Source organism: Palaemon carinicauda, chromosome 16, assembly GCF_036898095.1.
Source record: "Palaemon carinicauda isolate YSFRI2023 chromosome 16, ASM3689809v2, whole genome shotgun sequence".
Classification (NCBI taxonomy): domain Eukaryota; kingdom Metazoa; phylum Arthropoda; class Malacostraca; order Decapoda; family Palaemonidae; genus Palaemon; species Palaemon carinicauda.
In genome coordinates, this window is record NC_090740.1 from 132022478 (window position 1) to 132166656 (window position 144179).

Here is a 144179-nt window from a genome sequence, read left to right on the forward strand (position 1 = left end):
TTGAGAGTTAATGTGGGTAAGAGTAAGGTTATGAGATGTACGAGAAGGGAAGGGGGTGCAAGGTTGAATGTCATGTTGAATGGAGAGTTACTTGAGGAGGTGGATCAGTTTAAGTACTTGGGGTCTGTTGTTGCAGCAAATGGTGGAGTGGAAGCAGATGTACGTCAGAGATTGAATGAAGGTTGCAAAGTGTTGGGGGCAGTTAAGGGAGTAGTAAAAATAGAGGGTTGGGCATGAATGTAAAGAGAGTTCTATATGAGAAAGTGATTGTACCAACTGTGATGTATGGATCGGAGTTGTGGGGAATGAAAGTGATGGAGAGACAGAAATTGAATGTGTTTGAGATGAAGTGTCTAAGAAGTATGGCTGGTGTATCTCTAGTAGATAGGGTTAGGAACGAAGTGGTGAGGGTGAGAACGGGTGTAAGAAATGAGTTAGCAGCTAGAGTGGATATGAATGTGTTGAGGTGGTTTGGCCATGTTGAGAGAATGGAAAATGGCTGTCTGCTAAAGAAGGTGACGAATGCAAGAGCTGATGGGAGAAGTACTAGAGGAAGGCCAAGGTTTGGGTGGATGGATGGAGTGAAGGAAGCTCTGGGTGATAGGAGGATAGATGTGAGAGAGGCAAGAGAGCATGCGAGAAATAGGAATGAATGGCGAGCGATTGTGACGCAGTTCCGGTAGGCCCTGCTGCTACCTCCGATGCCTTAGATGACCGTGGAGGTAGCAGCAGTAGGAGATTCAGCATTATGAAGCTTCATCTGTGGTGGATAATGTGGGAGGGTGGGCTGTGACACCCTAGCAGTACCAGCTAAACTCGGTTGAGTCCCTTGTTAGGCTGGGAGGAACGTAGAGAGTAGAGGTCCCCTTTTTTTTGTTTTGTTTCATTATTGATGTCGGCAACCCCCCAAATTTGGGGGAAGTGCCTTGGTATATGTATGTATGTACTACCTAAGCATCATATTTCTCAGCCAAAGTTTTGCTACTTGTCACTCAACTGGCTCTTCTGATGAAAGATGGAAGTTAAAGGTGGGAGCTTAATTTGAAATATCAATATGAAAAATGGAATCTTTTCAAACTTCTTTTGGAATTATATTAGGATAAATGTTTGATGATTCAAATAAAATTCATCAAAAGGGAAATAAAATTTTATTTATAAAACCAAAGATCACTTTAATATTATACACAGACCAATATACCGTAGTAAGCATTCTTATTAGCATATGTACTAACCCTTGATTATTCATTACCTTTACTAATTAAGAAACAGTAAACATTACCAAATTATTCTAATCATAGTTACCCCCAGAAGAATATCACACTTACCATAAATTTAATTTCTACTTAATACAACCATATGGAATATACCATCTTAAAGTAATATGGATTTGCTTTACAACAATGCCAATGACAATACTGTATAATATAGTGTATATCAAGAAGGAAAGACCATAATTTAGATTACATTTTTCATCTTAAAAAATACAAGAGTACATCATAATTTCAATACTTCAATAGGATTCTAATAATTATCACAATCTAAGGCAAAGGGGTACAGTAATTAAAGCTCAAAATACATTTCATCATACTATCAACACCAACACAACTATGCATTTGCAAAACTTTCATCCTAAAATTGTAGTTTTAGTCAATAAATACAAATATATGACTGGGTGTCATAAAAAAACTACCATACTAAATACCTTTGAAGTGACTGACTGAGTCTGTTGAAATTTTCTTGTTTTCATTCTTATCCATAAATTCCAAATATGCCACTGCCTAAATGGTATGTATGTATATATGTACGTATGTATGACATATATGTATATATATTTATATATATATATATATATATATATATATATATATATATATATATATATATTTATTTGGGCTCAAGCCATGTCGTCCTGATGGAAGTTCCTTCTAGCAACTTCTACAGTATAATATTTCTGCTATTGATATATATATATATATATATATATATATATATATATATATATATATATATATATATATATACTGTGTGTATATGTATATATATATATATATATATATATATATATATATATATATATATATATATACTGTGTGTATATGTATATATATATATATATATATATATATATATATATATATATATATATATATATATATATATATATATATATATACACTGTATGTATAACTTCAAAGATCAAATTAAACCTTCAAGGAGGCTGTTGGAATACAATTTATTTTCTTCATTAGTAATGTAAATTGGATTGATCAGTTAGTCAGCAAAAACTACTCGCTGTAAAGAACCTTTACACGAAGCTTACCATACTTAAATATAACCATGAAAATCCCAAGAAATGTTTGAAATAAAAAAAAATCAGCTTCACTTTACCAACAGCAAGGAGAGCCAATATCCCAAGAGGAAGGATGCCTGGTTAGATTACACAACAAACCACACCCATGACTTTAAAATGCTTTATATTTTAAAACTTTATTGTATTCTGTATATATTTTCTTTATGGTCTATCACTACCAGTAACCATCTTTGGGTCTATGATTATTTCTACAAAAAAAAAAAAAAAAAAAAAAAAAAAAAAAAAAAAAAAAAAAAAAAAAAAAAAAACACTTTGTTCAAGATGACAAAAATTTATCTCTAATTTGACTATATTCATTTATATACTACAAAAAAAAAAAAAAAACCACTTTGTTCAAGATGACAAAAATTTTATCTCTAATTTGACTGTATTCATTTATATACCTACAAACTTTATAAAAATCAAATGTCCTAAAGCTACACATCATTATATAATTTGTATATATTTACTGAATTTCCTTACATCTTTTATAGTTTATTTGGATTGTGGTCTGTTGTGTATTTCTGCAGGCATCATAATATAAATGTTAAGAATACAAAAATGTGTATTTTGATCTTTAACACAGTTCATGGTAGTCGACCATTTTCCTAGCTATTCTTCTTCCTTTATATTCAACCTTTTTTTTTTTATTTTTACTAAACATACCTTCAATACAACAGAAAAGTAGATAGTAAAAAGCTATGATAGCTATTGATTCTGACAGAAAAAAAGCTCCTGAAAAAATTTTATTGGAAAAAGGGATACTGCATGTAGCAGAGGATTGATAAAACAAAAGCATACATTTCACACATACTACACATTAAATTGGTATGAAGGGAACACCTTTGAACTGATAACAGAGGTACCATTGATATAAATTTTCAACTTGAGCAAGACATACCATCTTCTATTATCTATCATAAAAATAAGTTATAACAAATACTGACCAGCCCATTCAGTGCCTGATTGAGAATCCAGAGAATGTGTAATCTTCAATATCCTTTTCATTCTTGAATTCTGCTTTATCAATGCGGGAGGATGGGCTTCCAGTATTCCGTAACCAATCTTTCCTGCGGATTTTTAAAATGTTTTTACTAAAAATAATTTTAGTAACCACAAACAATGTAAAAAAGGTGCCATGCTAATTTCGTAATAGACTAAAGTAAATAAAAAAAATCCATTCAATTTATACATGCAGTATGGTACTGTACTTTCTACACAGGTGCCAAAAATAAAATTATAGGCTATATTTAAAAAGAAAAATTTGAATCTTTCATCACAACACCATTACAGTATCACATATACTTAGATTTATATTCATGTCCTGAATGCTCCTGTTCAACAATTCTTTTTTATGCGAGGTAGAAGAATGTTCCCTTTGCATGCATCCTCTCGATCCTCCGGTGCATCTCACCCACAAACCTTGTTTTACATGAGTCTGTAGTACTGTACTATATAACAGGTCTAGGGATATTCCACACATGACTGCTTTCATTCAAATGACTAAATAGTACAATACCAGCATTTATGAAATAATCTTTTCACTTTGTATAATCATCTTGAGTTGAAGAGTGAATTCTTTATCCTGCAAGTACTTTACAGGTTTTGGGTTTGCTTTTTATAACCTGCCTTTTCTGGGTCGATTCACCGGGCGCCACAGGTCTCTCCCCAGAAATAGATTTTTCCTTCGTCAAAATCCCTTTATTAGGTGCTATCAGTAAATAGTACTTATGCATCACTCAAGTGTTTAGAAAATGTCAATGTTTACTTTATTGCATTTCACATGGTATTTATTGTTTTATACAAAACAAATAAATTTCATCATTAGGTTATCATTATGGTAAAGTTTCTTTTGGGCGACTTCTTGCTTTTTACTGGTTAACAAGTTGTTACTGTACCTAGTTAGTACTAGATATATTTTTGTTTGTGATCACCTATTCTCTTTCCCTTAAATGTACTCTAAAAAAAAAAGGATAATTTCACTCTGACTTACTGATTTGTTAATTAAGTTTTTTTTTGTGACTAGCTTTGCAATAATTCATTTTACACAGCTATTTTTAAAACTTTCCCATTCTCGTGCTTTTTCTTGCACCCACGACTCTTCTTGCTTTTATGTCCCTTCTTGCTTTCGTGCTTCTTCTTCCTCACTGCTTCCCAGATTCAATCTCTCTCATTCTTGCTACATCCATCGTCTAGTGAACAACCCCAAGATTTTCATCATCTCGTCTGACATGTACTCACCACTACAACCCCGAAGTGTTTCACCTTCTCTCTAGCTATCTCTAAATAGCAGAAGGCAATGACCTTAGAACAGAAAATGGAGGAGCTCAACGAGCGCAAAGAAGGGTTTCCCTTTGCAGCAGTTGGATGACTTTATGGGAACTATGGGAGTCACGTAAGGTACTTGGAGAAAAATGTGACTTAGATTCGTGCTTCTGTGACCATAAGTGGCTCATGCAGTATGAAACATTTCATAACAGTGAGGAACTAGGGTATAATCCAAATAGAAAATTACTTGTTCCTGTAGATAGAGAATCAGCACTGCATGATTAGCCATTGACTCCAGCACCAACAAATCTAGCAGCAGTGAAGGCCCAGAGTCAAGAAAAACTTCAAGACCTATTACAGCAGTTGTATGATGGCACAATTATCTGCCATCGATAACGATCCTGGAAGGTTTTTTCACAATTGCAGACTTCCTCTTTGTTGTCAAAGAATCATTTAATGACACGAAGCTACAGATGGCGAATGGCTGTTAGAAATGTCTGTAGCCCGACTGCGTGAAGGACTTTGCCCAGTTTAGTCCTGATGAGATTTTCAAATTATGGCCTTGGCACAGAGTAACATCTTTGTTAAATTGGAACAGTGAAATTGTACTTTGAGAGGTCTCAACTGATGAGAGGACTGATTAGAAGTGTGTTAGTGTATGGTGTACATGAAACTAAAAGACCACATTTTGAAAATGCTGTTATTCTTTTCTAAGAGTCTTATTGTGGATACTCATTAACAGTTGCATGTAGCTCATCTACCCAGATTTTAAGATAATGTTAGGACAGTAGCTACTACTTTATATTTTACCTGAAATTTATCTTTGGAGAATCTTTAAAATGAAGCAAAGTGATGCTGCACTTTTGTGTTTACTATATATTATTTGAGAGGTTTTATTTTGATGAATGTTGGGCCATTGATTTAATAGTGGCAGTAGGGGAGTTTTAAGGTAATTAATTCTTAAAGGAACTCTTAGTTTAGAGACAGAAATTAAGAATGAACAATTCAACAAAATTTTCAATTTATAGCCACCAGTTAAATTAAAAATATAGTAGTATAAGTTGTCTTTTAGGTTACCACTATAGTTTATCAAATTAAAACAGTATATAGATGTTAATCAAATTAAAACGGTAAATAGATAACGGTTGGATGGACCTTGATATGTTTATACCAAGTTTAAGATGTCTAAGTTTACCCTAGATTTTGGCAATGTTCCTACCTGGCAATCTGTTAGACAGGAGTTCAAGACCTGGTCAAGTCAAGTTTCTAGGATGTCTGCAACCAACTCATCTATGTGAGCTGGGGGGCAGATTTGGGAGAGCCTATAGGTCTACCTGCTGAGTTATCAGCAACCATTACCTGCCCCCTCCCTGGTCCTTGGTTGATGGAAAGGGGGATAGGGCACTGATCATGTGTATAATATGATCAGTCTCTCAGGGCATTGTCCTGTCCCTTACCTTTGCCATTCATGAGCGACCAATTAAACAATGTCCCTCCAACCACGGCAATGGCTCATTCAGAACATGAATTTTAGGTTCATTAAAATTAGCTTAATTTTTAAACAAAAATTATTTTAATAATTTCCTGACATTCATGGAAATTCCCACCTGCTTCCTCACTTACAAAGGCTGTGATTTTTCTGCACATACAAGGCCTCAGAAGAATGAAAAAACAGTATGGCAATGTCTGGGGAAGGCATTGTTTATACTAGTGCTCTATACGCCACTATATATTTATAGTGAGAAAAAAAGGGGTTCTATATATGACAAATTTGGAAATAATTTGTATTTTTCCTAACCATAAAAATCTGAAGCTCTTTACAATGGAGATGTATTTTGGCGACACCTGAAACTGGCCGTAAAACTTTTAGTAAGGTATTACTCCCCTATGCTGGTTAGTGGTAGGGAGCAGGAGGTAGACCCACCACCTGGCTCACTCTCGCAGTAGCTAACCCAAGCCGCTTTGCAATTACAGGCAGGACTTCCTGGGGGTTAGCTGATGGCAGGCCAGAACAGTATGTGTAAAGACGTTCAGGTTTGTATGGTTGGGAAAAATACAAATTTCAAAATTTGTTATTTGTTCCAACCCCTACCTCGCTGGGAGATCAGGAACATAACAATAAACTGTACATGCATATATCAGGATACAAAGGGATGATGATACCAACCTACAGTTAGAGAAAATCAGGTTGCAGAGTTCCCTTGGCTTGCTCAAGCCCCAGGAGAGGGAAGAATGAAAGGCGAAAAGGCCAGTCATGCGTACATTCACACTACTGTATACTTATAACCGGGTAACATCTACCCTCCATTGACTGCTGCTTTTCCTACTAGAAAGATGAGGTGTTGTTGATCACTTTTTATACATCCACAAATGGACCCATGGAGAATATGTCAAGGCTCCTGTGGGTTACGTCTCGCAGGTAGCGGGCGGCAAAAGTAGACCGACGTTTCACACGTCCTCCTGCAAGACCTAGGTCACATTGAAGTTCTTTTAACCGGCAGGGTTGTACTAATGCCCCTGATGCCATTGAGCTCTAGGTCTATGGTCAAGAGGGGGTGAGTCTGTTTGGAGGGCTTGTTCGATGACTTCCCTGATCCAGGAATATATTGAATTCCTTGTAATCCTCCACTTGACTACCTGTGCTAGTGAACAGTCTAATGATCTGTGGTTGAGCTGAAGCAGTTCGTTTAAGATATTTCCTCAGCGCCTTTACAAGGCATAATAACAGTTGATCTGGATCATTTGTTACAGTACAGAGACACTCAATCTGGAGGGGCCCGAATCTAGGATCCACCACAGCTGGATTTTGAGTCTTAGCAATAAACTCAGGGACAAAGTTGAATGCAGCAATAAACTCAGGGACAAAGTTGAATATCACTTAACCCCATTTCCTTGAATGGGCAAAGTCATATGACAGACCATGTATCTCGCGGAATCTCTTTGCCAAGGTCAGGGCTAAGAGGAAAACCATCTTTAGAGTCCAGTTGCTTTTTGAAGCTCAACTAAGAGGTTCATAAGGTGCTTCTTTCACTGATTGCAGTACTGTACTCATACTACATCCCACAGAGGCGGTCTGACTTCCGACTAAGGGCTAAATAATTTGAAACTATGTATGAGGAGAGAGAATTCCGTTAAGGAGGAAAGGTCAATTTCATTCAGTTTAAAGGTGAGGCTTAAAGCTGAGCAATAACCTTTCACCGCTGACACTGAACAGACTTTTTCCTTCCTGAGGTATACTGTAACAGAATTTCACTATTGTTGGAATAGTGGCACTGAGTGGAGGGATACCCCTTCCACAACACCAACCAGAGAAGATAGTCCACTTTGCTGGATGAACAGCAATAAATGACTCTCAGAGGTATCTAGCCATTCTCCTTGCAACTGGGTGCATAAAACCTCGTGCAATGATGAGTGGTAGATAACCTCCAAGCATGAAGAATTAGCGAAGCTACTCGTCTGTGGAAAATCTGAACATGTAGTTGTTTAAGTAGCTCAGAAAGTGGAGGGAGTTCCCTGGGTGCCTTTGGGAGCAAATGTAGGTCTGGAAACCAATCTGCATTTTGCCACATCGGAGCTATTAAGGTCATCGATAGGTTTTTGAGATGACCGAACTTTTGTTCACAAGCCTTCTTACTAGGCAGAAGGGGGGAAACGCATAGATGTCTAGGTTGTTTCCAGGTTTTCTTGCCAGAACACTTGTGGATCTGGTAGTGGGGAGCATTAAACTGGTAGTTTGTGGTCGACAGACGTCGCGGATAGACCTATTGTTGGCAAACCCCATAAAGTCCGGACTTTGTTGGCTATCTCTTGATACAAAGAAAACTCTGTGCCAACTATCTGAGACTTCCTGATCAGTTTATCTGCCAAGATAATTCTCTTGCCTGGTATGAAACTGGTTGAGAGGGTCACCGAGTTATCTTCCGTCCATCTGATTATCTCCACAGCCAGATGGCAGAGGGCTGCGAAAAAGTACCTCCTTGCCAGTTTATGTAAGCCACCATGGTGGTGTTGTCACTCATCAACACCTCAGTGTGTCCTGAAAGGAGCTGTTGGAAATGTTTGAGAGCTAGAAAGACTGCTCCCATCTCTAGCAGGTTCATGCTCAGCTTTGGACCATAGTCTGGAGATGGTGTGCTGTAAGCAGGCACCCTCAATTGTAGCGTTAACCACGGAGGGTTTTGTTTTATAAGACCCACTGTACAACTTTAGGTTTCCATGTTCCTGGCGAGGTTTATCGGCATACGGGTGAGCAAGCATGTGCAACTAAATAAGTACAGTACATGTCATCTATTTACCATCTATTATGAGGGTGTTAGTTTGTAAGGTACAGTAATTATATACCAAATCAAGCAACATAAATGGTTAGAGACAGGGAGAGAGGCGGCAACTGATCGCCAACATCCAAGACACTGTACTTTGTTAGTGGTATTAGTGGAAGTAGTCGTTAGGGAGCACCTGTAGTTGCGCAGACCTCGGCAGAGAAGAGAGTTCCCCATGCACCTTTCCTTAGTGTCGAGTAGGATTTCTCTTATGAAAATGAATAGTTTCACATGTAAGGGTTATTTGCCCAAGCATGCAAAGAACACAAACCCTTGCCAGGAGCCCAGAGGTTGGTAAATAATGTTAATGGCACTCCTTGTATGGTGAGGTGAGGGCTTGCAATGCCACACTGGTGAGTGTTAATTAGCGTTGATGAGCGTTAGCGAGCGCTGACAAGATGGTAGTGCAGATGTGGATGCTTGTGCATCCACATGATATACAGTATCGATGCATGATATATCTCTTTTGAGTAGCAAACTAATGCTCATATAGTTACTGCTTACTCATAGCAAGTAGACAATGTTATAAGAAGATGTACTGCATAAAGAGATCTGCACTGTTCTCACTGTACTTGTGTGCTATACAACAAGTCCCAAGTGGGGGAGTGAGTTATTAAGCGCTAGGATGGCAAGTGTGCTGAACACCCTTTTGGCGAGAGTTGAGTTAGGCGCGTAGGTACGAGTGTGTGCTGAACTCCCTCAACTGTATGTTGTGGCGAGAGATGGTTCTAGCATGTAGCTGTTGTGAGTGCTGAACTTCCAATGAGGACAAGTGAGTAAGCTCATAGGTGGTAACGCTTTAAGCTCCTCGCCCCCTAACCTCACTGGATGAGAGGTTAATCGTACTAGCACATTAGGGTTGTCATTCTTTTGTCAGAAGAGAAACTGGAGTGGAGAAGAGAAATGGAAAATAGAGGATTGAAGATCAGCAGGAAAAAGAAAGTATTTGAGATTGGAGAATGGGGAAGTTAGTTTATATGGAGAGAGATTGAGGATCAACAGCTGCAGAGGATGGTGATCTGGGGGCAGAAATAAACCACAGAATACAAGCAGGATGGAAGAATTGAAAAAAAGTGTGGAGTACTATGCAACAGGAAAATAGGGGTTAAGATGAAAGGTAAAGTACACAAGACAGTTGTGAGACCGGCAATGATGCATGGAGCAGAGACGTGGGAAATAAAGAAGACAGAAGAGAAGAAGCTGGATGTGGTAGGGATGAGAATGTTGAGATGGATGTGTGGGGTGACAAGAAGAGATAAGATACGGAATGAGGTAATAAGGGGTACCACAGGAGTTAGAGAACTATCAGATAAGATCCAAGAAAGTAGACTGAGGTGGTATAGTCATATCATGAGAAGAGATGAACAGTATATTGGGAGGAGAGTGATGGAAATGGAGGTACAGGGAACGAGAAGGAGAGGGAGACCAAAGCGAAGGTGGATGGACTGTATCAAAGGGATTAACTGGTGATGAAGTGTGGGACAGAGGTAGATGGAGAACGCTGGCCAGAAACATCGACCCCACATAAAAGTGGGAAAAGATGCAAACAAGAAGATTCTTTTGTTAAAGAACATAAGTTTCTCCCTAGTATGAATTTGAAACTATGAGGCTACGTTTTGGCATTATACAGCTCCCTGAGATTTGTTGTGTGCACGATGAAGTTTATAACCTCAAAGAGTTATAGTCTAGGGGTGGTTTCTTCCTCAAAAGAGGTTGAAACCTTAAGGCACAGCTCCCGAAGGACCTGGCCTTGCAAAGCTCCATGAGCTTTGTTGTGCCCTAGAGGTATAATATAGGCTATCACTCTGAGGAGTTATAGCCTTCAAGAGGGTAAAATATCAAGCACAGATCCAGAAGGTACTGGCCTCACAAAGCTTCATGAGCTATGTGCTCAACAGGATCGATGTAGGAGTTATATATAATTAAAGTTAGAGACTACAATACTCGTTGATGAGAGGCAGCAATAGCAAGCAGTCTGCATCTAACGAGACTCATTGTACCCTGAAGGTAAAACAGTGAAGAGAAGGCACTGCAAGAGCTTTGCTGAGAATGGACAAATCCAATCCCATCAGAGGAATCCTCCGGAGGGAAAACAATCAAATGAAGACTGTCTCTCCCACAGATATGAAAGGCAATCAACCTCTGTTTCCATTGTCGGCAATCCCTCAAAGGAATTCCCTCTCCGACTAGAGGCTCCCAAGGGACTAAATCGTCCTCTGCTCTCGTATCTACGCTGAAGCTGTAGGAATGAAGGTGAGCAGAATTAAAGTGTTACAGTATACTGTAACAGTTACGGAAACCATTTTGTATTGAAGGAAAAGAAAAATTAAAAATTTTTGGACAGTTGGTTCTATATTGTGGTTGTTAAACCAAATAATGAGAAGAGGACCGACAACACCTGCTTTCTTCCGAACCAAAATAAAAAGTGGCTTGTGTTAGCTACCTGCTAACCGTACCCCGCTAACCAGTGGAGGGGAGTAACAGCCCGCTAAAAGTTTTACGGCTAGTTTCAGCTGTTGCCGAAATATACCTCCTTGTACAGAGCTAAAAAGTATGTGCTTTATTTGGTGCCAGAACAAAATCTTTTAAATTTTACTGGTTTCATTTTGTTACCATTGTTTTTTAATGAATTTTTTTTCAAGAATAAATAGGATATGAATTTTATGTAAGAACTGAAATCATTATTTTAGTTTAGAATCAAGTTATTTGAGAGATTGATGGTAAATTACGCTCTAATTGCATATGCAATAAAGATATCAATGAAAACAATATGACTCTTAAGGAATAATAAAATTAAATTACAAGCAAAACAGACAGACCTCTACATAAAGGAAAGAAAACCCTGCACAAAGAGAAATAAAAAAAATGACACGGTACATAAACTTAAAAGAAAAACCACCTGCTTCTGAAACAAAATTGAACAAAAATATGGCTCCCCCCCAAAAAAATTAAAAGAATCTATTACATACAGGAAATAAATTATATAGAACAAGTAACTCACACTCAACTACGAAAACAGCAATTACCTAATGATAATGTAAAAAAAAATATCACCTATTGCAGTCGTATATACACCAGCATAACACTGTATTGTACTATAGTTTGAAAAGTAAAATCCCAACAACAATAATACTAACAGATTATTACAATGAAATGATAATGCTATGAAAATCTTATGAATACTGAAGTAAGGATACTGTACTTCTAAATTAAGCAAAATTCTGGAAACAGTAGATTAGTAAACTTATAAATGATGAGCAAGCTTCCTCCTCCAGAGCCCAGCAACCAGGTGTATGTGCTGTTCTAGGAAGTTTGACAGCAATGTCAATTTCTTAAGTTTGACTGAATATCAAAATTAACCTACGATAAAGTAATGGAGTTGCAACAAAACAAAATGTTATTTTCCTTAGTAAAATAAATTTTTGAATATACTTACCCGATGATCATGTAGCTGCAACTCTGTTGCCCGACAGAAAAAACCTACGGTCGGGATACGCCAGCGATCGCTATACAGGTGGGGGTGTACAACAACAGCGCCATCTGTCGAGTAGGTACTCAGGTACTTCTTGTCAACAAGAACCAATTTTCTCCTTGGTCCACTGGGTCTCTATGGGGAGGAAGGGAGGGTCCTTAAATTCATGATCATCGGGTAAGTATATTCAAAAATTTATTTTACTAAGGAAAATAACATTTTTCAATATTAATCTTACCCGATGATCATGTAGCTGATTCACACCCAGGGGGGTGGGTGGAGACCAGCATACATGTTAACATTAGAAGCTAAGTATCCCGTATTTCATTTTAGCAGTTATTCAAAATAACAAACATAAAATAAATAAGTACCTGGTAAGGAAGTCGACTTGAACCATTACTCTGCCTTTTTAAGTACGTCTTCCTTACTGAGCCTCGCGATCCTCTTAGGATGCTGAGCGACTCCTAGGTGCTGAAGTATGAAGGGCTGCAACCCATACTAAAGGACCTCATCACAACCTCTAATCTAGGCGCTTCTCAAGAAAGAATTTGACCACCCGCCAAATCAACCAGGATGCGAAAGGCTTCTTAGCCTTCCGTACAACCCAAAAACAACAATAAAAAGCATTTCAAGAGAAAGATTAAAAAAGGTTATGGGATTATGGGAATGTAGTGGTTGAGCCCTCACCTACTACTGCACTCGCTGCTACGAATGGTCCCAGAGTGTAGCAGTTCTCGTAAAGAGACTGGACATCTTTAAGGTAAAATGATGCAAACACTGACTTGCTTCTCCAATAGGTTGCATCCATTACACTCTGCAGAGAACGGTTCTGTTTGAAGGCCACTGAAGTAGCGACAGCTCTAACTTCATGTGTCCTTACCTTCAGCAAAGCATGGTCTTCCTCATTCAGATGAGAATGAGCTTCTCTAATCAAAAGCCTGATGTAATAAGAAACTGCGTTCTTCGACATCGGTAAAGAAGGTTTCTTAATAGAACACCATAAAGCTTCTGATTGTCCTCGTAATGGCTTTGTACGTCTTAAATAGTACTTAAGAGCTCTTACTGGGCATAGTACTCTCTCTTGTTCGTTTCCAACCAAATTGGACAGGCTTGGAATCTCGAACGATTTGGGCCAAGGACGAGAAGGGAGCTCGTTTTTAGCTAAAAAACCAAGCTGTAAGGAACATGTAGCCGTTTCAGATGTAAAACCTATGTTCCTGCTGAAGGCGTGTATCTCACTGACTCTTTTAGCTGTTGCTAAGCAAATGAGGAAAAGAGTCTTCAAAGTGAGATCTTTAAAAGAGGCTGATTGAAGCGGTTCGAACCTTGCTGACATCAGGAACCTTAAAACCACGTCTAAGTTCCAACTTGGTGTGGCTAACCGACGCTCCTTTGAGGTCTCAAAAGACTTAAGGAGGTCCTGTAGATCTTTGTTGGTGGAAAGATCTAAGCCTCTGTGGCGGAAGACTGCTGCCAACATGCTTCTGTAACCTTTGATCGTAGGAGCTGATAGGGATCTTACATTCCTTAGGTGTAAAAGGAAGTCAGCTATCTGCGTTACAGAGGTACTGGTTGAGGAAACTGAATTCGCCTTGCACCAGCTTCGGAAGACTTCCCATTTTGACTAGTAGACCTTGAGAGTGGATGTCCTCCTTGCTCTGGCAATCGCTCTGGCTGCCTCCTTCGAAAAGCCTCTAGCTCTTGAGAGTCTTTCGATAGTCTGAAGGCAGTCAGACGAAGAGCGTGGAGGCTTGGGTGTACCTTCTTTACATGCGGCTGACGCAGAAGGTCCACTCTTAGAGGAAGAGTCCTGGGAACGTCTACTATCCATTGCAGTACCTCGGTGAACCATTCTCTCGCGGGCCAGAGGGGAGCAACCAACGTCAACCGTGTCCCTTCGTGAGAGGCGAACTTCTGCAGTACCTTGTTGACAATCTTGAACGGGGGGAACGCATACAGGTCTAGATGGGACCAATCCAGAAGAAAGGCATCTACGTGAACTGCTGCTGGGTCCGGAATCGGTGAGCAATAATTTGGGAGCCTCTTGGTCATCGAGGTAGCGAACAGATCTATGGTGGGCTGACCCCACAGGGCCCATAGTCTGTTGCAAACATTCTTGTGAAGGGTCCACTCTGTGGGGATGACCTGACCCTTCCGGCTGAGGCGGTCTGCCATGACATTCATGTCGCCTTGAATGAACCTCGTTACAAGCGATATCTTTCGATCTCTTGACCAGGTGAGGAGGTCCCTTGCGATCTCGAACAACTTCCTCGAATGAGTCCCTCCTTGCTTGGAGATGTACGCCAAGGCTGTAGTGTTGTCGGAGTTCACCTCCACCACCTTGCCTAGAAGGAGGGACTTGAAGCTTCTCAAGGCCAGATGAACTGCCAGTAGCTCCTTGCAGTTGATGTGAAGTGCTCTTTGATCCGGATTCCACGTGCCCGAGCATTCCCGTCCGTCCAGTGTCGCACCCCAGCCCGTGTCCGATGCGTCCGAGAAGAGAAGGTGGTCGGGGGTCTGAACAGCCAGTGGTAGACCTTCCTTGAGAAGAATGCTGTTCTTCCACCAAGTCAGTGCAGACTTCATCTCTTCGGATATAGGAACTGAGACCGCTTCTAGCGTCATGTCCTTTCTCCAGTGAGCAGCTAGATGATACTGAAGGGGTCGGAGGTGGAGTCTCCCTAACGCGATGAACTGGGCCAGTGATGAAAGCGTCCCTGTTAGACTCATCCACTGTCTGACTGAACATCGGTTCCTCTTCAGCATGCTCTGGATGCATTCTTGGGCTTGACTGATTCTGGGGGCCGACGGAAAAGCCCGAAAAGCTCGACTCTGAATCTCCATACCTAGATAGACTATAGTTTGGGATGGGACGAGTTGGGACTTTTCTAAATTGACCAGGATCAGGAGACCCAATTCCTTGGTCAGATCCATAGTCCATTTGAGATTCTCCAGACAGCGACGACTTGACGGAGCTCTTAAAAGCCAGTCGTCCAAATAGAGGGAGGCTCTGATGTCTGCCAAATGCAGGAATTTGGCAATATTCCTCATCAGTTTGGTAAACACTAAAGGTGCCGTGCTTAGGCCAAAGCACAGGGCTTGGAACTGGTAAACGACCTTTCCAAAGACGAACCTTAGGAAAGGTTGGGAGTCTGGATGGACTGGGACGTGAAAGTACGCGTCCTTTAGGTCCAACGAGACCATCCAGTCTTCCTTCCTGACCGATGCTAGCACCGACTTCGTCGTCTCCATGGTGAACGTCTGCTTGGTGACAAAAGCATTGAGAGCACTGACGTCCAGCACCGGTCTCCACCCTCCTGTCTTCTTCGCTACTAAGAAGAGACGGTTGTAGAAGCCCGGGGATTGATAGTCCCGGACTATGACTACCGCTCCCTTTTGTAGCAAGAGAGACACCTCTTGCTGTAAAGCTAGCCTCTTGTCCTCCTCTCTGTAACTGGGAGAGAGGTCGATGGGAGTAGTTGCTAGAGGGGGCTTGCGCAAGAATGGAATCCTGTACCCCTCTCTTAGCAACTTCACAGACTGTGCGTCTGCACCCCTGTTCTCCCAGGCCTGCCAGTAGTTCTTGAGCCTGGCTCCCACTGCTGTCTGGAGAGGTTGGCAGTCAGACTCTGCCTTTTGAGGACTTGGAACCCTTCTTCTTTTTGCCACGTTGACTGTCGGCACGGGTACCTCCTCTGCTGGAGGTTCTGCCACGAAAGGGCGGAATGAACCTAGACGCTGGTGTGTCCATCCTAGGTCTAGGCACGGAAGGTAAAGCTGTGACTTTACGTGCGGATGACGCCACCAGGTCATGGGTATCCTTCTGGATCAACGAGGCGGCAATCCCCTTGATCAGCTCTTCCGGAAAGAGACACTTGGAAAGCGGAGCAAACATCAACTCCGACTTCTGACATGGTGTGATCCCCGCAGACAAGAAGGAGCAAAGGTGATCCCGCTTCTTAAGAACTCCAGACACGTACGAAGCCGCAAGCTCGCCAGACCCATCCCGAATGGCTTTGTCCATGCATGACATGATGAGCATGGCAGAGTCCTTATCCGAAGGGGAGGTCTTTCTGCTTAACGCTCCCAAACACCAGTCCAGGAAGTTGAAGATCTCAAAAGCACGAAAAACTCCCTTCAAAAGATGGTCCATGTACGAAAAGGTCCAGCAAATCTTAGAGCGTCTCATAGCCAGCCTGCGGGGAGAGTCTACCAGACTTGAGAAGTCGCCCTGGGCAGAGGCAGGAACTCCCAAGCCGGGATCTTCTCCCGTGGCATACCAGACGCTAGATTTGGAAGCAAGCTTGGTCGGTGGAAAGATGAAGGATGTCTTCCCAAGTTGCTTCTTGGACTGCAACCACTCTCCCAGTACCCTTAAAGCTCTCTTGGATGAGCGCGCGAGTACGAGCTTTGTAAAGGCAGGAGCTGCTGACTGCATGCCTAAAGCGAACTCAGAGGGAGGTGAGCGCGGGGTTGCAGACACAAACTGGTCCGGATACAACTCCCTAAACAGGGCAAGGACCTTCCTAAAGTCTAAGGAGGGAGGCGTAGTCTTGGGTTCCTCTATGTCGGAGTGTTGATCGTCCAAATGCGCAGCTTCGTCGTCATCAGAGACTCCTTCATCCGAATGCTGAGGAGGAAGCGGCAAAGGAGAAAAAAGCTGAACGGCTGAATCCGGCAGCACGGGTGCATGCGTAGCTGCACTGGATCCAACATCATGCCGCTGCTGGTCAGTCTGAGAGCTGGCAACAACAAAAGCGGAGTGATGGTGCGTAGTGGGGACTGCCGTGGGTTGCGGAGACTGCCGCATTGCGTCAAAACACGGCAGCTTGACAGCACCTTCCCACTGCTGATGCGGTAGCTCACGCATGTCAACGGAGGGTGCCGCACGTCGGCTAACGTCAACATGCGTCTGGCAGGGTCGACTGCGCATCGGTGGTGGAGCTCTCACAGCCGGAGTGTGGGAGCAGGCAGCCGCAGTGTCTGCTGAGCGCACAACCGTGGCAGGTTGTAGGTTAACAGGTGCAGTGTCAGCCTTCTCAGCACGATACTCCTGCATGAAGGAAGCAAGCTGAGTCTGCATAGACTGCAGCATAGACCACTTAGGGTCTACAGTGGTTGGTGCGGCAACAGACGGAGTGATTGCCTGCTGCGGAACCACTCTACCTCTCTTGGGAGGTGTGCAGTCTTCGGAAGACTGCGGCGAGTCCGAACTGACCCAGTGGCTACACCTGGGCCGTTGGACTCGCTCGGAAGGGACCTTGCGCTTGAGAGGTCGTGAGACCTTGGTCCAGCGTTTCTGCCTAGAAACTTCTTCCACAGACGAGGAATGAATGGGCTCACTCGTCTGTTTGTGGATGGGACGATCTCTGCAAGATACGTCCGCAACCACTGAGGGTACATCCGTACGCTGATCAAGGCCTGTCGAACCCTTTGGTCCTTCGACATTGCTTCTCCCCTGGGCTTGGGAGCTTGCAAGAGGTCCCGGACTGGGAGGACGACTGGCACGAACAGATGCACCCTCATGCGTAACACTGACACTGACACTTTTCACCGCACTTGCACTCACTACACTTCCCACTGCACTTTTCTCTTTCAACTCTTTGACATCGGCCAAGAGTTGATTGCGGTCATTAGCTAATGACTCCACTCTGTCACCAAGAGCCTGAATGGCACGCATCATGTCCGCCATCGAGGGTTGAGAGCTAGTAGAAGGGTCGGGAGTCACCACTACAGGGGAAGGAATAGGTTGAGGGGCATGGGGAGAGGAAAAATCAAAAGAGCGAGACGAACTCCTCCTGATCCTATCCTTCTCTAGCCTACGTGCATTCTTAAGGAATTCATTAAAATCGAATTCCGAAAGCCCAGCGCATTCCTCACATTGATCTTCCAATTGACAGGATTTACCCCTACAATTGGAACAAACGGTGTGAGGATCTATAGAGGCCTTCGGAAGACGCCTAAAACAGTCCCTAGCGCTACACTGCCTGTACTTGGGGACTTGAGTATGGTCAGACATCTTGAATCAGCCAAGGGGGGAATCCAAAATCTATCAAAGTCGTCAACAATTAATCCAAAACAAATCAAAAAAGCTTGATAAGCTAATGATAATAACTCCTGTCCAGCGAAAGCTAATATCTAGAGAGAATACATCACCAAAAAGCGTGAAATCAACTCCAGAAACAACAGTGTATCAAGTAGGTCTTGCCGGTGGCACGACAGAGGAAAAATTGGTTCTTGTTGACAAGAAGTACCTGAGTACCTACTCGACAGATGGCGCTGTTGTTGTACACCCCCACCTGTATAGCGATCGCTGGCGTATCCCGACCGTAGGTTTTTTCTGTCGGGCAACAGAGTTGCAGCTACATCATCATCGGGTAAGATTAATATTGAAAAATAATAATACAGTAATCACATTTCGATTGGAAGTACCCTATACATATTCCTTTCTTATTAGAGATGTGACTGTAAAACCAAGGCTTTATCAAAATGGCAGCTGACTGTTAGCAATCACAAAAACCAAGATCCTATAAAGTAGGGAGCTGTCTGTTAGCAACTACAAAAGGGGGACTTTTAAAGGAAGTATAAGAAAATATTAGCATATACATGGATATTTAAGATTTTAAGAGAAGTATGCATACTAATTACTTTAACATGCAATATTCAAAATACTATAGTAAATATCAAATACATATCCTTTGAAATAAAATAGAAGATGGATAAACCAACAATTTCTCATGTTGTAGTCTTGGGATGAGCAAAAATAAAATAAAAAGAAGAGGACTTTAACAAAGTATCAAAATATATAAATGGATAAAGAAAATCAGGGTTAAGTACAACTGTACAGTATTAGTAATCAAGCCATGTTTTACTTTCCACACCATACACATACATAATCACAACCATTTCCTGAGGTCCTTGCAACTGCCCTTGCACAGTGTCATGACGTGTGTTCATGCACCATCCTCGCAACCCTAACTTTCTTCCCTGTTGCTCAGTATACTGAAAATTCAGAAAACTGATACAGTATATAACTGTAGACATATACAAGACAATGTAATTAGTGAATTGTCAATCTCCTATCAATTGAATAACTAAAGCATTTCAAATAGCTAAGGAATGAAGAACATGCCATAAATGCTTTATAATTTTGGCCTAAATGTACATCAAATGTAAAGATGAAAGGAAGAATAGACTATGAAAGGACCATTTCAATATTCAGAAAGTAGTAAATTCTTCCAAATGTTTAAAACTTTTCATTTGAAATAGTACAATCAGACCTTACCATTCATGGGTATCATGAATTTTATTATTTGTGGAAATGGCCTAGCATTCCATAAAGCAATATTTATGGGTATTGGTTCATAATTTTATAATACCAGTGGTGACTATTTCAATGCAGGATTGGACTGTCAGGCTGTGAACACCAACACCGCTTTAAAAAACATCACAAATCCCTAACCACAGACTTCTCTCATATAATAATCATGCCATTAAAATCAGCGAGGAACTCCCTGAAAGAAGTTAGCCAGCTTCTAACACCCATAGAGTAATCAGCCACTGTCAAAGGACCTATTTTGGACCATACTATATTTTGCTATACTGTAAGATGAAAATGCATGAAAATAGATAAAACTTAATACTTAATTTGGGAGCATGGATCTCCAAAACGCCTGACATCTTCAAAGCATAAAATAACACAGAGCTACGAAAAACACGTCCGAACGTTCACGGGTGCTAACAAGGAAAGATGGGAGAAGGTTAGGTATTGGTATTGGTGGTGGTGGTGGTGGTGGGGGGGGGGGGCAGTAGCTGTAGTGAACGACATCTCGTAGTCACGGGGGATTTTGAGGAGGGAGGAGTTTAATTGGAAAGGGATCTCTGGTAGTGGTATCACTCGCCCCAGTTTTAATACCGACACCCTTTAGGGGTGAGCGAGCTGGATATATTCCTAGCATTCCATGCAACTTTTTTCTCTGGTATATTTAGCAGTATTTATACCTTTGAAATGGTGCTTTAAGGAGCATTTCACTGGGCGACACAGGTTCCTCGCCCATAAATAGAGTTTTCCTTTGTCAAAATCCCTTTTATACTAAATGATGAAAAATGTTATTTTCATTAGTAAAATAAATTTTTGAATATACTTACCCGATAATCATGTAGCTGTCAACTGCGTTGCCCGACAGAATTCTACGGGAGGGATACGCCAGCTATCACTATACTAGAAGGGGGTGTACTCACCAGCGCCACCTGTGGCCAGGTACTGCAGTACTTCTTGTTGACACCACCTCACTTTTTCCTCGGTCCACTGGTTCTCTATGGGGAGGAAGGGTGGGTCAATTAAATCATGATTATCGGGTAAGTATATTCAAAAATTTATTTTACTAATGAAAATAACATTTTTCAATATTAAACTTACCCGATAATCATGTAGCTGATTCACACCCAGGGGGGTGGGTGAAAACCAGTGTACATGACTAAAGGATAGCTAAGTATCCCGTATTTCATATAATCAGTTATTTCAGAATAACAATGAAATAATAAGTACCTGGTAAGGAAGTCGACTTGAACCGTTACTCTGCCTTTATTAAGTTCGTCTTCCTTACTGAGCGCAGCGTTCCTCTTAGGAGGCTGAATCAACTCTAAGGTGCTAAAGTATACAGGGCTGCAACCCATACTAAAGGACCTCTACACAACCTCTAACCCAGGCGCTTCTCAAGAATGAATTGACCACCCGCCAAATCAAAAAGGATGCGGAAGGCTTCTTAGCCTACCGTAACAACCCAAAAAACACCAATAAAAGCATTCAAGAGAAAGGTTAAAAAAGGTTATGGGATTAAGGGAATGTAGTGGCTGAGCCCTCACCTACTACTGCACTCGCTGCTACGAATGGTCCCAGGGTGTAGCAGTTCTCGTAAAGAGACTGGACATCTTTAAGATAAAATGATGCAAACACTGACTTGCTCCTCCAATAAGTTGCATCCATAATGCTCTGCAGAGAACGGTTCTTATTAAAGGCCATCGAAGTGGCTACGGCTCTCACTTCGTGGGTCCTTACCTTCAGCAAAGCAAGGTCTTCATCCTTCATGTGAGAATGGGCTTCTCTAATCAGAAGCCTTATATAATACGAAACTCCGTTTTTGGACATGGGCATCGAAGGTTTCTTGATTGCACACCCTAAGGCTTCTGACTGTCCTCGTATAGGTTTTGACCTATTAAGATAATATTTTAGAGCTCTGACAGGGCAAAGAACTCTTTCTAGCTCGTTACCTACCATGTTGGAAAGGCTAGGAATTTCAAACGATCTAGGCCAAGGACGTGAAGGAAGTTCATTCTTAGCTAAAAATCCGAGCTGTAAAGAACATGTTGCAGATTTGGATGTGAACCCAATGTTCTTGCTGAAGGCATGAACCTCACTGACTCTTTTAGCTGTTGCAAGGCAGACGAGGAAAAGAGTCTTGAGGGTAAGGTCCTTGAAGGAAGCTGACTGGAGAGGTTCGAACCTAGGAGACATAAGGAACCTTAGGACTACGTCTAGATTCCAGCCTGGAGTGGGTAAACGACGTTCTTTAGAAGTCTCAAAAGACTTAAGGATGTCTTGAAGGTCCTTGTTGGAAGAAAGGTCCAAACCTCTGTGGCGGAGAACTGAAGCCAACATACTTCTGTACCCTTTAATCGTAGGAGCCGAAAGGGATCTCTCATTCCTTAGATGTAATAGGAAGTCAGCTATTTGGGTTACAGAGGTATTGGTAGAGGAAACTGCATTGGCTCTACACCAGCTTCGGAAGACTTCCCACTTGGATTGGTAGACTCTACGAGTGGATACCCTCCTTGCTCTGGCAATCGCACTGGCTGCCTCCTTCGAAAAGCCTCTAGCTCTAGCGAATCTTTCGACAGTCTGAAGGCAGTCAGACGAAGAGCGTGGAGGTTTGGGTGCACCTTGTCTACGTGAGGTTGACGTAGAAGGTCCACTCTTAGAGGGAGAGTCCTGGGGACGTCGACCAGCCATTGTAGTACCTCTGTGAACCATTCTCTTGCAGGCCAAAGGGGAGCAACCAGCGTCAGCCGTGTCCCTTCGTGCGAGACGAACTTCTGAATGACTCTGTTGATGATCTTGAACGGTGGGAATGCGTAAAGGTCGAGATGGGACCAATTCAGCAGAAAAGCATCCACATGAACTGCTGCTGGGTCTGGAACTGGGGAACAGTACAAAGGAAGCCTCTTGGTCATGGAGGTGGCAAACAGATCTATCGTAGGCTGACCCCACAAGGTCCAAAGTCTGTTGCACACGCTCTTGTGAAGGGTCCATTCCGTGGGGATGACTTGATCTTTTCTGCTTAGGCGATCTGCTGAGACGTTCATGTTGCCCTGAATGAACCTCGTTACGAGAGTGAGGTTTAGACTTCTTGACCAAATGAGGAGGTCCCTTGCTATCTCGTACAGGTTCCTCGAATGGGTCCCGCCCTGCTTGGAGATGTAAGCCAAGGCTGTGGTGTTGTCGGAGTTCACCTCCACCACCTTGCCTAGCAGGAGGGACTTGAAGTTCATTAGGGCAATATGAACTGCCAGTAGCTCCTTGCAGTTGATGTGGAGCGTTTCCTGTTCCCTGTTCCACGTTCCCGAGCATTCCTGTCCGTTCAAGGTCGCGCCCCAGCCCGAGTCTGATGCATCCGAGAAGAGATGAAGATTGGGGGTCTGAATCGCTAACGATAGGCCCTCCTTGAGAAGGAGGTTGGTCTTCCACCACAAGAGAGTGGTCTTCATCTCTTTGGTGACAGGGATAGAGACTGCTTCGAGCGTCAAATCCTTGTCCCAATGAGCTGCTAGATGGAATTGGAGAGGGCGGAGGTGGAGTCTCCCTAACTCGACGAACAGGGCTAATGATGACAGGGTCCCTGTGAGACTCATCCACTGTCTCACCGAGCAACTGTTCCTCTTCAGCATGCTCAGGATGCAATCTAGGGCTTGGCTTATCCTTGGGGCCGATGGAAAAGCCCGAAAATCCTGACTCCGAATCTCCATTCCCAGGTAAACTATGGATTGGGAGGGAATGAGCTGGGACTTTTCTAAGTTGACTAACAGACCCAGTTCCTTGATCAAGTCTAAAGTCCAGTTGAGACTCTCCAGACAGCGACGACTCGTGGAGGCTCTCAACAGCCAGTCGTCTAAATAAAGGGAGGCTCTGATGTCCGATAAGTGGAGGAATTTTGCAATATTCCTCATCAGATGCGTAAACACCATAGGAGCTGTGCTTATGCCAAAACACAGGGCTTGGAATTGGTACACAACCTTTCCAAAAACGAATCTCAGGAAAGGTTGGGAGTCTGGATGAATAGGAACGTGAAAGTAAGCGTCTTTCAGATCCAACGAGACCATCCAGTCCTCCTGCCTGACCGCTGCTAGGATCGACTTCGTCGTCTCCATAGTGAACGTCTGCTTGGTGACATAAGCATTGAGCGCGCTGACGTCCAGCACCGGTCTCCAACCTCCTGTCTTCTTGGCCACCAGAAAGAGACGGTTGTAGAAGCCCGGGGATTGATGGTCCCGGACTATAACCACTGCCTTCTTCTGTAACAGGAGCGACACCTCCTGGTGCAACGCTAGCCTCTTGTCCTTTTCCTTGTAGTTGGGAGAGAGGTTGATGGGAGAAGTGGTCAGAGGGGGTTTGCGGCAGAATGGTATCCTGTAACCCTCCCTTAGCCACCTGACAGACTGGGCGTCTGCACCTCTCCTTTCCCAAGCTTGCCAGAAGGTCTTGAGTCTGGCTCCTACTGCTGTCTGGAGAGGAGGAGAGTCAGTGTTTGCCTTTTGAAGTCTTGGGACCTTTCCTAGACCTGCTCCTGGAAGAGTCTGGACGGGAGCTTCCTCGGCTGGGGGCTCTGCCACGAAAGGGCGGAATAAACCTTGTAGCAGGAGTATCAGCCACTGGGGTGCGGTAAGTCCTGGGAACTGAGGGAGCAACCTTAGTCTTACGAGCTGAAGAGGCCACAAGATCATGAGTGTCCTTCTGAATCAGGGCCGCAGACAAATCCTTGATAAGCTCTTCGGGAAACAAGAACTTAGAAAGCGGAGCAAAAAGGAGTTGAGACCTTTGACACGGTGTGATGCTGGAAGAAAGAAAGGTGCAAAGTTGCTCCCTTTTCTTAAGAACTCCTGACACGAACATTGAAGCAAGCTCGCCAGACCCATCCCGAATTGCTTTATCCATGCAGGACATTAAAAGCATGGCCGAGTCCTTGTCCGCAGGGGAGGTCTTCTTGCTCAGGGCCCCCAGGCACCAGTCTAGAAAATTGAACATCTCAAAGGCACGAAATATACCCTTTAGGAAGTGGTCTAAATCGGAGAAGGTCCAGCAAACCTTAGAGCGCCTCATTGCTGATCTACGAGGAGAGTCGACCAAACTTGAGAAGTCAGCCTGGGCAGAGGCAGGGACTCCCAAGCCTGGTTCCTCTCCTGTGGCATACCATACGCCCGCCTTAGAAGTGAGCTTAGTAGGTGGGAACATAAAGGAAGTCTTCCCTAGTTGCTGTTTAGACTGCAACCACTCCCCTAATATTCTTAAAGCTCTCTTAGATGACCTAGCAAAGACGAGCTTAGTATAAGTTGACTTAACAGGTTGCATGCCCAGCGAAAACTCAGATGGAGGAGAGCGGGGGGTAGCAGAAACAAAATGGTCCGGGTATACCTCTCTGAAAAGAGCCAGGACCTTACGAAAGTCAATGGGTAGAGGAGAAGACTTGGGTTCTTCCACGTCTGATGAGGGATCCAGGTGCGCAGCTTCCTCCTCAGAAACCTCATCACCAGAGTGTAGCGAAGTGAGAGGTAATGTAACAGTGGTATGCTGAACAGCAGAATCTGAACAAGCGGGTGCATAAACGCTTGTGGTTTCATCCTCAAGTCTCTGTTGCTGAGTTAAAACCTGAGGTTCAGGCTGCAAAGACTGGTCAAGAAGAGTAGAGGAAGGTAGGCGCATGGGTTGAGGTGGCTGACTCTTAGCATGAGTTTCCTGTCTCAAGAGTTGCGCTTGCTGTAAGGGTTGCGGATGCGCAGTAGCAGGTTCCTGAGGAACGAGTTGAGGTTCCTGAGGTGTGAGCTGCGAGAGTTGAGGTAGCGGCTGCGCAGAACGCAGTTCTTGTCTCGCGAGTTGAGGTTCCTGAGGTGCTAGCCTAAGGAGTTGAGGCTCTCGCCTTGAGGAGGGTTGAGGTCGCTGCAGCGAGTGCTGAGGTGGCTGCCTCATGGATGGAAGAGGTTGTCGTACCTCAAGAGATTGTTGCCTCGCTGGTGGAACCGCAAGCGGAAGCGGAGGAAGTAAGGCATAAGACTCCTGCTCCCATTGCTGAGGTTGCCTTAAGGAAGGCGGAGGTTGCTGCACACCGCTGGTAACTGGCAACTCAGTACGCGGTAAGGTATCCTGAGGAACCTCAACTTCGTACGCCTGGCAGACTGGACTGCGGAGAGGCGGAGCGATCGCAGGAGGAGGTGTAACCTTCTCAGCCTGACACTCACGCATTAAGACCGCAAGCTGTGACTGCATGGACTGCAGCAAAGTCATCTTGGGGTCGACAGACGCTAAGGTCTGCTGAGGCAAAGCCTTAACAGAAGATGAGGTCTGTTGCGGCATCACCTTACCTCTCTTAGGAGGTGTGCAGTCACCTGATGACTGCGGAGAGTCAGAGCTAATCCAATGACTGCAACCAGGTTGTAGAACTCTTGAGGTCTGGACTTTGCGTTTGAGAGGTCTTGAGACCTGAGTCCAGCGTTTTCTCCCTGACATTTCTTCTGCAGACGAGTAAAAGACGGGCTCAATCGTCTGCGGGTGGGAGTGACGGTCTCTGTAAGACACGCCCGCAACCACCGAGGATACTTCTGTGCGCCGATCAAGGCCTGCCGAACCCTTTTGCCCTTCGACATTGCTTCTCCCCTGGGCTTGGGAGCTTGCAAGAGGTCCCGGACTGGGAGGACGACTGGCACGCACAGAAGTACCCTCACGCACCACACTGACACTGACACTAGCACTTGGCACCGCACTGACACTAGCACTTGGCACAGCACTGGCACTATCACCTCCCACTGCACTTTTGACCTTAAGTTCTTTGACTTCTGCCATAAGAGACTTATGGTCACTAACCACCGATTCCACTTTGTCACCTAAAGCCTGAATGGCACGCAAAACATCGGACATATCAGGTTGAGCACAAATAGAAGGTTCGGGGGTAGCCACTACAGGGGGAGGAAAAGGTTGAGGATCATGAGGTGAGGAAAAAAGTGAAGAGCGAGAAGAACTCCTCCTAACTCTCTCTCTCTCTAACTTGGTTGAATATTTCAGGAATCGAACAAATTCAAGTTCCGAAAGTCCGGCGCATTCCTCACATCGATCTTCCAACTGACAGGGTCTTTCCCTACAGTCAGAACAAGCGGTGTGAGGATCAACCGAGGCCTTCGGAACACGCCTATTACAAGACCTACATCGTCTATGGGGTGGGGCTTGTGAAAGGTCAGACATCTTGAATCAAAGAGTTAGTCAATGGGGATTCCAAATCAAGCAAAAAGATCGTTAACCATTAATCAAAACCAAATAAAAGCTATCTAAGCTAATTAGAAAAGTTTCCAGTATAGCAAAAGCTGAAATCTTAGAGAAATACTTCACCAAAAACCGTGAACAAAACTCCAAAATCATAAGCGTATCCCAGAATGTCTTGCCGGAAGCACGACAGAGGAAAAAGTGAGGTGGTGTCAACAAGAAGTACTGCAGTACCTGGCCACAGGTGGCGCTGGTGAGTACACCCCCTTCTAGTATAGTGATAGCTGGCGTATCCCTCCCGTAGAATTCTGTCGGGCAACGGAGTTGACAGCTACATGATTATCGGGTAAGTTTAATATTGAAAAAACCTTGCAAGTCATTTACTACTTAACATGATTCATAACTGAAATGTTAAATAGTACAGTATCTCAAAAATAGAAAGAAAAGGAAGTGGGAGTGGAGTTTAACCTTTCATCTAAAAGAATACTACCAAGCCCATGCTGCAGAATAACTATCATAAATATCTTGCAATTTCACAAAGATATGTAAATCATTAAATGTGGAAATAATATACAAAACAAACAGCTTAAAATTTAGAAAGCAGTGCCAGAATAAATAACTTCCCCATCTATACTAAGTCTCAATTACTTTCTGTGCATTGTTTACAAAGTGCAATTACAATAATTTACTTGAATAATAGGTAAACATACCATATCTAAAATCTACAATTAAGCAAGAGAAAATATCATACATGATTGAAACTTGTTGTTCTACTCCCTCTAGCTGACCTTCTACTGTTTGTCGATCTGTGTTCTTACACCATCCCCTTATCTCCAATTTTTTTGCTTGCTTCTGCGTGTGCTTAAAAAATAAGAGGGATTAATAAAAAGAATGAAACTACATGTAGTATCTTAAAAAGTAGTTAAAAATATAATACTTTGAAACACAATTCTACAATTATAAAATACTAAATTATTAATTCTCCTCAAGATGAAATGAAGTTAACAGGTGAAATAACATGGAATAATGTACCGTTTCTATGGAAAATCATCAATAATTGATCTGTCAGGTCCAATTACCCTCTATTACTAAACCTCAAGTTAGTATAGACATTTTTTTCTTCAGCTATTCAAATTTTGACAGTACAATACACTAAATCTAAAGCAATTTAAAAACAAATATTCAATACTGTACTTTACTTCATACCATATAAAAATTATTAAAAGGCAAAACATTTTTTTTTATAAATGTTTATTTCTAAACATAAAATTCATACAGTATTTTTCCTTTAGTGATAAACTAGTCCTCCGGTTGTGGGCATGCTTTACAAATTATAGTTGACCACCTGCAAATTCCTACCCTCATCACTCACTCATTAAATGATGAAAATGTATTTTTTAAAAGGACCCACTTAATGAAGGCTCCAATAATAACTGCTGTATGGCAAAGAATGGCTACAGTATCTAAAGATGTCAATAAGGATTTTTTATCCTAGGAAAAAATTAAAACACCTCATTGTAAGTTCCAATACATTCATCACACGAATGACCTGAAGTACGGCGCAAGATCTACCTCATGCTCCATAGTTCACTGATCAAGAGCCAGGTCTTTCCAGTACAGATTTCATCTAAACTTTACTTTGGTTTATATGATCAATAATTGTTGAATTATCATGTGATGTCAACGACAACCGATTGCCAATTCTTAAAAGACCATAATCTGTGTAACATTAATTTACACTCAATTATATAAGGCCAGCTAGTCATAACTAATACTTCTTAACATCCAACATTATGAGCATCTCGGCCATTTAAGTCGAGCATATTAGTACAGTAGCACATTATTTCATTACTCACAAAGATATAGTTAAATAGGGAAAAGGAACTTCTATCAATAGCCTCATTTAAAAAAAAAAAAAATTCTTATTTTACTACTTACCTAAAATTCATATGATATTCCTCTATGGAAGGAAGAGATTTGTACACACCAAAAAGTAAAATATGTACAAAGCAAAAGCTAAATAATTCTTCCTAACTTGGCGTGGTGGCACTCGCCAAGCTTCTCCAACCTTAACCCCTTTAGGCATAAATGATTATATGATTCAAACTTAGTAAAGTTATTAACTAATAATAACACCATTCAAAGCAGGGATGATGAAAGACCATCCACTAATTTCAGGTAAATATGAAAAATTTGGATGTAATTTTTTTATTTTTCCTAACCATACAAACATGAGATCTTTGCTATGAACATACAGTACTGCATTGTTCTGGCATTGCTGGAAACTAGCCATAAACTTCCCACGCGAGGTAAACAACCCACTGCTAGTTGGCAGGGACTTGACCAACCACCCAGCTCACAGTCTATTTATCCAATTTTGATTGCAGGCACGACTTTCTAGGGGGAATAGGAGATGGTGGAATAAGTATGAGTAGAGAGCTCAAGTTTGTATGGTTAGGAAAAATACAAATTTCTTCCAAATTTCTCATTTGTTCCTATACAAATACAAACCATTACTATAGAGACTCACCCTTTGGTAGGTGAAAGTCCAAGAACCCAACTGGCTGGGAACTTGACCTGGGGTACGACTGAGCTTGTGCAAGCAAGAGAGGGGTACCCTTGTCACCTCGCGTACTCTCAGTATAGAAAGCAAGAGAGTTGACGTGACGAAGCAAGGTTAGGATGGGTAGATACCCTGGTACCTACCCGGTTTCCAGCCCAGGCCAGGGTTTTTAATCGAAAACACATGGGTGGGGTTTTTTTCTTTTAAAGATTTTAGCTGTTTTCTGCTTAAAAATGTTATTTTCATTAGTAAAATAAATTTTTGAATATACTTACCCGATGATCATATAGCTGTCAGCTCTGCTGCCCGACAGAAAAACCTACGGGCGGAATACGCCAGCGATCGCTATACAGGTGGGGGTGTACATCAACAGCGCCATCTGTCAAGTAGGTACTCGATGTCAACACAGAACCAATTTTCTCCTCTGTCCACTGGGTCTCTATTGGGGAGGACGGGTGGGTCCTTTAATTTATGATCATCGGGTAAGTATATTCAAAAATTTATTTTACTAATGAAAATAACATTTTTCAATATTAAACTTACCCGATGATCATATAGCTGATTCACACCCAGGGGGGTGGGTAGAGACCAGCATTACATGTTGACATTATTATGAGCTAAGTATTCCGTATTTCATTTTAGCAGTTATTCAAAATAACAAACATAAAATAAATAAGTACCTGGTAAGGAAGTCGACTTGAACAATTACTCTGCCTTTTTAAGTACGTCTTCCTTACTGAGCCTCGCGATCCTCATAGGATGCTGAGCGACTCCTAGGAGCTGAAGTATGAAGGGTTGCAACCCATACTAAAGGTCCTCATCAAAACCTCTAATCTAGGCGCTTCTCAAGAAATGACTTTGACCACCCGCCAAATCAAGTAGGCTGCGAAAGGCTTCTTAGCCTTCCGGACAACCCAAAAACAATAATAAAACATTTCAAGAGAAAGATTAAAAAGGTTATGGAATTAGGGGATTGTAGTGGTGGAGCCCTCACCACTACTGCACTCGTTGCTACGAATGGTCCCAGATTGTAGCAGTTCTCGTAAAGAGACTGGACATTTTTAAGATAAAAGACGCGAACACTGATTTGCTTTTCCAATAGGTTGCGTCGAATATCTTTGCAGAGATCTATTTTATTTAAAGGCCACGGAAGTTGCGACAGCTCTAACTTCGTGTGTCCTTACCTTCAGCAAAGCTTGGTCTTCCTCATTCAGATGGGAATGAGCTTCTCGTATTAACAGTCTGATAAAATAGGATAAAGCATTCTCTGACATAGGCAAAGATGGATTCTTAACTGAACACCATAAAGCTTCAGACAGGCCTCGTAAAGGTTTTTAAATAGAACTTAAGAGCTCTTACAGGACATAATACTCTTTCTAGTTCATTTCCAACCATATCGATAAGTTTGGAATATCGAACGATATTGGTCAAGGCCGAGAAGGCAGCTCGTGTTTGGCTAGAAAACCAAGTTGTAGAACATGTAGCCGTTTCGGATGAAAATCCGATGTTCTTGCTGAAGGCATGAATCTCACTGACTCTTTTAGCTGTGGTTAAGCATATCAGGAAAAGAGTCTTAAAGGCGAGATCTTTCAGGGAGGCTGATTGAAGCGGTTCGAACCTGTCTGACATAAGGAATCTTAGTACCACGTCTAAATTCCAACCAGGTGTAACCAAACGACGCTCCTTCGTGGTCTCAAAAGACTTAAGGAGGTCCTGTAGATCTTTATTGTTGGAAAGATCTAAGCCTCTGTGACGGAAGACTGATGCCAACATGCTTCTGTAACCCTTGATAGTGGGAGCTGAAAGAGATCGTTCTTTCCTCAGATATAAGAGAAAGTCAGCTATTTGAGTTACAGAGGTACTGGACGAGGATACGGATACTGACTTGCACCAGTTTCGGAAGATTTCCCACTTCGATTGGTAGATTCTAAGGGTGGATGTTCTCCTTGCTCTAGCAAACGCTCTGGTTGCCTCCTTTGAAAAGCCTCTAGCTCTTGAGAGTCTTTCGATAGTCTGAAGGCAGTCAGACGAAGAGCGTGGAGGCCTTGGTGTACCTTCTTTACGCGTGGCTGACATAGAAGGTCCACCCTTAGGGGAAGTGTTCTGGGAACGTCTACTAGCCATCGAAGTACCTCGGTGAGTCATTCTCTCGCGGGCCAGAGGGAAGCAACTAGCGTCAACCTTGTCCCTTCGTGAGAGGCGAACTTCTGCAGTACCTTGTTGACAATCTTGAACGGAGGGAATGCATATAGATCTAGATGTGACCAATCTAGTAGAAAGGCATCTATATGAACTACTGCTGGGTCCGGGATAGGTGAGCAAACTATTGGGAGCCTCTTGGTCATCGAGGTTGCGAAGAGATCTATGGTTGGCTGGCCCCAGGTGGCCCAAAGTCTCTTGCATACATCCTTGTGGAGGGTCCATTCTGTTGGAATTATTTGTCCCTTCCGACTGAGACAAGCTGCTATGACATTCAAGTTGCCTTGGATGAACCTCGTTACTAGTGAAAAATCTAGACCTGTTGACCAGGTGAGGAGGTCCCTTGCGATCTCGTACCATGTCAGAGAGTAGGTCCCTCCTTGCTTGGAGATGTACGTCAAAGCCGTGTGTTGTCCGAGTTCACCTCCACCACTTTGCCTTGAAGGAGAGACCTGAAGCTTTTCCAGGTCAGACGTACTGCCAGTAGCTTCTTGCAGTTGAAATGCATTGTCCTTTGACTCGAGTTCCATAATCCCGAGCATTCCCTACCGTCTAATGTCGCACCCCAGCCTACGTCCGATGCGTCCGAGAAGAGAACGTGGTTGGGAGTCTGAACAGTCAGGGGAAGACCCTTTCTAAGGTTGAAAAAGTCCTTTCACCAAGTCAGACCAGACTTTAACTTTCCGGAAATCGGGATCGAGACCGCTTTTAGCGTCTTGTCCTTTTTCCAGTGAAAAGCTAGATGGTATAGAAGAGGACGGAGGTGTAGTCTTCCTAGTGACACAAATTGAACCACGGATGACAGAGTCCTTACCAGACTCATCCACAGCCTGACAGGGCAGCGTTCCTTCTTCAGCATCTTCTGGATGGATAGCAGGGCTGGGGGTTGATCGTCTTGTTCAGCAACGTCCTCATCAGAGGGTTCGTCATCCGAAACTGATGAGGAAACGGCAACGGAGTGGGCAACGTCTGACTCGCTGAATCCGGTCGCACTGGTGGATGCGTGACGGAGCCGGACGCAATATCATGGTACTGCTGCACAGTCTGTGAACTGTCAACCATGGGGACGCGAGGAAGTACAGCGTCAACCCGAAACTGTCTAGACTGTCTGGGTTGTGCAGTCAACACCCTACCGGGTTGCTGAGGTTGACGCACTGCGTCACAACAAGTCACCTCTGCTGGTTGTTGAACGTCTTCCTAGTGACACACTGAACGTCAACAACCACCTCCGAGCGTCGCTTAACATCAACGTGCGACTGGCAACCCACACTGGGTCGCATCGGTGGAGGAACCACCTCAACTGGCGGACGCGAGTAGGATACCTCAGCGTCAACAGGGCGCACAACCAACCGGTAGGAAGGTTGTTGGCCAGAAGGTTCTTCTCCGTATTAAGTCCTCTATCAAGGACACAAGCTTGGACTGCATGTCTTGCAGCAAAGCCCATTAGGGTCTACGGGAGCAGGTGTGGCAACAGACGGGGTTAGCGACTGAAGCGGAACCATTTACCATCCCTGGAAGCCTTGTTATGTGTGACATAATAGTACAGCAAAACTTCAAAGGCTCGACAAAAGTTCATAGGAGGCTAAGCAGCTTAAGGCTCCTCTCCAAATGACAGAGTCCTCAAAGGAATATCAGTAGGAGGGAGAACAGCACTTTCTCATCTACAGGAACCTTGTCCGAGAAAAGCTAGGTTATCTCAGTGAGGGTCTCACTGGTGCATTAGCAGCAGACCAGAAGGCAACTTTATGTAACTGCATGACAGTCTGTGAACTGTCAAAAACTGAACTGTCAACCACAACAGGTGCGTGAGGACATGCAGCACTGGTGCATTAGCAGCAGACCAGAAGGCAACGTTATGTAACTGCAGACAGTCTGTGAACTGTCAAAAAACTGAACTGTCAACCACAACAGGCGCGTGAGGACATACAGCACTGGTGCATTAGTAGCAGACCAGAAGGCAACGTTATGTAACTGCTTGACAGTCTGTGAGCTGGCAACAACCAAAGCTGTGTGGGGAAGCCTCAACTCCTGACTGACTAGTCTGCTGCGGGCGAGTGGCGGTAACCACAGTGGGTTGCGGAGGCTGACGCACCGTGTCAAAACACGGCAGCTTAACTCCACCCTCCTGTTGTGTGGTAGCACACGCACGTTAACGGAGTGCTCCGTGCGTCTGTGGGAGTCAGCATGCGTCTGGCAGGGTCGACTGCGCATGGGTGGAGGAGCTCTCACAGCCAGAGTGTGGGAGCAGGCAGCCGCAGCGTCTGCTGGGCGCACAACCGTGGCAGGTTGTAGGCAAACGGGTGCATCGTCAACCTTCTCCGCAGTCGGAGTGTGGGAGCAGGCAGCCTCAGCGTGAGCTGGGCGCACAACCGTGGCAGGTTGTAGGCTAACGGGTGCAGCGTTAACCTTCTCCGCATGAAACTCCTGCATAACCGCAGCTAATTGAGTCTGCATAGACTGCAGTAAAGACCACTTAGGGTCTACAAAAGCGGCAACAGACGGAGCTACTGTCCGTTGTGACTGAGGGTCTAAAACAGCGGGTGCGGCAACAGACGGAGTTACTGCCTGTTGCGGTACCACCTTGCCTCTCTTGGGAGGTGTGCAGTCGTCGGATGACTGCAGCGAGTCCGAACTGACCCAGTGGCTACACCTGGGCCATTGGACTTGCGCGGAAGGGACCGACTTGCACTTAATAAGCTGCGAGACCTTGGTCCAAGGTTTCTTATGAGAAACCTCTTCCGCAGACGAGAAGTAAATGGGCTCTCTCGTCTTTGTGTGGGTGGGACGATCTTGGTAGATACGCCCGAAACCACAGAGGGAAAAACGTCTGTTCGTTGATCAAGGCCTGAGGAACCCATAAGTCGTTCGACATTACTTCTCCCCTGGGCTTGGGAGCTTGCAAGAGGTCCCTGACTAGGTGAACGACAGGCACGAACAGACGAACCCTCGGACGCAACACTGTAACACTTTGCGCATATCACTTTATCACTTTGATTTTCTGTTTTGCACTTATTTCACTGAAATCGAAACTTTTACTGATTTCTACCTGAAACACGCAATCCTACCCTTCATTAAAAGGTAGTAATTGCGAAAACAGTCGTATAATGCAACAGAAAACATATATAAAGATAAAGAATTCAGTGGCTGGGAAAGAGACTAAACACTAGATCAAATAAACTACGTTTACAATCTCTCACCGCACATAGCCTGGGAACAAGAATAAAACCCTAGAAACGTTTTACCTTCTTCCCCTACAGCGACTAGGGAGGGGAGTAAAACGAGAACAACGTTACCCGCTTGAACGAAATGTTTTTTCTCCTCTCTCTCCCTCCCTCTCTATCTCTCTCTCTCTTTTCTCTTGATTTCGCACCTGAGAGAAGAGCCCAATTATATATCGTCAAAACATGTTATTTGCTAAAGGAAAAAACTGAAAGGTTTTCCAAATAAAAAGTTCCTTTAATTTAGAATTTAAACCATTTAAGCTAAGAAAGAATGAACGAAACGCCAGAATCGGTTTACTCTTACTGCAAAGTGAAACCGTGAAACACTCTCTCTCTCTATCGAAACGATAGAGCGCATGTTGAACGTCCTGAACGTCAACAACTGCGTAGACTAAAAAAAAAACTAAACGTTAGTTCATCTTTGAAAACAGTACGAGACTATCAAAGAAATTCTTTCATAAAACATTAAATTTAAAAAGTTATAAATTCTTTAAAGGTAAAATATGATATAACGGGCTCAACGTTGATTAACTTCGGTTCCAAGTTAGGACCGCCTACTATCAGGAAAGGTCGCATATAAACAAAACATAAAAATTTATTTTTATATATTGATAATAAATGGAAAGTTAATCGAAGAGGCCTAATAAAGGCGGAGAGATATAAAATATATAGATCTATAACGTGTTAAGCAAAATTACTAAAAACCTAAACACACTTCCGTCTAAGGGAAGGGTCGGCCATTTAAAAGTGAAAGAGAGTCCATACTCTCTTTGTCACCATAATTAAATCTATCCAAAACTAGTTCAAGTTTTGAAATGAAGATAAAACCCCTGCATAGCGAAAGCTCAAAACTGGAATAGTGTACTCCACCAAATAGTTGTGAAAGCAAATCCAGTTAGTAACAGCGTATTTAGTAGGTCTTGCCAGTGGCACGACAGAGAGAAAATTGATTCTGTGTTGACATCGAGTACTTGAGTACCTACTTGACAGATGGCGCTGTTGATGTACACCCCCACCTGTATAGCGATCGCTGGCGTATTCCGCCCGTAGGTTTTTCTGTCGGGCAGCAGAGCTGACAGCTATATGATCATCGGGTAAGTTTATTATTGAAAAAAATACATTATCATTGTTCTATAGTATAACTTTTTGTTTGATACAATTTAAAGTAGAAGAAATATATTTATAACCCATTTATTTTCAATTATGAAAGATAGAATAGTTTTCTAATTTAAAAAAGGGCAAGGTTTTTTTTTTTACTTTTTTTAGCTGTTTACTATAGTACAGCACATCATTATGGTACTATTGTGTGAATATTATTGTGATACATAATAATGAAGAGTAGAACAGTATACCTAGAAACTTTTTTTTTTTTTTTTATGTATGGTTATCAGCCCATTTTCCTCAACTTTAGCATGTTTTAATTTGGATTATTGTATTCTTCAAACTAAGCTCACAAATCCCAAGATTTACAAGCTATCAATAATAATACATTTAGATCTCCTTATTACCTGGGTTAGGTAACAGAGACAGGCGAGTATCCGCGAATACTTGCTGTCCTAGGGCAAGTTAACTCCTAACCTACCAACTCGCTGCCCATTGCCTATGAGCAGTGGAATAACACCCCAAGTACACTGTACTGCCTAATATTGTTTTTACTTGGTTTCTGTCACAATATAAGTATCATATTAATAAATGAACACATTCAATAAGTGTACAGTACATTTAAACATATGTACTATGTACAAGGTAAAACTAAGGTACACATAACATAAGCCATTGTCACATTTATACTCACATATGGTGTTTTTGACAGGTCAAAATTCACCATACTCATAGCCTATATCTATATTACTACTCTAAAGTAAGGTAGTTTGTATACAGTACTGTACAGTAGCTAATATAACAATAGCATTGCAGTACACAATGAATATACTAATACAATAAAAATCAGAATAAAAAGTATCAGAACAACACCACTAACCATTAACATACAAAGTTTTACACAGTAAGTTTGAAGCATGAGGCAACTCTTTGAGCCGTTGACTGTTTGGTGCATGGGGTTGTGTGTTGTACAGTATATATTACGTTTTATACTAAAATCCCTATAAAGCACACACTATATGTACACATTTTAACATAAATTTTACATCACAATGTGATATTACACAAAAAAAGACCAAAGCAAGAGATGCACACATGAGGAGAAACAATGCAAGGCTGAGGCCTTGTGAGCGAGGAATGGAGTATTGTGCTGTGTGGAGAGTGAAACGTCACAAAGCATACTGGGTGCTAAGGAGTGAGATCAGTTTGTAATGTTTGGGTCGTGAGAGTACTTATCGCAAAACCAAGAATATGTGATTTTTTATTTAATAAGTTATATGGTTCTCTGTATCGCGAATGATCAAAACAGCGAAGAAAGAACCCACGAATAGGGAAGGTTGACTGTATATAATAGGTCAATGCAATAAATGTTTCAATAGAAAAATAAAAACAGCCACAGTTAACTGTAAGAACTAAAAGAAAAAAGAAAAGTCAGAACTTAGAGAAGGAATGCAATTCAAGCTCAATAAGTTTTATCATGTATATTAGGTATTTGGCTTTGTGTCTCTTTTTTGTTTCCCAAACTTTTTATAGTAGGCATAAGCTGAAGAAGTATTAATCATTATATATACCTGGCCCTGGTCTGACTTAACCCTTAAAATAGGGGACTGCAACATTAGTACAGACTGGACTCAAAATTGGTCTCTGGAAAGGATCTTTTACTTAGTAGGAGACTTGCTGGCTGTTTAACTCATTTATATATTTTTTTCTTAATTTTTCAAGGATTATAAGTAGATACAGTAGCTGAAATATAAATAAAACTGAGGGCATAGAAATATCAATAGATTGAAATAGTAGAGGTAAAGAATCAATAAGGAAACAGAAAATATATGTGAAACCAGTACATTATAAAAAAAACCCGCATTTTCCCCATGAAACTAGTTTTTTCCCCAATAAAATCAGGTTTTTTTTTTTTTTAAAGCCTGGGCTGGGTTTTACTAAAAAACATAAGTTAGTTTTGCCAACCCCATGACCTGGGCAATAGTGGTTAATGTGTGGAAATTAAGCACTGTGACGTTACCAGGTAAGGATATTGGAGTGGGTAGCATTCCTCTTACTTAACCTAGGGATTGCCTGACTCCCCCTTGCAGGGAGGAAGGGGACATATATATAAAATATTTCTGGCTCCATAAGGGAAATGGGTATTACCTGCAGTTGGAAGTAGGCCAGCTTGCAGAGTACTCCAGATGCTGTGCCCAAAGAGGGGAAGATAAAGGAAGAAAATGCCAGTCATTCTGTCCATACATCTCAGACTAATACCAGATATCATCTACCCTCGATAGACTGCTACTTGTCATTTAAGGGAGTGGAGGTAGCTTACACCACTTGTGCTGCCATCACAGAGCCAATGGAGAATACATCAAGGCTCCTGTGAGCTACATCTTGTAGATAGTGGCCCGTGAAGGTGTTTTGATGCTTCCAGATAGCTGCTTGTAGAACCTGTGCCACAAAAATTTTTTTTTTAAATGCTAGGGACATAGAGTAATAATTCCCCTAACATCATGAGCTATATGTCTGCAATCTTTTATGGGAGACTCAGGATTCAGGGTTCATTCAATGACTTGGCGAATCCAATCTGAGATTGTGTTTTTCAGGACTCTCCTTTTTACTCTGCCCATTGTTACAAACTATTAGTTGTTTAATGTGTGGGAGAGCTCCAGAAGTTTGTTTGAGATAGCATCTCAGCACTCTCATAGGACTGTCACAATTTATCAAAATCATCAGATACATGACAGACACTCAAAATCCAGTTGGTCACGAACCTAAAGGCTGTTACAGCCAGATTCTGAGTCTTAGCAATGAACTCGGGGACTAACTTAGGTATTACTTGCCCATATACCCTGGAATGAGCTACAGTATGTAATAGAAAAGAGTATGCAATTTGCTGACCTGTTTGGCATAAGCTAGGAAGAGGAGGAAAACCATCTTAAAAGTCAAGTCATGATCTGAGGACTGACAGAGCAAGAGCAGTTCATAAGGTACTCCTTGGGGATTGCGGTACATGAACTACATTCCAAAGTGGTGTTCTAACTTCCGACAGCAAGCAGGTAAGCTCAAAACTCTGTATGAGGAGAAACAATTCTATCGTGGAGGAAATGTTAACAACATTCATCTAAAGACAAGGCTCAAGGTCGAGCGGTAGCCTTTAACTGCCGATACCGAGTAGAGTTTTTCCTCCCTGAGGTACGATAAGAACTTTGCTATTAAAGGAATAATGGCATCATGATAAGCAAGATTCCTTCCACGACACCAACCACAGAAGATAGCCCATTTCACCAGATAGATGGTGATAAGATAACTTACAAAGATATCCAGACATCCTTTTCAGCACTAATTGCAAAAAGCCTCTCTGCAAGAGATGCTGTATAACCTCTCAGCGTTGAGTTATAAGGAAAAGACTGCCTTGTGGTACTGTATATATCTGCGTGAGGTTGTATGAGGTGGTCCAGCAGAGAAAGCTGTCTCGGTACCTCTGTGAGCAGAAGTAAAAGGTCTGGGTACCATTCTGCTTGTTGAAAAGTCTCCTCATCACACAGAAGGACAGGAAAGCGTAGATGTCCAGGTTGTCCCACGGATGTTGAAAGGCATCTTGCAGAGCTGCCTGGCGATCTGGTGCTGACGAGCAGTATACTGGAAGCTTCCAATTTACGGATGTCACAAATAGACCTATCGTCGGCGAACCCCATAAAGTTGAGTTTCTGTGGGTTATCCGAGGAAGAAAAAATCACTCTGAGCTAACACTCTAAGTCTTCCTGTTCTGATTGTCAGCTAGGACATTTTTCTTGCCGGTCATGAAATGGACTGATAGGCTGATAAAATTGTCTTCCGTCCATCTTGAGGTTTCTACAGCTAGATGGCATAGCTGCTGTGAAACAGTACCTCCTTGTTTTTTTAGATAGCCACTACTGCCATGTTGTCGCTCATCAACACTGTTGGAAGTACTTGAGGGCCAGGAATACTGCTCTCATCTCTAGGAGGTTTACGTGGCACCATTGATCAGATTTGAACTACAGTCCACATGTCATGTGTTGCAACAGGTTAGTTCCCACCCTACTTTTGATGCATCCTTGAAGAGCATCAAAACCCTGAGTAGGTTGTGACAAAATGTGAGAAGCCTGTTTCAGTGTAGGAAAAGGATCTCTACCGAGTCTACTAGAATGAACCAGTCGTCTAGGAGTCTAGGTAACACAACAGTCAAAACAGTCAACTGCCATTGGCATGAACCCAGATTGAAACTAGGGTGAACACTCTCGTGAACACTTGGGGTGCTGTGGACAGGCCAAAGCACAGCCCATGGAACTGGTATATTTTCCTGTAAAGGATGAATCTAAGGTATTTCTTGGACAATGTATCGATTGGGATCTGGAAATACACACCTCTGAGATCCAGTGTTATCATTAAATCTTTTGGTCTGACAACCTGTTAACATATCTCCTGTCTCCATCTTAAAAGGAGTTTCCAGAATGAATCTATTCAGGGCAGAGAGGTCGATGACTGATTTTCAGCCTCCAGATACCTTCTTTACAAGGAGTGAACTGTAGAAACCCAGGGATCCATCTAGGACCTCTTGGAAAGCGTCCTTCTCCAACATAGTTTTGACTTCCGCCTGAAGGGCAAGGTCATTCGCTAAGGATGATATCACAGGATAAAGAGAGAGAGGACAGGTAGGAAGAATGACCCCCAGGCAGAAGTGACCATGTCTTCCACCTCTACCTCCTCTGCCCTTAGCAGTTATCACCCTTGCCATGAAAGGGCAGTTTCAGGATTTGGGACTTACTTCCTAACGATGGACTGCTTACAAACTATTGATCATTTCCTGTGTCTTCGTCAGTTGACAGGGGATGATCTCGGTGCCGAGGACGCCAAAGAGTAAGGACGAGATGTGACAGTGTTCTATGACTGCGTCAAAGTCTTCCGAATTAAACAAGGAAAAACTCTCCAAGGACGAGTTGAATAACTTGAGGACTTCCCTTTTCCGCACCTCCCTCCGCAATTTTGAGAGGACAGTCATGTCTTCTTAAAATCCAGTTCATCCTTTGGTTGGCCAGTTCAAGGGTGAGGAACTGAACTGCTCTCACACTGGAAAGTAAGGTGTTCATTGCTTTCTGCTTCACTGAATCTGCCAAATTCTCATTGGTGATCAGATAGCCTACTGAACCAGACCAGTAGTCGTTCAACGAAGTGGCTTGAAAAGCTTTTCCAATCCGCTCCATGTTTGCTGCCTCTGCCACCAAGAAAGTCACCAGTTGTGCTGTCAGCTTTCAAGGGTGATGTTATGCATTAGAGCCAGAATTGCCAGATCTAAAGGCAAAAGAGGAGAAAGTAAATGTGATGAATGTCCTGCTCGAAGAGAGTTTGAAGTCCCAACAACTTGGGAAAAAGACCTTCTTCCTGGCTCTCTTCACCATCCTAGACCAGGGCAACTTAATTCTGGTCTTGCCAGTTCTAGGGGCCTAGCAGAAAAAGTCCAGGACTGTGTCTTTCCCCTCGGGGGAGGCATAGGAAGGATCACCGCGATTGTTGATCTTCCTTATGCAGCATAAGACTTGAAAGAAGGAATGGATCCAATTCTCTTTGCTCTAAGGCTGGACCCTTAAGGCTAGCAGCCATTGGCAGCACTCCATCAGAATGGTCTGAAATGTTATCTTGCGACACATCCAGATCTGAACTCACACCCATAGGAACCCGGGCTGGGTCAGATTCATCAACAGGATCCCTTACAGGGGCCTGAGACCTATAAGAGAGGTTCCGTGATGCTGGTAACACCGAGGCTGAAAACTAACGAAGAATGCCCTTCTGTTGACCTGAAGCCTCAAAACCTTTTGAGGCACAGTTCTTCGGAAGGACTTTCAAGTTCATCAGCTCCTGGGGTTTGGCCATGAAGGAGCCAAGAAGAGGTGGAAACTCTTTCTAAAGGACTTCCACGGGCAATAAGGCCTTCAGAGGTTATGCTGGGACCGACGGAGGTTCTGGGATAGGAGCAGCTGGTTCAGTTATCAAAAACTCTACTGGAGACAACCAGTAAGTGCCTGCTACAGTAATACTTCGATGTATGAGTGTCCCAACATACGAGAAATTTGAGATACGAGGAAAGTTTCGAGCAAATTTTTGCCCCTAGATACAATACAAATTTGAGATACGAGGATACGAGATGGTTCCCTATGCGGTCAATAGGTGGCCAAGTGTACAAGAAGCTGCTCACGAAAACAGCATCGCTCGCTCTTTCCCGTCAGATCTCCGTCGTGTAAAGTCATCTCCGAGCATCGGCCGTAGTGTTTGCATAAAAACATTTTTTCTGTGTTTTTTGTGCTAATCAGTACAGAATTAAGTGAATAAGCAATGTATCCAATGCAAGCGAGTGCAAACAAGGGTAGTGAAAAGAAAAAGAGTATGATGACAATCGGGATAAAGCATGAAATAATCGAAAAAGATGAGTGGTGTACGAGTGACTGAGCTTTAAGCTCGTATCTCAAGGTATTACTGTAGTCTTTAGGTGATGGGTATCACTTAAGGAAAGCATATCTTGTCTGTGACGTCTTCTCCTCTTATTCGATTTACTGGAAATAATGTCCAATTTTTCTCAACTAGGATGTTGGCCAGGATAGGGCACGTTTGAGTCTGGGTATCTCTAGTACCTAAACAACCACTCAGGAGGAGGAGCATGAGACAAAGCTGAGGGAGGAGCATGCCTCACAGCAGTACTGTACTGTAATCCTATGACTGGGATCCACAAGTGGATCTGAGCTCCCTAGTGAACACGACATCACAAGAGGGATAGGGCTTGACTTAGCCGAGGCCTGTAATGGTGGAACTGCAAACGGTTCACTTACCTCTTGTTTTAAAGCCTTTACGAGATCTTTAAACCATGGCGTGTTCTTTGTGAAAAATCGGACGGCTGCAGGAACCCCAACAGGCGAGTGACCGATGACGAACAGTTACCTCTCTTGGCAAGAAGACCGAAGTAAGCACGCAGCTGAAGAGGTAGTGTTTGCAGCCGGAGAAGCATGCAGACTTTCATCAATGGGAGGAGCTCGCCCACCCACCTCACCAGCTCATGATGGGTGAGTGTGCACCAACACACAAGACACTCCTGCTCATCTAGGTCAAGCTCGTTCGCTATCCGAAGCATTATGGACAGAGGTGAAAACACTCATAAGGGAACCTTCAAGAGGTTGACAAGCTGCATTACATACTTGCTCATATAGAAGCAAGCAAGGCAGAGGGGGCTTGTCTATGAATGTAAGCTGCCATCGCTCGTGAACATCAGAACAAGATGACTATCCCTAGATAGTAGAAGCCTGAGACTATAACTCCATAGGGTGATGCCTCACGAAACTTGTTGTGCTCTGGATGCATGATGGCGGGGGGGTTTGCGACTGTAAGCAATTAGTGCCCACCACCATCTGGATGCTCCAAAGAGCTCAACTCTGAACAGCTGGAGCTAGGCATAGAAGAGTCTAATGCCCGCTTATGAGGAACTTTAGGAGGAGACCACTCAAGAGAGGAAGACTTTTTGCATTAGCAAGAAGGGCATCCTGCCACATAGGGAAGAGGAACAGCGCGAACACATTTCTCCTGCTGAGGAAACTCAAGCACTCTGAGCAAGCTCAGCTGGCTGACCAAAATCAACTGCCAAGCTCACCCCAGGGGGATCATAAGCCGGGTCGGGACTCTGGGGAGCCCTTGCTAGCAACGGTTAAAGCAGTGTACTACAAACAGATTTTATAGTACCCTTTAACATCTTGCTATCAAAATGTGTAACATTTTATAACTAAGGCCAAAGTGGACACATGGCATCAAATGAGATAGACTACTCTTCGGCGGTGGGAACTGAAACTTTGCTAGGGGATGCGACAGGGCCCTCCATACCCGAGGGTTGTCCGGGGTCAAACGGGTCATCACTCTTACTCAAACAAACAAAGTCAACGGGGGAGGGAGACGCTGGAGTAAGTAGTTGGGACTTCTTCAACATCGAGGACAACTCCGAGGGAAAAGGATCCCTTTTAGACTTCTGTTGCCTACCATAACGCTCCCACTGGGAGGATGGCCACTCCTGGAAAAGAAAAAGGTAAACAAAGCGACTTTAAGGCCAGTTCTTTAAATAGGTTTCTTCGGGAGAGACAAGACATCTGCTCTCCACCGAGCCAAAAAAAAATTGTTGTTTACCTCGGGTAAAAAGTTTATGGCTAGTTTCCAGCTATTCCAAAACAATATATCCATAGTACAATAAAGAGCGAATGGTTTGTATCATGTAGGAACAAATTAAAACTTAATATTCTTTCTTAAAATGTTATTTTCCTTAGTAAAATAAATTTTTGAATATACTTACCCGTTGATCATGTAGCTGCAGCTCTGCTGCCCGACAGAAAAACCTACGGGCGGAATACGCCAGCGATCGCTATACAGGTGGGGGTGTACATCAACAGCGCCATCTGTCTAGTAGGTACTCAAGTACTTCTTGTCAACAAAGAACCAATTTTCTCCTCGGTCCACTGGGTCTCTATGGGGAGGAAGGGCGGGTCCTTTAATTCATGATCAACGGGTAAGTATATTCAAAAATTTATTTTACTAAGGAAAATAACATTTTTCAATATTAATCTTACCCGTTGATCATGTAGCTGATTCACACCCAGGGGGGTGGGTGGAGACCAGCATACATGTTAACATTAGAAGCTAAGTATTCCGTATTTCATTTTAGCAGTTATTCAAAATAACAAACATAAAATTAATAAGTACCTGGTAAGGAAGTCGACTTGAACAATTACTCTGCCTTTTTAAGTACGTCTTCCTTACTGAGCCTCGCGATCCTCTTAGGATGCTGAGCGACTCCTAGGTGCTGAAGTATGAAGGGCTGCAACCCATACTAAAGGACCTCATCACAACCTCTAATCTAGGCGCTTCTCAAGAAAAGAATTTGACCACCCGCCAAATCAACCAGGATGCGAAAGGCTTCTTAGCCTTCCGTACAACCCAAAAACAACAATAAAAACATTTCAAGAGAAAGATTAAAAAAGGTTATGGGATTATGGGAATGTAGTGGTTGAGCCCTCACCTACTACTGCACTCGCTGCTACGAATGGTCCCAGGGTGTAGCAGTTCTCGTAAAGAGACTGGACATCTTTAAGGTAAAATGATGCGAACACTGACTTGCTTCTCCAATAGGTTGCATCCATTACACTCTGCAGAGATCTGTTTTGTTTGAAGGCCACTGAAGTTGCGACAGCTCTAACTTCATGTGTCCTTACCTTCAGCAAAGCATGGTCTTCCTCATTCAGATGAGAATGAGCTTCTCTAATCAAAAGTCTGATGTAATAAGAAACTGCGTTCTTCGACATCGGTAAAGCAGGTTTCTTAATAGAGCACCATAAAGCTTCTGATTGTCCTCGTAATGGCTTCGTACGTCTTAAATAGTACTTAAGAGCTCTTACTGGGCAAAGTACTCTCTCTTGTTCGTTTCCAACCAAACTGGACAGACTTGGAATCTCGAACGATTTGGGCCAAGGACGAGAAGGGAGTTCGTTTTTAGCTAAAAAACCAAGCTGTAAGGAACATGTAGCCGTTTCAGATGTAAATCCTATGTTCCTGCTGAAGGCGTGTATCTCACTGACTCTTTTAGCTGTTGCTAAGCAGACGAGGAAAAGAGTCTTCAAAGTGAGATCTTTAAAAGAGGCTGATTGAAGCGGTTCGAACCTTGCTGACATCAGGAACCTTAAAACCACGTCTAAGTTCCAACTTGGTGTGGCCAACTGACGTTCCTTCGAGGTCTCAAAAGACTTAAGGAGGTCCTGTAGATCTTTGTTGTTGGAAAGATCTAAGCCTCTGTGGCGGAAGACTCCTGCCAACATGCTTCTGTAACCTTTAATCGTAGGAGCTGAAAGGGATCTTACCTTCCTTAGGTGTAAAAGGAAGTCAGCTATCTGAGTTACAGTGGTACTGGTTGAGGATACTGAATTCGCCTTGCACCAGCTTCGGAAGACTTCCCATTTTGACTGGTAGACCTTGAGAGTGGATGTCCTCCTTGCTCTGGCAATCGCTCTGGCTGCCTCCTTCGAAAAGCCTCTAGCTCTTGAGAGTCTTTCGATAGTCTGAAGGCAGTCAGACGAAGAGCGTGGAGGCTTGGGTGTACCTTCTTTACATGCGGCTGACGCAGAAGGTCCACTCTTAGAGGAAGAGTCCTGGGAACGTCTACTAGCCATTGCAGTACCTCGGTGAACCATTCTCTCGCGGGCCAGAGGGGAGCAACCAACGTCAACCTTGTCCCTTCGTGAGAGGCGAACTTCTGCAGTACCTTGTTGACAATCTTGAACGGGAACGCATAAAGGTCTAGATGGGACCAATCCAGAAGAAAGGCATCTATGTGAACTGCTGCTGGGTCCGGAATCGGTGAGCAATAAATTGGGAGCCTCTTGGTCATCGAGGTAGCGAACAGATCTATGGTGGGCTGACCCCACAAGGCCCATAGTCTGTTGCAAACATTCTTGTGAAGGGTCCATTCTGTTGGGATGATCTGACCCTTCCGGCTGAGGCGGTCTGCCATGACATTCATGTCGCCTTGAATGAACCTCGTTACTAGAGATATTTTTCAATCTCTTGACCAGGTGAGGAGGTCCCTTGCGATCTCGAACAACGTCATCGAATGAGTCCCTCCTTGCTTGGAGATGTACGCCAAGGCTGTGTTGTTGTCGGAGTTCACTTCCACCACCTTGCCTAGAAGGAGGGACTTGAAGCTTCTCAAGGCCAGATGAACTGCCAGTAGCTCCTTGCAGTTGATGTGCAGTGCTCTTTGATCCGAATTCCACGTGCCCGAGCATTCCCGACCGTCCAGTGTCGCACCCCAGCCCGTGTCCGATGCGTCCGAGAAGAGAAGGTGGTCAGGGGTCTGAACAGCCAGTGGTAGACCTTCCCTGAGCAGAATGTTGTTCTTCCACCAAGTCAGTGCAGACTTCATCTTCTCGGAGATAGGAACTGAGACCGCTTCTAGCGTCATGTCCTTTCTCCAGTGAGCAGCTAGGTGATACTGAAGGGGTCGGAGGTGGAGTCTCCCTAACGCGATGAACTGGTCCAGCGATGAAAGCGTCCCTATCAGACTCATCCACTGTCTGACTGAACATCGGTTCCTCTTCAGCATGCTCTGGATGCATTCTTGGGCTTGACTGATTCTGGGGGCCGACGGAAAAGCCCGAAAAGCTTGACTCTGAATCTCCATGCCTAGATATACTATAGTTTGGGATGGGACGAGTTGGGACTTTTCCATATTGACCAGGAGACCCAATTCCTTGGTCAGATCCAGAGTCCATTTGAGATTCTCCAGACAGCGACGACTTGACGCAGCTCTTAAAAGCCAGTCGTCCAAATAGAGGGAGGCTCTGATGTCTGCTAAATGCAGGAATTTGGCAATATTCCTCATCAGTTTGGTAAACACTAGAGGTGCCGTGCTTAGGCCAAAGCACAGGGCTTGGAACTGGTATACCACCTTCCCAAAAACGAACCTTAGAAAAGGTTGGGAATCTGGGTGGATGGGGACGTGAAAGTACGCGTCCTTTAGGTCCAACGAGACCATCCAGTCTTCCTTCCTGACCGATGCTAGAACCGACTTCGTCGTCTCCATGGTGAACGTCTGCTTGGTGACAAAGACATTCAGAGCACTGACGTCTAGCACCGGTCTCCACCCTCCTGTCTTCTTCGCCACTAAGAAGAGACGGTTGTAGAAGCCCGGGGATTGATGGTCCCGGACTATGACTACCGCTCCCTTTTGTAGCAAGAGAGACACCTCTTGCTGTAAAGCTAGCCTCTTGTCCTCCTCTCTGTACCTGGGAGAGAGGTCGATGGGAGTTGTTGCTAGAGGGGGCTTGCGCAAGAATGGAATCCTGTACCCCTCTCTGAGTAACTTCACAGACTGTGCGTCTGCACCCCTGTTCTCCCAGGCCTGCCAGTAGTTCTTGAGCCTGGCTCCCACTGCTGTCTGAAGAAGGTGGCAGTCAGACTCTGCCTTTTGAGGACTTGGAACCCTTCTTCTTGTTGCCACGTTGACTAACGGCACGAGTACCTCCTCTGCTGGAGGTTCTGCCACGAAAGGGCGGAATGAACCTAGACGCTGGTGTGTCCATCCTAGGTCTAGGCACGGAAGGTAAAGCTGTGACTTTACGTGCGGATGACGCCACCAGGTCATGAGTGTCTTTCTGGATCAACGAGGCAGCAATACCCTTGATCAGCTCTTCAGGAAAGAGACACTTCGATAGCGGAGCAAACATCAGTTCTGACTTCTGACATGGGGTGACTCCCGCCGACAAGAAGGAGCAAAGGTGATCCCGCTTCTTGATAACTCCAGACACGAAAGAAGCCGCAAGCTCGCCAGACCCATCCCGTATGGCTTTGTCCATGCAGGACATGATGAGCATGGCAGAGTCCTTATCCGAAGGGGAGGTCTTCCTGCTCAAGGCTCCCAAACACCAGTCCAGGAAGTTAAAGATCTCGAACGCACGGAAAACTCCCTTCAAAAGATGGTCCATGTCCGAAGAGGTCCAGCAAATCTTGGAGCGTCTCATAGCCAGTCTGCGGGGAGAGTCTACCAGACTTGAGAAGTCGCCCTGGGCAGAGTCAGGAACTCCCAAGCCGAGAACTTCTCCCGTGGCATACCAGACGCTAGATTTGGAAGCAAGCTTGGCCGGGGGAAACATGAAGGATGTCTTCCCAAGTTGCTTCTTGGCCTGCAACCACTCTCCCAGTACCCTTAAAGCTCTCTTGGATGAGCGAGCGAGTACGAGCTTCGTAAAGGCAGGAGCTGCTGACTGCATGCCTAAAGCGAACTCAGAGGGAGGAGAGCGTGGAGCTGCAGACACAAACTGGTCCGGATACAACTCCTTAAACAGGGCAAGGACTTTCCTAAAGTCTAAGGAGGGAGGCGTAGTCTTGGGTTCATCTATGTCGGAGTGTTGGTCGTCCAAATGCGCAGCTTCGTCGTCATCAGAGATTCCTTCATCCGAATGCTGAGGAGGAAGCGGCAAAGGAGGAGATAAAAGCTGAACGGCTGAATCCGGCAGCACGGGTGCATGCGTAGCTGCACTGGATCCAACATCATGCCGCTGTTGGTCAGTCTGAGAGCTGGCAACAACCAAAGCGGAGTGGTGGTGCGTGGTGGGTACCACCGTGGGTTGCGGAGACTGATGCACCGCGTCAAAACACGGCAGCTTGACTCCACCTTCCTGCTGATGCGGTAGCTCACGCACGTCAACGGAGGGTGCCGCACGTCGGCTAACGTCAACATGCGTCTGGCAGGGTCGACTGCGCATAGGTGGTGGAGCTCTCACAGCCGGAGTGTGGGAGCAGGCAGCCGCAGTGTCAGCTGGGCGCACAACCGTGGCAGGTTGTAGGCTAACGGGTGCAGCGTCAGCCTTCTCAGCACGATACTCCTGCATGAAGGAAGCTAGCTGAGTCTGCATAGACTGCAGCAAAGACCACTTAGGGTCTACAGCGGCTGGTGCGGCAGCAGACGGAGTGATTGCCTGCTGCGGAACCACTCTACCTCTCTTGGGAGGTGTGCAGTCTTCGGAGAACTGCGGCGAGTCCGAACTGACCCAGTGGCTACACCTGGGCCGTTGGACTCGCTCGGAAGGGACCTTGCGCTTGAGAGGTCGTGAGACCTTGGTCCAGCGTTTCTGTCGAGAAACCTCTTCCGCAGACGAGGAATGAATGGGCTCACTCGTCTGTTTGTGGGTGGGACGATCTCGGCAAGATACGTCCTCAACCATGGAGGGTACGTCTGTACGCTGATCAAGGCCTGTCGAACCCTTTGGTCGTACGACATTGCTTCTCCCCTGGGCTTGGGAGCTTGCAAGAGGTCCCGGACTGGGAGGACGACAGGCATGAACAGACGCACCCTCATGCGTAACACTGACACTTTTCACTGCACTGACACTCACTACACTTCCCACTGCACTTTTCTCCTTCAACTCTTTGACGTCAGCCAAGAGTTGATTGCGGTCATTCGCTAATGACTCAACTCTGTCACCAAGAGTCTGAATGGCACGCATCATATCCGCCATCGAAGGTTGATGAGAGCTAGTAGGAGGGTCGGGTGTAACCACTACAGGGGAAGAAATAGGTTGTGGGGCATGGGGAGAGGAAAAATCAATAGAGCGAGACGAACTCCTCCTGATCCTATCCTTCTCTAGCCTACGTGCATACTTGAGGAATTCTTGAAAATCGAATTCCGAAAGCCCAGCGCATTCCTCACATCGATCTTCCAATTGACAGGCTTTACCCCTACAATTGGAACAAACGGTGTGCGGATCGATAGAGGCCTTCGGAAGACGCCTAGAACAGTCCCTAGCGCTACACTGCCTGTACTTGGGGACTTGAGTAAGGTCAGACATCTTGAATTAGTCAAAGGGGGGAAATCCAAAATCTATCCAAGTCGTCAACAAATAATCCAAAATCTAATCAATGAAAGTGAGAAAGTATTGAGGATAACTTCTGCACAGCGAAAGCTAATAACTAGAGAGAATACTTCACCAAATAATGTGAAAATCAACTCCAGAAAACAACAGCGTATCAAGTAGGTCTTGCCGGTGGCACGACAGAGAGAAAATTGGTTCTTTGTTGACAAGAAGTACTTGAGTACCTACTAGACAGATGGCGCTGTTGATGTACACCCCCACCTGTATAGCGATCGCTGGCGTATTCCGCCCGTAGGTTTTTTCTGTCGGGCAGCAGAGCTGCAGCTACATGATCAACGGGTAAGATTAATATTGAAAAAATTGTTTATTCTATTGATTCTTAATGAAACTTCAAGTTCCAAATCCCACATTATACTACAGGGTGGGTTATTGGTAAAACTTAGTACAAAGATATAAGTTGTCTTCTTATCTTTCATATATATTTCATCATCAGAGCCATACCATGTGTATGATATATCCCTGCTTTTCTATGAAAATATAAAAGAGAGAAAAAGAAGCGATACAGAGGTAAAGACTAAACTCCATAATGAGAGACCCCTCTCCTGAAAGTGTGGTGGTATCTTTAAGTCATCAGAGATTTCTTATGACTAGCCTTCTTGAACTTCTTGTTAGAAGTGTCAGAATCAGGAGAGGAGGGGGAAAAAGGGCTGCAAGAAGAAGAGTAACCTCACTTCTTTCTCTTTCCAACTTTCCCCTCAAGGTCTGAAAGTCAAGGTCTGAGTGACCATCAATGATGGCGCTCCCACAAAGGATGATACCTCACAGGTTGCTACAATAGGAACCATAACACAAGGGTCATTGTCACATGTGAAATGCTAGGCAATATCACTGACACTTGTAGCACACACACACAGGGGCTGGGGTTATTGGCACAGGAAAAATGGAAGTCATGTGCCAAGGCATCACTGAAGTAAGGGTGCAAGGCACAGGGTAATCATTAAAGATGTAAGAAGCATAATGTGTGATGGGCAGTGGATGACATGCACATATTTTACTGGCACCAGAGCCCTCTTACACCCAGTGTTCTTAGGTTTAAGGCACAAAGTGGATATCATCACTGGAGTCACAGGCATTGAACTCACAACTGGTCTCACTTGGATCTATTGGAATTACTGACCCTGTGGTCATTGACACTTAACATCCCCACTGGAATTACTGGTCTTGGTGACAATAGGGGTAGGGGCACAGTAGCCTTACCTACCAACACTTCAAAATTGACATCGAGGGGGTACCTGCAAGACCTACATCAAATTCGTTGGTGGCAATCTACATAGCTATGGGAGAGATTAAGCACAAACTATACTGATGTGCAGCCATCACTGGGGGAGCTCCACACTTCATGCAACCCTGAAAAATTGCTCATGTAAATCTGACTTCTCTCTGCTCCTAATGCATATTCTGAGGGACCAAACAAGGGGTGCAGTTGAGAAATGCATCTATTGTCCTGATAAGTTTTTTATTTTGGATTCTGATGTATATGACCTTGGCCAAAATCCATTCTTAGTTTTGCAATAAAAGAGCCTTTAGTCTATCCATACTTTATACCTAAATACCAGCCTATAGTAGGAATCTGAACTTTATCAACTTAGCCATTCATAAAAACCTGCAAGAAAAAACAGAACTGATTTAATCACTTACTCACTAGCCTAAATACCATGTGTCTATGCAGTCTGTGATGGGAGAAGGACAGGGTTGCTCTTCTTAACACATGCCAATCATCTCCAAAAATATCAAGAATTTGACTGTCATTCCCATTCATGTTAGTTACCAAAATCACTTGGCTCTATCACTAACACTTGTAGTACCAATTCAAATTATTCTACCATATCTCTTTTAAAACATTCTGGTACATATCTACCTTAGAACCAGCCAAAAACACCTTTTAACTATTTCATATTCTAATACCGTACCATATTACCCAATTATTATTATTACAGTGGAACCTCTACACACGATCGTATCTACATCCGAATTTTCCAACATCCGAAGTAAAATTTGAGCAATTTTTCGACTCTACACCCAAATTTTATTTCGACACACGAAGTAAGCAATTTTCATCGTACCGGTTGTATGGTTGTATCCGAATTTTTCGACACGCGAAGTACAATTCGAACACGTTCCTACTCTACACCCGAATTTTTTTCGACACCTGAAGTAAACAATACCCGTGCACGTAGATGGTACTCATAGCGCCGGATGTATTTTTTATTTCCGCTGATAGAAGGCAGCATTTCTACCTCGGAGGGACCCTCAATTAGCATGGCTTAGGACATTCCTCTGTTCTCGTCGGCTTCGTGTGGTTATGCCCTGTGCGTTCTGCTATTAACTGTAATTTAATCGTGATTTTTTACGTTCATCCTTTTACGGTATTTTACGTAAATCATGGATCCTAAAAGGCTTAGTTTCGCAAGTGGTAGTGGTAGTGGTGAGAAAAGGAATAAGGAAATGCTTTCTTTAGAAGTAAAGCAAGGAATTATTGAAAAGCATGAGTGAACTTGCAAAAGAACATCACGATGAACTTACTATAGAGGAGCTCAAGGAACTCCATGCTATGTCTGAGCACATGAGTGATGACAAGGAAGGGATCGAGGAGGTAGAACATGTGTTAGGTTCGGCGCAAATAAAAGAGGTGTTAGGAAAATATCAAGACGTGGTCGACTTCATCGACAAATACCATCCAAAGAAATCAGGTTTGTCATGTAGTTGCGCAGTTTGATGATGTTTCCCTAACTTATTTTCGAAACATTCTGAAAAGCTGTACCAAGCAACTTTCTATCGATAGCTTCTTTAACAAAACTACGAAGCGAACTCGTGATGAAGAGGAAGGAAGTGGTTCAAAGAAAACAGCAAAGATTGAAGAGAAAAAAAATCAATCAATTTTAAGTGTAGGGTGAAAGTGATTAAAATTAATCATCAAAAAGAAAAAAAGAAAATGTAAAAAAAAAATATAAAATAAAAAAATAAAAAAAATAAGCTAAGTTAGGTTAAAGTTCACTTAGTGTAAGTTAAAATAAGTTACGGTAGTATACGTTTATCGTAGTCAACCTCTCTACCTCCTTGCCGCCCGTCTGTCTCCTCTCTGCGTAGCAAGACCAACACCAGCGCTGGACTTTCTAAGGTAAAGTGACGCTAAAAACCCGTTTCTTATTTATCATTTCTTGATAATTATTCTTTTTTACATGTCTATTATCTAATTCAGAGTGCATATTGTCATGTGTAATTATGTGTAGTAATTTATTAAGGAGTTATCATAGGTTTTTGGGCTCAACCACGGATTAATCCTATTTCAATGTATTCTTATGGGAAAATTCGTTTCTACATCCGAAAATCGGTTGTGGAATGGATTAAATTTGTATGTAGAGGTACCACTGTACTATTATTACTTGCTAAGCTACAACACTAGTTGGAAAAGCAAGATGCTATAAGTCTAGGGGCTCCAACAGGGAAAATAGCCCAGTGAGGAAATGAAACTTGGAAATTTAAAATATTTCAAATACCGTAACAACATTAAAATAAATACTTCCTATATAAGCTATAGAAACTTTAACAAAACAAGAGGAAGAGAAATAATATAGAATACTGTGCCCGAGTGTACGCTCAAGCAAGAGAACTCTAATCCAAGATAGTAGAAGATCATGGTACAGAGGCTATGGCACTACCCATGACTAGAGAACAATGGTTTGATTTTGGAGTGTCCTCCTAGAAGAATTGCATACCACAGCTAAAGAGTCTCTTCTACTTTTACTAAGAGGAAAGTGGCCACTGAACAATTACAGTGCAGTAGCTAACCCCTTGGGTGAAGAAGAATTGTTTGGTAATCTGTGTTGTCAGATGTATGAGGACAGACGAGAATATGTAAAGAATCAGGTTGAAGAGGCTAAGCTATAGAGCACAATATGGATGCTGTAATTATATGAAGTCCTTGGAAAAAAATAGGGTCTATTGGGCATTACAGGGGAGGGGGAGATAGGACAGAGGATAGGATGGAAAAAAAATCTGTTTTTTAATTAGAGCTTGGGAAGCTAGTGTTTTCAATTTTTAAAGCGTGATGTCTACAAGGAGAGGTTCATTACCATGATAATACATATTTTTGGCAGTGATGACGAGTCTATTATACGTGCAGCCATTCACCTCATCAACTTTACAAGATAATTGTAGAGTTTGTTTAGTTACAGGTAATATAGTGCATACCTTTAATAATACCCTCCAATGTGACCTCTTATAAATGAGTACAGCACGGCACACTACGCAGTAGACAATGGCAAGAAAACAGGGATTGAGAGCAGTACATTTAATGCATAAAAGCATCCATGACTGGGTTTGGGAAGTCTTACTAGTTAGGCACAGCAATTTTTATTGCTGAATTACAACATTAGTGGGTGTCTCAGTTACCTGACACCAGCAAAAGCTGAGGTGTGACCTTTCCTTCATGTACATTCAATAACTCTTTCATCAAGTGCTTAGCATCAGAAGAAAGCTGTTGTTGTACAGTATTGAGTTTGGTGTAACAGTTTTGATAACCAATTCATCTCTCTTCTTCTTTATGTAACTTTGAAAAATAAGTTTTGGATTCCTAGTGGGAACTTTCCTTCTAATAAGGAGAGAGAGAGAGAGAGAGAGAGAGAGAGAGAGAGAGAGAGAGAGAGAGAGAGAGAGAGAGAGAGAGAGAGAGAGAGAGAGAGAGTTTTTTGTCCATCCACAGACTCCATTTACACTTTGGTAAAGCAATTTAGTTTAAGCATTCAGAGTTTTCTGATCTTGTCTAACTTATTCTTGAACTCGTTTACCGTGTTACTGTTCACTACATCCGCTGGAAGTCTATTCCAAGTACTTTCTATTTTGTGCGTAAAGAAATTGCCACATTGAGTGGTCTTGTATCTTTCCAATTCCAGTTTGTATCCGTTACCTCTGAACTGATTTGTGCTAAGCGTGAATAGATTGTTGTAATCTACATTTGTTATTCCTCTAAAAATTCTTAATGCCTCTATTAACTGTCCCCATTGTCGTCTCGTTTTTAGATCAAATAAGTTCAAACATTCCATTCTCCGTCAATATCCAAATTGCCTTAGTGTTGGAACTAGTATGGTGGCCCTAGCGTGTACTGCTTCCAGTCTATCTATATCCTTCTGAATACTTGGAGCCAAGAATTGGACTCCGCATTCTACAGCTGTACACATCACTAGTAAGACCCAATGTCTTACTAATGATGTTTACAGCTATAGTACAGTGTCTTTGTTTCTGTATTTAAATTGTCTCTTTATGTAACCTGTTAGTTTTTGTAATTTCTTTTCAGCTTTTATGCTCTGTTTGGTGATCTTTAAATACTTGCAGATAATAATACTGTATCAAGATCTTCCTTCTGGTCCACACTTTCTATTTCATTACCCAGCAGTGAGTAATCGGATTGTGGGTTACTATAACCTATGTACATGACTTTACATTTCACACAGGTGGAAGGCATTTGCCATTTTCTGGACCATTCTCGTAGCTTCATTAGATCCTCTCTTAAGGCTTCTACATCTTCTAAGTTCACAACATTTATGCCTAGTTTAGTATTGTCGGCAAATTTGGCTATTCTACAAGTTAATCTTAAATCTGATGTCGTTAATTTAAGATCAGAAATAGCAATGGGCCAAGGATGGATCCTTGAGTACTCCACTTGTAACAGCTGCTCTCTCTGAAGCTTCTCCATTGATTACAACTCTCTGTTTTCTGTTTGTTAGCTAATCTTCGATCCATTCAGCTGGCTCGTTAATGATGCCTTGTGCTCTATTTCTGACCATTAATTTTGTATGAGGAACTCTGTCAAAGGCCTTTTGAAAGTCTAAGTATATAATGTCTATTGTCTTGCTTTTGTCATAAATGCTAAACATGTGGAAAAATTCCAAAAGATTTGTCACACATGATCTCTTTTGTTTAAAACCATGCTGGCTGTCTATTATTATTATTATTATTATTATTATTATTATTATTATTATTATTATTATTACTACTATTATTATTATTATTATTACAAGCCAAGCTATAACCCTAGTAGAAAAGCAAGATGCTATAAGCCCAAGGGCTCCAATAGAGAAAAATACCCCAGTGAGGAAATGAAATAAGGAAATAAATAAATGATGAGAACAAATTAACAATAAATCATTCTAAAACCAGTAACAACGTCAAAACAGATATGTCCCATATAAACTATTAACAACGTCAAAAACAGATATGTCATATATAAACAATAAAAAGACTCATGTCCGCCTGGTCAACATAAAAACGATTGCTCTAACTTTCAACTTTTGAAGTTCTACTGATTCAACTACCCGATTAGGAAGATCATTTCACAACTTGGTCACAGCTGGAATAAAACTTCTAGAATACTGTGTAGTATTGAGCCTCATGATGGAGAAGGCCTGACTATTAGAATTAACTACATAACTAGTACTGTATTACGAACAGGATAGAATTGTCCAGGGAGATCTGAATGTAAAGGATGGTCAGAGTTATGAAAAATCTTATGCAACATGCATAATGAACTAATTGAAAGACGGTGCCAAAGATTAATATCTAGATCAGGAATAAGAAATTTAATAAACTGTAAGTTTCTGTCCAACAAATTAAGATGAGAATCAGCAGCTGAAGACCAGACAGGAGAACAATACTCAAAACAAGGTAGAATGAAAGAATTAAAACACTTCTTCAGAATAGATTGATCAATGAAAATCTTGTAAGACTTTCTCAATAAGCCTATTTTTTGTGCAATTGAAGAAGACACAGACCTAATGTGTTTCTCAAAAGTAAATTTGCTGTCAAGAATCGCACCTAAAATTTTAAAAGTCATACAAATTTAAAGAAACATTATCAATACTGAGATCTAGATGTTGAGGAGCCACTGTCCTTGACCTACTTACAATCATACTTTGAGTTTTGTTAGGATTCAACTTCATACCCCATAATTTGCACCATGCACTAATTTTTGCTAGATCTTTATTAAGGGATTCAGCAACCCCAGATCTACATTCAGGGGATGGAATTGATGCAAAGAGAGTAGCACCATCTGCATATGCAACAAGCTTGTTTTCTAGGCCAAACCACATGTCATGTGTATATAATATGAAAAGTAATGGGCCAAGAACAATACCCTATGGAACACCAAATATCACATTCCTATACTCACTATGGTGCCCATCAACAACAACTCTTTGAGATCTATTACTTAAAAAATCAATAATAATGCTAAGAAACGACCCAACCACTCCCAACTGTTTCAGTTTGAAAGCAAGGGCCTCATGATTAACACGGTCAAAGGCAGAACTAAAATCAAGGCCAATCATACGAACTTCCTGACCACAATCAAGGGATTTCTGTACAGCATTGGAGATTGTAAGAACGGCATCAAATGCTACAAGGCCTTTACGAAAACCAAATTGCAAACTAGGGAGTAGATGATTACCTTCAGCAAACCTATTAAGACGTTTTGCCAGAAGACATTCAAAAACTTTAGATAATATGGGAGTTATAGAAATTGGGCAGTAATCAGTGGGACTTGAGCTACCACAAACACATTTACATAGTGGAGTAACATTACCAATTCTCCAACATGTGCTAAAAGCTCCTCTTCTTGCTAACTTGCGCAAAATAACAGATAACTTTAGAGCAAAGAAATCTGCTGTCTTTATAAAAAACAAAGGAAAAATACCATTTGGGTCTACCCCTCCATAAGCATCAAGGTCCATCAACAGAGCTTTAATCTCACAAGATCAAAAAGCTAAACTAGTTTGTTTAGCCTCAGGAAAACAGGAATGAGGAAGTTCAAGTTTTTCATTACCCTGTTTACTGTCAAAAACATCAGCCAAAAGGGTTGCCTTTTCCTTTGGACAGTGAGTGACTGAGCCATCTGGTTTAAGTAAAGGAGGAACTGTTGCATCTACACAAAAGAGTGTAGATTTAAAGGTAGACCACCATTTATGTTCCTGAGTTGTACCAGAAAGGGTTTCTTTTATGGTTAAATTGTACTCTGTCTTTTCAGATGAGGCATAAACTCTGAGCAAAAGCTTGAAGCTGAGTATAGTTGTTCCAGGTCAAATCTGATCTGTTACCCTTCCAAAGGTGATAGGCCTCCTGCTTCTCCAAATAAGCATGTCTACGATCATCACTGAACCACGGTTTGTCCTTCACTTGGTAACTTAGCACACGAGAAGGGATTTGACTGTGACGTCATAGAGTAGGCGGGATGTTTACCTACCGCCATCATATTTTTCGTTAGTTTACAGTAGGTTGAAAAAACTTCTAATCCTACCTTTAAGCTATAACCATAGCGATCAAATACCAAACAAAACCAAAATAAGCAAATGCCAATAACCAATTTAGGAGTACATCACCAAGATAACTGCCAAAATTCAGGTTACTAACGAGTGAATATCCGACGATGTTGCCTGCGTGAGCGGCAGAGAAAATCTGAGGAGACATGGAATGGTTCTAAGCACCCTCGCGTGAGGGCTCTCTGGTGCTACTCAATCTGCGATTGCTGCGAGTTTTGAATTTCTGCCGCAATGTCAGGGACTTAAGCTATACTGTATATATATCCACCGGGTAAGTCAGATGTTTAAAATTGGAGGCCTAACTTCAGTTGGACTTTAGCCGCCACTGAAGTGATCATATCCTGAAGCGGTAGTTGGGAACTAGACAGGCCAGAGATGATAGGTGCCTGAGGAGACATAGCCAACTTTGTGCTGGGAGTTCTCGTCTGAGGAGTGGTCTTGCGACTTTCCTCAACCTAACTACCCAGTCATCTGATGGCAAGGCTTAGTGAAAGTTGTTCAGAATGAATCACAAATACTTCCTTGCAGATGGATGGATTGGGATCTAGAAGTATATGTCTCTTTGATCCAGGGTGCACATGAGGTCCTCTGGTCTTACCACTTGTCTGACCTTCTTCAATCTGGTCTGGACCTCGGCCCGATGGGCCATCTCCTTTGCAGATCCCTTCGCATAGGAGCTCGTTAACACTGGGGTCTTGAGAAGTGGAGGGAGAGAATGTGTGAACGGGACATAATACCCTGAACGAATCACGGAGATTGTCCAGGGTTCAGTCGCCAGCTGCACCCAACTCTTCCAACAGTGATGCAGGCATCCCCCCACTGCACTGGGGGACAAGAAGGGGATCACCTATCCTAGCAATTGCGGCCTTGGCTGCCTCCTCTAGGATGTTTCCCTCCATAGAAGGACTTGAAGTCTTTCTTGCCCTTGGCAGGAAAGGGCTTTTTAGACACCTTGTTGTACATTACTGCAGTCCTGTTTGTCATTCTATAAGAGGCCAGATGTGGACTGCTTGACCCCCTCTGCTGGTGTTGTAATCCTTGACAACGACTTCGGCAGAGCTTTAGAGCCCTTAAACTCTTTCCTCAGAGGGAAGAAGGTCTCTAGCACAGAAGCTTTAGGTGTTACAACCTTCTGTTGATCCCCCGTAGGGGAAAGGATGGAATCCTCCATGGGTTTCGAGACTACTCTGCAATCTCGCGTGACTTCCTCAATGAGGGAAGGCCGGAGAGAGTCTGATAAGGACTCTTCCTTGCGAGAGAACTTAGTCTGAACTGATGAGTGTGGAGCAGGAGGGCGAGGAGAAGTGGGCATGGCAACACTTGACTTTCCCATGGACGCCCTGACAGAGGTAATGCTGTTCTTTAGAATGGCCCTGTTCTGGTGATTGTTGATGATGATCAGGTTGGTTTTTGTGGTTGCTGTGCAGTCGGAAAGTGCTCGCAAGTAGTCACCTCTTGACAAGCTGCTAATGGAGACTGCCGTTCACCTGCCGATCGTTTAGGTGATTGGAGCGATGGCTAATGGCTAGGGGCTGGTGTAGTATGCCTTACGATCTTTTCGGAGAATGGCGAATAGCTGGTGAACAATGAGCAAAGGGTGACTGGCGAGTACTTCAAGGCTACTAGTAGGCTGCCGAGCGGCAAACCAACAGAGAACAGAGAGCTGTTGGCAATCGGCAGGGTGTCGATCGGCGAATCGGCAATTGGTGAGCCGAAGATGAGCGGGAAACGGCTAACCATTGGTGAGCGGCAAACTGCTAACCGTGGGTGAGCGGCAAACGGCTAACCGTTGGTGAGCGGCGAACGGCTAACCGTGGGTGAGCGGCGAACGGCTAACCGTGGGTGAGCGGCAAACGGCTAACCGTGGGTGAGCGGCGGCCGAGCGGCAAACCAACAGAGAACAGAGAGCTGTTGGCAATCGGCAGGGTGTCGATCGGCGAATCGGCAATTGGTGAGCCGAAGATGAGCGGGAAACGGCTAACCATTGGTGGGCGGCGAACGGCTAACCGTGGGTGAGCGGCAAACGGCTAACCGTTGGTGAGCGGCGAACGGCTAACCGTGGGTGAGCGGCGAACGGCTAACCGTGGGTGAGTGGTGAACGGCTAACCGTTGGTGAGCGGCGAACGGCTAACCGTGTTGGTGATTGGCGAACGGCTAACTGTTGGTGAGCGGCGAACAGCTAACCGGTGGTGAGCGGCGAACGGCTAACCGGTGGTGAGCGGCGAATGGCTAACCGTTGGTGAGCAGAATGGCTAACCGGTGGTGAGCGGCGAACGGCTAACCGGTAGTGAGCGGCGAACGGCCAACCATTGGTGAGTGGCGAACGGCTAACCGTTGGTGAACGGTGCGCGTTTGGGCATGTGCATCTTGGTGACACAGTATGGCGAGGTGTGTGATGAGTGCTGGCAGTAACCCAGCTGTTCCAAACCCCTAGTATACTAGTGTGTGTGTCAGAGAGGCGAGATGGGAGGTAGAGCACGCTGGTGAAGCACGTACTATTACTAGAGACTAATGAGATGATGGGTTGTCTAATGAAACAGTCAAGTTATTCCTCTAGCACACCCTCTCAGGAGTGCACGCGCTGACATGTCTGGCCACATGTTAAGAGACGTGTTGCTCGTCAACACAGGGATCAAAGTGAGATGCATACTTCTTAAATATGGGCAGCAAGCGCATACCAGAGGAAGGCCGTGTAGGAGGCATGCTGACACTAAATCCCACCAGTCCTGTGAGGAGACACAGAGACTCTCAAACTCTCCTCTCGAAAGGTATAACCAGGTGTCCAGTGCCGGTGCAGAAACACTCTTCTGCACTTCCCTCAAAGCAAGTGCTATCACCAACAACTACTTGGAAAAGGGTACTTGAAAACCAGATGAAGACTCCTCGAGGGGGAGAAGCTGCCCTCCTATTTGTCTAGGGAAACGTGACGGCCTCCCTGCCACGAGACTTGTCCCAAAGTCAAATGGCCATCACCCTTCTCAGTATGGCTTCCAGAGGAAACCAAATGGGATGGGTCAGAGGGAAGTGTACTGGAGTCAGAGGAAGAGATCAGGACATCTTTTGGACATCTTCCTACTACTGACATACGCAATCCATTGGGAGGATAACCACGTCTGACTCTCATCACATGGAGATGACTGACTGCAGGAGTGTCCTCTGCAGGCAGGGCACAACTGAAGGGGATCCTTCTCACTTGCACTCATGAAGGTGCTACAATATTGGTCAAACACCCACAGGGTTAGTCCGCATAAACATGGTTATCCCAATGGCAACAAGCAATCACAGCCATGCTGAAAAGAAAAAAGCAATTAAACAACCAAAATACTCCAGCTAGTGGAAGAATGTCTGTTCCTATTGATGGCCAAAATAAAAGTGACTAATCGCTCAGTGAGCAAGCAGGGTGGCAGGACTTCTCTGCCAATAACTACCAGCCACTTGTTTACACCCTATCATAAAGGTTTAACTGTCAAGTAATCCAGCATCACTGATACCTATCTTATCTAAAGAACAAATGTTTGTACTAGTGTAGGAACAAGGTTACTTTCATGAAAGTAAAGAACCAAAATGAACTAATTGTCATAATCTCTAGGATGTATATAATACAGTATTAACTAATCACCAAATTAAAAGTGAAAAATTTCAAAAGGTGCGAAACAGAATCAATGTACAGTACTGTACTATATTTTCATATGTACCACAATACTCACGGTACTAAAAGTATTACCCTTCTGCCAAATACCTTAAACCAATAAAACTTAAAGCAATAACTACAGTATTTAGAAACTTTTACTTTCTACCATGATTCCTGCTTTTAAAAGAAACTTCAAAATAGAATAGGCTCAGCCTTCTGTAGTCATCTTTTAGATATGTAAAGACAAAGATGCTCATAGAATGAGTGATGGTGAAACTCACAAATATTGTACTGTATTACATACCTATGGAGCCTGGTACTATGGCTATAATGTTTAACTCTATTCTAATATTTCCACTCTTGAACACAAAACAAGCAAGCCATTCTTACCTTCCGAAAGAAAACACCTGAAAAGACAAAAATATATAAGTATTGAACATTAACAAAAATGGCAAATTTGAAAGTAATTTGTATTTTTCCTGACGATACAAACCTGTAGCTATTTATAAGGATTTACTTTCAACAAAGCTGGAAGACTAACCATAAAGACTTTTAAGAGAGGTATAACTGCCAACCCGCTAGTTAGTGGGGGGCGGGTAGCCAGCTACCACGTTCACACACACCAATGTGTCTGACTCATTTTTTTATTGCAGGCAGGACTTTCTAGGGGGACAGATGATGGCAGCACAATTTGTATAAATAGCTAATGGTTTGTATTGTTGGGAAAAATACAAATTACTTCCAAATTTGTCATTTGTTCCAACACTAAACACAAATCCTTTGCTATCTATAGGGATGATTCACCCCTTAGGAGAGTAGAAGTCCAAACCAAATGGTTGTCATTTGACCCGAGGTTTTCCTGTACGGGCTCTGCACGTAACTGAGAAAAACCCTGACACCTCGCTAAAATTTTGTGAAATGCACGGACAGCGGCCTGAGAAACCTGTGTGCTTTGGATACAGTACTAGCAATGTGACTGGTCTAGGTAAGACTTCTCTGCGACAAATAGGAATCTTAGATTCAACCGAAAATGTTACCCAATCCACCTCGCAGAGGGTATGGGGATGTAACAAGTATTATTTCTGTACTAGGTTCCACAAGGGAAATGGTTATTATCAGCAGATAGGTGAGGCGAACTTGCAGAGAACTATGGGTGCTGTTCCCTGAGAGAGGGGAAGATGAACAAATGAAGGAGCCGGTCATTCTTAACATTCCCCCGAGACTAATCGCGGGTAACCTTTGCACTCAACCATCTGCTACTTGCCCATCAAGGAGCCTGAGGCATTTTAAACCACTTGTTGTGCAGCCACCACAGGCCCAATGGAGAATGTCTCCATGTTCCTGTTGGTTACGTCTTGCAGGTAGTGGACAGTGAAGGTCATCTGATGCTTCCACACGCTCGCTTGTAGTACCTGTACCACAGAGTAGTTTCTTTTAAATACTAGGGACGTTCCAATGCTCCTAAAGTCATAAGCTCTAAGTCGATGAGCAGGAAGGAGGTCGGGAGAATCCAAGCATAGTGTTCTTCGTGAACCTCCTCTTGACCTTCCTCGAGCTGACGAGAAGTCCGGACATCCGGGGGCGAGCTGCGGCAGTGCGTTTAATGTAATACCTCAAACCTCTCACTCACCAAAGTAACATTTAATCTGGATGATCAGTTACAGAACGAAGACTCCCAATCCGAAAGGGCCTGACCCTATGATCCGCTAGTCCCAGATTTTGAGTCTTTGCAATAAACTCAAGAGACGAAGCTGACTGTTACCTCCCCCATTCCCTTGATTGATTGATTGATTTAAAGTTTTCAGGCATCCTGACATCTAAGGTCATCGACATCAATATCATATATTTCATATAAAAATGTTATTTTCATTAGTAAAATAAATTTTTGAATATACTTACCCGATGATCATGTAGCTGTCAACTCCGTTGCCCGACAGAAATCTACGATCGGGATACGCCAGCGATCGCTTATACAGGTGGGGGTGTACTCACCAGCGCCATCTGTGGTCAGGTACTCCAGTACTTCTTGTCAACAAGACCTCAATTTTCTCCTCGGTCCACTGGTTCTCTATGGGGAGGAAGGGCGGGTCATTTAAATCATGATCATCGGGTAAGTATATTCAAAAATTTATTTTACTAATGAAAATAACATTTTTCAATATTAATCTTACCCGATGATCATGTAGCTGATTCACACCCAGGGTGGTGGGTGGAGACCAGTATACATGTTAACAAAGAAGCTAAGTATCCCGTATTTCATTTTTATTAGTTATTCAAAATAACAATAAAAAATAAATAAGTACCTGGTAAGGAAGTCGACTTGAACCATTACTCTGCCTTTAATAAGTACGTCTTCCTTACTGAGCGTAGCGGTCCTCTTAGGATGCTGAACGACTCTTAGGTGGCTAAAGTATAAAGGGCTGCAACCCATACTAAAGGACCTCATCACAACCTCTAACCTAGGCGCTTCTCAAGAAAGAAATGACCACCCGCCAAATCAACCAGGATGCGGAAGGCTTCTTAGCCGACCGTACAACCCAAAAACAACAATAAAAGCAATCAAGAGAAAGGTTAAAAAGGTTATGGGATTATGGGAATGTAGTGGCTGAGCCCTCACCTACTACTGCACTCGCTGCTACGAATGGTCCCAGGGTGTAGCAGTTCTCGTAAAGAGACTGGACATCTTTGAGATAGAATGATGCGAACACTGACTTGCTTCTCCAATAGGTTGCATCCATAACACTCTGCAGAGAACGGTTCTGTTTGAAGGCCACTGAAGTAGCCACAGCTCTCACTTCATGTGTCCTTACCTTCAGTAAAGCAAGGTCTTCTTCCTTCATATGAGAATGAGCTTCTCTAATCAGAAGCCTGATGTAGTAAGAAACTGCGTTCTTAAACATAGGTAGCGAAGGCTTCTTAACAGCACACCATAAGGCTTCTGATTGTCCTCGTAAAGGTTTTGACCTTTTCAGATAGTACCTAAGAGCTCTGACTGGGCAAAGTACTCTCTCCAGCTCGTTACCCACCAAGTTGGATAGGCTAGGGATCTCAAACGATTTAGGCCAAGGACGTGAAGGAAGCTCGTTTTTAGCCAAAAAACCGAGCTGCAAGGAACATGTAGCCGTTTCAGATGTGAAACCTATGTTCCTGCTGAAGGCGTGGATCTCACTTACTCTCTTAGCTGTTGCCAGGCATACTAGGAAAAGAGTTTTTAATGTGAGGTCCTTGAAAGAAGCTGATTGTAGCGGTTCAAATCTAGATGACATCAGGAACCTTAGGACCACGTCTAGATTCCAGCTTGGAGTGGACAACCGACGTTCCTTAGAAGTCTCAAAAGACCTAAGGATGTCCTGCAGATCTTTGTTGGAGGAAAGATCCAAGCCTCTGTGGCGGAAAACCGCTGCCAACATACTTCTATAACCCTTGATCGTAGGAGCTGATAGGGATCTAACGTTCCTTAGATGTAACAGGAAGTCAGCAATCTGGGTTACAGTGGTACTGGTTGAGGAAACTGCATTGGCCTTGCACCAGGTTCTGAAGACTTCCCATTTAGATTGATAGACTCTGAGAGTGGATGTTCTCCTAGCTCTAGCAATCGCTCTGGCTGCCTCCTTCGAAAAGCCTCTAGCTCTTGAGAGTCTTTCGATAGTCTGAAGGCAGTCAGACGAAGAGCGTGGAGGCTTGGGTGTACCTTCTTTACGTGAGGCTGACGCAGAAGGTCCACTCTTAGAGGAAGAGTCCTGGGAACGTCGACCAGCCATTGCAGTACCTCTGTGAACCATTCTCTCGCGGGCCAGAGGGGAGCAACTAACGTCAGCCGTGTCCCTTTGTGAGAGGCGAATTTCTGAAGTACCCTGTTGACAATCTTGAACGGCGGGAATGCATACAGGTCGAGATGGGACCAATCCAGCAGAAAAGCATCCACGTGAACTGCTGCCGGGTCTGGAATCGGAGAACAATACAATGGGAGCCTCTTGGTCATCGAGGTAGCGAACAGATCTATGGTAGGCTGACCCCACAGGGACCAAAGTCTGCTGCAAACATTCTTGTGAAGGGTCCACTCTGTGGGGATGACCTGACCCTTCCGGCTGAGGCGATCTGCCATGACATTCATATCGCCCTGAATGAACCTCGTTACCAGCGTGAGCCTTCGATCTTTTGACCAAATGAGGAGGTCCCTTGCGATCTCGAACAACTTCCTCGAATGAGTCCCCCCCTGCTTGGAGATGTAAGCCAAGGCTGTGGTGTTGTCGGAGTTCACCTCCACCACCTTGTTTAGCTGGAGGGACTTGAAGTTCATTAAGGCCAGATGAACCGCCAACAACTCCTTGCAATTGATGTGGAGTGTTCTTTGTTCCTGATTCCATGTTCCCGAGCATTCCTGTCCGTCCAATGTCGCACCCCAGCCCGAGTCTGATGCGTCCGAGAAGAGATGGTGGTCGGGGGTCTGAACAGCTAACGAAAGACCTTCCTTGAGAAGAATGCTGTTCTTCCACCACGTTAGAGTAGACCTCATCTCTTCGGAAACAGGAATTGAGACCGTCTCTAGCGTCATGTCCTTGATCCAGTGAGCAGCCAGATGATACTGAAGGGGGCGGAGGTGGAGTCTCCCTAACTCGATGAACAGGGACAGCGATGAAAGTGTCCCTGTTAGACTCATCCACTGCCTTACTGAGCATCGGCTCCTTCTCAGCATGCTCAGGATGCACTCTAGGGCTTGGTTGATCCTTGGGGCCGACGGAAAAGCCCGAAAAGCTCAACTCTGAATCTCCATACCCAGGTAAACAATGGTCTGGGATGGGACGAGCTGGGACTTCTCTAAATTGACCAGGAGGCCCAGTTCCTTGGTCAGATCCATAGTCCATCTGAGATTCTCCAGACAGCGACGACTTGTGGGAGCTCTTAAAAGCCAGTCGTCTAAATAGAGGGAGGCTCTGATGTCTGCCAAGTGAAGGAATTTCGCAATATTCCTCATCAGTCGCGTAAACACAAGAGGTGCCGTGCTTAGGCCAAAACACAGGGCTTGGAACTGGTACACAACCTTTCCATAGACGAATCTCAGGAAAGGTTGGGAGTCTGGATGGATGGGGACGTGAAAGTATGCGTCTTTCAGGTCTAACGAGACCATCCAGTCCTCCTGCCTGACCGCTGCTAGGACCGACTTCGTCGTCTCCATAGTGAACGTCTGCTTGGTGACATAAGCATTGAGAGCACTGACGTCCAGCACCGGTCTCCAACCTCCTGTCTTCTTGGCTACCAGGAAGAGACGGTTGTAAAAGCCCGGGGATTGATGGTCCCGGACTATGACCACTGCCTCCTTGTGTAGCAAGAGCGACACCTCTTGTTGCAACGCTAGCCTCTTGTCCTTCTCCTTGTAGTTGGGAGAGAGGTTGATGTGAGATGTAGCTAGAGGGGGATTGCGGCAGAACGGAATTCTGTATCCCTCCCTCACCCACTTCACAGACTGAGCGTCTGCACCTCTGCTCTCCCAAGCTTGCCAGAAGGTCTTGAGTCTGGCTCCTACAGCTGTCTGGAGAGGAGGGAAGTCAAAACTTGCCTCTTGTGGACTTGGAACCCTTCTTGGACTTGCCACGGTTACTGTCTGCACGGGTACCTCCTCTGCTGGAGGTTCTGCCACGAAAGGGTGGGATGAACCTGGAAGCAGGAGTATCAACTGCTAGAGGGCGGTAAGGTTTAGTCACGGAAGGTAAGGTCTTAGCCTTACGTGCAGAAGAAGCCATGAGGTCATGCGTATCCTTCTGGAGAAGAGAGGCAGTCATCCCCTTAATTAATTCCTCCGGAAACAGACACTTGGACAGAGGAGCAAAAAGTAACTCTGACCTCTGGCAAGGGGTGATACCAGCAGATAAGAAGGAGCACAGATGTTCCCTTTTCTTGAGGACCCCTGATACATAAGAAGCCGCAAGCTCGCCAGACCCATCCCGTATTGCCTTGTCCATGCTGGACATGATCAGCATGGCTGAGTCCTTGTCAGAAGGGGCAGTCTTCCTGCTTAAGGCTCCCAGACACCAATCGAGGAAGTTGAATATCTCGAAGGCACGAAAGACTCCCCTTAACAAGTGATCAAGATCTGTAGGGGACCAGCAGATCTTCGAACGTCTCATAGCCAACCTGCGGGGAGAGTCAACCAGACTTGAGAAGTCGGCCTGGGCAGAGGCAGGAACCCCCAAGCCAGGTTCCTCTCCCGTGGCATACCAGACGCCCGACTTAGAAGCCAGCTTGGGAGGAGGAAACACAAAAGAGGTCCTTCCCAGTTGCTTCTTGGACTGCAACCAATCCCCCATAACCCTCAAAGCTCTCCTTGAAGATCTGGCAAGAACAAGCTTGGTGAAGGCAGGAGCAGTAGACTGCATGCCCAGAGCAAACTCGGAGGGAGGAGAACGAGGGGTTGCAGACACAAAGTGTTCAGGGTACAACTCTCTGAACAAAGCAAGGACTTTGCGGAAGTCTAAGGAGGGTGGCGAAGACTTGTGTCCTTCAACATCAGAATGAGGATCATCAAGATGAGCAGCTTCATCCTCAGAAGCCTCCTCACCCGACAGTTGAGTTGTAAGAGGCAAAGGCAGAGCAGCAAGCTGAACGGCTGAATCCTGCAGAACTGGTGCATGCGTACCTGCGGATCCATCATCATGCCTCTGCTGGACAGACTGTGAGCCGGCAACAACAAAAGCAGAGGGCCGGTGTGAGGGAGGGTCTGCGGTGGGCTGAGGAGCATGCGGTGTGGTATGCAGAGCATGCTGTGAGGCATGCGACTCATGCTGCATGGGATGCGGCTCATGCTGCATGGTATGCGGCTCATGCTGCATGGCATGCGGCTCATGCTGCATGGGATGAGGCTCATGCTGCATGGTATGAGGCTCATGCTGCATGGGATGAGGCTCATGCTGCATGGTATGAGGCTCATGCTGCATGGAATGCGGCTCATGCTGTAAGGTCTGCAGAGCATGCTGCATGGGCTGAGGACTGCGCCACTGTGGAGGAGCTCTCACAGGAGGAGGGATGTTAACCTTCTCTGCCTGATAATCCTGCATAAAAGCCGCAAGCTGAGACTGCATAGTCTGCAGCATGGACCACTTAGGGTCTACTGTGGTTGGAGCAGAGGCCTGTTGAGGAACCACTCTACCTCTCTTGGGAGGTGTGCAGTCATCCGATGACTGCGGCGAGTCCGAACTGACCCAGTGGCTACACCTGGGCCGTTGGACTAGCTCTGAAGGGACTTTACGCTTAAGCGGTCGTGAGACCTTAGTCCACCATTTCCTCCTGGAAACCTCTTCCACAGACGAGGAATGTAAGGGCTCATTCGTCTGGGAGTGGAAGGGACGATCCTTAGCAGATACGTCCGCAACCACTGAGGATACATCTGTGCGCCGATCAAGGCCCGCCGAACCCTTTGGTCCTTCGACATTGCTTCTCCCCTGGGCTTGGGAGCTTGCAAGAGGTCCCGGACTGGGAGGACGACTGGCACGCACAGATGTATCCTCATGCGCAACACTGACACTGACACTATGCACAGCACTAGCACTAACACTTCCCACTGCACTCTTCGCTTTCAGCTCTCTGACATCCGCCAAGAGCTGATTGCGGTCACTAACCAACGACTCCACCTTATCACCGAGAGCCTGAATGGCACGCAACATATCAGCCATTGCAGGCTGAGCACTCGTAGCAGGTTCGGGGGTCACCACCACAGGGGAAGGAAAAGGTTGAGGGGCCTGGGGAGAGGAAATAACCAAAGAGCGAGAAGAACTCCTCCTATCTCTCTCCTTCTCTAACCTACGAGTATATCTGAGGAATTCATTAAAATCGAATTCCGAAAGCCCAGCACATTCCCCACATCGATCTTCCAATTGACAGGATTTTCCCCTAAAATTGGAACATACGGTGTGAGGATCAACAGAGGCCTTCGGAAGACGCCTATTACAAGTACTAACACTACATCGCCTATATTTAGGAACTTGGGAAGTGTCAGACATCTTGAATTCTAGAAGTAGTCAAAGGGGGAATTCCAAAGTAAAGCAAAGATCGTTAACCAATGAATCAAATTAATACCAAAAGCTTGCTAAGCTAAGGCTAAAGCTTCCTGTACAGCGAAGGCTAAATTTCAGAGCAAATACTTCACCAAATCGTGAACAAAAGACTCCAAAATCAACAGCGTATCCATGTAGGTCTTGCCGGTGGCACGACAGAGGAAAAATTGAGGTCTTGTTGACAAGAAGTACTGGAGTACCTGACCACAGATGGCGCTGGTGAGTACACCCCCACCTGTATAAGCGATCGCTGGCGTATCCCGACCGTAGATTTCTGTCGGGCAACGGAGTTGACAGCTATATGATCATCGGGTAAGATTAATATTGAAAAATTAAAATATTTAATTAAAACCATAACAGTGGAATGTCATTATAGAAGTTAGTTTTCAGAAGACCTGCTTCTAAAATAAATCTAAAATGTTATTTTCCTTAGTAAAATAAATTTTTGAATATACTTACCCGATGATCATATAGCTGCATCCCTGCTGCCCGACAGAAAAAACCTACGGGAGGAATACGCCAGCGATCGCTATACAGGTGGGGGTGTACATCAACAGCGCCATCTGTCAAGTAGGTACTCAAGTACTCGATGTCAACAACGAACCAATTTTCTCCTCTGTCCCACTGGTTCTCTATTGGGGAGGAAGGGTGGGTCCGTTTAATTTATGATCATCGGGTAAGTATATTCAAAAATTTATTTTACTAAGGAAAATAACATTTTTCAATATCCAACTTACCCGATGATCATATAGCTGATTCACACCCAGGGGGGTGGGTAGAGACCAGCATAACAAGTTGACATTATGAGCTAAGTATTCCGTATTTTATTTTAGCAGTTATTCAAAATAACAAGCATAAAATAAATAAGTACCTGGTAAGGAAGACGACTTGAACAATTACTCTGCCTTTTTAAGTACGTCTTCCTTACTGAGCCTCGCGATCCTCATAGGATGCTGAGCGACTCCTAGGAGCTGAAGTATGAAGGGTTGCAACCCATACTAAAGGTCCTCATCAAAACCTTTAATCTAGGCGCTTCTCAAGAAATGATTTTGACCACCCGCCAAATCAAGTAGGATGCGAAAGGCTTCTTAGCCTTCCGGACAACCCAAAAATATTTCAAGAGAAAGATTAAAAAGGTTCTCGAATTAGGGAATTGTAGTGGTGGAGCCCCCACCACTACTGCACTCGTTGCTACGAATGGTCCCAGAGTGTAGCAGTTCTCGTAAAGAGACTGGACATTCTTAAGATAAAAGACGCGAACACTGATTTGCTTTTCCAATAGGTTGCGTCGAATATATTTTGCAGAGATCTATTTTGTTTAAAGGCCACGGAAGTTGTGACAGCTCTAACTTCGTGTGTCCTTACCTTCAGCCAAGCTTGGTCTTCCTCATTCAGAAGGGAATGAGCTTCTCGTATTAATAGTCTGATAAAAATAGGATAAAGAATTCTCTGACATAGGCAAAGATGAATTCTTAACTGAACACCATAAAGCTTCAGACGGGCCTCGTAAAGGTTTTAAAATAGAACTTAAGAGCTCTTACGGGACATAATACTCTTTTTAGTTCATTTCCAACCATACGATAAGTTTGGAATATCGAACGATATTGGTCAAGGCCGAGAAGGCAGCTCGTGTTTGGCTAGAAAACCAAGATGTAGAACATGTAGCCGTTTCGGATGAGAATCCGATGTTCTTGCTGAAGGCATGAATCTCACTGACTCTTTTAGCTGTGGTTAAGCATATCAGGAAAAGAGTCTTAAAGGTGAGATCTTTCAGGGAGGCTGATTGAAGTGGTTCGAACCTGTCTAACATAAGGAATCTTAGAACCACGTCTAAATTCCAACCAGGTGTAACCAAACGACGCTCCTTCGTGGTCTCAAAAGACTTAAGGAGGTCCTGTAGATCTTTATTGTTGGAAAGATCTAAGCCTCTGTGACGGAAGACTGATGCCAACATGCTTCTGTAACCCTTGATAGTGGGAGCTGAAAGAGATCGCTCTTTCCTCAGATATAAGAGGAAGTCAGCTATTTGAGTTACAGAGGTACTGGTCGAGGATACAGATACTGACTTGCACCAGTTTCGAAAGATTTCCCACTTCGATTGGTAGATTCTAAGGGTGGATGTTCTCCTTGCTCTAGCAATCGCTCTGGTTGCCTCCTTCGAAAAACCTCTAGTTCTCGAGAGTCTTTCGATACTCTGAAGGCAGTGAGACGAAGAGCGTGGAGGCCTTGGAGTACCTTCTTTACGCGTGGCAGACGTAGCAGGTCCACCCTTAGGGGAAGAGTTCTGGGAACGTCTACTAGCCATCGAAGTACCTCGGTAAGTTATTCTCTCGCGGGCCAGAGGGAAGCAATTAGCGTCCACTTGTCCCTTCGTGAGAGGCGAACTTCTGCAGTACCTTGTTGACAATCTAGAACGGAGGGAATGCATATAGATCTAGATGAGACCAATCAAGTAGAAAGGCATCTAAAAGAACTACTGCTGGGTCCGGGATAGGTGAGCAAAGTATTGAGAGCCTCTTGGACATCGAGGTTGCGAAGAGATCTATGGTTGGCTGGCCCCAGGTGACCCAAAGTCTCTTGCATACATCCTTGTGGAGGGTCCAATATGTTGGAATTATTGTCCCTTCCTACTGAGACAATCTGCTAAGACATTCAAGTTGCCTTGGAAGAAACTTGTTACTAGTGAAAAGTCTAGACCTGTTGAACAGGAGAGGAGGTCACTTGCGAACTCGTACCATGTCAGAGAGTAGGTCCCTCCTTGCTAGGAGATGTACATCAAAGCAGGGAGTTGACCGTGTTCACCTCCACTACTTTGCCTTGAAGGAGAGACCTGAAGCTTTTCCAGGTCAGACGTACTGCCAGAAGCTTCTTGCAGTTGAAATGCATTGTCCTTTGACTCAAGTTCCATAATCCCGAGCATTCCCTACCGCCTAAGGTCGCACCCCAGCCTACGTCCGATGCGTCTGAGAAGAGAACGTGGTTGGGAGTCTGAACAGTCAGGGGAAGACCCTATCAAAGGTTGATAAAGTCCTTTCATCCAGTCAGACCAGACTTATCTTCCGGAAACTGGGATCGAGACCGCTTCTAGCGTCTTGTCCTTTTCCAGGGAAGAGCTAGATGAAACCGAAGAGGACGGAGGTGTAGTCTTCCAAGTGACACCAATTGAACCACGGATGACAGTGTCTTAACCAGACTCATCCACAGCCTGACAGGGCCGTGTTCCTTCTTCAGCATCTTCTGGATGGATAGCAGGGCTGGGGGTTGATCGTCTTGTTCAGCCATGTCCTCATCAGAGGGTTCCTCATCCGAAACTGATGAGGAAACGGCAACGGAGTGGGCAACGTCTGACTCGCTGAATCCGGTCGCACTGGTGGATGCGTGACGGAGCCGGACACAAGATCATGGTACTGCTGCACAGTCTGTGAACTGTCAACCATGGGGAAGCGAGGAAGTACAGCGACAACCCGAAACTGTCTAGACTGTCTGGGTTGTGCAGACAACCCCTATCGGGTTGCTGAGGTTGCTGCACTGCGTCACAACAAGTCACCTCTGCTGGCTGGTTGTTGAACGTCTTCCTAGTGACACACTGAACGTCCACAACCACCTCCGAGAGTCGCTTAACGTCAACGTGCGACTGGCAACCCACAGTGGGTCGCACCGGAGGAGGAACCATCTCAACTGGCGGACGTGAGTAGGAAATCTCAGCGTCAACAGGGCGTACAACCAACCGGTAGGAAGGTTGTTGGCAAGAAGGTTCTTCTCCGTAAAAAATCCTCTATCAAGGACTAAGCTTGGACTGCATGTCTTGCAACAAAGCCCAAGGTCTATGGGAGCAGGTGTGGCAACAGACGGGGTTAGCGACTGAAGCGGAACCATTTACCCTCCCTGGAAGCATGTTATGCTTTAATTAAAGTCCATAGGAGGCTAAGCAGCTTAAGGCTCCTCTCCAAATGACAGAGTCCTCAAGGGAATATCAGAAGGAGGGAGAACAGCACTTTCTCATCTACAGGAACCATGTCTGAGAAAAGCTAGGTTATTTCAGTGAGGGTTTCACTGGTGCATAAGCAGCAGACCAGAAGGCAACGTTATGAAACTGCTTGACAGTCTGTGAACTGTCAAAAACTGAACTGTCAACCACAACAGGTGCGTGAGGACATACAGCACTGGTGTATTAGTAGCAGACCAGAAGGCAACGTCATGTAACTGTTTGACAGTCTGTGAGTTGGCAACAACCAAAGCTGTGTGGGGAAGCCTCAACTCCTGACTGACTAGTTTGCTGCGGGCGAGTGGCGGTAACCACAGTGTGTTGCGGAGGCTGACACACCGTGTCAAAACACGGCAGCTTGTGGTAGCTCACGCACGGCAACGGAGTGCTCCGTGTGTCTGTGGGAGTCAGCATACGTCTGGCAGGGTCGACTGCGCATGGGTGGAGGAGCTCTCACAACAAGAGTGTGGGAGCAGGCAGCCATGCCGGGCGCACAACCGTGGTAGGCTGTAGGCCAACGGGTGCATCGTCAACCTTCTCCGCAGTCGGAGTGTGGGAGCTGGCAACAACAAAAGCGGAGTGCTGGTGCGTGGGAGGGACTGCCGTGGGTTGCGGAGCATGCCGCATTGCGTCAAAACACGGCAGCTTGACAGCACCTTCCCACTGCTGATGCGGTAGCTCACGCATGTCAACGGAGGGTGCAGCATGAACATGCGTCTGGCAGGGTCGACTGCGCATCGGTGGTGGAGCTCTCACAGGTGGAGTGTGGGAGCTGGCAGCCGCAGTATCTGCTGAGCGCACAACCGTGGCAGGTTGTAGGTTAACAGGTGCAGTGTCAACCTTCTCAGCACGATACTCCTGCATGAAGGAAGCAAGCTGAGACTGCATAGTCTGCAGCATGGACCACTAGGGTCTACCAAAGACGGCAACAAACGGAGCTACTGTCCGTTGTGACTGAGGGTCTAAAACAGCTGGTGCGGCAACAAACGGAGTTACTGCCTGTTGCGGTACCACCTTGCCTCTCTTGGGAGGTGTGCAGTCGTCGGATGACTGCAGCGAGTCCGAACTGACCCAGTGGCTACACCTAGGCCATTGGACTTGCGCGGAAGGGACCGACTTGCACTTAAAGCTGCAAGATTTGGTGCATGGTTTCTGCGAGAAACCTCTTCCGCAGACGAGGAATAAATGGGCTCTCTCGTCTTTATGTGGGTGGGGCGATCACGTCGGCAACGTGTGTAGATACACCCGAAACCACCGAGGGAAACGTCTGTTCGTCGATCAAGGCCTGTGGAACCCATAAGTCCTTCGACATTACTTCTCCCCTGGGCTTGGGAGCTTGTAAGAGGTATCGGACTAGGTGAACAACTGGCACGAACAGACGAACCCTCGAACGCAACACTGTAACACTTTGCGCATATCACTTTATCACTTTTGATTTTCTGTTTGCACTTATTTCACTGAAATCGAAACTTTAAGTGATTTGTACTGAAACACGCAATCCTATCCTTCATTAAAAGGTAGTAATTGCGAAAACAGTTTTACAATGCAACAGAAAAACATAATGAAAGATAAAGAATTCAGTGGCTGGAAAAGAGACTAAACACTAGATCAAATAAACTACGTTTAAAATCTCTCACCGCATAAAGCCTGGGAACAAGAATAAAACTCTAGAAACGTTTTACCTTCTTCCCCTACAGCGACTAGGGAGAAGAGTAAAAAACGAGAACAACGTTACCCGCTTGAACGAAACGTTTATTCTCCTCTCTCTCCCTCCGTCTCTATCTCTCTCTCTCTTCTCTCTTGACTTAGAACCTGAGAGAAGAGCCCAATTATATATCGTTAAAACATATTATTTGCTAAAGGAAAAAACTGAAAGGTTTCCCAAATAAAAAGTTCCTTTATTAGAATTAAAACCATTTAAGCTAAGAAAGAATGAACGAAACGCTAGAATCGGTTTACTCTTACTGCAACGTGAAACCGTGAAATACTCTCTCTCTATCGTAACGATAGAGCGCATGTTGAACGTTCTGAACGTCAACAACTGCGGAGACTAAACTAAACGTTAGTTCATCTTTGAAAACAGTACGAGACTATCAAAGAAATTCTTTCAAAAACATTAAAATTAAAAAAGTATAAATTCTTAAAAGGAAAATACGATATGACGGGCTCAATGTTAATTAACTTCGGTTCCAAGTAAGGACCGCCTACTATTAGGAAAGGTCGCATATAAACAAACATAAAAATTAATTTTTTATAAGTTTATAATAAATGGAAAGTTAATCGAAGAGGCCTATAAAGGCGGAGAGATATAAAATAAATAGATCTATAACTTGTTAAGCAAAATTACCAAAAACCTAAACACACTTCCGTCTAAGGGAAGGGTCGGCCATTTAAAAGTGAAAGAGAGTCCATACTCTCTTCGTCACCAACACTTCCGTCTAAGGGAAGGGTCGGCCATTTAAAAGTGAAAGAGAGTCCATACTCTCTTCGTCACCATAAATAAATCTATCCAAAATGAGTTCAAGTTTTGAAATGAAGATAAAACCCCTGCATAGCGAAAGCTCAAAACTGGAATAGTGTACTTCACCAAATCGTTGTGAAAACAAATCCAGTTAGGGACGGCGTATTTAGTAGGTCTTGCCTGTGGCACGACAGAGGGAAAATTGGTTCGTTGTTGACATCGAGTACTTGAGTACCTACTTGACAGATGGCGCTGTTGATGTACACCCCCACCTGTATAGCGATCGCTGGCGTATTCCTCCCGTAGGTTTTTTCTGTCGGGCAGCAGGGATGCCGCTATATGATCATCGGGTAAGTTGGATATTGAAAAAATGACGCTCACATAGTAAGACACCTCATGTCCAAGAATCTTGGCAAGGATGACCTCCCATCTTCACCTCGAGTCTCAAACAGATATCTATTTCTCAAGTTATTATAATTGGGGCATTCGGTCAACAAATGTCTCACTGTTAAATGTACTAAACAGTCGTCGCAACACGAGTGGTGTTGGTCCTTCAGAAGAAACTCAAGTGTCAACCGAGTGTGACCAATACAGAGACGAAAAAGAGTCGTCTCCCATTTTCGGGGCATCATGTTATACCTCCCAGGAGATATGACATTTGTTACTTCTCTCATTTTATTGCCATCTTGACTATCCCAGTGCTGTTGCCATTTATTACAAAATAATTTCTTCATGTTAGGTAGGAAATAAATTACAGGGAATGGGATACCTTCTTGGTAGCAACTCGGATGCAGCATTCTTCACCAGTAAATATGTCTTCTCATTCCCAGACACTCCTACATGTGCTGGAACCCAACAAAATCAAACCATTATACCTCTCCGCCCAATAATAAAAAGCCATTCTAAAATCTTTAAAACTAGAGGGTTACTAAAATTAAAAACTTCTCAAGCTTGAAGGACACTCCTTGCATTACTAAAGATTGTAAAATTACCCTCCTTTTCCAACGCTATTTTCTCAATAGTGGTTAGTATGCCATACAGTTCGGCAGTAAATATGAAGCTGTTAGAGGAAGTGCACCACTACAATTAAAACAATTACTATGTACTCCAAATCCAATGCCAGCATCAGATTTGGAGCCATCAGCATATATAAAAGTCCATCCCCTATGTTCTGCAACATGTTCCATAAAAAGAGACCTGGATTCTAAGTCAGTCATATTCTTCCTAACTCCAATAAAGTATTTACAAAAAAATACCTCTGGTAATTTCCATGGAGGCGTTGATGATACCTTAAATGGAAGCACCTTACTTCTAATTACATCAAGACTGTTTAATAATTGTTTCACCCGAAAGCCATAAGGTTGAGGAGATTTTGGGTGCAACTCAAAGTATGTTGAGTGCCTTACAAGGCTTGCAGTCTGAAAGGCTAATGAATTAGGGAGTCTTTGCAATCTAAACCAATATCAAATAATAGAAGATATTCAGTAAAGTTCTAGAGGTAACTCTCCAGCATCAACAAGGAGACTTGAAATAGGTGAGGTTCTAAACGCTCCTGTGGACAATCTAATACCAACATGATGTATTGAATCTAATATCTTTAATCGGCTTGGGGTGGCTGAGGAGTATATTTCAGATCCATAACTAATCCTAGAAAAAATCAAGGCCTTGTATAATTTTAAAATAGTATTGTGGTCTGGCCCCCATAATGTATGGGACAATACTTTTAAAAGACTCAGAGCCTCAAGACATTTAGCTTTTAATGCTTTTAGGTGAGAAACCCATATAAGCCTACAATCAAATATCAAACCTAAAAATGGTATTTTTATTATAAAATAATTTTTTAAATATACTTACCTGGTAGTTACATATATATAGCTTACATCCCGCGTTTTGACGCGGCACAACAGAAATTCAAATTTGCGGCGACAGCCGCCATGACAGTAGGTGGTCATACATGAGTGCCACCACTCGTATGTTATCAGAACCATTACCCATCATCTTCAGAAATTCGATGTCTCTGTTTTCAGAGGGGAGGAGGGAGGGCCCTTTTATATATGTAACTACCAGGTAAGTATATTTAAAAATTTATTTTATAATAAAAATGATATTTTCATATTAAAATAAATTTTTGAACATACTTACTTGGTGGATATATATATGGCTAACGTCTCTGACATCCGGCAGAAATTCAAAACTCGCGGGCGATCGAAGGTTGAGTTGGTAGGTGTAAAACTAGCGCCACCACTTGCCAGGATACTGGAACCATTCCTCAAGTCCTCAGGTCTTCTCTGCCCATAGGGTCTCTAGAGGAGTGGAAGGGAGGGAGTTTGATCATATATATCCACCAGGTAAGTATGTTCAGAAATTTATTTCAATATGAAAATATCATTTTTAAACATTTAACTTAGCCGGTGGATAGATATAGATATAGATATAGATATAGATATAGATATAGATATATATATATATATATATATATATATATATATATATATATATATATATATATATATATATATATATATATATATATATATATATATATATATATATATATATATATATATATAGCTGATTGACACCCTTGGTGGAGGGTAAGAGACCAGCAGTAAAACATCATAGGAATATAACTCAAGAGTTTTGATAAAAAACAAACTTAAGGGTTCGTACCTGATAAGGAAGCTGACTTTTATGATTCTCTGCCTTATTAGTCCGCTATCCTTATGAAGCCCAGCGATCCACTCTGAAAGACCTCTTGGAGCTGTCATATCTGGGGAGACCACCCCTATGACAGGGCCTCAACCAAAACCCTTGATCTGGGCACTCTCAAGAAACAAGTTTGACCACCGGCTAAAATCAAAAGATTGCGGAAGACTGTCCCAGTCTCCACATATAACCAAAAAGACAATAGTTTCAAGAGAAGAAAAAAGGTATTAGGATTAGAGGAATGTAGTGGTAGAACTTTCACCCACTACTGCACTCGCTGCTACGAATGGTCCCAAAGTGTAGCAGTCCTCGTAAAGAGTCTGGACATTCTTTAAATAATGCGAAGCGAACACAGATTTACTCATCCAGTAGGTTGCGTCCATAATGCTTCGTAGGGATCGATTTTGCTTGAAAGCCACTGACGTTGCCACCGCTCTGACTTCATGAGTCTTTACTTTAAACAATCGAAGGTCAGTCTCACCACACTGAGCGTGAGCCTCTCTAATTAAGAATCTGACAAAATACGATAAGGCGTTCTTTGACATCGGTAAGGAGGGCTTCTTGACCAAACACCATAAAGCCTCAGATTCGCCTCGTAAATTTTTGGTTCTGTCAAGGTAAAATTTAAGTGCTCTCACAGGGCACAAGACTCTTTCTATCTCGTTACCAACCACATCTGACAGGTTGGGAATCTCAAACGATTTTGGCCATGGATGAGAAGGTCGCTCATTCTTGGCCTAGAAACCAAGCTGCAAGGAGCATACTGCCTTATTAGTACAGAAGCCGACGTTCTTACTGAAGGCATGAACCTCACTAACTCTCTTTGCGGAAGCAAAACTCACTAGAAAAAGTGTCTTCAGAGTAAGATCTTTAAAAGAGGCTAAGTGCAAAGGTTCAAATTTCTCAGACAAGAAATTTAAGGACAACATCCAGGTCCAAGCTGGCATCACTATCCAATGCTCCTTGGAGGTCTCGAAAGACTTGAAAAGATCTTGAAGGTCTTCATTGTTCGAGAGGTCAATGTTCCTGTGTCTGAACACTGCAGCTAACATGCTCCTGTAACCTTTTATGGTAGAGGCAGAAAAGTTACGTTCATTCCTAAGGTGTAGCAGGAAGTCAGCGATTTGAGCTATAGAGGTATAGGACGAGGAAATAGAGGTGACCTTGCACCAATCTCGAAATACCTCCCATTTGTACTGGTGGATCCTAATGGTAGAGGATCTCCTTGCTCTGGCAATAGCTCTAGCTGCCTCCTTCGAAAACCCTCGAGCTCTAGAGAGTCTCTCGATAGTCTGAAGGCAGTTAGACGAAGCGCATGGAGGCTTTGATCGAACCTTTTCATGTGAGGTTGCTGGAGAGGGTCCAACCGCATTGGCAGACTCCTTGGAATGTCCACCAGCCATTGATGTACCTCGGTGAACCATTCCCTTGATGGCCAGAGGGGAGCAACCAACGTCAACCTGGCCCTTTCGTGAGAGGCGAACTTCTGTAGGACTTTGTAAATGATTTTGAAGGGGGGAAACGCATAAACTTCCAGGTGAGACCAGTCCAGTAAGAATGCATCGATGTGGACCGCCCCTGGATCTGGAACAGGAGAGCAGTAAGTTGGAAGCCTCTTCGTTATCGAGGTTGCGAACAGGTCTATTGACGGACGTCCCCATATCCGCCATAGTTTCTCGCACACCTCCTGATGAAGAGTCCATTCTGTGGGGATGACTTGTCTCCTTCTGCTGAGGCAGTCTGCCATCACGTTCCTTTCTCCCTGAATGAATCTTGTAAGTAAGTTGATGTTTCTCTCCTTCGACCAAACTAGGAGATCCCTTGCAGTTAAGTAAAGGGACTGTGAGTGGGTCCTGCCTTGCTTGGAGATGTAGGCTAACGCTATGGTGTTGTCTGCGTTAACCTGCACAACCTTGTTTCGAATCAGTCCTTTGAAACTTTGCAGGGCCAAAAGAACTGCAAGAAGCTCCTTCTGGTTGATGTGAAGCTTTACCTGGTCTTTGGACCAAAGGCCCGAGCACTCTAGTCTGCCTAGTGTTGCTCCCCACCCCCGAGTCTAAAGCGTCTAAGCATAACACATGGTCTGGGTTCTTGTGTGCAAAAGAGAGGCCTTCCTGAAGTCTGAGATTGACGTCCAACCATTTCAGTCAAGTCTTGACCGTTTCTGGGAGTGGAATGGACACTGCTTCCAAGCCCTTCTCCTTGTCCCAATGCTGGTTGAGGTGAAACTGGAGAGGGCGCAGATTGAGTCTTCCTAGGGAGACAAACTGCTCCAGTGACGAGTGTGTTCCCAGCAAACTCATCCACATCCTTACAGAGCAACTGCTCTTTTTCTGATAAAGACGAATCTTTAAGAAAGCTTGCTCTAGTCTTGTAAGCGATGGAAAAGCCCGAAAAACTAGACTCCGTATCTCCATCCCCAAATAGAGAATACAGTAGTTTGAGATGGGGTCAGTTGCGACTTCTCCTTGTTTACTAGGAGACCCAACTCCTTCGCTAGGTCCAAAGTCCATCTGAGATCCTTCAGACAGCGATTGAAGGATGACGCCCTGAGTAACTAGTCGTCTAGGTATAGGGAGGCTCTGACACCTGTCGAATACAGGAAGCTCGCCACGTTCCGCATGAGCTTCGTAAATACAAGAGGAGCAGTGCTGAGACCGAAGCACAGAGATTGAAATTGGAACACTTCCTTCCCATACATGAAACATGTTATTTTCATTAGTAAAATAAATTTTTGAATATACTTACCCGATAATCATGTAGCTGTCAACTCCGTTGCCCGACAGAATTCCACGGAAGGGATACGCCAGCGATCGCTATACAAGAGGGGGGTGTACTCACAAGCGCCACCTGTGGCCAGGTACTGCAGTACTTCTTGTTGACACCACCTCAATTTTTCCTCGGTCCACTGGTTCTATGGGGAGGAAGGGTGGGTCAATTAAATCATGATTATCGGGTAAGTATATTCAAAAATTTATTTTACTAATGAAAATAACATTTTTCAATATTAATCTTACCCGATAATCATGTAGCTGATTCACACCCAGGGAGGTGGGTGAAAACCAGTGTACATGTATATCAAGAAGCTAAGTATCCCGTATTTCATATTATCAGTTATTCAAAATAACAATGAAATTATAAGTACCTGGTAAGGAAGTCGACTTGAGCCATTACTCTGCCTTAAATAAGTTCGTCTTCCTTACTGAGCGCAGCGTTCCTCTTAGGAGGCTGAACAACTCTAAGGTGCTGAAGTATCAAGGGCTGCAACCCATACTAAAGGACCTCATCACAACCTTTAACCTCGGCGCTTCTCAAGAAAGAATTGACCACCCGCCAAATCAACAAGGATGTGGAAGGCTTCTTAGCCGACCGTACAACCCATAAAAAGTATTCAAGAGAAAGGTTAAAAGGTTATGGGATTATGGGAATGTAGTGGCTGAGCCCTCGCCTACTACTGCATTCGTTGCTACGAATGGTCCCAGGGTGTAGCAGTACTCGTAAAGAGACTGGACATCTTTGAGATAGAATGATGCGAACACTGACTTGCTTCTCCAATAGGTTGCATCCATAACACTCTGCAGAGAACGGTTCTGTTTGAAGGCCACTGAAGTAGCCACAGCTCCCACTCCATGTGTCCTTACCTTCAGCAAAGCAAGGTCTTCTTCCTTCAGATGAGAATGTGCTTCCCTAATCAGAAGCCTGAATAGTAAGAAACTGAGTTCTTAGACCTTGGAAAAGAAGGTTTCTTGAAAGCACACCATAAGGCTTCTGATTGTCCTCGTAAAGGTTAAGACCTTTTAAGATAGTACCTAAGAGCTCTAACTGGGCAAAGTACTCTCTCCAGTTCATTCCCCACCAAGTTGGACAGGCTTGGGATCTCGAACGACTTAGGCCAAGGACGTAAAGGAAGCTCGTTTAGCAAAAACCGAGCTGCAAGGAACATGTAGCCGTTTCAGATGTGAAAACAATGATCCTGCTGAAGGCGTGGATCTCACTTACTCTTTTAGCTGTTGTCAAGCACACGAGGAAAAGAGTTTTTAATGTGAGGTCCTAAAAAGAGGCTGATTGGAGAGGTTCAAATCTTGATGACATAAGGAACCTTAGGACCACGTCTAGATTCCAGCTTGGAGTGGACAACCGACGTTCCTTTGAGGTCTCAAAAGACCTAGGGAGGTCCTGTAGATCTTTGTTGGTGGAAAGATCCAAGCCTCTGTGGCGGAAAACCGCTGCCAACATACTTCTGTAACCCTTGAGAGTAGGAGCTGAAAGGGATCTTACTTTCCTTAGATGTAACAGGAAGTCAGCAATCTGGGTTACAGTGGTACTGGTTGAGGAAACTGCATTGGTTTTGTACCAGCTACGGAAGACTTCCCCTTGAGACTGATAGATTCTGAGAGTGGATGTTTTCCTTGCTCTGGCAATCGCTCTGGCTGCCTCCTTCGAAAAGCCCCTAGCTCTTGAGAGTCTTTCGAAAGTCTGAAGGCAGTCAGACGAAGAGCGTGGAGGTTTGGGTGTACCTTCTTTACGTGAGGTTGACGTAGAAGGTTCACTCCTAGAGGAAGAGTCCTGGGAATGTCGACCAGCCATTGTAGTACCTCTATGAACCATTCTCTCGCGGGCCAGAGCGGAGCCAACCAACGTCAGTCGTGTCCCTTTGCGAGAGGAGAACTTCTGAAGTACCCTGTTGACAATCTTGAACGGCGGGAATGCATACAGGTCGAGATGGGACCAATCCAGCAGAAAAGCATCCACGTGAACTGCTGCTGGGTCTGGAATCGGAGAACAATACAACAGGAGTCTCTAGGTTATCGAGGTAGCGAACAGATCTATGGTTGGCTGACCCCACAGGGCCCAAAGTCTGCTGCAAACATTCTTGTGAAGGGTCCACTCTGTGGGGATGACCTGACCCTTCCGGCTGAGGTGATCTGCCATGACATTCATACCGCCCTGAATGAACCTCGTTACCAGCATGAGCTTTCGATCTTTTGACCAGATGAGGAGGTCCCTTGCGATCTAGAACAACTTCCACGAAAGAGTCCCTTCCTGCTTGAAGATGTAAGCCAGGGCTGTGGTGTTGTCAGCGTCCACCTCCACCACCTTGTTAAGCTGGAGGGACTTGAAGTTTATCAAGGCCAGAAGAACCGCCAACAACTCCTTGCAATTGATGTGAAGTGTCCTTTGCTCCTGATTCCATGTTCCCGAGCATTCCTGTCCGTCCAAAGTCGCACCCCAGCCCGTGTTTGATGCGTCCGAGAGGAGACGGCGGTCGGGTTTCTGAACAGCCAGAGGTAGACTTCCTTGAGAAGAAAGCTGTTCTTACACCACGCGAGAGAAGACCTCCTCTCTTCGGAAACAGGAACTGAGACCGTCTCTAGCGTCATGTCCTTTATCCAGTGAGCAGCCAGATGATACTGAAGGGGGGGGGATGTGGAGTCTCCCTAACACGATAAACAGGGCCAGCGATGAAAGTGTCCCTGTTAGACTCATCCACTACCTGACTGAGCATCGGTTCCTTCTCAGCATGCTCTGGATGCATTCTAGGGCTTGGAAGATCCTTGGGGCCGACGGAAAAGCCCGAAAAGCTCGACTCTGAAGATCCATACCCAGGTAGACAATGGTCTGGGATGGGACGAGCTGAGACTCCTCAAAATTGACCAGGAGGTCCAGTTCCTTGGTCAGATCCATAGTCCATCTGAGAATCTCCAGACAGAGACGACTTGTGGGAGCTCTTAAAAGCCAGTCGTCTGACGGAGCCGGACACAAGATCATGGTACTGCTGCACAGTCTGTGAACTGTCAACCATGGGGAAGCGAGGAAGTACAGTGACAACCCGAAGCTGTCTAGACTGTCTGGGTCGTACAGACAACTCCTTATCGGGTTGCTGAGGTTGCCGCACTGCGTCACAACAAGTCACTTCTGCTGGTTGTTGAACGTCTTCCCAGTGACACACTGACTCCGTAAACAAAAAATCCTCTAACAAGGACTAAGCTTGGACTGCATGTCTTGCAACACAGATCAAGGTCTATGGGAGCAGGTGTGGTAACAGACGGGGTTAGCGACTGAAGTGGAACCATTACCTTCCCTGGAAGCATGTTATGCTTAAATAAAAGTCCATAGGGGGCTACGCAGCTAAAGGCTCCTCTCCAAATGACAGAGTCCTCAAGGGAATATCAGAAGGAGGGAGAAAAGCACTTTCTCATCTACAGGGACCATATCCGAGAAAAGCTAAGTTCTCTCAGTGAGGGTTTCACTGGTGCAAAAGCAGCAGACTAGAAGGCAACGTTATGAAACTGCTTGACAGTCTAGTGAGTTGGCAACAACCAAAGATGTGTGACTGAGAAGCATGCGGTAAGTTATGCAGAGCATGCTGTATGCAGAGCATGCTGTATGCAGAGCATGCTGTATGCAGAGCATGCTGTATGCAGAGCATGCTGTAAGGTAAGCAGAGCATGTTGCATGGCGTGTAACATTTCTCAGAAATTCCATGACCAGTGCTAGATTGAGTAATATCGCATTACTGTCTATTGAAAGTGCACGTGCCGAGGGAATTGATTTAGACTGTTTTGTTGATGAATTTGATAGCCGGCTAATCGTAGAACTAAGCTGCACTAAATATACGTACTATAATCTACTTCACATCAGGAAAGGGAAACTCGCCCTGTTGGCAACACTGCATTACTTCATGCATGCTTGCATGGGGTTTTAATATCAACATAAAATTTACATTACATTCATAACTCATGATTCATTTTTGTTTTGAAGATATTTTTGCCATATTTTGCGATTTTGTTAAAAATATATTGCAAGGAAAACATATATATTTTTTTTTTTATTTAAGTAATACGAATAACCTCCATTATCATAATGTTTGTGTAGGCATACATGTATATGATTACAAATGCAAGTTATGAAAGTAATGAGGTGTTATTATTGTCATTTGTTATTTCAAAGTTGAATGGGAAGAGGCTCAAGTTGAGGAGAAAGTGGCAGATGCATGCGTTGAGGTGGCTGACTCATAGCATGAGGTTCCTGCCTCAAGAGTTGCGCTTGCCTCAAGGGTTGAGGTGGCTGCGCAGAGAGAGGCTCTTGACTCACGAGTTGAGGTTCTTAAGGTGTGAGCTGCGAGAGTTGAGGTAGCGGCTGCGCAGAACGCAGTTCCTGTCTCACGAGTTGAGGTTCCTGAGGAGCTAGCCTCAAGAGTTGAGGCTCTCGCCTTGAGGAAAGTTGAGGTAGCAGCTGCGAGAGCTGAGGTGGCTGCCTCAAGGATGGTAGAGGTTGTCGTACCTCAAGAGGTTGTTGCCTCAAAGATGGTCTAACTGCAAGAAAATCTTGCCTCAAGGCATAAGACTCCTGCTCCCATTGTTGAGGTTGCCTTAAGGAAGGTTGAGGTTGCTGCACAACGCTGGTAATTGGCAACTCCGAACGCGGTAAGGTAGCTTGAGGAAACTCAACTTCGTACGCCTGGCAGACTGGACTGCGGTGAGGCGGAGCGCTCGCAGGAGAAGGTGTAACCTTCTCAGCCTGAAACTCACGCATTAAGACCGCAAGCTGCGACTGCATGGACTGCAGCAAAGTCATCTTGGGATCAACAGACGATAAGGTCTGTTGAGGCAAAGCCTTAACAGAAGATGAGGTCTGTTGAGGCATCGCCTTACCTCTCTTAGGAGGTGTGCAGTCACCTGATGACTGCGGAGAGTCAGAGCTAACCCAATGACTGCATCCGGGTTGTTGAACTCTAGAGGTCTGGACTTTACGTTTAAGAGGTCTTGAGACCTGAGTCCAGCGTTTTCTCCCCGAAATTTCTTCTGCAGACGAGCAAAATAAGGGCTCAATCGTCTGCGGGTGGGAGTGACGGTCTCTGTAAGACACGCCCGCAACCACCGAGGATACTTCTGTGCGCTGATCAAGGCCTGCCGAACCCTTTTGCCCTTCGACATTGCTTCTCCCCTGGGCTTGGGAGCTTGCAAGAGGTCCCGGACTGGGAGGACGACTGGCACGCACAGAAGTACCCTCACGCACAACACTGACACACTTTGCGCTAATCACTTATCACTTATGATTTTCTGTTTGCACTTATTTCACTGAACTCGAAACTTTAAGTGGTTTGTACCTGAAACACGCAATTCTATCCTTCCTTAAAAGTTAGTAATTGCGAAAACAGAATTACAATGTAACAGAAAAATCTAATGAAAGATAAATAATTCAGTGGCTGGAAAGAGACTAAACACTATATCAAATAAACAACGTTTAAAATCTCTCACCGCATAAAGCTTGAGAACAAGAATAAAACTCTAGAAACGTTTACCTTCTTCCCCTAAAGAGACTAGGGAGAAGAGCAAAAACGATAACCACGTTACTCGCTTGAACGAAACGTTTATCCAGCTCTCTCTCCCTCCGTCTCTATCTCTCTCTCTCTCTCTCTCTAGACTTAGAACCTGAGAGAAGAGCCCAATCATATATATCGTTAAAACATATTATTGTTAAAGGAAAAAAAAACTGAAAAATTTCCCAAATAAAAAGTTCCTTTATTAGAATTAAAACCATTAATCTAAGAAAGAATGAACAAAACGCTAGAAACGGTTACTCTTACTGCAACGTGACACCGTGAAAATTCTCTCTCTATCGTAACGATAGAGCGCAAGTTGAACGTTCTGAACGTCAACAACTGCAGAGACAATACAAAACGTTAGTTCAACTTTGAAAACAGTACGAGACTATCAAAGAAATTCTTTCAAAAACATTAAAATAGCATAATATGTTAACAGGTAAAACCGAAATGACGGGCTCAATGTTAATTAACTTCGATACCAAGAAAAGACCGCCTACTATTAGGAAAGGTCGAATATAAACAAATATAAAAATTAATTTTAATAAGTTTATAATAAAAGGAAGTTAATCGAAGAGGCCTATAAAAGGCGGAGAGATATAAAATAAATCTAAAACTTTTGTTAAGCAAAATTAAGAAAGAGAGTCTATACTCTCTTAGACACCAACACTTCCGTCTAAGGGAAGGGTCGGCCATTAAAAAGTGAAAGAGAGTTCATACTCTCTTCGTCACCATAATTAATCAAATTAATTCCAAAAGCTAGCTAAGCTAATGAAGAACTTCCTGAATAGCGAAAGCTAAACTCTAGAGCAAATACATCACCAAATCGTGAGCAAAAAACTCCAAAATTATAAGCGTATCCATGAACGTCTTGCCGGAAGCACGACAGAGGAAAAATTGAGGTGGTGTCAACAAGAAGTACTGCAGTACCTGGCCACAGGTGGCGCTTGTGAGTACACCCCCCTCTTGTATAGCGATCGCTGGCGTATCCCTTCCGTAGAATTCTGTCGGGCAACGGAGTTGACAGCTACATGATTATCGGGTAAGATTAATATTGAAAATTAGATAATGTTGGAAGGTCGGATGGATAGGGATATGGAAGTACTGTATGCATCCTGGAGATCGAGAGAGACCATCCAGTTGCCTCCCCTTACTGCTGCCAGAACAGACTTGGAAGTTTCCATAGTGAACTTTGGTTTCAGGATGAATACATTGAGTGCTCTCACGTCCAGCACTGGTCTCCAACCTCCTGAGTTCTTTGGAACCAGGAAGAGGCGGTTGTAAAAGCCTGGAGACTGATGGTTTAAAACCTTCACCACAGCTCCCTTCTCTAACAAGAGGGACACCTGTAGGTGCAAAGCTTGTCTTCTTACTTCCTCTCTGTATCTGGGAGAGAGATCTATCGGTTTTTGAACAAGAGGAGGTTTCTTTACAAAGAGAATTTTGTACCCCTCCTTCAACAAGAGGACAGACCATCGGTCTGCTCCTCTTCTCTCCCAAGCCTGCCAGAAGTTCTTCAATCTGGCCCCTATTGATGTCTGAAGTTGTGGGCAGTCAGACTCTGCCACGACTTGATCTGGCTCCCCTCCTTTTACCTGGTCTTCCATCAGAACGAGAGTTGCCCTGTTGGAAGCTCTGCCACGAAAGGGAGGAATAAACCTAGAAGCAGGGATATCCAACTTCGGTTTGTTGCTTGAAAACGATGACGGTTATACCTTGCGAGCCGTTTTAGAAACTAGATCATGGGTGACCTTTAAGGCAAGGGATGAAGCTATATCCTTCACAAGATCTTGGGAAAAAAGCGAACGAGAGAGAGGTGCATAAAAAAGTTCCGACTTCTGACAAGGAATAACTCCCGTAGCTAAGAAAGAGCACAATGACTATCTCTTCTTAAGAACACCTGCAGTAAAAAGAGCAGCAAGCTCATTGGATCCATCTCTTACTGCTTTGTCCATACAGGACATAATCTGAACAAAATACTCATTATTAAAAGCAGACACTTTCTTGCTCAAGGCTCCCAACGACCAGTCAAGAAAGTTGAAGACTTCAAAGGCACGGAAGACCCCCTTGAGCAGATGGTCAAGTTCCGAGGTAGTCCATAACAATTTTGAGCGTCTCATGGATAGATAATGAGGAGAGTCTACCAGGTTTGAGAAGTCCCCCTGAGCAGAGGCAGGTACTTCCAAGCCGAGAACTTCTCCTGTGTCATACCAGACGCTCGAACGAGAAGCAAGTTTAGATGGAGGGAAGGCAAAGGTTGACTTGCCAAGACTTCTTTTGGTCTGCAACCATTCTCCCAGCAAATGCAAAGTCCTCTTAGACGACCGAGAGAGCACCAATTTAGTAAAAGAGGAAGCTGTAGCAGCCAACCCTAAAGTGAATTCTGACGGAGGCGAGCGTGGAGCAGCAGGAACAAAATGCGAAAGAAAAACTTCCTTAAAAATAGTCATGATCTTCTTAAAATCCAAAGATTGTTAGGCAGATCTAGGTTCCTCTTCTTCAGACAAGATACCCAAAGGTACAGCTGTGGAAAGGGGATCATCCGCTTCCTCCTCAGAATAAACTTCATCCGAAAGTTCGATGTTCTTACGAGATGGAGAATCAACAAGAAGTCGGGATGGAATAGCTTGACAGCTTACATCAACCTGCTGATGAGTAACAGGTAGAGGATGAAGGTCGACGTCACGTCGGGACTACATCGACTGACGCTCAAGATCACGTCGAAGCTGACGATCGGCGTCACATTTGACAGCATGCCGAACACTAGGGGTCACGTCAGCATGACGTGAAACTTCACGCTTAGAAGTCTGATGAGAAGACTCACGCTTATCAGAACAATGACGCTCCGCAAGCAAGGGTTCCTGTCGATCAGGGGCTGAACAGTAAGACTGCATTAAAGTGGACAGTTTCGACTGCATGTCCTGCAGCAAGCTAAAATTAGGATCCCGAACATGAGGATCAGAACGTGAATTCGGTAACGTCCGTTACGCAACGTCAGTGAGGATAACGGGAGCAGCAGCACTCACATCACGTCTGGAACGTCCAGACGAAACAACAGAAATGTGACCCTGTGCAGGAGCCTCCGGAGCAACAATACCAGATGTTATAAAGGAACGTTTGGCAGGCGAACCTTCCTCCGATGAAGGTACACGTTCTGGACTGCTCCAATTACTGCAGCCAGGACGTTGACTTTGTTCTGAAGGAACCAATTTCCTCTTGAGAGGTCTGGAAGCCTGACGCCAGGATTTCTTACTGACGTTAACGTCTTCGGAGGATGAGGAGAACTTAGTCTCACCTCTCCCATGATAAGGGCGATCGTGAGGAGCAACGTCTGCAACTCGTGAGGGAAAGTCTGTTCGTGAGTTAAAACCTATTGTTCCATTTGGCGTTTGACATTCCTTCTCCCAGGGGTTGGGGAGCTTGAAAGAGGTCTAGGACTGGGTGAACGGCAAGTACGAACAGACGAACCCTCCGCAACATTGAACACATTTTTCGCATTTTTTTCACTAACACTGGCACTTTTTAACAATTTAACATCGGACATGAGCTGATTCCTATCCGTAGCAAGCGATTCGACCTTGGCACCAAGAGCATGAATCGCCTTCATCATGTCCATCAGTGAAGGCTCGTTAGTGCTAGTAGGGGGTTCAGAAACTACCACTACAGGGGGAGGAAAAGGTTCAGGGACATGGGGAGAGGAAAATTCTCGAGAATGAAAAGAGCTTCTTCTGACCCTATCTCTCTCTAACTTACGAGTGTACTTTTCATACTCAAGCCACTCGGTATCTGATAAAATTACACATTCATCACATCGATCCCTTAACTGACATATCTTGCCTCTACATTTGTTATAAATAGAGCGGGGGTCGATGGAAGCCTTTGGAAGGCACCTGTTATTTCCTATACACAGGGGAAGGGTCAGCCATTTTGGAATATCCAGAGAGAGATCAAAAACAAAGCAAGAGTCAAAAACAGTCAAATCAAACAGTTTCATGAAAAGTCGTAAGAAAAACCAACCAAGCGAAAGCCATTAACCAAAATGATATTTTAATTATAAAATAAAATTTTGAATATACTTACCCGGTGAATATATAATAGCTGCAACTCTGTTGCTCGACAGACAAAAAACAGTAAAAACTCGCCAGCGATCGCTATACAGGTTGCGGGTGTGCCCACCAGCGCCAACTGTCGGCCAGTTACCACTCTCGATGTAAACAAAGACTCAATTTCTTCTCATCCCACTGCGTCTCTATTGGGGAGGAAGGGAGGGTCGTTTAATTTATATATTCACCGGGTAAGTATATTCAAAAATTTATTTTATAATTAAAATATCATTTTTAAATATTTAACTTAGCCGGTGAATATATAATAGCTGATTCACACCCAAGGAGGTGGGTAGAGACCAGAGTTAAATATGTTTACATCGTATAAGCTAAGAGTTTTTTATTTCATTTTGGCAGTTATCAATATAACAAAACCAAAATAAATAGGTACCTGGTAAGGAAGTCGACTTAGACGATTACTCTGCCTTGTAAGTACGTCTTCCTTACGGAGCCCAGCGATCCTCTTAGGATGCTGACAGACCCCCAGGAGCTGAAGTATCAAGGGCTGCAACCCATACAACAGGACCTCATCAAACCCCTAATCTGGGCGCTCTCAAGAAATGACTTTGACCACCCGCCAAATCAACCAGGATGCGAAAGGCTTCTTAGCCTTCCGGACAACCCATAAAACATTAAAACATTTCAAGAGACAGATTAAAAGGATCTGGAATTAGGGAATTGTAGTGGTTGAGCCCTCACCCACTACTGCACTCGCTGCTACGAATGGTCCCAGTGTGTAGCAGTTCTCGTAAAGAGACTGGACATCTTTTAAGTAAAATGACGCGAACACTGACTTGCTTCTCCAATAGGTTGCGTTCATGATACTTTGCAGAGATCTATTTTGCTTAAAGGCCACGGAAGTTGCTACAGCTCTAACCTCGTGCGTCTTAACCTTAAGCAAATATCGGTCTTCCTCACTCAAGTGTGAATGAGCTTCTCGTATTAACAATCTGATAAAACATGACAAAGCATTCTTTGACATAGGCAAGGATGGTTTCTTAACCGAACACCATAACGCTTCAGATTGGCCTCGTAAAGGTTTAGTACGAGCTAAGTAGAACTTAAGAGCTCTAACAGGGCATAAGACTCTTTCTAGTTCATTGCCTACGATCTCCGATAAGCTGGGAATATCGAAAGATTTAGGCCAAGGACGAGAAGGTAGCTCATTTTTGGCTAGAAAACCAAGTTGCAGAGAACAAGTAGCTTTTTCTGACGAAAATCCGATGTTCTTGCTGAAGGCATGAATCTCACTGACTCTTTTAGCCGAGGCTAAGCATACCAGGAAAAGAGTCTTAAGAGTGAGATCTTTCAGGGAGGCTGACTGTAAAGGCTCAAACCTGTCTGACATGAGGAATCTTAGGACCACGTCTAAATTCCACCCAGGAGTAGCCAAACGACGCTCCTTAGTGGTCTCGAAAAACTTAAGGAGGTCTTGCAGATCTTTATTGTTGGAAAGATCTAAGCCTCTATGCCGGAAGACCGATGCCAACATGCTTCTATAGCCCTTGATAGTGGGAGCTGAAAGGGATCGTCCTTTTCTCAGGTATAAGAGATAATCAGCTATTTGGGCTACAGAGGTACTGGTCAAGGATACAGAAACTGACTTGCACCAGTCTCGGAAGACTTCCCACTTCGATTGGTAGACTCTAATGGTAGACGCTCTCCTTGCTCTAACAATCGCACTGGCTGCCTCCTTCGAAAAGCCTCTAGCTCTCGAGAGTCTTTCGAAAGTCTGAAGGCAGTCAGACGAAGAGCGTGGAGGCTTTGGTGTACCTTCTTTACGTGTGGCTGACGTAGAAGGTCTACTCTTTGAGGAAGACTTCTGGGAACGTCTACTAACCATCGAAGTACCTCGGTGAACCATTCTCTCGCGGGCCAGAGGGGAGCAACTAACGTCAACCTTGTCCCTTCGTGAGAGGCGAACTTCTGCAGTACCTTGTTGACAATCTTGAATGGTGGGAATGCGTAAAGATCCAGATGTGACCAATCTAGGAGGAAGGCATCTATATGTATTGCTGCTGGGTCCGGGACTGGAGAGCAATAGATTGGAAGCCTCTTGGTCAGCGAGGTTGCAAAGAGATCTATGGTGGGTTGACCCCAAGTCGCCCAAAGTCTCTTGCACACATCCTTGTGGAGGGTCCATTCGGTTGGAATTACTTGACCTTTCCGACTGAGACAATCTGCTAGGACGTTCAAGTTGCCCTGGATGAACCTCGTTACTAGGGAGATGCCTCGATCTTTTGACCAGATGAGCAGGTCCCTTGCGATCTCGTACAACGTCAGTGAGTGGGTACCTCCCTGTTTGGAGATGTACGCCAAGGCCGTGGTGTTGTCTGAGTTTACTTCCACCACTTTGCCTCGAAGGAGATACTCGAAGCTTCTCAAGGCCAGATGAACCGCCAAAAGCTCCTTGCAGTTGATATGCATCCTCCTCTGACTCGAGTTCCACAGACCTGAGCATTCCCGACCGTCCAGCGTCGCGCCCCAGCCCAAGTCCGATGCTTCCGAGAAGAGAACGTGGTTGGGTATCTGAACTGCCAAGGGAAGACCCTCTCTTAGGCTGATATTGTCCTTCCACCAAGTCAGACAAGACTTTATCTTTTCGGAAATCGGGATCGAGACCGCCTCTAGCGTCTTGTCCTTTTTCCAGTGAAAAGCCAGATGGAATTGAAGAGGACGGAGGTGTAGTCTTCCTAATGATACAAATTGCTCCAGGGATGACAGCGTCCCTACCAGACTCATCCACAGCCTGACTGAGCAGCGTTCTTTCTTCAGCATCTTCTGGATGGAGAGCAGGGCTTGATCTATTCTGGGGGCCGACGGAAAAGCCCGAAAAACTTGACTGTGAATCTCCATCCCTAAATACAGAATAGTTTGGGATGGGACCAGCTGTGACTTTTCCAAATTGACTAGGAGTCCCAATTCCTTGGCCAGATCTAGAGTCCAATTGAGATCCTTCAGACAGCGATGACTGGAAGAGGCTCTAAGAAGCCAGTCGTCCAAGTACAGGGAGGCTCTGATCTCCGATAGCTCGAAACTGGTACCCCACATTCCTGTAAACAAACCTCAGAAACGGTTGGGAATCCGGGTGTATAGGAATGTGGAAGTATGCCTCCTGAAGGTCGAGAGAGACCATCCAGTCGCCTTCCATAAATGCTGTCAAGACAGCCTGGTAGACTTCATCGCGAAGTTTGTCTTGACAATGAACACATTGAGCGCACTTGCCTCTTACGTACTCCTGCAGTGAACATGGCTGCCAAATCATGGAGCCATCCCTGAGGGACTTGTCTCTGCAGAGAACGTGGCTGTCAGATCATTGGAGCCATCCCTGAAAGCCTTGTTTATGCATGACATAATTGTACAGCAAAACTTCAAAGGCTCGAAAACAGCTGTGAAGTTGACCTGTAAAATCTTGGAGCGTCTCCTGGCCAGGCGCCAGGGAGAGTCTACGAGATTTTAGAAGTCTATCTGGGCAGAGGCAGGAACTCCCAAGCCGAGAACTTCTCTCGTGTCATATCAGACTTTCGCTCTATAAGCCAGTTTAAAAGAAGGGAAAGCAAAGGCTGTATCCCCCAAACTCCTCCTGGTGATAAACCAGTCGCCTAGCAAACGTAAAGCTCTCTAGGAGAGCGAGAGAGCACTAGCTTATAAAACAACGGTTTCGAAGTAGCTAGGCCTAGTGTAAGCTCTGACGTTTAGGCGAACGAGGAGCAGCAGTTACAAAAAGATCCGGACAAAGATCCTTAAAAATCAGCATGATTTAATTAAAGTCCATAGAGGGCTAAGCAGCTTAGGCTCCTCTCCGTCTGACAGAGTCCTCAAGGGAATATCAGTAGGAGGGGGAACAGCAACTTTCTCATCTAAAGGAACCTTGTCCGATAATAGCTAAGTCTCAAGCAAGGGAGAGACCTACCGTGGTGGCAATGCTTTACAAGCAGAGTCCACACGCACTGGTGCATTAGTAGCGGACCAGGACGCAACGTCATGTAACTGCTTGACAGTCTGTGAACTGTCAACAACAACAGGTGAGAGAGACCAGGACGCAACGTCATGTAACTGCTTGACAGTCTGTGAACTGTCAACAACAACAGGTGCGTGAGGACGCACAGCGTCCACTCGAGACTGCTTTGACCGCCTAGATTGAGCAGTCAAAACAACTCTAGAATGCGGAGGTTGACGCACAGCGTCAAAACAAGTCAACTCCGATTGTTAGCGAACGTCCTGAACGTCAACAGGAGCATCAGCAAGTGGCCTAACGTCCAAATGTGGCTGAAAATCCACACGAGACCGCATCGAGTGTGGTTCTAGACAACCTGACTGACGTGACTTAGCTACGCCAACGTCACCAGGACGCACAAAGGAACGTTAGGTTGGCTGAAAGCCAGGATATCGATGAGATAAACGGCTAGGCTCAACGTACTAATCGGCAGAATAGTCTTCCATAAGGGAGGCAAGCTTATTCTGCCTGTCTTGCCGTACAACCCATTTAGGATCAACGGAAATGGTTGCGGTAGGAGACGAGGGTAACGTCTGTGACCGCAAAACCTTGCCAACAAAAAGACTCTCGGAGTCTGTGTTACGCTTTTGTTAGGTGGCGAGCAGTTTTCCGATGACTGCATAGGGTCAGAGCTGTCCTAATGGCTACAACCAGGACGCTGGACCTGTCCTGAAAGGACTGACTTTCGCTTAAGGGCCTCGAAACCTTGTTTCAGGTTACTTATGCGAAAAGCCCTCGGATGACGAGGAGAAAATTGTCTCTCTCGCCTTATGGTAGGGGAGATCTTGGTAAGATACACCCGATACCATAGAGGGAACGTCTGTTCGCTGATCAAGGCCTCTCAAACCCATAAGTCGTTCGACATTACTTCTCCCCTGGGCTTGGGAGCTTGCAAGAGGTCCCGGACTAGGTGAACGACAGGCACGAACAGACGAACCCTCGGTTACGCATCACTGTAACACTTTGCGCAATATCACTTTATCACTACGATTTTCTGTTTTGCACTTATTTCACTGAAATCGAAACTTTTACTGATTTCTACCTGAAGCACGCAATTCTACCCTCATCAAAAGGTAGTAAATGCGAAATCAGTCGTATAATGCAAGCACATTAATACCAGCAAAACACAGTAAACATAATTTAAGATAAAAAATTCAGTGGCTGGGGAAGAGACTAAACACTAGTTCATTCAAAACTACGTTTTCAATCTCTCACCGTACATTGCCTGGGGACGAGAATAAAACTAAAAACGTTTTATCTTTTCTCCCCGTACAGAGACTAGGGACGAGAGTAACTCGAGAACAACGTAACCCGCTTGAACGGAACGTTTTCTCTCCTCTCTCTCCCTCCGTCTCTATCTCTCTCTCTCTCTCTCTCTTGATTTCGCACCTAAGAGAAGAGCCCAATTACGTTTCGTCAAAAAAACATGTTATTTGACCAAAGGAAAAAACTGAAAGGTTTTTCAATTAAAAAGTTCCTTTAAAATAGAATTTAAAACATTTACTTTGAAAGAAGAATGAACAAAACGTCAGAATCGATTTACTCTTTCTGCAAAGTGAAACCGTAATACTCTCTCTCTCTATCGTAACGATAGAGCGCAAACTGCGTAGCATAAATAAACTAAACGTTAGTTCATCTTTGAAAAAAGTACGAAGACTATTCAAAGAAAATCTTTCATAAAATATTTATTAAAAATATTCATTTAAAAAGTTTTAAATCATTAGCTCTTTAAAAGCTATTACGATTGAAAAGGGCTCAACGTTGTTTAACTTCGGTTTCCAAGTTAGGACCGCCTACTCTCAGGAAAGGTCGCATATAAACAAATCATTAAAATTTATTTTTATGTTTATTATAAATGGAAAGGTAATCGAAGAGGCCTAATAAAGGCGGTGATATAAAATATATAGAGGAAAATCTATAATTAATTTATAACGTGATAAGATAATTGCTAAAAGCCTAAACACACTTCCGTCTAGGGGAAGGGTCGGCCATTTAAAAGTCAAAGAAAGTCCATACTCTCTTTGTCATAAAAAAATAAATCTATCCAAAAACGAGTTCAAGATTTAATATGAAGATAAAACACCTGCACTGCGAAAGCTCAAACCAAAATGAAGTACTTCACCAAATATGTTGAGAAAAACTCCAGGTTCTACAGCGAGTAAAAGTACGTCTTGTCGACACGTCGACAGAGAAGAAATTGAGTCTTTGTTTACATCGAGAGTGGTATCTGGCCGACAGTTGGCGCTGGTGGGCACACCCGCAACCTGTATAGCGATCGCTGGCGAGTTTTTACTGTTTTTTGTCTGTCGAGCAACAGAGTTGCAGCTATTATATATTCACCGGCTAAGTTAAATATTTAAAAAAAACAAGTACTTCACCAAAGCTGTAGAAAACGTGAGGTCAGCGCGAGCAAGAAAATTTCAATGCTTACGCCACAGCGGCAGAGAAGAACTGAGGACTAGAGGAATAGTTCCAATATCCTGGCAAGTGGTGGCGCTAGTTGTACACCTAGCAACCCAATCTTCGATCGCCCGCAAGTTTTGAATTTCTGCCGGCCGTCAGAGACGTTAGCTATATATATATATATATCCACCAGCTAAGTTAAATGTTTAAAAATACCATTTTTAAATACTACTAGGAACACAAGGAAGCATGGTTTACCTGCAGAGGTTCGAGGTCAGCTATGCAGAGAACCCAGGATGCTGCTTTCCCCAAGAGAGGGGAGGATGAAGAAAGAAGTAAGGGCCAGACATACTCTTTCATTCATGCAGTCTAAAACCGGGTAACAATGCCCTCAACCTTCTGCTACCTGTCTATTAAGGAGCCTGAGGTTAGACCAGCTGTTGTGCAGCCACCACAGGGCCGATTGAGAATGTATCAAGGCTCCTGTGGGTCACATCCTGCAGATAGTGGGCTGTGAAGGTCGTTTGATGCTTCCAGACCCCAGCTTGTAGCACCTGCGTCACTGAGAAGTTTCTCTTAAAAGCCAGAGACGTAGCGATGCCTCTGACATCGTGTGCTCTGGGACGACGTGACGGAGGAGGATCTGGATTCAAGGCGTGGTGGATGACCTTTCGGATCCAGGCAGAGATAGTATTCTTGGTGACCCTCCTCTTTGTCCTTCCCGTGCTCACAAACAGGGCTTGCACACGAGGACGGACTGCAGCCGTTCTCTTCAGATAACGCCTCAGACTTCTCACTGGACATAGTAACAGATGGTCTGGGTCACTTGTTACAGAACGGAGACTCGAGACCCTGAAGGAGTCGAACCGTGGGTCCAGCACTCCAGGGTTCTGAGTCTTAGCTACAAACTCAGGGACGAACCCGAACGTTACCTCCCCCCATCCCCTTGAATGGGCGACGTCGTATGAGAGACCATGAAGTTTACTGACCCGCTAGGCTGAAGCCAAAGCGAGCAGAAACGCCGTCTTCCAAGTCAGGTGTCGATCAGAGGCCTGGCGTAATGGTTCGAACGGAGGTCTCTTAAGAGCCCTGAGGACTCGAACCAAGTTCCATGGAGGAGGTCTCACTTCCGACTGAGGGCAGGTAAGTTCGTAGCTTCGTATGAGTAAAGAAAGTTCCAGCGAGGAAGAAATGTCTATTCTTTTCAGCCTGAAGGCTAAGCTTAAGGCTGAGCGATAGCCTTTCACCGCCGAGACTAAAAGGTGCATTTCCTCCCGCAAATACACGAGAAACTCCGCTATTGCTGGAATAGTGGCATCGAGGGGAGAGATACCCCTCCCACAACACCAACCACAGAAGACTCTCCACTTCACCTGGTAGACCCCTGCAGATGACTTTCGCAGGTGTCGAGACATCCTCTCCGCAACTTGTTGCGAAAAGCCTCTCTCAATGAGGAGACGCTGGATAGTCTCCAGGCGTGAAGCCGAAGCGAAGCTACGGCCTTGTGGTAGATGTTGCAGTGTGGTTGCTTGAGTAACTCGTGTCGTGGGGGATGTTCTCTCGGGAGTTCCGTCAGGAGCTGCAGAAGGTCCGGGAACCACTCTGCGTGATGCCATAGCGGAGCTATTAAGGTCACTGACAGATTGACTGATAGTATGGTCTTGTTGAGCACCCTTCTCATCAGACAGAACGGTGGAAAGGCGTAGACGTCGATGTTGTCCCACCGTTGTTGGAAGGCATTTTGCCAGAGTGCCTTGGGGTCCGGGACTGGGGAGCAGTACAGCAGCAGCTCGAAGTTCAAAGCTGTCGCAAACAGGTCCACTGTCGGGGAACCCCACAAAGTCAGGACTTTGTTGGCTACTTGAGGATCCAAAGACCACTCAGTACTCACTATCTGCGATGCTCTGCTCAGACTGTCGGCGAGCATATTCCTTTTGCCCGGAATGAAGCGAGCTGATAGTGGAATCGAGTGGACTTCGGTCCACCTCGGTATCTCTACTGCAAGATGGGATAGCTGTTGTGAAGAGGTACCTCCCTGCTTGTTGTCGCTCATCACCACCATGGAGTGGCCCGCCAGGACCTGTTGAAGGGCCAGATAGACGGCCTTCATTTCTAGCAGGGTGATGTGGAGGCACTTTTCTGATCCTGACCATAGGCCTGATATCCTCTGGTTCAAAACGTGGGCCCCCCACCCTTCTTTTGACGCGTCCGAGAACAGCATCAAATCCGGGGGGAGGACGAGAAGATCCACTCCCTATCGAAGGTTTTCGTCGGTCAGCCACCACTGCAGGTCCGTCCGTTCCGCGGGTCCCATAGGGACCAGAGTGTACGGGGAATCGTTGCCTTGGTTCCACCGGAACTTGAGCGGCCATTGTAGGGATCTAATCCTGAGGCGGCCGTTCGGAACTAAACGGGCCAGGGAGGCCAGGTGACCTAGGATACGTAACCAAGATTGGGCTGGAAGGGCTTCTCGTCCGAGGAAAAGTCTTGCAACCCTCCTCAGCCTTGCTATCCTGTCGTCTGATAGAAAGGCTTTGCGGAAATTAGTGTCTAATATCATGCCTAGATATACCAGTCGTTGAGTTGGAAGCAGAGAAGACTCGTCGAGATTTACCATGATCCCAAGATCTTGGCAAAGTCCCAGAAGCTTGTCTCGGTGTCGAAGAAGGGTAGACTCCGAGTCTGCCAGGATCAGCCAGTCGTCCTGATAGCGGAGGAGTCGGATGCCGATCCTGTGTGCCCACGAAGAAATCAGGGCGAACACTTTGGTGAACACCTGAGGTGCTGTGGAGAGACCGAAACACAGCACCTTGAACTGGTAGATCTTGTTGTCTAGGCTGAATCTCAAGTACTTGAAAGACGGATGGACTGGGATCTGGAAGTACGCGTCCTTCAAATCCAGAGTGCACATGAAGTCTTGCGGTCTCACTGCAAGTCTGACCGTGTCTGCTGTCTCCATGCTGAACGGAGTTTGCTTGACAAACTTGTTCAGAGCTGAGAGGTCGATGACAGTTCTCCAGCATCCAGACGCCTTCTCTACAAGAAAGACTCGACTGAAGAAGCCTGGAGACGTCGACGACCTCCTGGAGAGCATCCTTCTTGAGCATGGTCTCGACTTCTGCTCTAAGGGCTAGCCCCTTTACCGATCCCATGGCATAGGAGCTCAACTACACTGGATTCGCTGTCAGGGGAGGAAGAGATGTTATGAACGGGACGCGATATCCTTGGCTGATCACAGAGATCGTCCAGGAATCGGCCCCGAGTTGCTGCCACCTGTCAGCGCAACTTTGTAGGCATCCCCCACTGGTGGACATGCAGGGGGATTGCCAATCCTAGCGTTTACGGCCTCGGCTGCTTCCCTTAGGATTCTTACCTCCCCTGGAGGACTTTCCGCCTTTCTTGTCCTTGACAGGAAAGGGTTGCTGCTTAGACACCTTTGCCTTTGCTGCCAGAGCCTGTCTCGATGTCCTAGACTGACGAGGCTGCTGATGTTGTTGTTGAGGAGCTGGAGGCTTGTAGGGCCGGGATGTAAGGGCCCTTTGGAGGAGCGAATCTTGATTCGACTTCCTCCACCTCTCAGCTGTCCGTTCTACATCTTTGGGCTCGAACAAACTCTCTCCAAGGATGGAGGAGTGTCTGAGCTTGCTGACATCCACGGCTGGGACTTTCAAGTGGAACCTCTCGGTCACGGCATCCCGACGTTTTAGGATCGAGTTTGCCCACAAGTTCGAAACTTGTTGAGCTAAAAACTCGATGGAGCGCGTGCCCGAGAGGAGGAAAAACTCAAGGGCCTTCCTGGTGCTCTCCTTGGACAAGTCCTCGGATTGCAACAGGATGCCCAGAGACCCCAGCCACATGTCCAGCCACGAAGTGGCCTGCATGGCACACTTCGCGACTTTCTCCTGGCTTAGGATCTCCGTAGCCGAGAATGTCACCTGCCGGGCGGAGAGTTTCTCGAGAGAAATCCCCCTTGAGAGCTCTTCCACAGAGTGGTGGAGGGGAAGAGCTAAACAAGACTCCCACATGATCTCGAAGTACCTCCTCTGCTGTACACGAGGAGGTGGGAGGAGTTTGTTCCCGGCAGAGGAACGGCTGGAGGAGGCGAGTTCGGCGAGCTGGCCCTCAACCTTGTCTCTGGCACTCTTCACATCCTGGGACCAGCGCAGAGCCGCGCTGGCCTTTGGGAGCTTCTGGATACCGTAGAATTGGTGCTCGAGGGACTCACCCACATTGTGGGAAGAGCCCTCTTGCCCCGAAGGGACCGGTGCCCGTTGGACAACAGGGTGAGTGGGCGCCCACTGCGCATCAGCGTCCAGGAACGGAGATGCAAGACTGGAGGGTCTGGCAAGCATCGGAGATTGCGAACGATCTGCGAAGAAGTCCAAGGAAGCAGCTGCAACGGTCTGCTCTCGACGTAGAGGATCCTCTGCGGGGGAAGTCGAAGGCGAAGATCCGAAGAGGCGCCTCTTAACTCCCTTGTCAGGAGAAGGAAGGCCTCTACGGCGAAGAGGAGGGCGAGCCTTACGGCGAAGACGACCTCGAGGCACAGCAACACCATCGTCTGTCCTCCGAAGAGGAGTCTCTGTCAGTGCACTCCCCCGAGGGGAAGAGTCACCCGCAGGAGAGACCATTGGACCCAGCTCCTCCCTCGAAGGATGTTCGGAGGGGGGAACTGAGCCTTCAGCAACAACCGCAACCGCAGCAGGGGTTTGACCCGACCCGTCGGAAGCCTCTGCCACAACAACATCGACAATAGACAGAGGATCTACATCTGCTATTACCGGCGACTGTTTGACTGCTGCTCCCAACTGGATCAGGTCAAACAGGGCTTCCTTGGAGGGCAAGCCCTTAAGCCATAAGGAAGCCCAAAGCTGTAAAAGATCATCGTTAGTAACATGGTCATCAACAGGATCAATGCCCTCCCCCGGAGTAGGAGGGCATAGCTGCCTCGCTATGGGAGGTAACGCCCTCTCCCGAACCCCAAGATTGGGAAACAAAAGAAGGGCCAGCGCTACCACTTGCCGGCCTCTCGCGAGAGACCGATAGAGTGGAAGCTTCGGAAGAGGTTCGGACGGCGGAAGAAGAGTCCTTGGAACCTTCCTTCTTCAAGGCAACCCTTGAAGGAGAATGGTCACGCTTAGGCTTCTTACGCCGCCGGGCAAACCTCTCCCACTGGGAGGTAGGCCACTCCCTGCACTCACTACAGGTATTATCCCTTTTACACCGTTGACCTCGACACTGCAGGCATAAGGAGTGAGGGTCCGTCTCGACCGCTGACATGAACGTTCCACAAGGGCGGTCGGGGAGTCCAGGGCACTTCCGCATGATGGGAAGGAAGGAAGGAAGAGGCCAACTTCAAGCACACAAGCTGAAAGAAAAAGCAAAACAAAATTAAGGCTGTCAATAATGCGAGGGCGAAGCAGAGACGTCTGCTCATCGCCTGCGCCAAAAGTGAAGTGAAGCAGTTCACCGGTGTGTGAGGGGGGAGGGGTAGTTAGCTACCACTCCCCTACCCCCTTGCTAACTAGCACGGGGGTAATTAACCCTCGTTAAAATTCTAATGGCTCATCATTTCAGCTACGCCGAAAGTAAAACCCCATGTAAATAGCGTGGTTTGTATTTCGGTTAGGGAACAAATGAATTTTATGTAATTATGATGCAGAAATTCAATTCCACACCAATTACAAGAGCCATATATTTTTCTAACGGATTATCTTCATCTATATACATTTCTAACCATTACTATAACTAAAAATCATTCAATTTTGGGTTTTCCATAACTAAAAACATTGTTTCCCACTAGAATCCCCAAAAATTATTTTCCTATAGAGAGAATGAAAAAATCACAATCAATGCTTTATTACTATTATTTGCTAAGCTACAACCCTAGTTGGAAAAGCAGAATGCTATAAGCCCAGGGGCTCCAACAGGGAAAATAGCCCAGTGAGGAAAAGTAAAACATTTTAAGAATCAATAACATTATTAAAATAAATATTTTCTATATAAACTATAAAAACTTAACAAAACAAGAGGAACAGAAAGAAGACAGAATAGTGTGCTCGAGAGTACCCTCAAGCAAGAAATCTCTAACCCAAGACAGTGGAAGACCATGGTACAGAGGCTATGGCACTACCCACGACTAGAGAACAATGGTTTGATTTTGGAGTGTCCTTCTCTTAGAAGAGCTGCTTACCATAGCTAAAGAGTCTCCTCTACCCTTGCCAAGAGGAAAGTGACCACTGAACAATTACAGTACAGTGGTTAACCCTTTTACCCCCAGTCTATTTAGAAAATTCCAACCCTTAACCCCCAGGGGGTTATTTTTTTCCCAGCACATTTTGCAGTATATTTTTTTTTAATTGCTCTAACAGCCTTAATTTTTGTCATAGAGAAGTCAGATTGGTCTCATTCTCTTGGAAAATGCCTGAATTTTCTCAAAAAGTTATCAAAAATATGAAAAAAAAAATTTTATAGCATTTTTTTGCAAGGACGTACCGGTACGTCCATGGGGGTAAAGGGATGGCTTTTGTGAAACGTACCAGTACGTCCTTTGGGGGTAAAAGGGTTAACCTATTGGGTGAAAAAGAATTATTTGGTAATCTGAGTGTTGTCAGGACAGAGAGTAATCTGTAAACTAAAGGCCAGACTATACGGTTTATGTGTGGGCAAATGGAAATTGAACCGTAACCAGAGAAAAAGATCCAATGTAGTACTGACTGGCCAGTCAAAGGACCCAGTAACTCTCCAGCAGTAGTATCTCAACGGGTGGCTGGTGCCCTGGCCAACCTACTACCTTTGCTCCACTATTCATTGTCAAAAACGGAAGAGGTATAACTCAAGATAACCAACTGAAAAAATGTGATTCATGTAAAATATTTGACTAGAAGTTAAGACATCCTACTTTACCTCTAAGTAAATTGTACAGTAGGTGGTACGTGTATTATAAGAACAGAGAAAAACTTCTTTATTAAGTGCGATAAGGTTAGCTCACCCATTAACGTCAAAAAGGACACTTACTTTCACAGCAAATAAATACTTACATATACATACATATATATATATATATATATATATATATATATATATATATATATATATATATATATATATATATATCACCGATTATGGGGGACACCCAGTATATATACCTTTCTGAAGGGGCCTGCCCTAAGGTGGTGACAGTTTGTGTATAAGCAAAGCTGCACTAGTCATGGGAAATAAGTGTCATTTTTTAAGAAAACGGGTGTTTTTCTTAAAAGAAACCCCTTTCATCTTTTAATGTTAGTAGAAAAGCTTGCCCCGTCCGTAACTATAATAAAACCATGCTTCCTACATACACACACACACACACACACACACACACACACACACACACACATATATATATATATATATATATATATATATATATATATATATATATATATATTTATGGTATTAATTTAAGCTAAAAGTAATTTCTTTGGAAATATTGTGGCAGTCGTTTTATATATATATATATATATATATATATATATATATATATATATATATATATATATATATATATATATATATATATATATATATATAAGTTACAGCAGACTTCCAAAGATTGAAGTTAAAGTAGATTGTTTAGCAGTATTACGTCAGTTGCTAAGGGGTTATGTCATCAGACATAAAGGGCACTATCCTGATTTTTAGCTTGGTATATTAACAAATATAAGCAAACGTCAGCACGTACCTTGAACAATTCCAAACACCTCAAAGTCAACAGAAATCAATTTTTTCGTTGCCATTTCGGTTAATCAAATGTCCAAGAGAGGAATTTACTTTGAATATTATAACGTTCAGCCTTAGGTGTCACTTTCTGGTAGTTTCTTCGCATAGACCTTCAAGAGATTGTCTTCGCAACGGCACTTCATGAAGTTGTCTGTATGCTGTTTCATCTATTTATAGTTTCGTATGGACTAATACTAAATTATCGTACAGAATCCATTGAAGCTTATGAGTAACAATTAAGTTAACACTTCAAACACTAATGGACCCAAAACAAGATAAAATGGTATATAGACCTACTGACAAGATTAAGGGGAAAATCTACGAGTAATTATATCGATTAAAGCATCAACTAAAATCACTAACAGGAAAAATGAGGTCGACCATGCACTTAAAGACATTCCAGTTCTTAATACAAGGTCAACCTAAAATGGAAATTGTTGTTGTAAACTTTTCTGACGGAAATATTGAGAGGAGGAATAGCATACTAGAATTCAAACCATGGTTGTCGAAACCGAGACGAAAATTGGAAAACTAAAACCTAAAATATACAATGATGAATATACAGTGACAATTGCTTGGATTCAAAGGAATAGTTGCCTGGGCCATATTCAAAATATAAAAGAGAAGATAAGTCTGGTATCCTAGAAAAAATGCTGCTTGTAGGACTAGGGCCTAGGCCTACCCATTATTTGTTGAAACGTGATCCTGAAGTTAGGAAGACTATTCACGATAAAGATGATGCTATGAGGTACATATAACATACGTGATAGGTATCACGTGATCACCTGCTACAACTATCAAATATATGGACATTTTGAAAAAGATTGCAAGTTTAAGACTGGTGATAAAGTCTGCGTGAAATATTTAGAAAAACATTCCACCAAAGAATGTAATTCGCAACAGGTAAAATGTATAAACTGCACTAAGTTAAACAAACCAAGTGACCACATAGTGAATTCATGAAATTACAAAGGTTATGACTTGAAATTGAAAAGACTAGCAGAAAAAAAAATGACCATGCATACTAAGGATGGCATAAACTGTGGCTATGTAAATATCAAATCTGTTGGTAATAAAACGATTCAAATTCTAGAATTGATATATGAGAAATATTTGGACATACTAGCATTATCTGAAACATGGTTTGACACATGCTTTCTTTCATATTCCAAGAAAGTTTGCGGGGGAAGCCAGGCTCATCATTTGTAAGGGCTATTCAAATCTCAAGATGATAAGAACTAGTAATCAAGCTTTGGATGTATATAGATAAACTCTATGCACAAAAAAAAAATAATAATAATATCCATTGTAACAGTTTTCAAACATCCAAGAACAAATCCTAGTATCTAAAAAAAAAATAAGTATACTCGTTGAGATAATTATCAGGGGAAAATGGAATTAGTGTAAGGACTTCAATCTTTAGATGGATGACCCATCAAATCATGATGCTTCAACAATTGGCGAGGTACTAGAATCATATCAACTGGTAAGTAATGTTGACTGTGCAACTGCTTTGACTGGGCAAAGGCAAAGGCAAATTTTATTCTACCGACCCCTTCCAGAATATGAGAATTACAAAATTATATATATATATATATATATATATATATATATATATATATATATATATATATATATATATATATATATGTGTATGTGTGTGTGTGTGTATATATATATATATATATATATATATATATATATATATATATATATATATATATATATATATATATATATATATATATATATATATATATATATGTATATATATATATATATATATATATATATATATATATATATATATATATTACACAAAAACTACTTAAAGGAGAGACCAATAGATTACAACTATATTTATGTACACATTTATCTAGCAAGTACATATTTAAAGCATAAAAGGTATTCTGACAAAGGAAAGTACATAAATCAAAAATAATACCAGAATAATGAAAATCCTAAAAAGTATTAAATCTAAGATAAAGACATTATAAGGTTAACAAACTTTGCAAGTCTTTTCAATTCTCTAGCACTGCTTGAATTGAGGAGCAGATTGAATTTAAAAGTGACAGGTCTTCTACAATACTAGGGCTTCAGGTCTCTCTTTCTTATTTCTCTAATCACAGGACAAACTAAAACTTAATGATATTCATTCCCAACTTCAATGCTGTTGCATAGCCTGCAAGGGTGCTGATTCTCCCGCCCAGAATATCTTTCAGTTGCTACAGGAAGTTTGTGGGTACCACACATACTGTATACTTACTAAGGGCAATTCTTTCTGGTATATCTAAATTTATAATATACTTTTCTTGGCCAAATTCAGTCTTAAAAAGATTACAATTACTACACAATATATTTCTTTCTACTTCTGCATGCCACTGTTGTCTCTCTATATCTTTGAGTTTCATTTCTAGGCTATTTATTATCCACGCGTGACTGAAATTTTCTGTATGTTCCCATATATTTTACATACCACATGAATCAAGGATAGTTTTAATTTTATGGATCTAACTAGACTTATACTCCTTCTACTCGTACAGAATTCTAAGGAAACGATAAAAAACATTTGACAATTTAGACGCCTTTGATTTTACAATTCTCAACCAAAATCCAATCATCCGTTTGTAAATAGATATTTCAATTTTGAATCTGCCAAGATCCCCATATAGCCTACCATGCAGTTTGCTGTTCGTTGGTTCACACAGAGCTGATTTTTCATGAACTTCTTGTGAAATGTTTCAACATGATCTAGTTGTGGTAACCCCATATTTCACAACCGTAAGTCAAAATTGGTACAACTAGAGCATCGAATAGATCACAGTTGATATCAATGGGTAATTCAATTTTTTTTTTACATTTAATTAACATACTAAATAATGCTCTACATGCTTGAATGACTTGTTTCTTAATAGCTTTATCCATTTTACCATTATAATTAAACGTAGTACCAAGGTAAACATAATCATCTACAATTTCGATGCTCTCCTCACCATATTTAAAATTCGGGACATTTCTAACTTTTCCTCTAGAAAATACAACTACTTTAGTTTTTGAGACATTGATTTGAAGTTTCCAAGTATCACAATATTCCTTAATTCCTTTAGGGATTCAGTCATTAACAATAGTAGCATTAGCATACGTTGAACCTAGTTTAAAGGGATGGAATGAATAATGTATCTAATATAAATGTAGAAGAGAGTTGCTATCTCTCCAGTGCACAAACTTGTTACGTTTAGGCTACAAAATTGCAATGTGGTAATATAATATAATTACCTACTAATAAGAAAAAAACAACTGTTATAAGAGAAAGACCTGCGAAGTAGCAACATACATGACCCGTGCAGACGGATAATGAGACGTCGGAATATGGGTTTTCTTCATTTATTACAGAAGGTTCGTTCGTAAGTACACTATACACAACTGCCCTCTCAGGTGAGGGACTTGTCAACTCGAGTGCTCTCCGGCAACTAACTACTGCCTTCGTTCCCAAAATGCAACCATTGCAAAACATGCTAACACACAGGTTTTTTGTGTGGATTACTCATGAATATTGAGTTCATTTACCTTGATATAAAACATACACATATATACATGAATTAGGACAATCTTTCCCCCCAAGCTCCTCACTCCGGGAGGAGGTGCATACTCGCCCTCACTAGTCAATGATATATGGAGGACACTCCAACCTGGAATAGGCATGGCATGTACTAAATAGAAATGCAACATAACACACACACACACACACACACACACACATATATATATATATATATATATATATATATATATATATATATATATATATATATATATATATATATATATATATATATATATATACAGTATATATATATATATATATATATATATATATATATATATATATATATATATATATATATATATATATATATATATATATATATATAGAAATCACCCAAAAACAACACATCTTCCACAAAAAAAAAATAAAAAACGAAATATTGCATGTAAAAATGTACACAAAATAATATAAATAATTCCACTCATTTCTTCTTAAGACCTCTGCAACCAAAACACAGAATACCCAAAGTGAAATAAAATCATAACATCAGGTCTACATAAGCTCATCAATAACCTCCCTCTGGTTGTGGGCAATACGGGCTTCTTGGGCGGGACAGTAGTAGGAATAAATATTCTTTCATCCCTCGATTTTACTTGTCCGGGTTTACGGCAATATTTCGCTACACATATCACTACCACCGTTTCGCCACTTATTTAAATCGCTACAACACTTGCACTTGCAACTTTCAACCGGTGGTCACTAGTCGTTTTCCCGAGAAAATCATTCATCTTCCCGCCCTTCTTTTATAACATTGTGTATAAGGTATTCACATCTACACATTCTCTAACACTGCCTATCCTCAAGGCTGAACTTTAATCCCGCAGCCACTTGCCATTCGGGAACTGTCCCGTCCCCAGCAACCAGGAATCATATAATTACATGAATAATACAGCATCCGCCTGATGGATCTCACTTGACCTATTTATCCTCTGACAGTTTTTAGGTTCACTCAACAATGTTATATGTATTTCCACACTCAGCAAAAATGACCGCAACATTTTACGTACTGTATAAATTTAGCACCAACATAACACATTGTTATCATCATGTTTATTTAAAACGCGTTGAAAGAAGAAATGAGGTCTGTTCAAATAACAACAACAGCTAGGGAAAAAAAAAATTCTACTCATCAACTCGAGGGATGTAACGTATGCAGGGGTAAGGAGGAACACTTTTGAAAACTACCTCTTCAGGCACCATATGTATGTGTGCCTGATGGTGTTCAGACACTGCACCGCTAACAATGCTTTGTATCACAACTGTGTTAGACTTAACCATCTTTATTCGATACGGACCCAAATATGCTGGCTCTAGTTTGTGTTTCCTAAGTTGTAATCGTTTCAAAGCCTCTCGATCGAATTCTTGTCTGGTCCTTTTAACGCCTGGGAAGCAAAACAAATGGGTCTCTCTCTGCCTTTATCATCTCGTTGAGAAACTACGCCACCAATTGCTACGCTACCTGCATCTGTTGTCACTAAAAACGGTTGATCAAATCTAGGATATGCGAGTGATTCATTGCTAGTTAAGGCAGCTTTCAAATGGTTAAAGGCCCTTTCTTCTTCCCCTCCCCAATTTATTACTTTTTGTTTCTTTAAAGCAGCTAAGGGTCTCACTATCTCTCCAAAACCTCTTATGAATTACGGTAATACCCAGCGAGCCCAAGGAACCCAGCTACTTCCTTAGAGTTACGTGGCCTGGGGAAATCTGTAATAGCTGCTTCTGGGGTTATTATGTGACCTAAAAATTCGATCTGTTTACAGAAAAATTTGCACTTTGACAAATTTATTTTCATCCCGTCTTCGATATAACGAAGAAAGAACCAACGTTCATTGAATCAATAGCGATAAGATTTTCTTCCTGGTTGAAGTTTGTCAGGACCGTCGCGTGGATGACAAGATTTATCCGCCAAACGCAGAAGGCTCGCACATACAATGGCGACTCACTCTCGAGAGCGGAGCTGCGTACCGCCGAGAATTTGATCTGGAGACTGACCCAAAGGCAAGAGTATGAAGAAGAGTTAAGCACCCTCTCGAAGAAGGGAAGATCGCTGAAGAGGTCTAGTAAATTAATCAAGCTGAGACCATTTCTTGAGGATGGATTGCTCCACGTTAGTGGTCGATTGCAGAAATCAACACTGGTAGATACGGCCAAGCATCCGATCATCCTACCCAGCAGTTCTCTGGTGGTCAAGCTTATGGCGAGAGCCACGCACGAGTCCTGCGGCCATGGTGGCCAGAACCACCTGATGACCCAGTTGAGGACAAACTACTGGATCATCCGCTGAAATGCGATAGTCAAGACTGTCATTCAAGAATGCTTTGTCTGTCGCAGACTAAGTCGTCGTCCTGTAGTTCAAGTGATGGCTGAACTGCCATCCGACCAGCTTTGTCCAGATGAACCGCCCTTTACTAACGCTGGGTCGGACTGCTTCGGACCGTTCTTAGTGAAGCAAGGAAGGTCCACTGTGAAGCGTTGGGATGCTATCTTTACATGCCTTACCTCGCGAGCAGTCCACCTGGAAGTGATCGATACAATGGAACAAGATTCCTTCGTCAATGCCATCAGGCGTTTCGTCGCTCGCAGACTAAGTCGTCGTCTAGTAGTTCAGGTGATGGTTGAACTGCCATCCGACCGGCTTTGTCCAGATGAACCGCCCTTTACTAACACTGGGTCAGAGTGCTTCGGACCGTTCTTAGTGAAGCAAGGAAGGTCCACAGTGAAGCGTTGGGGCACTATCTTTACGTGCCTTACCTCGCGAGCAGTCCACCTGGAAGTGATCGATACAATGGAACTAGACTCCTTCGTCAATGCCATCAGGCGTTTCGTCGCTCGCAGGGACCCTATCAAGAGAATGTGGGACCAACATTGTGGCCACGGAACGAGAGCTAAGAGAAGCTCTCCAGCACTTCAACGATGGAGAAATCAGAGACACACTCTCAATCCGAGGCATAGAGTGGAACTTTCATCCACCACATGCCTCACACTTCGGCGGAGTGTGGGAGCGTCTGATCAGGTCCGTCCGAAGAGCCCTCACAGCGGCCTGTCTCCAACAAGTCACGACTGACGAAATGCTTCGCACTCTGTTCTGCGAAGTGGAGGCTGTCGTTAATAACTGACCTCTGACGAAGATCAACGACGACCTGAACTGCCCTGCCCTCTCACGCCTAACATGATCCTAACTTTGAAAGGGTCACCCGATCCCTTCACATCCACATGCAAGAAGGACATGTATGTGAAGAGGCGATGGAGACGGGCACAGTTCCTCGCTGACGAATTCTGGCGCAGGTGGATACAGGAGTATCTCCCCCTGCTCCAGGAGCACCAGAAGTGGTCAGTCCCAAAGCATGACATCAACGTCGGTGACATTGTTCTAACGCTGGACGAGCGGCTTCCCCGAGGCAGCTGGCCACTAGGGAAAGTCATGGAGGTCACTCGGAGCGCTGACGGTCACGTACGTCAAGCTTTGATCAAGACTGAGAACGGCGAGTTCAGAAGGCCCGTGTAGAAACTGTGCCTTCTCTTGGAAAATGATAAAGGCGATGATATAAAGTGATGTATATGAGGTGTAATGAGCATACGCCGAGCGCTGCTCGCTACATTTTGTAAATATTGAATTTATTATTTGAGTTGAAAATATAGCAAGGTCATTTGAATAAAGTAATCCAAGTGATGCCGTATATACGGAAATATTTAGCCCATGACCAAATAGGGGGCGGTGTAAGATATGCCATAACGTATTTCCAAGAAATTTTTTGTGTTCTTTGTTAACCATGAAGATTAATTTAGTTTCCCTTATTAGGTTCTCCAGGACCAACTCTAAGCGCCAAAAACATAACCTTATATGGGCATAGCGATGGTCTAGCTCCATGATTGGTCAGCTCAGAGGGGCATCTCGCGCTAGACAGAGTGACGTCACGGCCCCGGACCTTGGCAGTGCATTGCTGTCCGCCGTGGTGTGAGCATCTCTGCGCTCAGCTTGATGTGTTGACTGATGCGGTGATTTAGGAGTGTCTCTCCATGTGTGAAGGACCAATCACACATTTGGCTCGATAACTAATCACTCGCAGGCGATTAACGGTACCACCTGTGAATGTTCTTTGAACTGAACCTGAAATAGAATTGGCGTTGGGAAAAGATGTTAGTCTATTATTGATTGTAATGAACCCTATTGCAATTAATGTAATCTTGTACCATTGCTGTATTTTCTTTATTTACTTGTATTTATGTATTGTAATGAACCCTATTACAATTAATGTAATCCTGTACTATTGCTGTATTTTCTTATTGACAAGCTGTTTTTTTTTTTTTTTTTTTTTTGCAGCTAAAACCTCGTCCGATATACAAGTTATACTCTTCAATATATCTAATTATAAAAGACGTGAGTTTCAAGACCTACACGCCAATAACTTAGAACTTTAGCGGAGAGAGTGAACCCCTCTCCGGTGTTCTACATTATTACTTGTTAAGATATAACCCTAGTTGGAAAAGCTGGATGCTATAAGCCCTGGAGCTCCAACAGGGAAACTAGCCCACTGAAGAAAGGAAACAAGGAAAAATAAATGTTTTTGGCATGCTCTTCGCACTCCCCAAGAGAAATTAGTTCACCAAACCTTCTACTGGGCTCCACAAGACACTAGAAGAGTTGGAAGACCCAGATCTACATGGCTGAGGACTACGAAACGTGAAATAGAAGGTGATGAATGGAGAGGTATTGATTTAAAAGCTCAAGAAATTATCATTACTTGCTAAGCTTCAATTCCAGTTGGGAAAGCAGGATGCTATAAGCCCAAGGGTTCCAACAAGGAAAATAGCAAAATAGCCCAGTGGGGAAAGGAAATAAGGAAATAAATAAACTACAAAAAATGATTAACAGTTGAAATATTTTAAGAACAGTAAAAAGATAAAAACAAAATAATAGCAAGAAATAAAAGCTTATTCTAACTCTTTTTTTTTTATAATCAGTGGAAATCTTAATTAGTTCAGTTGCTTTCTGAAATACACTTCTGTAAGTTATTGCAATGAACATAATGATTTTATTCTAAATAAATTAGTCCTTCATTACACTTTACATAAAACCAGTAGTTACGTCTCTACTACCCACAAATCATTAGCTCACATGTGTGTGTGTATGTGTATATATATTTAGATATATAATGCATATATATATATATATATATATATATATATATATATATATATATATATATATATATATATATATATATATATATATATATATATGTATATATGTACATATATATTATATATAACATATATACACATTTATATATATATATATATATATATATATATATATATATATATATATATATATATATATATATATATATATATATATATATATATATATATATATACTCACACACACATACAGGCCTATAATATATATATATATATATATATATATATATATATATATATATATATGTATATATATACATATATATATATATATATATATATATATATATATATATATATATATATATATATATATATATATGAATCGACGATGTCTTATTGGCGTCGAAAAATCAAAGATAGTTTCTCCTCGGACAGAATGTCCTGCAGAGTTTTCAGGATAAAAGGAAAAAATGCCTTTACTTCTCTCTATGTAGTGTTTGGTATTGTTTATTACTGGAAAAAAAGTAAATGTATTTCTGCTGTTATCCTGATAGCTGTCTGCAGGACACTCCAAAATCAAACCATTGTTCTCTAGTCTTGGGTAGTGCCATAGCCTCTGTACCATGGTCTTCCACTGTCTTGGCTTAAGAGTTCTCTTGCTTGAGGGTACACTCGGGCACGCTGTTCTGTCTTGTTTCTCTTCTTGTTTTGTTAAAGTTGTTTTTCGTTCATATAGGAGATATTTATTTTAATGTTAATCTTCTTATAAATTTTATTTTTCATTCATTCCTATCCTCACTGGGTTATTTTCCGTATTGGAGCACCTGGGCTTATAGCATTGTGCTTTTCCAACTAGGGTTGTAGCTTAGCGAGTGGTAGTAATAATAATAATAATAATAATAATAATAATAATAATAATAATAATAATAATAATTAGAGGGAGGCAGTTGGCCCCAATAATCCCTTAAATAAACCTATCTGAAATATTGAGGTCCTTGATATAACAATTATATATATGTATATATATATATATATATATATATATATATATATATATATATATATATATATATATATATATATGTCACAGTGTAGGTAGCAGTAGTAGTATTAGTAATATACAGTATATATATATATATATATATATATATATATATATATATATATATATATATATATGTCACAGTGTAGGTAGCAGTAGTAGTATTAGTAATATACAGTATATATATATATATATATATATATATATATATATATATATATATATATATATATATATATATATATACTGTATATTACTAATACTACTACTGCTACCTACACTGTGACATACATAAGGGTTTCGCCCTTACCAAATGGCTCATCAGATGGGTTTAGCCTTCTGTCATTTTTACAGGCTTGGTTCCCACGACCCTCCCTTCCTCCATTTTTTTTTTCATTTGCATCATTGTAATAATTTTGTTACGCTGAAATCATTACAAAAAAAAAAAAAAAAAAAACAGAAAACGTATAAAACTGAGTCGGCAAAGAAAGGAACAAGAAAAGCAAAGTGAAACCTATTTCAGTTTTCTGGGAATTGAGCTTACGGGTTTTTACAATGCGCCAGAGTTTGCCCCATTATATTAAAATATGTTTCGACCAAATTCCCCCACTCCAGCTAACCTATTGCAGTCATAAGTAATCATTGTTGATGATATCATTCAAAATTATTAGGCGTATCATGAATGTTTAATGATAATTGATGACATAGTCCAACTACTTTTACATTCCCTCGGAGTCCATCCTTCATCCGATGATGTAAGCTTGTACTTCTACATCAAAGGATATTTCCTCCTCAAAAAAGAAAAAAGGTTCCTTTTCTCTCTATCTTCCCAAGTCAAGCCACTTGATCCTTCCAACTGAGTCTGTACTTTATCCTATGATGTAGGCTTATACTTCTACATCAAAGGATATTTCCTCCTCCTCAAAAAAAAGTTATTTTTCTCTCTATCTTCCAAAGTCCAGCCACTTGATCCTTCCAACTGAGTCTGTACTTTATCCTATGATGTAGGCTTGTACTTCTACATCAAAGGATATTTCCTCCTCCTCAAAAAAAAGTTCTTTTTCTATCTATCTTCCAAAGTCCAGCCACTTGATCCTTCCAACTGAGTCTGTACTTTATCCTATGATGTAGGCTTGTACTTCTACATCAAAGGATATTTCCTCCTCCTCAAAATAGAGTTCTTTTTCTCTCTATCTTCCAAAGTCCAGCCACTTGATCCTTCCAACTGAGTCTGTACTTTATCCTATGATGTAGACTTGTACTTCTACATCAAAGGATATTTCCTCCTCCTCAAAAGAGTTCTTTTTCTCTCTATCTTCCAAAGTCCAGCCACTTGATCCTTTTAACTGAGTCTGTACTTTATCCTCTGATGTAGACTTGTACTTCTACATCAAAGGATATTTCCTCCTCCTCAAAATAGAGTTCTTTTTCTCTCTATCTTCCAAAGTCCAGCCACTTGATCCTTCCAACTGAGTCTGTACTTTATCCTATGATGTAGACTTGTACTTCTACATCAAAGGATATTTCCTCCTCCTCAAAATAGAGTTCTTTTTCTCTCTATCTTCCAAAGTCCAGCCACTTGATCCTTTTAACTGAGTCTGTACTTTATCCTATGATGTAGACTTGTACTTCTACATCAAAGGATATTTCCTCCTCCTCAAAATAGAGTTCTTTTTCTCTCTATCTTCCAAAGTCCAGCCACTTGATCCTTCCAACTGAGTCTGTACTTTATCCTATGATGTAGACTTGTACTTCTACATCAAAGGATATTTCCTCCTCCTCAAAATAGAGTTCTTTTTATCTCTATCTTCCAAAGTCCAGCCACTTGATCCTTCCAACTGAGTCTGTACTTTATCCTATGATGTAGTCTTGTACTTCTACATCAAAGGATATTTCCTCCTCAAAACAAAGTTCTTTTTCTCTCTATTTTCCAAAGTCCAGCCACTTGATCCGTCCAACTGAGTCTGTACTTTATCCTATGATGTAGGCTTGTACTTTTACATCAAAGGATATTTCCACCTCCTCAAAAAAAGTTCTTTTTCTCTCTATCTTCTCAAGTCCAGCCACTTGATCCTTCCAACTGAGTCTGTACTTTATCCTATGATGTAGGCTTCTACTTCTACATCAAAGGATATTTCCTCCTCCTCAAAAAAAAGTTCTTTTTCTATCTATCTTCCAAAGTCCAGCCACTTGATCCTTCCAAGTGAGTCTGTACATTATCCTATGATGTAGGCTTGTACTTCTACATCAAAGGATATTTCCTCCTCAAAAAAAAAAAGTTCTTTTTCTCTCTATCTTCCCAAGTCCAGCCACTTGATCCTTCCAACTGAGTCTGTACTTTATCCTATGATGTAGGCTTGTACTTCTAAACCAAAGGATATTTTCTCCTCCTCAAAATAGAGTTCTTTTTCTCTCTATCTTCCCAAGTCCAGCCACTTCATCCTTCCAACTGAGTCTGTACTTTATACTATGATGTAGGCTTGTACTTCTACATCAAAGGATATTTCCTCCTCCTCAATATAGAGTTCTTTTTCTCTCTATCTTCCAAAGTCCAGCCACTTGATCCTTCCAACTGAGTCTGTACTTTATCCTATGATGTAGGCTTGTACTTCTTCATCAAAGGATATTTCCTCCTCCTCAAAAAAAAGTTCTTTTTCTCTCTATCTTCCCAAGTGCAGCAACATGATCCTTCCAACTGAGTCTGTACTTTATACTATGATGTAGACTTGTACTTCTACATCAAAGGATATTTCCTCCTCCTCAAAATAGAGTTCTTTTTCTCTCTATCTTCCAAAGTCCAGCCACTTCATCCTTCCAACTGAGTCTGTACTTTATCCTATGATGTAGGCTTGTACTTCTAAACCAAAGGATATTTTCTCCTCCTCAAAATAGAGTTCTTTTTCTCTCTATCTTCCCAAGTCCAGCCACTTGATCCTTCCAACTGAGTCTGTACTTTATCCTATGATGTAGACTTGTACTTCTACATCAAAGGATATTTCCTCCTCCTCAAAATAGAGTTCTTTTTCTCTCTATCTTCCAAAGTCCAGCCACTTGATCCTTCCAACTGAGTCTGTACTTTATCCTATGATGTAGACTTGTACTCCTACATCAAAGGATATTTCCTCCTCCTCAAAATAGAGTTCTTTTTCTCTCTATCTTCCAAAGTCCAGCCACTTGATCCTTCTAACTGAGTCTGTACTTTATCCTATGATGTAGGCTTGTACTTCTACATCAAAGGATATTTCCTCCAACTCAAAAAAAGTTCTTTTTCTCTCTATCTTCCAAAGTCCAGCCACTTGATCCTTCCAACTGAGTCTGTACTTTATCCTATGATGTAGGCTTGTACTTCTACATCAAAGGATATTTCCTCCTCCTCAAAAAAAGTTCTTTTTCTCTCTATCTTCCAAAGTTCAGCCACTTGATCCTTCCAACTGAGTCTGTACTTTATCCTATGATGTAGGCTTGTACTTCTACATCAAAGGATATTTCCTCCTCAAAAAAAAGTTTTTTTCTCTCTATCTTCCAAAGTCCAGCCACTTGATCCTTCCAACTGAGTCTGTACTTTATCCTATGATGTAGGCTTGAACTTCTACATCAAAGGATATTTCCTCCTACTCAAAAAAGTTCTTTTTATCTCTATCTTCCAACGTCCAGCCACTTGATCCTTCCAACTAAGTCTGTACTTTATCCTATGATGTAAGCTTGTACTTCTACATCAAAGGATATTTCCTCCTCAAAAAAACGTTCTTTTTCTCTCTATCTTCCAAAGTCCAACTACTTGATCCTTTCAACTAACCCAGTACTTTATCCTATAATGTAGGCAGGTACCACTACATCAAAGGATATTTCCTTCTCAAAAAAAGAGTTCCTTTTTCTCTCTATCTTCCATAGTCCAACTACTTGATCCTTCCAATTAAGTACGTACTTATCCTATAATGTAGGCTTGTACCTCTACATCAAAGGATATTTCCTCCTCAAAAAAAGTTATTTTTCTCTCTATCTTCCAAAGTCCAACTACTTGATCCTTCCAACTGAGCCAGTACTTTATCCTATAATGTAGGCAGGTACCACTACATCAAAGGATATTTCCTCCTCAAAACAAAGTTCCTTTTTCTGTCCATCTTCCATAGTCCAAATACTTGATCCTTCCAACTAAGTACGTACTTATCCTATAATGTAGGCTTGTACCTCTACATCAAAGTATATTTCCTCCTCAAAACAAAGTTCCATTTTCTGTCCATCTTCCAAAGTCCATTATCCTATGATGTAGGCTTGTACTTCTACATCAAAGGATATTTTCTCCTTAAAAAAAGTTCTTTTTTTCTCTATCTTCCAAAGTCCAACTACTTCATCCTTCCAACTGAGTCTGTACTTTATCCTATGATGTAAGCTTGTACTTCTACATCAAAGGATATTTCCTCCTCAAACAAAGTTCTTTTTCTCTCTATCTTCCAAAGTCCAGCCACTTGATCCTTCCAACTGAGTCTGTACTTTATCCTATGATGTAGGCTTGCACTTTTACATCAAAGGATATTTCCTCCTCCTCAAAATAGAGTTCTTTTTCTCTCTATCTTCCAAAGTCCAGCCACTTGATCCTTTTAACTGAGTCTGTACTTTATCCTCTGATGTAGACTTGTACTTCTACATCAAAGGATATTTCCTCCTCCTCAAAATAGAGTTCTTTTTCTCTCTATCTTCCAAAGTCCAGCCACTTGATCCTTTTAACTGAGTCTGTACTTTATCCTCTGATGTAGACTTGTACTTCTACATCAAAGGATATTTCCTCCTCCTCAAAATAGAGTTCTTTTTCTCTCTATCTTCCAAAGTCCAGCCACTTGATCCTTCCAACTGAGTCTGTACTTTATCCTATGATGTAGACTTGTACTTCTACATCAAAGGATATTTCCTCCTCCTCAAAATAGAGTTCTTTTTCTCTCTATCTTCCAAAGTCCAGCCACTTGATCCTTTTAACTGAGTCTGTACTTTATCCTATGATGTAGACTTGTACTTCTACATCAAAGGATATTTCCTCCTCCTCAAAATAGAGTTCTTTTTCTCTCTATCTTCCAAAGTCCAGCCACTTGATCCTTCCAACTGAGTCTGTACTTTATCCTATGATGTAGACTTGTACTTCTACATCAAAGGATATTTCCTCCTCCTCAAAATAGAGTTCTTTTTATCTCTATCTTCCAAAGTCCAGCCACTTGATCCTTCCAACTGAGTCTGTACTTTATCCTATGATGTAGTCTTGTACTTCTACATCAAAGGATATTTCCTCCTCAAAACAAAGTTCTTTTTCTCTCTATTTTCCAAAGTCCAGCCACTTGATCCGTCCAACTGAGTCTGTACTTTATCCTATGATGTAGGCTTGTACTTTTACATCAAAGGATATTTCCACCTCCTCAAAAAAAGTTCTTTTTCTCTCTATCTTCTCAAGTCCAGCCACTTGATCCTTCCAACTGAGTCTGTACTTTATCCTATGATGTAGGCTTCTACTTCTACATCAAAGGATATTTCCTCCTCCTCAAAAAAAAGTTCTTTTTCTATCTATCTTCCAAAGTCCAGCCACTTGATCCTTCCAAGTGAGTCTGTACATTATCCTATGATGTAGGCTTGTACTTCTACATCAAAGGATATTTCCTCCTCAAAAAAAAAAAGTTCTTTTTCTCTCTATCTTCCCAAGTCCAGCCACTTGATCCTTCCAACTGAGTCTGTACTTTATCCTATGATGTAGGCTTGTACTTCTAAACCAAAGGATATTTTCTCCTCCTCAAAATAGAGTTCTTTTTCTCTCTATCTTCCCAAGTCCAGCCACTTCATCCTTCCAACTGAGTCTGTACTTTATACTATGATGTAGGCTTGTACTTCTACATCAAAGGATATTTCCTCCTCCTCAATATAGAGTTCTTTTTCTCTCTATCTTCCAAAGTCCAGCCACTTGATCCTTCCAACTGAGTCTGTACTTTATCCTATGATGTAGGCTTGTACTTCTTCATCAAAGGATATTTCCTCCTCCTCAAAAAAAAGTTCTTTTTCTCTCTATCTTCCCAAGTGCAGCAACATGATCCTTCCAACTGAGTCTGTACTTTATACTATGATGTAGACTTGTACTTCTACATCAAAGGATATTTCCTCCTCCTCAAAATAGAGTTCTTTTTCTCTCTATCTTCCAAAGTCCAGCCACTTCATCCTTCCAACTGAGTCTGTACTTTATCCTATGATGTAGGCTTGTACTTCTAAACCAAAGGATATTTTCTCCTCCTCAAAATAGAGTTCTTTTTCTCTCTATCTTCCCAAGTCCAGCCACTTGATCCTTCCAACTGAGTCTGTACTTTATCCTATGATGTAGACTTGTACTTCTACATCAAAGGATATTTCCTCCTCCTCAAAATAGAGTTCTTTTTCTCTCTATCTTCCAAAGTCCAGCCACTTGATCCTTCCAACTGAGTCTGTACTTTATCCTATGATGTAGACTTGTACTCCTACATCAAAGGATATTTCCTCCTCCTCAAAATAGAGTTCTTTTTCTCTCTATCTTCCAAAGTCCAGCCACTTGATCCTTCTAACTGAGTCTGTACTTTATCCTATGATGTAGGCTTGTACTTCTACATCAAAGGATATTTCCTCCAACTCAAAAAAAGTTCTTTTTCTCTCTATCTTCCAAAGTCCAGCCACTTGATCCTTCCTACTGAGTCTGTACTTTATCCTATGATGTAGGCTTGTACTTCTACATCAAAGGATATTTCCTCCTCCTCAAAAAAAGTTCTTTTTCTCTCTATCTTCCAAAGTTCAGCCACTTGATCCTTCCAACTGAGTCTGTACTTTATCCTATGATGTAGGCTTGTACTTCTACATCAAAGGATATTTCCTCCTCAAAAAAAAGTTTTTTTCTCTCTATCTTCCAAAGTCCAGCCACTTGATCCTTCCAACTGAGTCTGTACTTTATCCTATGATGTAGGCTTGAACTTCTACATCAAAGGATATTTCCTCCTACTCAAAAAAGTTCTTTTTATCTCTATCTTCCAACGTCCAGCCACTTGATCCTTCCAACTAAGTCTGTACTTTATCCTATGATGTAAGCTTGTACTTCTACATCAAAGGATATTTCCTCCTCAAAAAAACGTTCTTTTTCTCTCTATCTTCCAAAGTCCAACTACTTGATCCTTTCAACTAACCCAGTACTTTATCCTATAATGTAGGCAGGTACCACTACATCAAAGGATATTTCCTTCTCAAAAAAAGAGTTCCTTTTTCTCTCTATCTTCCATAGTCCAACTACTTGATCCTTCCAATTAAGTACGTACTTATCCTATAATGTAGGCTTGTACCTCTACATCAAAGGATATTTCCTCCTCAAAAAAAGTTATTTTTCTCTCTATCTTCCAAAGTCCAACTACTTGATCCTTCCAACTGAGCCAGTACTTTATCCTATAATGTAGGCAGGTACCACTACATCAAAGGATATTTCCTCCTCAAAACAAAGTTCCTTTTTCTGTCCATCTTCCATAGTCCAAATACTTGATCCTTCCAACTAAGTACGTACTTATCCTATAATGTAGGCTTGTACCTCTACATCAAAGTATATTTCCTCCTCAAAACAAAGTTCCATTTTCTGTCCATCTTCCAAAGTCCATTATCCTATGATGTAGGCTTGTACTTCTACATCAAAGGATATTTTCTCCTTAAAAAAAGTTCTTTTTTTCTCTATCTTCCAAAGTCCAACTACTTCATCCTTCCAACTGAGTCTGTACTTTATCCTATGATGTAAGCTTGTACTTCTACATCAAAGGATATTTCCTCCTCAAACAAAGTTCTTTTTCTCTCTATCTTCCAAAGTCCAGCCACTTGATCCTTCCAACTGAGTCTGTACTTTATCCTATGATGTAGGCTTGCACTTTTACATCAAAGGATATTTCCTCCTCCTCAAAAAAAGTTCTTTTTCTCTCTATCTTCCAAAGTCCAGCCACTTGATCCTTCCAACTGAGTCTGTACTTTATCCTATGATGTAGGCTTGCACTTTTACATCAAAGGATATTTCCTCCTCCTCAAAAAAAGTTCTTTTTCTCTCTATCTTCCAAAGTCCAGCCACTTGATCCTTCCAACTGAGTCTGTACTTTATCCTATGATGTAGGCTTGCACTTTTACATCAAAGGATATTTCCTCCTCCTCAAAAAAAGTTCTTTTTCTCTCTATCTTCCAAAGTCCAGCCACTTGATCCTTCCAACTGAGTCTGTACTTTATCCTATGATGTAGGCTTGCACTTTTACATCAAAGGATATTTCCTCCTCCTCAAAAAAAGTTCTTTTTCTCTCTATCTTCCAAAGTCCAGCCACTTGATCCTTCCAACTGAGTCTGTACTTTATCCTATGATGTAGGCTTGCACTTTTACATCAAAGGATATTTCCTCCTCCTCAAAAAAAGTTCTTTTCCCCTCTATCTTTCAAAGTCCAGCCACTTGATCCTTCCATCTGAGTCTGTACTTTATCCTATGATGTAGGCTTGTACTTTAAATCAAAGGATATTTCCTCCTCCTCAAAATAGAGTTCTTTTTCTTTCTATCTTCCAAAGTTCAGCCACTTGATCCTTCTAACTGAGTCTGTACTTTATCCTATGATGTAAGCTTGTATTTCTACATCAAAGGATATTTCCTCCTCAAAAAAAGTTCTTTTTCTCTCTATCTTCCAAAGTCCAGCCACTTGATCCTTCCAACTGAGTCTGTACCTTATCCTATGATGTAGTCTTGTGCTTCTACATCAAAGGATATTTCCTCCTCTTCAAAAAAAAGTTCTTTTTCTCTCTATCTTCCAAAGTCCAACTACTTGATCCTTCCAACTGAGTCTGTACTTTATCCTATGATGTAGGCTTGTACTTCTACATCAAAGGATATTTCTTCCTCCTCAAAAAAATTTCTTTTTCTCTCTATCTTCCAAAGTCCAGCCACTTGATCATTCCAACTAAGTCTGTACTTTATCCTATGATATAAGCTTGTACTTCTTCATCAAAGGATATTTCCTGTTCAAAAAACGTTCTTTTTCTCTCTATCTTCCAAAGTCCAACTACTTGGTCCTTCCAACTGAGCCAGTACTTTATCCTATAATGTAGGCGTGTACCACTACATCAAAGGATATTTCCTCGTCAAAACAAAGTTCCCTTTTCTCTCCATCTTTCAAATTCCATTATCCTATGATGTAGGCTTGTACTTTTACATCAAAGGATATTTCCTCCTCAAAAAAAGTTATTTTTCTCTCTATCTTCCAAAGTCCAACTACTTGATCCTTTCAACTGAGCCAGTACTTTATCCTATAATGTAGGCGTGTACAACTACATCAAAGGATATTTCCTCCTCAAAACAAAGTTCCTTTTTCTGTCCATCTTCCAAATTCCATTATCCTATGATGTAGGCTTGTACTTTTACATCAAAAGATATTTCCTCCTTAAAAAAAGTTCTTTTTCTCTCTATCTTCCAAAGTCCAACTACTTGATCCTTTCAACTGAGACTGTACTTTATCCTATAATGTAGGCCTGTACCAATACATCAAAGGATATTTCCTCCTCAAAACAAAGTTCCTTTTTCTTTTCATCTTCTATGGTCCAACTACTTGATATTTTAGTGAAGTAACTTTTCATGAATTAAAATGACCAGTTTTAATATTTTTATATTTTAAAGAATTGAATTAAAATTCATTAGATATATATATCATCATCATCTCCTACGCCCATTGACGCTGAGGACCCCAGTTACATTTCACCAGTGGTCTCTATCTTGAGCTTTTCAATCAATACTTCTTCATTCGTCATCTCCTCTTCTACTTCACACTTCACATTCTGTAAAATTGAAGTTCCCAAAGAATTGTATCAAATATTGTCTAGTGATATTGTTTGGACTTTAGATCGACATAATTACGAAGAAACAGTTATAGTGAAATCTTGGATGTTATTTGTGACTTTTCGATGGATATTCTATGTTGGGTATTCAAGTTAGGGAATGAAAATATTTACAGGCCTAACAAATATGAAGTATTGAAGTTGAGGGTGAAAAGTCTATTATCTTTAAAGCACATCTCAGTGACACAGTGTTCAGACAAAATTTCCCATCACTGAAAGACCGACATGATATTGTTCTTGTAGATAATAATATGTTTTAATCCTTTTAGACTTCTTGCAACAAACCAGAGAACCCGCTGCCTCCTAATAGAGTATTTCTAAGCCATAATTGAAAACAAGGTTCCTAACAGCTATGCTCTCATTGCAAAGCATAGACTATAGATTGGCTTAACTACTCAAGCAACTGTCTGCTTTCGACCTCATTACTCCCATTTCATAGCAGGGTCGGCCGCTTGAGTCAACTCTCTCCTTTTAGTTATATTCTTTTAATCTTTTGTACAGTACATTAACACAAAAGTTTTAATCAATGATTTTACAATTAAACTATTTTTTCTTCAGATCATATTCAAATAAAAATATTGTTATTCAGTCTTGGCCTTTAAAAGTTAATCGAGAGATTCATAATATGTTGACTCAAAAATTAGGCAAATCTAAAATGAGCTATAACCAGAGAGGGTTCCAATGTCAAATCTTGCCATCACAGAACCAAATAACTCCGTAGCAGAAGCATCTCATCGGGTGCCTCTCCTTGTCTATCAAAATACTGATTTATTTGCTAAAAAAATAATATCTAAAATTCATAAATAGCTATAATGATGATCACTATGAAAGGCAACTAAATTTTTAATTATAAAACTTTCTAAAAAATTATGAATTTATCAAAAAATCTATAAACTTTGCATAAAATGTTTGAGTCTACTTAAATGGAGAAGATTTTTTGAGCAGTAATGGCAGTGACGAGTGAATCGACAGTCTGTTCGCTTAGACTCGGTGTCGACAACATCTCGTGGATTATGTGCATCGTAACCTCCCGAAATTTTCACTGTGATTCCCATAGAGTTCACCACAATGTCCGTTTTTCATTTAGGAAAAAGGGCATGGAATTACTATTCTTCAAAATACAGACACTGTGAAGACTACTTTAATGGCCAAGCTTGTGACTGTGATAGCTGTGTGGCTTACCAGCAGTGCCGAGCTTACATCTTTAACACCATGGCAGAACATAACTATGCTGTAGACCCAGAAATTTATAATCACCACGTCTCCTGCAACTGTGAGGGTTGCAAAGATGCCTCTGACAAACTTGTCCAGTATGATAAATTCGCTGATGACAAGAATGAAAGCAGGAAAAGAAAGAAGACTTCTACATCTTCAACAGCTCCAAATTCAGCCCCACCATCGCCATCAGTGACTCCAAGGACTGAGAGCACAGACTCGTCCTTGTCTGTCCCTACAACTCCTCAGCAATCAGGTGCAACTGCAGTCATCCCTTCTATCAACAAGCCTGAGTCCTCCAATGCCATGGAGACTGAACAAGGGGCCCACTCCACCGACTGCAACTGCACAGACTGCCTCCAGACACTCCTGCAAGAAGCCACTTGCCATACAAGAAAACATCCCAGCTACACAGCCAAAGAAGCCTCTGCCAAAGTTTCGACTTTCACAGGCAAACAATGAACTCTCTTATGCCTCTGTTGCTGCCATGGTTGCCAAGCCTGGCATGAAACTCACTGCGAGACCTAACAGGAAAGGTGACCTTATCATCTATCCCAAGGACATTGAGACAGCCAGATTCCTTCAGGAAGACTCCACCTTAACACTGCTGGATCCTGCTTTTATCAGGAAGAAGGCAGCCATTACCAGGTATCCTGTGACCATGCCTATCTCCATTGTAACCTCGTGCAGCAATATTGACTGTGCTGTTCGCTGCACAAGCAAGGATGACGTTCCTGTTAGACGCCTAATTGCCACCTTTATAGGTCCAGTTCCTTCCAAACTGGACTTAGGAGTCTGGGGTACTTTCCCCATCGAGGATTATACACCTGAGCCCCTTCGATGCTACAGATGCCAACGCTTTGGACATCATAAAGAAGAATGCAGAGGCCCATGATCTGTGGTATCTGCAGCCAGCGACATAGCACAGAAGTGTGCATAAATGCCCATAAAGAAGGACGTCAAACCACATCCAAGTGCCCTAATTGTTCCAAGCCACACCATGCTTGGAATAAGCGCTGCCCAGAGCGTCTCAAGAGGATAGCAGCTTTGAAGAATGCATCCTCTTCAAACCAAAACAAACCAGCTCCATCCCAGCCACCTAAAGAACAGAGAACTCCTCGCCAGAGAAGACCAACTCAGCCAACTCCTGCTCCTGCTTTTACATCTACAATTGCTCCTGCATCTACACCTACAACTGCTCCTAAAAAGGACCAGCAACGACCTGCAACTGTTCCTAAGAAGGATCAGCACCGACCTGCAACTGCTCCCCAAAGGGACCAGCAACAACCTTCATCCTCATCCCCTTCCCAAACCTTGACTCAAGCAATTGAGTCTCTCACCTTGCAAGACCTCATACCTATCGCCTTCCAGATCCTTACCAAAGTCCTCTCCCTCTCATCAACCTCCACTTTCCAGCAACTCCTGCAACAGTTCCAGTTCTCAGCCACTGAGCAGAGATAATCCTTCCCCTCTTGCAATCCTCCCTTTCCCAATTCCCTATTCCTAAATGGAGAATAGTTATTACAAGGCTGTCTTCCTCATAAGGATACAGCTCTTGTTTTTCCTGTCTCCTACCCTCTTTCCCTGTTAACCCTCTTCTTACCCTATCCTCAGGGGGCCTTTCTCGTGCCAGCTGACCGAGCGCAGCACAGTTTTGGCCCCCTCCCCCTTTTCCATCCCAAGAGCAGGAATAAGCTTCTTTGCTTAAACCTACTCCTTTTCTCTCCTACTAAAACTCCTTCTCTCCTCTCCCAGTCTCTTTTACTTACTGGGACTTGCTACTATCAATACTATTTTCTCTGACTAAAAACTTTCTTTCGTGGACCTAAAAAGGAGTCCCCTTTTTCGGGTTGCTTTCTGCCCCTTGCCAAGTCTTGTCCTACCTCTCCTTCATCCCTCATACTACATCCTTTTATTCCTTATCCTGCATCCTTTTCCTGTTCCAGACTCATTCCAATTCTACCTCTTCTTTTAATAAACCATATTGCTCCTTTAGGAGTTCTCATTCCAGATAGCTATTCTCTTACGGGCTGTCTAGGACAAGAGCCCGTGTCATGCTATGAGGCATGGCAATCTCAAACGAACGAACGAACGAACGAGTGAATCGTCCTGGATAACCTGAAGTAAAGAGACTCGGGTTTTCCGAGAGTCCTGGTTCGGGTCAAACCCTAAGACATCGACTCCGTTGAGGATCCTTCCTCTTAGGTGTCTTCCGAATCAGGACTACCTCTCGGTTTGGGGTTCCGAGACAGGCAGGATAGAAAGATAGTATCCTGTCACTGACGTCCCCCGGTTATCCAGCAAAACAGCAACAGGCTTTCTTTGGTCTGGTGTTGAAATCTCTCTCTCTCTCTCTCTCTCTCTCTCTCTCTCTCTCTCTCTCTCTCTCTCTCTCTATTCCTTTGTACCCTTACTAATACAAGGGGAGGGGATTCTCGAGTCCAGTATGTACCCAGACTGGTGATATTTATTTTTGCATTTGACAAGCGTTGACCATAACTCGTCACTTAGTAATAAATCTTATATTTCACTTTGTAAACATGTGTATGTATGAAACAAAGTTGGGTAACTTATGAAAAATTTTATTATTGAAAAAATATTAGATCGTTAAAACAATCATGCTACAATAATATTTCAGAAAAAATAAAATTACGTTAATGTAGACCTAATCCCTATGAACACCGTGACTACTGGAACTGAGTGGGAAAGAGGGCGTCAGGAGGGAAAATAATCTAAGCTTAGTCCTGTTGTCTACTGATAACAATTTATGCATTTGGGTTATGAATTCAGGGTTATGAATTCAAAGTTATTATTTGATTTTGCTTGAGTCGTTTTGTGTATAAGGAAAATCTTAGATAGGGTCTTGGTTTCTAAACCTGCATGAAATCATTATAAGCCAAATCTCAGGTTATAGTCAACGTTTCCTATACAGTATAGGTCTAATCTCTCTTGGGGTTTATTCAGGGAGAAAAAATAATGATAAATAAATAAGTAAATAAGCCAGGTGGTGGGTTATATTTGCTATGAAAACTATAATTAATAGTACCTCTATTTAATTTCACTTTATGAACGGAAGTCTATAATAGGGTCAGACATATTAATCCCACAGCTATAATGTGCAGATTCTACAATAATAATAATAATAATAATAATAATAATAATAATAATAATAATACTGCTCTGTAGTCATGGCTTTATAACATACTAGGGCATGGGGATACGTCAGGTAGCAACAATAAATATTTGCATCAAATCTTGTAACTTATAAAGGGTGTCTATCTGGCCATTAAGTATGATTTGTGAAATTTCTCCACAGTCTCTGTGTAGTATACTGTACTTACTTGATTTTATTTCTAGACCTATAGACTCAATAAGAATTATAAAATCAGAAGTGAGAACTTCAAGTCACTTATATCCGTGTGACTGAGCATTTAAACCTTCACAAGTTGGGGCTAACGGAATCCTAAGTAAATCTCAAAAGACGAAACTTCCTAAAGACATTAATGAACCAAGTAATAGATAATGATAGAAAAAATGTTATCTTTTAAAAGACGTCATTATTTTCTAAGTATGATATTCTTAGGCAAACACTGTATATATATATATATATATATATATATATATATATATATATATATATATATATATATATATATATATATATATATATATATATATATATATATATATGGTCCAACTACTTGATCCTTCTAACTGAGCCAGTACTTTATCCTATAATGTAGCCTTGTACCTCTACATCAAAGGATATTTCCTCCTCTAAACAAAGTTCATTTTTCTCTTTATCTTCTATGGTCCAACTAATTGATCCTTCTAACTGAGCCAGTACTTTATCCTATAATGTAGCCTTGTACTTCTACATCAAAGGATATTTCCTCCTCAAAACAAAGTTCCTTTCTCTTCATCTTCTATGGTCCAACTACTTGATCCTTCTAACTGAGCCATTACTTTATCCTATAATGTAGCCTTGAACCTCTACATCAAATGATATTTCCTCCTCTAAACCAAGTTCCTTTTTCTCTTCATCTTTTATGGTCTAACTACTTGATCCTTCTAACTGAGCCAGTACTTTATCCTATAATGTAGCCTTGTACCTCTACATCAAAGGATATTTCCTCCTCTAAACAAAGTTCCTTTTTCTATCCATCTTCCATACTCCAAGTATTTGATCCTTCTAACTGAGCCAGTACTTTATCCTATAATGTAGCCTTGTACCTCTACATCAAAGGATATTTCCTCCTCTAAACAAAGTTCCCTTTTCTGTCCATCTTCCATAGTCCAACTACTTGATCCTTCTTACTAAACCAATACTTTATCCTATAATGTAGCCTTGTACCTCTACATCAAAGGATATTTCCTCCTCAAAGCAAAGTTCTTTTATCTCTTCATCTTCTATGGTCCAACTACTTGATCCTTCCAACTAAGACAGTACTTTATTCTATAATGTAGGCTTGTACCACTACATCAAAGGATATTTCCTCCTCAAAACAAAGTTCCCTTTTCTGTCCATCTTCCATAGTCCAACTATTTGATCCTTCCAACTGAGCCAGTACTTTATCCTATAATGTAGGCCTGTACCACTACATCAAAGGATAATTCCTCCTCAAAACAAAGTTCCTTTTTCTGTCCATCTTCCATAGTCCAAGTACTTGATCCTTCCAACTGAGCCAGTACTTTATCCTATAATGTAGGCCTGTACCATTACATCAAAGGATATTTCCTCCTCAATACAAAGTTCCTTTTACTGTCCATCTTCCATAGTCCAAGTACTTGATCCTTCCAACTGAGACAGTAATTTATTCTATAATATAGGCATGTACCTCTACATCAAAGGACATTTCCTCCTCAAAACAAAGTTCCTTTTTCTGTCCATCTTCCATAGTCCAAGTACTTAATCCTTCCAACTGAGACAGTACTTTATTCTATAATGTAGGCCTGTACCACTACATCAAAGGATATTTCCTCCTCAAAACAAAGTTCCTTTTTCTTTTTATCTTCTATGGTCCAACTACTTGATTCTTCTACCTGAGTCCCTACTTTATCCTATAATGTAGCCTTGTACCTCTACATCAAAGGATATTTCCTCCTCAAAACAAAGTTCCTATTTCTCTTCATCTTCTATGGTCCAACTACTTGATCCTTCTAACTTAGCCAGTACTTTATCCTATAATGTAGCCTTGTACCTCTACATCAAAGGATATTTCCTCCTCAAAACAAAGTTCCTTTTCCTTTTCATCTTCTATGGTCCAACTACTTGATCCTTTTAACTGAGCCAGTACTTTATCCTATAATGCAGCCTTGTACCTCTACATCAAAGGATATTTCCTCCTCAAAACGAAGTTCCTTTTTCTCTTCATCTTCTATGGTCCAACTACTTGATCCTTCTAACTTAGCCAGTACTTTATCCTATAATGTAGCCTTGTACCTCTACATCAAAGTATATTTCCTCCTCAAAACAAAGTTCCTATTTCTCTTCATCTTCTATGGTCCAACTACTTGATCCTTCCAACTGAGAAAGTACTTTATCCTATAATGTAGCCTTGTACCTCTACATCAAAGGATATTTCCTCCTCAAAACGAAGTTCCTTTTTCTCTTCATCTTCTATGGTCCAACTACTTGATCCTTCCAACTGAGAAAGTACTTTATCCTATAATGTAGCCTTGTACCTCTACATCAAAGTATATTTCCTCCTCAAAACAAAGTTCCTATTTCTCTTCATCTTCTATGGTCCAACTACTTGATCCTTCCAACTGAGAAAGTACTTTATCCTATAATGTAGCCTTGTACCTCTACATCAAAGTATATTTCCTCCTCAAAACAAAGTTCCTATTTCTCTTCATCTTCTATGGTCCAACTACTTGATCCTTCCAACTGAGAAAGTACTTTATCCTATAATGTAGCCTTGTACCTCTACATCAAAGTATATTTCCTCCTCAAAACAAAGTTCCTATTTCTCTTCATCTTCTATGGTCCAACTACTTGATCCTTCTAACTTAGCCAGTACTTTATCCTATAATGTAGCCTTGTACCTCTACATCAAAGGATATTTCCTCCTCAAAACAAAGTTCCTTTTTCTCTTTATCTTCTATGGTTAGGGTCGGCCGCTTGAGTCAACTCTCTCCTTTTAGTTATATTCTTTTGATCTTTTGTACAGTACATTAACACAAAAGTTTTAATCAATGATTTTACAAATAAACTATTTTTTATTCAAATCATATTCAAATAAAAATATTGTTATTCAGTCTTGGCCTTTAAAAGTTAATCGAGAGATTCATAATATGTTAACTCAAAAATTAGGCAAATTTAAAATGAGCTATAACCAGAGAGGGTTCCAATGTCAAATCTTGCCATCACAGAACCAAATAACTCCGTAGCAGTAGCATCTCATCGGGTGCCTCTCCTTGTCTATCAAAATACTGATTTATTTGCTAAAATTTTATAAAAAATTATGAATTTATTAAGAAATCTATAATCTTTGCATAAAATGTTTGAGTCTAATTAGATGGAGAAGATTTTTTGACCAGTAATGGCAGTGATAAATGAATCGTCCTGGATAACCTAAAGTAAAGAGACTCGGGTTTTCCGAGAGTCCTGGTTCGGGTCAAGCCCTAAGAAATCGACTCCGTTGAGGATCCTTCCTCTTAGGTGTCTTCCGAATCAGGACTATCTCTCGGTTTGGGGTTCCGAGACAGGCAGGATAGAAAGATAGTATCCTGTCACTGACGTCCCCCGGTTATCCAGCAAAACAGCAACAGGCTTTCTTTGGTCTGGTGTTGAAATCTCTCTCTCTCTCTCTCTCTCTCTCTCTCTCTCTCTCTCTCTCTCTCTCTCTCTCTCTCTCATTCCTTTCTTTCTTTACTAATACAGGGGGAGGGGATTCTCGTGTCTAGTATGTACCCAGACTGGTGATATTTATTTTTGCATTTGACAAGCGTTGACCATAACTCGTCACTTAGTAATAAATCTTATATTTCACTTTGTAAACATGTGTATGTATGAAACAAAGTTGGGTAACTTATGAAAAATTTTATTATTGAAAAAATATTAGATCGTTAAAACAATCGTGCTACAATAATATTTCAGAAAAAATAAAATTACGTTAATGTAGATCTAATCCCTATGAACACCGTGACTACTGGAACTGAGTGGGAAAGAGGGCGTCAAGAGGGAAAATAATTTAAGCTTAGTCCTGTTGTCTACTGATAACAATTTATGCATTTGGGTTATGAATTCAAAGTTATTATTTGATTTTGCTTAAGTCGTTTTGTGTATAAAGCAAATGTTAGATAGGGTCGTGGTTTCTAAACTTGCAATAAATCATTATAAGCCAAATCTCAGGTTATAGTCAACGTTTCCTATACAGTATAGTTCTAATCTCTCTTGGGGTTTATTCAGGGAGAAAAAAATAATGATAAATAAATAAGTAAATAAGCCAGGTGGTGGGTTATATTCGCTAATAAAACTATAATTAATAGTACCTTTATTTAATTTCACTTTATGAACGGAAGTCTATAATAGGGTCAGACATATTAATCCCACAGCTATAATGTGCAGATTCTACAATAATAATAATAATAATAATAATAATAATAATAATAATAATAATAATAATAATAATAATAATAATAATAATAATAATAATAATACTGCTCTGTAGTCATGGCTTTATAACATACTAGGGCATGGGGATACGTCAGGTAGCAACAATAAATATTTGCATCAAATCTTGTAACTTATAAAGGGTGTCTATCTGGCCATTAAGTATGATTTGTGAAATTTCTCCACAGTCTCTGTGTAGTATACTGTACTTACTTGATTTTATTTCTAGACCTATAGACTCAATAAGAATTATAAAATCAGAAGTGAGAACTTCAAGTCACTTATATCAGTGTGACTGAGCATTTAAACCTTCACAAGTTGGGGCTAACGGAATCCTAAGTAAATCTCAAAAGACGAAACTTCCTAAAGACATTAATGAACCAAGTAATAGATAATGATAGAAAAAATTTTATCTTTTAAAAGACGTCATTATTTTCTAAGTATGATATTCTTAGGCAAACACTGTATATATATATATATATATATATATATATATATATATATATATATATATATATATATATATATATATATATATATATATATATATATATATATGGTCCAACTAATTGATCCTTCTAACTGAGCCAGTACTTTATCCTATAATGTAGCCTTGAACCTCTACATCAAAGGATATTTGCTCCTCTAAACAAAGTTCCTTTTTCTTTTCATCTTCTATTGTCCAACTACATGATCCTTCCAAGTGATATTGTACTTTATCTTATAAAGTAGGCCTGTACCATTACATCAAAGGATATTTCCTCCTCTAAAAAAAGTTCCGTTTTCTGTCCATCTTCCATAGTCCAACTACTTGATCCTTCCAACTGAGTCCGTAAATTATCTTATAATGTAGCCATGTACCTCTACATCAAAGGATATTTCCTCCTCTAAACAAAGTTCCTTTTTCTCTTTATCTTCTATGGTCCAACTACATGATCCTTCCAACTGAGACTGTACTTTATCCTATAATGTAGCCTTGTACCTCTACATCAAAGGATATTTCCTCCTCAAAACATAGTTCCTTTTTCTCTTCATCTTTTATGGTCCAACTACATGATCCTTCCAACTGAGACTGTACTTTATCCTATAATGTAGGCCTGTACCACTACATCAAAGGATATTTCCTCCTCAAAATAAAGTTCCTTTTTCTCTCCATCTTCCATAGTCCAACTACTTGATCTTTCAAACTGATACAGAACTTTATCCTATAATGTAGGCATGTACCTCTACATCAAAGGATATTTCCTCCTCGAAACAAAGTTCCTTTTTCTCTTCATCTTCTATGGTCCAACTACTTGATCCTTCCAACTGAGACAGTACTTTATCCTATAATGTAGTCGTGTACCTCTACATCAAAGGATATTCCCTCCTCGGAACAAAGTTCCTTTTTCTCTTCATCTTTTATGGTCCAACTACTTGACCCTTCTAACTGAGCCAGTACTTTATCCTATAATGTAGCCTTGTACCTCTATATCAAAGGATATTTCCTCCTCAAAACAAAGTTCCTTTTTCTCTTCATCTTCTATGGTCCAACTACTTGATCCATCCAACTGAGACAGTACTTTATCCTATAATGTAGCCTTGTACCTCTACATCAAAGGATATTTCCTCCTCAAAACAATGATCCTTTTTATTTTCATCTTTTATGGGCCAACTACATGATCCTTCTAACTGAGCCGGTACTTTATCCTATAATGTAGCCTTGTACCTCTACATCAAAGGATATTTCCTCTGCTAAACAAAGTTCCTTTTTCTTTTCATCTTCTATGGTCCAATTACTTGATCCTTCCAACTGAGCCAGTACTTTATCCTATAATGTAGCCTTGTACCTCTACATCAAAGGATATTTCCTCCTCAAAACAAAGTTCCTTTTTCTCTTCATCTTCTATGGTCCAACTACTTCATCCTTCTAACTGAGCCAGTACTTTATCCTATAATGTAGCCTTGTACCTCTACATCAAAGGATATTTCCTCCTCAAAACAATGTTCCTTTTTATTTTCATCTTTTATGGTCCAACTACTTGACCCTTCTAACTGAGCCAGTACTTTATCCTATAATGTAGCCTTGTACCTCTACATCAAAGGATATTTCCTCCTCCTCAAAACAATGTTCCTTTTTATTTTCATCTTTTATGGTCCAACTACTTGACCCTTCTAACTGAGCCAGTACTTTATCCTATAATGTAGCCGTGTACCTCTACATCAAAGGATATTCCCTCCTCGGAACAAAGTTCCTTTTTCTCTTCATCTTTTATGGTCCAACTACTTGACCCTTCTAACTGAGCCAGTACTTTATCCTATAATGTAGCCTTGTAACTCTATATCAAAGGATATTTCCTCCTCAAAACAAAGTTCCTTTTTCTCTTCATCTTCTATGGTCCAACTACTTGATCCATCCAACTGAGACAGTACTTTATCCTATAATGTAGCCTTGTACCTCTACATCAAAGGATATTTCCTCCTCAAAACAATGATCCTTTTTATTTTCATCTTTTATGGGCCAACTACATGATCCTTCTAACTGAGCCAGTACTTTATCCTATAATGTAGCCTTGTACCTCTACATCAAAGGATATTTCCTCTGCTAAACAAAGTTCCTTTTTCTTTTCATCTTCTATGGTCCAATTACTTGATCCTTCCAACTGAGCCAGTACTTTATCCTATAATGTAGCCTTGTACCTCTACATCAAAGGATATTTCCTCCTCAAAACAAAGTTCCTTTTTCTCTTCATCTTCTATGGTCCAACTACTTCATCCTTCTAACTGAGCCAGTACTTTATCCTATAATGTAGCCTTGTACCTCTACATCAAAGGATATTTCCTCCTCAAAACAATGTTCCTTTTTATTTTCATCTTTTATGGTTCAACTACCTGATCCTTCCAACTGAGCCAGTACTTTATCCTATAATGTAGCCTTGTACCTCTACATCAAAGGATATTTCCTCCGCTAAACAAAGTTCATTTTTCTCTTCATCTTTTATGGTCCAACTACTTGATCCTTCCAACTGAGACAGTACTTTATCCTATAATGTAGCCTTGTACCTCTACATCAAAGGATATTTCCTCCGCTAAACAAAGTTCCTTTTTCTTTTCATCTTTTATGGGCCAACTACATGATCTTTCTAACTGAGCCAGTACTTTATCCTATAATGTAGCCTTGTACCTCTACATCAAAGGATATTTCCTCCGCTAAACAAAGTTCCTTTTATTTTCATCTTTTATGGGCCAACTACATGATCCTTCTAACTGAGCCAGTACTTTATCCTATAATGTAGCCTTGTACCTCTACATCAAAGGATATTTCCTCCGCTAAACAAAGTTCCTTTTTCTTTTCATCTTCTAAGGTCCAACTACTTGATCCTTCCAGCTGAGACAGTACTTTATCCTATAATGTAGCCTTGTACCTCTACATCAAAGGATATTTCCTCCTCAAAACAAAGTTCCTTTTTCTGTACATCTTCCATAGTCCAACTACTTGATCCTTCTAACTGAGCCAGTACTTTATCCCATAATGTAGCCTCGTACCTCTACATTGAAGGATATTTCTTCCTTAAAACAAAGTTCCTTTTTCTGTCCATCTTCCATAGTCCAACTACTTGATCCTTCCGACTGAACCAGTACTTTATCCTATAATGTTGCCTTGTACCTCTACATCAAAGGATATTTCCTCTTCAAAACAAAGTTCCTTTTTCTGTCCATCTTCCATCGTCCAAATACTTGATCCTTCCAACTGAGACAGTACTTTATCCTATAATGTAGCCTTGTACCTCTACATCAAAGGATATTTCCTCCGCTAAACAATGTTCCTTTTCATTTTCATCTTTTATGGGCCAACTACACGATCCTTCTAACTGAGCCAGTACTTTATCCTATAATGTAGCCTTGTACCTCTACCTCAAAGGATATTTCCTCCTCAAAACAAAGTTCCTTTTTCTCTTCATCTTCTATGGTCCAACTACTTCATCCTTCCAACTGAGACAGTACTTTATCCTATAATGTAGCCTTGTACCTCTACATCAAAGGATATTTCCTCCTCAAAACAATGTTCCTTTTCATTTTCATCTTTTATGGGCCAACTACACGATCCTTCTAACTGAGCCAGTACTTTATCCTATAATGTAGCCTTGTACCTCTACCTCAAAGGATATTTCCTCCTCAAAACAAAGTTCCTTTTTCTCTTCATCTTCTATGGTCCAACTACTTCATCCTTCTAACTGAGCCAGTACTTTATCCTATAATGTATCCTTGTACCTCTACATCAAAGGATATTTCCTCCTCAAAACAATGTTCCTTTTTATTTTCATCTTTTATGGGCCAACTACATGATCCTTCTAACTGAGCCAGTACTTTATCCTATAATGTAGCCTTGTACCTCTACATCAAAGGATATTTCATCCGCTAAACAAAGTTCCTTTTTCTTTTCATCTTCTATTGTCCAACTACTTGATCCTTCCAACTAAGACAGTACTTTATCCTATAATGTAGCCTTGTACCTCTACATCAAAGGATATTTCCTCCTCAAAACAAAGTTCCTTTTTATGTCCATCTTCCATACTCCAACTACTTGATCCTTCTAACTGAGACAGTACTTTATCCTATAATATAGCCTTGTACCTCTACATTGAAGGATATTTCCTCCTTAAAACAAAGTTCCTTTTTCTGTCCATCTTCCATAGTCCAACTACTTGATCCTTCCGACTGAACCAGTACTTTATCCTATAATGTAGCCTTGTACCTCTACATCAAAGGATATTTCCTCCTCAGAACAAAGTTCCCTTTTCTGTCCATCTTCCATAGTCCAAATACTTGATGCTTCCAACTGAGACAGTACTTTATCCTATAATGTAGGCCTGTACCACTACATCAAAGGATATTTCCTCCTCAAAACAAAGTTCCTTTTTCTGTCCATCTTCCATAGTCCAACTACTTGATCCTTCCAACTGAGACAGTACTTTATCCTATAATGTAGCCTTGTACTTCTACATCAAAGGATATTTCTTCCTCTAAATATAGTTCCTTTTTCTCTTCATCTTCTATGGTCCAACTACTTCATCCTTCTAACTGAGCCAGTACTTTATCCTATAATTTAGCCTTGTACCACTACATCAAAGGATATTTCCTCCTCAAAACAAAGTTCCCTTTTCTGTGCATCTTCTATAGTCCAACTACTTGATCCTTCCATCTGAGACCGTACTTTATCCTATAATGTAGGCCTGTACCACTACATCAAAGGATATTTCCTCCTCAAAACAAAGTTCCTTTTTCTGTCCATCTTCCATAGTCCAACTACTTGATCCTTCCAACTGAGACAGTACTTTATCCTATAATGTAGCCTTGTACTTCTACATCAAAGGATATTTCTTCCTCTAAATATAGTTCCTTTTTCTCTTCATCTTCTATGGTCCAACTACTTCATCCTTCTAACTGAGCCAGTACTTTATCCTATAATTTAGCCTTGTACCACTACATCAAAGGATATTTCCTCCTCAAAACAAAGTTCCCTTTTCTGTGCATCTTCTATAGTCCAACTACTTGATCCTTCCAACTGAGACAGTACTTTATCCTATAATACAGGCATGTACCACTACATCAAAGGATATTTCCTCCTAAAAACAAAGTTCCTTTTTTCTGTTCATCTTCCATAGTCCAACTACTTGATCCTTCCAACTGAGACAGTACTTTATTCTTTAATGTAGGCATGTACCACTACATCAAAGGATATATCCTCCTTAAAACAAAGTTCCTTTTTCTGTCCATCTTCCATAGTCCAACTACTGGATCCTTCCAACTGAGACAGTACTTTATCCTATAATGTAGGCCTGTACCTCTACATCAAAGGATATTTCCTCCTCAAAACAAAATTTCCTTTTTATGTCCATCTTCCATAGTCCAAATACTTGATCCTTCCAACTGAGACAGTACTTTATCCTATAATGTAGGCAATTACTACTACATCAAAGGATATTTCCTCCTTAAAACAAAGTTCCTTTTTATGTCCATCTTCCATAGTCCAACTACTTGATCCTTCCAACTGAGACAGTACTTTATCCTATAATACAGGCATGTACCACTACATCAAAGGATATTTCCTCCTAAAAACAAAGTTCCTTTTTTCTGTTCATCTTCCATAGTCCAACTACTTGATCCTTCCAACTGAGACAGTACTTTATTCTTTAATGTAGGCATGTACCACTACATCAAAGGATATTTCCTCCTTAAAACAAAGTTCCTTTTTCTGTCCATCTTCCATAGTCCAACTACTTGATCCTTCTAACTGAGACAGTACTTTATCCTATAATGTAGGCCTGTACCTCTACATCAAAGGATATTTCCTCCTTAAAACAAAGTTCCTTTTTATGTCCATCTTCCATAGTCCAACTACTTGATCCTTCCAACTGAGACCGTACTTTATCCTATAATGTAGGCTTGTACCACTACATCAAAAGATATTTCTTCCTCAAAACAAAGTTCCTTTTTATGTCCATCTTCCATAGTCCAACTACTTGATCCTTCCAACTGAGACAGTACTTTATCCTATAATACAGGCATGTACCACTACATCAAAGGATATTTCCTCCTAAAAACAAAGTTCCTTTTTTCTGTTCATCTTCCATAGTCCAACTACTTGATCCTTCCAACTGAGACAGTACTTTATTCTTTAATGTAGGCATGTACCACTACATCAAAGGATATTTCCTCCTTAAAACAAAGTTCCTTTTTCTGTCCATCTTCCATAGTCCAACTACTTGATCCTTCTAACTGAGACAGTACTTTATCCTATAATGTAGGCGTGTACCTCTACATCAAAGGATATTTCCTCCTTAAAACAAAGTTCCTTTTTATGTCCATCTTCCATAGTCCAACTACTTGATCCTTCCAACTGAGACAGTACTTTATCCTATAATGTAGGCCTGTACCACTACATCAAAGGATATTTCCTCTTCTAAACAAAGTTCCTTTTTCTCTCCATCTTCCATAGTCCAAGTACTTGATCATTCCAACTGAGACAGTACTTTATCCTATAATGTAGGCCTGTACCACTACATCAAAGGATATTTCCTCCTCAAAACAAAGTTCCTTTTTCTGTCCATTTTCCATAGTCCAAGTACTTGATCCTTCCAACTGAGACAGTACTTTATCCTATAATGTAGGCCTGTACCACTACATCAAAGGATATTTCCTCCTCAAAAAAAAAGTTCCTTTTTCTGTCCATCTTCCATAGTCCAAGTACTTGATCGTTCCAACTGAGACAGTACTTTATCCTATAATGTAGGCCTGTACCACTACATCAAAGGATATATCCTCTTCAAAACAAAGTTCCTTTTTCTGTCCATCTTCCATAGTCCAAGTACTTGATCCTTTCAACTGAGAGAATACTTTATCCTATAATGTAGGCTTGTACCACTACATCAAAGGATATTTCCTCCTCAAAACAAAGTTCCTTTTTCTGTCCATGTCCCATAGTCCAACTACTTGATCCTTCCAACTGAGCCAGTACTTTATCCTATAATGTAGGCTTGTACCACTACATCAAAGGATATTTCCTCCTCAAAACAAAGTTCCTTTTTCTGTCCATCTTCCATAGTCCAACTACTTCATCCTTCCAACTGGGCCAGTACTTTATCCTATAATGTAGGCCTGTACCACTACATCAAGGGATATTTCCTCCTCAAAACAAAGTTCCTTTTTCTGTCCATCTTCCATAGTCCAAGTACTTGATCCTTCCAACTGAGGCAGTACTTTATCCTATAATGTAGGCTTGTACCGCAGCATCAAAGGATATTTCTTCCTCAAAACAAAGTTCCTTTTTCTGTCCATTCCCATAGTTCAGCTACTTGATCGTTCCAACTGAGTCAGTATTTTATCGTATAAAGTAGGCCTGTACCACTATATCCAAGGATATTTCCTCGTGAAAACATTGTTCGTTTTCTTCTTCCTCCTCTTGCTGCTGCTCCTTGTTTTTTATTTTATTTGGTTTTTGTATTGTTTTTAGGTTTTGTTGTTGTTGTTTTTTTTTTATTTGCTGCTTCTCTTCCTCTTTTTCTTCCTCCTCTTGCTGTTGCTATTTTTTTTTTTTGTTTTTTTTTAATTTTTTTAGGTTTTTTGTTTTTTTTTTCTTGCTGCTTCTCTTCCTCCTCTTTGTTTGTTTTTTTCTTTTGGTTTTCGTATTTTTTTTTAGGATTTTTTTTTTTTGCGGCTTCTCTACCTCCTTCTCTTTCTCCTCTTGCTGTTGTTCCTTTTTTTTTCTTTTTTTTTTTTTTGGTTTATGTATCTTTTTTAGGTTTTTTGTCTTTTTTGCTGCTTCTCTTCCTCCTTCTCTTCCTCCTCTTGCTGCTGCTCCTTGTTTTTTTTTTTTTTTTGGTTTTTGTATTTTTATTTAGTTTTTTTCTTTTTTTTTCTTTGCTGCTTCTCTTCCTCCTTCTCTTCCTCCTCTTGCTGCTGCTCCTTTTTTTTATGGTTTTTGTATATTTTTTTAGTTTTTTTTTTTTAGCTGCTTCTCTTCCTCCTTCTCTTCCTCCTCTTGCTGCTGCTCATTGTTTTTTTTTTTTTTTTTGGTTTTAATATTTTTTTTTAGGTCTTTTATGTTTTTTTTTTTTTTTTTTGCTGCTTCTCTTCTTCCTTCTCTTCCTCCTCTTGCTGCTGCTCCTTTTTTTTTTTTTTTTTTTTTTTTTTTTGTATTTTTTTTCAGGTTCTTTTTTTTTTTTTGCTGCTTCTCTTCCTCCTTCTCTTCCTCCTTCTCTTCCTCCTCTTGCTGCTGTTCCTTTTTTTTGGGGGGTTTCTGTATTTTTTTTTCTCTTTTTTGGTGCTTCTCTTCCTCCTTCTTTTCCTCTTGCTGCTGCTCCGTTCTTTTTTTTTTCTGGTGGCGATATTATAATCACCATTTTTTTTTTATTGGTGGCGATATTATAATCACCATTTGTTTTTGTTTTTTTATTGGTGGCGATATTATAATCACCATCTTTAAATATTTTTTTTTTTTGTTGGCGATATAATCACCATTTTATTTTAGTGGTGATATAATCACCATTTTTTTGTGGGGTTGGCGATATTATAATCACCAATTTTTTTTTTTTTTGGTGGCTATAGTATAATCACCAATTTTTTTTTTTGGGGGGATGGCGATATTATAATCACCATTTTTTTTCCTGATGGCGATATTATAATCACCATTTTTTCTTTTTTTTTTTTTTTGGTGGCGATATTATAATCACCTTTATTTTGTTCTTTTTTCTGATGGCGATATTATAATCACCATTTTTTTTCTGATGGCGATATTATAATCACCATTTTTTTTCCTGATGGCGATATTATAATCACCATTTTTTTTTCTAATGGCGATATTATAATCACCATTTTTTCTTTTTTTTGGTGGCGATATTATAATCACCTTTATTTTGTTCTTTTTTTTTTTTTTTTTTTGGTGGAGATATTATAATCACCATTTTTTTCTGATGGCGATATTATAA

The 144179-nt window shown here is 42.3% G+C and overlaps 2 protein-coding genes across 4 annotated transcripts in view; both read right to left on the minus strand.

Moving 5' to 3' along the window:
• Positions 1-2606: 2606 nt before the first annotated feature.
• Positions 2607-107063, minus strand: LOC137655881 (acylphosphatase-2-like). Of its 3 annotated transcripts, none has more exons than XR_011046894.1 (4): positions 106163-107063; positions 62801-62817; positions 2755-3420; positions 2607-2675 (listed from the first exon to the last, which is right to left on the minus strand). XR_011046894.1 is itself a non-coding variant. In XM_068390101.1 (4 exons), the coding sequence occupies exons 1-4, from the start codon at positions 106215-106217 to the stop codon at positions 3306-3308; spliced, it is 297 nt and encodes a 98-aa protein (XP_068246202.1). In that variant the 5' UTR covers positions 106218-107061; the 3' UTR covers positions 2795-3305. The 3 variants fall into 3 exon arrangements, 2 of the variants coding, with proteins under 2 accessions (XP_068246202.1, XP_068246201.1); XM_068390101.1 differs by lacking the exon at positions 2607-2675 and adding an exon at positions 19302-19411 and having other exon boundaries at positions 2795-3420; positions 106163-107061; XM_068390100.1 differs by lacking the exon at positions 2607-2675 and adding an exon at positions 27682-27791 and having other exon boundaries at positions 2795-3420; positions 106163-106705.
• Positions 107064-133521: 26458 nt separating this feature from the next.
• The window catches only part of LOC137655569 (flagellar attachment zone protein 1-like), a 14401-nt gene continuing 3743 nt past the window's right edge, over positions 133522-144179 (minus strand). Inside the window, exon 2 of the mRNA XM_068389469.1 lies at positions 133522-133541. Within this exon, the coding sequence (XP_068245570.1) occupies positions 133522-133541 (20 nt within the window). The remainder of the gene's footprint in view (positions 133542-144179) is intronic.

Coding starts and splice junctions, on each gene's coding strand:
- LOC137655881 (XM_068390101.1), bottom strand. CDS start 106,217: ATGGCAACGAAAAAATTGATTTCTGTTGACTTTGAGGTGTTTGGAATT. Junction 3,421..19,301: donor CAGGAAATGGTTGTGATTAT/GTATGTGTATGG, acceptor AAAAATCCGCAG/GAAAGATTGGTTACGGAATA.